Source organism: Oncorhynchus nerka, linkage group LG12 (assembly GCF_034236695.1).
Source record: "Oncorhynchus nerka isolate Pitt River linkage group LG12, Oner_Uvic_2.0, whole genome shotgun sequence".
Classification (NCBI taxonomy): domain Eukaryota; kingdom Metazoa; phylum Chordata; class Actinopteri; order Salmoniformes; family Salmonidae; genus Oncorhynchus; species Oncorhynchus nerka.
In genome coordinates, this window is record NC_088407.1 from 11,276,967 (window position 1) to 11,421,145 (window position 144,179).

General features: G+C 42.6%; 6 protein-coding genes across 6 annotated transcripts in view; 5 read left to right on the plus strand and 1 right to left on the minus strand.

Annotated features, from left to right (window-relative positions):
• The first annotated feature begins 7,342 nt into the window (after positions 1 to 7,342).
• Positions 7,343 to 17,319, plus strand: LOC115124051 (zinc finger protein 629-like). The gene is made up of 3 exons (XM_029653423.2): positions 7,343 to 7,829; positions 11,076 to 11,525; positions 13,627 to 17,319. The coding sequence occupies exons 1-3, from the start codon at positions 7,664 to 7,666 to the stop codon at positions 15,438 to 15,440; spliced, it is 2,430 nt and encodes an 809-aa protein (XP_029509283.2). The 5' UTR covers positions 7,343 to 7,663; the 3' UTR covers positions 15,441 to 17,319.
• A 3,564-nt stretch (positions 17,320 to 20,883) lies between these two features.
• Positions 20,884 to 38,883, plus strand: LOC115124052 (oocyte zinc finger protein XlCOF6-like). The gene is made up of 3 exons (XM_029653424.2): positions 20,884 to 21,349; positions 27,932 to 28,381; positions 35,978 to 38,883. Exons 1-3 carry the CDS (start codon positions 21,184 to 21,186, stop codon positions 37,762 to 37,764), a joined length of 2,403 nt encoding a protein of 800 aa, XP_029509284.1. The 5' UTR covers positions 20,884 to 21,183; the 3' UTR covers positions 37,765 to 38,883.
• Positions 38,884 to 50,978: 12,095 nt separating this feature from the next.
• On the plus strand, positions 50,979 to 89,144 carry LOC135574256 (zinc finger protein 85-like). Its single transcript, XM_065025227.1, has 3 exons — positions 50,979 to 51,668; positions 85,786 to 86,235; positions 86,864 to 89,144. Exons 1-3 carry the CDS (start codon positions 51,503 to 51,505, stop codon positions 88,711 to 88,713), a joined length of 2,466 nt encoding a protein of 821 aa, XP_064881299.1. The 5' UTR covers positions 50,979 to 51,502; the 3' UTR covers positions 88,714 to 89,144.
• Positions 89,145 to 106,702: 17,558 nt separating this feature from the next.
• Positions 106,703 to 113,905, minus strand: LOC115117551 (gastrula zinc finger protein XlCGF57.1-like). The gene is made up of 4 exons (XM_029646019.2): positions 113,633 to 113,905; positions 112,632 to 113,083; positions 110,191 to 111,994; positions 106,703 to 106,831 (listed from the first exon to the last, which is right to left on the minus strand). The coding sequence occupies exons 2-3, from the start codon at positions 112,855 to 112,857 to the stop codon at positions 110,505 to 110,507; spliced, it is 1,716 nt and encodes a 571-aa protein (XP_029501879.2). The 5' UTR covers positions 112,858 to 113,083; positions 113,633 to 113,905; the 3' UTR covers positions 106,703 to 106,831; positions 110,191 to 110,504.
• Positions 113,906 to 126,096: 12,191 nt separating this feature from the next.
• Positions 126,097 to 134,998, plus strand: LOC135574159 (zinc finger protein 724-like). Its single transcript, XM_065025055.1, has 3 exons — positions 126,097 to 126,493; positions 133,145 to 134,364; positions 134,533 to 134,998. Exons 1-3 carry the CDS (start codon positions 126,268 to 126,270, stop codon positions 134,842 to 134,844), a joined length of 1,758 nt encoding a protein of 585 aa, XP_064881127.1. The 5' UTR covers positions 126,097 to 126,267; the 3' UTR covers positions 134,845 to 134,998.
• Positions 134,999 to 141,636: 6,638 nt separating this feature from the next.
• LOC115117552 (zinc finger protein 260-like) overlaps positions 141,637 to 144,179 on the plus strand; it is a 12,135-nt gene continuing 9,592 nt past the window's right edge. Inside the window, exon 1 of the mRNA XM_029646022.2 lies at positions 141,637 to 141,935. Coding sequence (XP_029501882.1) covers positions 141,770 to 141,935 — 166 coding nt within the window. The 5' untranslated portion in view covers positions 141,637 to 141,769. The remainder of the gene's footprint in view (positions 141,936 to 144,179) is intronic.

The window sequence follows — 144,179 nt, forward strand, 5'->3', positions numbered from 1 at the left end:
CAGTGTCCAGCTTCAGTTTGGAGTGATTGTGTTAGCTGTGATGTTGGCTGTGTTGTCGGCTAGCTCCTCTGAACAACAGTGTCCAGCTTCAGTTTGAAGTGATTGTGTTAGCTGTGATGTTGGCTGTGTTGTTGGCTAGCTCCTCTGAACAACAGTGTCCAGCTTCAGTTTGAAGTGATTGTGTTAGCTGTGTTGTTGGCTAGCTCCTCTGAACAACAGTGTCCAGCTTCAGTTTGAAGTGATTGTGTTAGCTGTGTTGTTGGCTGTGTTGTTGGCTAGCTCCTCTGAACAACAGTGTCCAGCTTCAGTTTGAAGTGATTGTGTTAGCTGTGATGTTGGCTGTGTTGTCGGCTAGCTCCTCTGAACAACAGTGTCCAGCTTCAGTTTGAAGTGATTGTGTTAGCTGTGATGTTGGCTAGCTCCTCTGAACAACAGTGTCCAGCTTCAGTTTGAAGTGATTGTGTTAGCTGTGATGTTGGCTGTGTTGTTGGCTAGCTCCTCTGAACAACAGTGTCCAGCTTCAGTTTGAAGTGATTGTGTTAGCTGTGATGTTGGCTAGCTCCTCTGAACAACAGTGTCCAGCTTCAGTTTGAAGTGATTGTGTTAGCTGTGTTGTTGGCTGTGTTGTTGGCTAGCTCCTCTGAACAACAGTGTCCAGCTTCAGTTTGAAGTGATTGTGTTAGCTGATGTTGGCTGTGTTGTTGGCTTGCTCCTCTGAACAACAGTGTCCAGCTTCAGTTTGAAGTGATTGTGTTAGCTGTGATGTTGGCTGTGTTGTTAGCTAGCTCCTCTGAACAACAGTGTCCAGCTTCAGTTTGAAGTGATTGTGTTAGCTGTGATGTTGGCTAGCTCCTCTGAACAACAGTGTCCAGCTTCAGTTTGAAGTGATTGTGTTAGCTGTGATGTTGGCTGTGTTGTTGGCTGCTCCTCTGAACAACAGTGTCCAGCTGTTGTTGATTGTGTTAGCTGTGTTGTTAGCTGTGTTGTTGGCTAGCTCCTCTGAACAACAGTGTCCAGCTTCAGTTTGAAGTGATTGTGTTAGCTGTGATGTTGGCTGTGTTGTTGGCTAGCTCCTCTGAACAACAGTGTCCAGCTTCAGTTTGAAGTGATTGTGTTAGCTGTGTTGTCGGCTGTGTTGTCGGCTAGCTCCTCTGAACAACAGTGTCCAGCTTCAGTTTGAAGTGATTGTGTTAGCTGTGATGTTGGCTGTGTTGTTGGCTAGCTCCTCTGAACAACAGTGTCCAGCTTCAGTTTGAAGTGATTGTGTTAGCTGTGATGTTGGCTGTGTTGTTGGCTAGCTCCTCTGAACAACAGTGTCCAGCTTCAGTTTGAAGTGATTGTGTTAGCTGTGATGTTGGCTGTGTTGTTGGCTAGCTCCTCTGAACAACAGTGTCCAGCTTCAGTTTGAAGTGATTGTGTTAGCTGTGTTGTTGGCTAGCTCCTCTGAACAACAGTGTCCAGCTTCAGTTTGAAGTGATTGTGTTAGCTGTGTTGTTGGCTGTGTTGTTGGCTAGCTCCTCTGAACAACAGTGTCCAGCTTCAGTTTGAAGTGATTGTGTTAGCTGTGATGTTGGCTGTGTTGTTGGCTAGCTCCTCTGAACAACAGTGTCCAGCTTCAGTTTGAAGTGATTGTGTTAGCTGTGATGTTGGCTAGCTCCTCTGAACAACAGTGTCCAGCTTCAGTTTGAAGTGATTGTGTTAGCTGTGATGTTGGCTGTGTTGTTGGCTAGCTCCTCTGAACAACAGTGTCCAGCTTCAGTTTGAAGTGATTGTGTTAGCTGTGATGTTGGCTAGCTCCTCTGAACAACAGTGTCCAGCTTCAGTTTGAAGTGATTGTGTTAGCTGTGTTGTTGGCTGTGTTGTTGGCTAGCTCCTCTGAACAACAGTGTCCAGCTTCAGTTTGAAGTGATTGTGTTAGCTGTGATGTTGGCTGTGTTGTTGGCTTGCTCCTCTGAACAACAGTGTCCAGCTTCAGTTTGAAGTGATTGTGTTAGCTGTGATGTTGGCTGTGTTGTTAGCTAGCTCCTCTGAACAACAGTGTCCAGCTTCAGTTTGAAGTGATTGTGTTAGCTGTGATGTTGGCTAGCTCCTCTGAACAACAGTGTCCAGCTTCAGTTTGAAGTGATTGTGTTAGCTGTGATGTTGGCTGTGTTGTTGGCTAGCTCCTCTGAACAACAGTGTCCAGCTTCAGTTGGAAGTGATTGTGTTAGCTGTGTTGTTAGCTGTGTTGTTGGCTAGCTCCTCTGAACAACAGTGTCCAGCTTCAGTTTGAAGTGATTGTTTTAGCTGTGATGTTAGCTGTGTTGTTGGCAAGCTCCTCTGAACAACAGTGTCCAGCTTCAGTTTGAAGTGATTGTGTTAGCTGTGTTGTTGGCTGTGTTGTCGGCTAGCTCCTCTGAACAACAGTGTCCAGCTTCAGTTTGAAGTGATTGTGTTAGCTGTGATGTTGGCTGTGTTGTTGGCTAGCTCCTCTGAACAACAGTGTCCAGCTTCAGTTTGAAGTGATTGTGCTTAGCTGTGTTGTCGGCTGTGTTGTGCTAGCTCCTCTGAACAACAGTGTCCAGCTTCAGTTTGAAGTGATTGTGTTAGCTGTGATGTTGGCTGTGTTGTTGGCTAGCTCCTCTGAACAACAGTGTCCAGCTTCAGTTTGAAGTGATTGTGTTAGCTGTGATGTTGGCTGTGTTGTTGGCTAGCTCCTCTGAACAACAGTGTCCAGCTTCAGTTTGAAGTGATTGTGTTAGCTGTGATGTTGGCTGTGTTGTTGGCTAGCTCCTCTGAACAACAGTGTCCAGCTTCAGTTGGAAGTGATTGTGTTAGCTGTGTTGTTAGCTGTGTTGTTGGCTAGCTCCTCTGAACAACAGTGTCCAGCTTCAGTTTGAAGTGATTGTGTTAGCTGTGTTGTTGGCTGTGTTGTTGGCTAGCTCCTCTGAACAACAGTGTCCAGCTTCAGTTTGAAGTGATTGTGTTAGCTGTGATGTTGGCTGTGTTGTTGGCTAGCTCCTCTGAACAACAGTGTCCAGCTTCAGTTTGAAGTGATTGTGTTAGCTGTGATGTTGGCTGTGTTGTTGGCTAGCTCCTCTGAACAACAGTGTCCAGCTTCAGTTGGAAGTGATTGTGTTAGCTGTGTTGTTAGCTGTGTTGTTGGCTAGCTCCTCTGAACAACAGTGTCCAGCTTCAGTTTGAAGTGATTGTGTTAGCTGTGATGTTGGCTGTGTTGTCGGCTAGCTCCTCTGAACAACAGTGTCCAGCTTCAGTTTGAAGTGATTGTGTTAGCTGTGATGTTGGCTGTGTTGTTGGCTAGCTCCTCTGAACAACAGTGTCCAGCTTCAGTTTGAAGTGATTGTGTTAGCTGTGTTGTTGGCTAGCTCCTCTGAACAACAGTGTCCAGCTTCAGTTTGAAGTGATTGTGTTAGCTGTGTTGTTGGCTGTGTTGTTGGCTAGCTCCTCTGAACAACAGTGTCCAGCTTCAGTTTGAAGTGATTGTGTTAGCTGTGATGTTGGCTGTGTTGTCGGCTAGCTCCTCTGAACAACAGTGTCCAGCTTCAGTTTGAAGTGATTGTGTTAGCTGTGATGTTGGCTAGCTCCTCTGAACAACAGTGTCCAGCTTCAGTTTGAAGTGATTGTGTTAGCTGTGATGTTGGCTGTGTTGTTGGCTAGCTCCTCTGAACAACAGTGTCCAGCTTCAGTTTGAAGTGATTGTGTTAGCTGTGATGTTGGCTAGCTCCTCTGAACAACAGTGTCCAGCTTCAGTTTGAAGTGATTGTGTTAGCTGTGTTGTTGGCTGTGTTGTTGGCTAGCTCCTCTGAACAACAGTGTCCAGCTTCAGTTTGAAGTGATTGTGTTAGCTGTGATGTTGGCTGTGTTGTTGGCTTGCTCCTCTGAACAACAGTGTCCAGCTTCAGTTTGAAGTGATTGTGTTAGCTGTGATGTTGGCTGTGTTGTTAGCTAGCTCCTCTGAACAACAGTGTCCAGCTTCAGTTTGAAGTGATTGTGTTAGCTGTGATGTTGGCTAGCTCCTCTGAACAACAGTGTCCAGCTTCAGTTTGAAGTGATTGTGTTAGCTGTGATGTTGGCTGTGTTGTTGGCTAGCTCCTCTGAACAACAGTGTCCAGCTTCAGTTTGAAGTGATTGTGTTAGCTCTGTTGTCGGCTAGCTCCTCTGAACAACAGTGTCCAGCTTCAGTTTGAAGTGATTGTGTTAGCTGTGATGTTGGCTGTGTTGTTGGCTAGCTCCTCTGAACAACAGTGTCCAGCTTCAGTTTGAAGTGATTGTGTTAGCTCTGTTGTTCTGTGGTTAGCTCCTCTGAACAACAGTGTCCAGCTTCAGTTTGAAGTGATTGTGTTAGCTGTGATGTTGGCTGTGTTGTTGGCTAGCTCCTCTGAACAACAGTGTCCAGCTTCAGTTTGAAGTGATTGTGTTAGCTGTGTTGTTGGCTAGCTCCTCTGAACAACAGTGTCCAGCTTCAGTTTGAAGTGATTGTGTTAGCTGTGATGTTGGCTGTGTTGTTGGCTAGCTCCTCTGAACAACAGTGTCCAGCTTCAGTTTGAAGTGATTGTGTTAGCTGTGTTGTTGGCTAGCTCCTCTGAACAACAGTGTCCAGCTTCAGTTTGAAGTGATTGTATTAGCTGTGATGTTGGCTAGCTCCTCTGAACAACAGTGTCCAGCTTCAGTTTGAAGTGATTGTGTTAGCTGTGATGTTGGCTGATTTGTTGGCTAGCTCCTCTGAACAACAGTGTCCAGCTTCAGTTTGAAGTGATTGTGTTAGCTCTGTTGTCGGCTAGCTCCTCTGAACAACAGTGTCCAGCTTCAGTTTGAAGTGATTGTGTTAGCTGTGATGTTGGCTGTGTTGTTGGCTAGCTCCTCTGAACAACAGTGTCCAGCTTCAGTTTGAAGTGATTGTGTTAGCTGTGTTGTTGGCTAGCTCCTCTGAACAACAGTGTCCAGCTTCAGTTTGAAGTGATTGTGTTAGCTGTGATGTTGGCTGTGTTGTTGGCTAGCTCCTCTGAACAACAGTGTCCAGCTTCAGTTTGAAGTGATTGTGTTAGCTGTGATGTTGGCTGTGTTGTTGGCTAGCTCCTCTGAACAACAGTGTCCAGCTTCAGTTTGAAGTGATTGTGTTAGCTGTGATGTTGGCTGTGTTGTTGGAGCTCCTCTGAACAACAGTGTCCAGCTTCAGTTTGAAGTGATTGTGTTAGCTGTGATGTTGGCTGTGTTGTTAGCTAGCTCCTCTGAACAACAGTGTCCAGCTTCAGTTTGAAGTGATTGTGTTAGCTGTGATGTTGGCTAGCTCCTCTGAACAACAGTGTCCAGCTTCAGTTTGAAGTGATTGTGTTAGCTCTGTTGTCGGCTAGCTCCTCTGAACAACAGTGTCCAGCTTCAGTTTGAAGTGATTGTGTTAGCTGTGATGTTGGCTGTGTTGTTGGCTAGCTCCTCTGAACAACAGTGTCCAGCTTCAGTTTGAAGTGATTGTGTTAGCTGTGATGTTGGCTGTGTTGTTGGCTAGCTCCTCTGAACAACAGTGTCCAGCTTCAGTTTGAAGTGATTGTGTTAGCTGTGTTGTTGGCTAGCTCCTCTGAACAACAGTGTCCAGCTTCAGTTTGAAGTGATTGTGTTAGCTGTGATGTTGGCTGTGTTGTTGGCTAGCTCCTCTGAACAACAGTGTCCAGCTTCAGTTTGAAGTGATTGTGTTAGCTGTGTTGTTGGCTAGCTCCTCTGAACAACAGTGTCCAGCTTCAGTTTGAAGTGATTGTATTAGCTGTGATGTTGGCTAGCTCCTCTGAACAACAGTGTCCAGCTTCAGTTTGAAGTGATTGTGTTAGCTGTGATGTTGGCTGTGTTGTTGGCTAGCTCCTCTGAACAACAGTGTCCAGCTTCAGTTTGAAGTGATTGTGTTAGCTGTGATGTTGGCTGTGTTGTCGGCTAGCTCCTCTGAACAACAGTGTCCAGCTTCAGTTTGAAGTGATTGTGTTAGCTGTGATGTCGGCTAGCTCCTCTGAACAACAGTGTCCAGCTTCAGTTTGAAGTGATTGTGTTAGCTGTGTTGTTGGCTAGCTCCTCTGAACAACAGTGTCCAGCTTCAGTTTGAAGTGATTGTATTAGCTGTGATGTTGGCTAGCTCCTCTGAACAACATTGTAATGACGAGTGAGCACATTATCTAAGTCAGGAGAAATCGCTCCTCATTAGCTCATTGTTATGGTTGTATCCAAATAAATGTCACTAGAAAACAAATGCGGGAAGGGCCATAACATCATCAAGGACCCCACAGGACCCCACGGAACCACACGGGATTCACCCCACGGGAACGGGACCCCACGGGTCTCACCCCACGGGTACGGGACCCCAGCCACAATATTCTACTGTAAATTTGTTTGAGTGACGCACTTTCTGCTAAATGTTATTCTGTTGTTATTTACGTGATAATGCCATTGCAGTCGGTGTTTGGAGGATATATTGGCACGGTTTGTAGCCCTTTGACTTCATCTCGGGCCTAACAACACACATGCCAATATATTCTGCAAACACCGACTTCTTGGGCATTATCACGTAAATAAGATCTGAATATTTGGTCGTTTATATTGCAATGTCTCTCAGGGTATTGAGAGAATGTTTTGACTGATGTTATTGATTCATAAAAAAATGGTAGTGATACTTTCCAGAAAATGCATCTCTCCAAGAGCATTTCTCATCAATTCTGACCTAATGCTGCTCATTGATGATATTGATTTAGTCTCGTAAATGGAGAAATGATGTACAGTCGACTCCTGATGATGAATTGATTATCCCACATCATCCTATATTGATGATAAACCACTGTTTGTCTACGTGCAGTTATCGTTTCCCTTTACTACTTTACTAGTGGAGGCTGGTGGGAGGAGCTATAGGAGGACGGGCTCATTGTAATGGCTGGAATGGGAGGAGCTATAGGATGGAATGGTGTAAAACATGTCACATGTGGAAACCATTCATTCCATACCAGCCATTACAATGACCCCGTCCTCCTATAGCTCCTCCCACCAGCCACCTCTGACTCGTGGTATACTACCAAATAGATTGAATAACAACCTGAAAATAACAACAGATTTTCTGGTTGATTGAGAAGGTTAAACTTTGATATGTGTTTTTGGTTGGGTCAAACTGACCATGCCGATTTGAAGCTTTAATATATTTTTGTAGGTTAAGAATATTTAGGCTAATTTGCTGAATAACTCAGGGACATGCTTTGTAGTATACACCTCTGGTCAGTAGGCTGGCTGCCTTGCACAATAATAAACCCCCAACCATCTTGCGACGCTGTTGTATGTTTCCGGGTTCCAGAAGAACCAAGGAGTTTTCGAAAATTCCTCGACTAGAACACGGAAGTAGGATTGGAGGTGAACAAAGATCTGTATGTAATGATGAGATGCTCACGTCACTCAAGCCTGACAATAGAAGTCGTTGTCCGAAAAGTGGGAATGCAGGCGACAAGATTAGGTCCGAAAAAATCCATTGAAACGTATCGGGATAATTTTGGGCAGATTTTAGCGAGTGTAACCTCTCGCTTCGCCTCATCCTCTATGAGGTTACTTTGTTTTGATTTTGAAAGTTATTGTTGTGGAGTAAAGAAAGACCTAGTTAGCTACTGACTGAACTAAATAGGCTACCCAACTCCCAGTCGTCTGAAATATGTCTAAACTACAGTTTTCTCGTGTGTTTTTAAATGAGCGCTTAACTACGGCTGCTGTGGAGATTTTCGGTGCAGTTGAGAAAACGGTAGTGGAGTACCAGGAGGAGAATGATCGGCTACGGAGACTGCTGGGGATCACACCGGAGATACAACTATGTAGAATAGGTTCGTATGTAGATCTACCGATAGTTAGATATAGTTCTACTCAATTAGTAAACTGCTTAGGTAAATAGAGATCACAGTTTCAACCAAATGTTTTTAATGAGATGTTCTACCTACCTAACTACTGTATATATTGGTCTACAGGCCTAAAGCAATCAAGCGTTTATCTGCGAATGTGTAATTTACTAGATTAAATAAACCATTAAAGCCATTAACAATTATTACGTAGGCCTATGATTATATAGGTGTCTGCATATTTGATTACTTATCTAAAGCCTTCAAATCTAATTGTATTTGTCACATGCTTCGTAAACAGGCATAAACTAACTAGTAAGCTTACTTATGGCCCTCCAACAATGCAGAGAGAAAAATAATAAAGATAACACAGGGTTCTCCCCAAAGAATGTGAGGGGCGCTGCGCCATCTTGTGGACTGAATGCTCCACTATGTAAAACGTGTTATGATATTAGGACATGTTTTGCTTTAGATTGCAGGACATGGCAGTTGCAGGTGTAAGAAAACACAAACATCTCTGAGCCCAGAGTGGGGCTCTGCCCTCGTACTCAGTAGCACCACCTTGTTAAAAAATCCTGGGGAAACACTGACAATGAGTAACGATACTGTTGTATACACGGGGTACCAGTATAGCTGGACACGGGGTACCAGTATGACTATATATACACAGGGTACCAGTATAGCTGTATACACAGGGTACCAGTATAGCTCTATACACAGGGTACCAGTATAGCTCTATACACAGGGTACCAGTATAGCTCTATACACAGGGTACCAGTATAGCTATATACACAGGGTACCAGTATAGCTATATACACAGGGTACCAGTATAGCTATATACACAGGGTACCAGTATAGCTATATACACAGGGTACCAGTATAGCTATATACACAGGGTACCAGTATAGCTATATATACAGGGTACCAGTATAGCTATATATACAGGGTACCAGTATAGCTATATATACAGGGTACCAGTATAGCTATATATACACGGGGTACCAGTATAGCTATATATACACGGGGTACCAGTATAGCTATATATACACGGGGTACCAGTATAGCTATATACACGGGGTACCAGTATAGCTATATACACGGGGTACCAGTATAGCTATATACACGGGGTAACAGTATAGCTATATATACACGGGGTACCAGTAGGACTATATATACACGGGGTACCAGTAGGACTATATATACACGGGGTACCAGTAGGACTATATATACACACAGGGTACCAGTAGGACTATATATACACACAGGGTACCAGTATAACTATATACACAGGGTACCAGTATGACTATATATATACACAGGGTACCAGTATGATTATATATATATATATATATATATATATACACACATGGTACCAGTATGACTATATATATATATATATATATATACACAGGGTACCAGTATGATTATATATATATACACACATGGTACCAGTATGACTATATATATATATACACAGGGTACCAGTATGACTATATATATATATATATATATACACATGGTACCAGTATGACTATATATATATATATACACAGGGTACCAGTATGACTATATATATATATATATATATATATATACACATATATATACACAGTACCAGTATGACTATATATATATATATACACACAGGGTACCAGTATGACTATATATATACAGGGTACCAGTATATGACATATATATATTTACACAGGGTACCAGTATGACTATATATATATATACAGGGTACCGGTATGACTATATATATATATATATATATTTACACAGGGTACTAGTATGACTATATATATACACAGGGTACCGTTATGACTATATATATACAGGGTACCAGTATGACTATATATATATACAGGGTACCAGTATGACTATATATATATATTCACAGGGTACCAGTATGACTATATATATATACACAGGGTACCTGTATGACTATATACAGTGCCTTGCGAAAGTATTCGGCCCCCTTGAACTTTGCGACCTTTTGCCACATTTCAGGCTTCAAACATAAAGATATAAAACTGTATTTTTTTGTGAAGAATCAACAAGTGGGACACAATCATGAAGTGGAACGACATTTATTGGATATTTCAAACTTTTTTAACAAATCAAAAACTGAAAAATTGGGCGTGCAAAATTATTCAGCCCCCTTAAGATAATACTTTGTAGCGCCACCTTTTGCTGCGATTACAGCTGTAAGTCGCTTGGGGTATGTCTCTATCAGTTTTGCACATCGAGAGACTGAAATTTTTTCCCATTCCTCCTTGCAAAACAGCTCGAGCTCAGTGAGGTTGGATGGAGAGCATTTGTGAACAGCAGTTTTCAGTTCTTTCCACAGATTCTCGATTGGATTCAGGTCTGGACTTTGACTTGGCCATTCTAACACCTGGATATGTTTTTATTGTCTTTTGAACCATTCCAGGTTTTTGTAGATTTTGCTTTATGTTTTGGATCATTGTCTTGTTGGAAGACAAATCTCACATGTTTGGTGTGTCTCCCAGTCTCAGGTCTTTTGCAGACTCCATCAGGTTTTCTTCCAGAATAGTCCTGTATTTGGCTCCATCCATCTTCCCATCAATTTTAACCATCTTCCCTGTCCCAGGTGCATTTATACGGAGACTTGATTACACACAGGTGGATTGTATTTATCATCATTAGTCATTTAGGTCAACATTGGATCATTCAGAGATCCTCACTGAACTTCTGGAGAGAGTTTGCTGCACTGAAAGTAAAGGGGCTGAATAGTTTTGCACGCCCAATTTTTCAGTTTTTGATTTGTTAAAAAAGTTTGAAATATCCAATAAATGTCGTTCCACTTCATGATTGTGTCCCACTTGTTGTTGATTCTTCACAATACTTTCGCAAGGCACTGTATATATATGCACGGTACCGGTATGACTATATATATATATATATATACAGGGTACCAGTAATATGGACCACCTAGATCTATGAGAGGGACATTTTACTTTTTTCCTAATATCTGTGTTATGTTTTGTTTTGTCGTCTACATTTGTGTTTCCATTCAACATTGCAGTGAAAGTCAATGTTTGTATCTGGTTTTTCGTATTGGAACATCATAAACAGATCATTTAAAGAAAATATAAAAATGTTTTTTGTCGGCGTCAACAAAAGCCTTTAGAAATGGCATTGTGCACTCAGCTATAGCTATAGTTCTACTCAGGCATGTATGTATAGGTGACCTCTGACCCTTCCCTCCAGACTCCCTGCAGCTCTCTGTCTCTGAAGAGGAGGTTCCCCCTGAGCAGCAGCACTGTGAGCAGGAGTGGAGCCCCAGTCTGGGGCAGAAGGACCCAGAGACCAAACAGATTAAGGAAGAACAGGAGGAAGTCAGGACCAGTCAGGAGGAAGAGCAGCTTCAAGGGCTCTTTGTTACCAAAGACTCCATATTCACTACTTCCTGTGTGAAAAGTGAATGTGATCAGAAGGACCCATGTCAAGAAGCCGTACTAGCTGAACACCCAACTCTCAGTCCACTGAAAACATCTAAACTACAGTTGTTCTGTGTGTTTTTAAATGAATGTTTAACGGCATCTGCTGCTGAGGAGATTTTTGGTGCGATTGAGGAAACTGTAGCAGAGTACCAGGAGGAGAATGATCTGCTACGGAGACTGCTGCGGAGGACACCAGAGATACAACTATGTAGAATAGGTTAGTATGTAGATCTAATACCTAGCTAGCTACGGTTCTACTTAGTTAATAAACTGTTTCCGGGCACTCTGTTCACAATGTTGACATCAGCAAACCGCTCTCCCAACAACACCATACACGTGGTCTATGGTTGTGAGGCCGGTTGGACGTACTGCCAAATTCTCTAAAATTATGTTGGAAATGAGAGAAATGAGCGTTTAATTCTCTGGCAACAGCTCTGGTGGACATTCCTGCAGTCAGCATGCCATTTGCACGCTCCCTCAACTTGAGACATCTGTGGCATTGGGTTCGTGTGACAAAACTGTACATTTTATAGTGGCCTTTTATTGTCCCCAACACAAGGTGCACCTGTGTAATGATTGTGCTATTTAATCAGCATCTTGATATAGCACACCTGTCGGATGGATGGATTATCTTGGCAAAGGAGAAATGCTCACTAACAGGGATGTAAACAAATTTGTGAAAACATTTTGAGAGAAATAAGCTTTTTGTGCGTATGGACAATTTCGGGGATCTTTTATTTCAGCTCATGAAACATGGGACCAACACTTTACATGTTGTGTTTATATTTTTGTTCAGTGTAGGAACAATTTATCCTTGATTGCTATACAGATTTGGAAACTTTGAACACTAAACTTAACTATCATCCAAAATAACTTTACAAATACCAACAAAAACAAACAGCTTTGTCATTATGGGATATTATGTGTAGATTGTTGTGGAAAATGTAATCAATTTTAGAATAAGCCTGTAACGTAACAATATGTGGAAAAAGTGAAGGGGTCTGAATACTCATCCTTCCTGGTCTCTATGCTGCTACCAGTATATCTCTCTGGAAAAGTGGGGGTTTAGAAAGGAGCCATATAAGGAGAAGTGGGGGTTTAGAAAGGAGCCATATAAGGAGAAGTGGGGGTTTTGAAAGGAGCCATATAAGGAGAAGTGGGGGGTTTGAAAGGGGCCATATAAGGAGAAGTGGGGGTTTAGAAAGGAGCCATATAAGGAGAAGTGGGGGTTTAGAAAGGAGCCATATAAGGAGAAGTGGGGGTTTTGAAAGGAGCCATATAAGGAGAAGTGGGGGTTTTGAAAGGGGCCATATAAGGAGAAGTGGGGGTTTAGAAAGGAGCCATATAAGGAGAAGTGGGGGTTTAGAAAGGAGCCATATAAGGAGAAGTGGGGGTTTTGAAAGGAGCCATATAAGGAGAAGTGGGGGTTTTGAAAGGAGCCATATAAGGAGAAGTGGGGGATTTGACAGGAGCCATATAAGGAGAAGTGGGGGTTTTGAAAGGAGCCATATAAGGAGAAGTGGGGGTTTTGAAAGGAGCCATATAAGGAGGAGTGGGGGTTTTGAAAGGAGCCATATAAGGAGAAGTGGGGGTTTTGAAAGTTACCATATAAGGAGAAGTGGGGGTTTTGAAAGGAGCCATATAAGGAGAAGTGGGGGTTTTACCATATAAGGAGAAGTGGGGGTTTTGAAAGGGGAGTGGGGGGTTATAAGGAGAAGTGGGGGTTTTGAAAGGAGTCATATAAGGAGAAGTGGGGGTTTTGAAAGGAGCCATATAAGGAGAAGTGGGGGTTTTGAAAGGAGCTATATAAGGAGAAGTGGGGGTTTAGAAAGGAGCCATATAAGGAGAAGTGGGGGTTTTGAAAGGAGCCATACAAGGAGAAGTGGGGGTTCAGACATACTGTAGTGGATGCTAAGCTTAACCTTAACCTAAGGTTCTTATGCCAATCATGGTCCTTCGATCCTACTCATTAGCAACAGTGTGTTCAATAGTAGGCATGTTAACCCACCACCTATATGGCTTGTGTGAAGGAAAGCAAATACCTAGCTAGCTATCTGCACTCAGGCTGTATAGATCATAGAGATCCATGCTAAGGAAGCAAATACCTAGCTAGCTGTCTGCACTCAGGCTGTATAGATCATAGAGATCCATGCTAAGGAAGCAAATACCTAGCTAGCTATCTGCACTCAGGCTGTATAGATCATAGAGATCCATGCTAAGGAAGAACATTGAAATTGAATGAAATAGAGATTTATAATTCATGAGTGATTCCAAATTCTGTTATAAATAACCTCTGCTCCTCCTCTCCTTCCCTCCAGACTCCCTGCAGCTCTCTGTCTCTGAAGAGGAGGTTCCCCCTGAGCAGCAGCACTGTGAGGAGGAGTGGAGCCCCAGTCTGGGACAGGAGGACCCAGAGACCAAACAGATTAAAGAGGAACAGGAGGAAGTCAGGACCAGTCAGGAGGAAGAGCAGCTTCAAGGGCTCTTTGTTACCAAAGACTCCATATTCACTCCTTCCTGTGTGAAAAGTGAATGTGATCAGGAGGACCTACTTTGGTCCTTGACTCTTCCCCGAACCCAGACTGTGGAGAACAGAGAGAGTGACTCTAAACCAGTGGATCTCACACCTTTTGGCACTGTGACCCACATTAAGGGTCTCAACATTCCCTGTGACCTTCCAGATAATCAAAACATTGCCTGCAGCCACAGTTCAGCTGTAAGCAGCTACACAGTAGGACTTGACAGTAGCCCACCATTGGATCTGAACCCACCAATGGATCCCAGTCCACCATTGGATCCCAGTCCACCATTGGGTCCCAGTCCACCATTGGGTCCCAGTCCACCATTGGGTCCCAGTCCACCATTGGATCCCAGTCCACCATTGGATCCCAACCCACCAATGGGGGAACACTGTTCCAAACCCAACACCACATCTAGAAAAACTAGCCACTGCCGTGACTGTGGTGAAACGTTTGCTCTGAAAGCTGACCTGCAGAGGCATATGACTCTCACCAAGAAGAGACTCAGTGACTGCAGCTACGGCAATAAACACTACAACTCCACCTGTAAACTGAAGGCCCATGTCCAACTCTGTCACAGTGGTAAACCCTGTATCTGCCCTGTTTGTGGGAAGACCTTCAAATACAAAGGAGATCTGTCCAGGCACATGAGGATTCACAAAGGAGAGAAACCATTTATCTGTGGTGACTGTGGGAAAAGCTTCAATCAGAAGGGGAACCTAACTGAACATGTATTGATTCACACAGGAGAGAAACCATTTAGCTGTGGTGACTGTGGGAAAAGCTTCAGTCAGAGGGGACACCTTACTGTTCATAAACTGACTCACACAGGTGAGAAACCTTTTAGCTGTGGTGACTGTGGGAAAAGTTTTAGTCAGAAGGGGAACCTAAGCATTCATAAACTGACACACACAGGAGAGAAACCTTTTACCTGTGGAGAATGCGGGAAAAGCTTTGGGCTCAAGCGACACCTAACCATGCATAAACTGACTCACACAGGAGAGAAACCATTTAGCTGTGGAGACTGTGGGAAAAGCTTTAATCGCAAGGAGGTCTTAACCATGCATATACGGACTCACACAGGAGAGAAACCATTTATCTGTGGTGACTGTGGGAAAAGCTACAGGCATAAAGGGTCCCTTAAGATACATATATTTTCTCACACTGGAGAGAAACTCTTTACCTGCGGTGACTGTGGGAAAAGCTTCAATAAGAGGGGGAACCTAAACATGCATTTACGGACTCACACAGGAGAGAAACCATTTAGCTGTGGAGACTGTGGGAAAAGCTTCAATCAGAGGGGGAACTTAATCACACATATACAAACTCACACCAGAGATAATTCCTTTCGATGTGGTGACTGTGGGCAAAGCTTCAATGAGAAGGGGCACCTAACTGAACATATACGGACTCACACAGGGGAGAAACCATACAGGTGTGGTGACTGTGGGAAAAGCTTCATTCAGAAGGCGGACCTAAGGAGGCATATACTGACTCACACAGGAGAGAAACCACATGGCTGCTCCGTCTGTGGTAAAGGATTCACTCATAAATCTCATCTGCTGAGGCATGTGGATAAAATCCACAAAGGAAGAAAACAGGACAGAAACTGAAAGAACATTCGGACAAAGAGATTATCTGTCAGGTTAGTGAATAGAAAGGCAGGATGTGGACAAATCTCTTAGGAAGCAACAGTGATATGGCCTCATCAAATATGCAGACGACATGGCTCTGGTTGCTTGCCTGGAGGTCAAGTCCATCTCCAGCTACTCCCAGTTCATTGACTGCCTTTTGACGTGGTTTGATAGTAGCTTTCTTGACCTCAACGTCACCAAGAATAAAAAAAATGTTCCTTGGAGGAAAAAAAGCTGGGAAATGGAAGCCCGTCTCTCGAGCTTGTCACTATGGAAGGATGTGGAGCAAGTCAAACATTTTAAATACTTGGGGACAATTTTCGAACACAAACTTGGCTTCTAGTAAAACACTGACCTCATCTACAAAAAGGCAAGGCCGTTTCTTTCCCTACTTAAGACAGTATGACGTTTTAATGCAAGCAAACTCACACGGATCGTGGTACACAAATACCAGATTGAGTGTTCTCAATTACAATTCTGGTACCTCTCAGTGATGTTTAATTTTTTGTTTCATTTTGACATGTCAATGTTTAATGTGTTTGTGTCTGTTTTATGTCTGTTTTCATACTTTGATTATAACTCAGAGTGCCAGCGACACATTTGCATTCAGTTTCAACTTAATGGAGAAAAAAGTTTGTCTTATCTGCTTATTTTAAAGCTATCTTAACTCTGGATCATTCATGCTTTGGGTTACAGAAATATATATGTGCGATCGATTGACTTTTGCAAAACATTGTATGTAAATCAAATTTGACAGTAAGTAATTCCACACAAAGTCCAAAGGAAATTCGACTTCCACTTTTATGCCAACTCCTCCGAAAAGATATATATATATATATATATATATATATTATATGAGGTTGGACACCACCCTTGGAGCAGTTGTTGTGGGGTGGTTAAGTGCCTTGCTCAAGGGCACAACAGCATCTATGCTTTTTTTTTTTATATATATATATTTCCTCTGTAAGCTGACCTGCAGAGACATGTGACTCTCCCCAAGAAGAGACTCAGTGGATGCAGCTTCTGCAAGAAACGCTACAACTCCACCTGTAAACCGAATGTCTATGTCCGTATCTGTCAGCCCTGTTCGTGGCAAGACCTTCAAAATACAAAGGAGATCCGTCCAATCACATGAGGATTCACACAGGAGAGAAAATATTTAGCTGTGGTGATTGTGGGGAAAGCTTCAGTCGCTAGGAGGTCTTAACCATGCATATACGGACTCACACAGGAGAGAAACCATTTAGCTGTGGTGACTGTGGGAAAAGCTTCAGTCGCTAGGGGAAGCATAAACTGACTCACATAGGAGTTAAACAACATGGTTGCTCAGTCTGGTAAAATATTCAATTGTAAGGCTCATCTGTTAAAGAATGTAAATTACGTCCACAAAGAAAGAAATCAGGACAAATACATATTTTGTCAGAAGATGGGTGTCTCCTGTTTGAATGAGTCCCTGATTAGAAGGAGCGCATGGAAACCAGAAGTGTTTCGTCCCTCCAGGACGGACACAGGCGGTTCTATTAATCTGGCCCGGGTGCCCGTGTAGGTGTTTTACACAGAGTGAAAGGTGACTGTATTGGTTTTGTAACCGGCTGCCTCCCCTGTGTGACCCAGGTGCCCGTGTAGGTGTTTTACACAGAGCCTCCCCTGTGTGACCCAGGTGCCCGTGTAGGTGTTTTACACCGAGCCTCCCCTGTGTGACCCAGGTGCCCCGATCAAAGCCCATGGGCGAAGTCGGCTCAAAGCAAAGTGGTGTAGAAGCACGTGGAATAATGAGTAGGATTCGGTGTTTTCATATTGCAAAAGTCATTTATTTTCTTATCTGCCAATGAAATAAAGTTGATTATTCTAACATTTATTTGATGGAAAAGAGATGTTTCTGTTTCTGAGCAATGCACCATTCTGCCTTGTTCACAACATGACTGAGCAGCACAGATTACTGGTCCATTTGAGAAGGAATCTCCACCCACCCCACTTTCGACCTGATGACGTAACGGCATGTGCCCCGTGGCTCAGCAGAACTAAATCCTGCCCATTGAACAGCCTTGGTGTACAGTACAATGACATGCGTACCTCTTGGTTCACCTCTTGACATCAATAATATAAAATAAAAAAAGTAAGTACCAAAATATAGGCTCAATACAGTAACAATAGAATAACAGTCAATTAACAATAGAATAACAGTAGAATAACAGTCAATTAACAATAGAATAACAGTAGAACAACAGTAGACTAACAATATAATAACAGTAGAACAACAGTAGACTAACAATAGAATAACAATATAATAACAGTAGACTAACAATATAATAAAAGTAGAATAACAGTAGACTAACAATAGAATAACAGTAGACTAACAATATAATAACAATAGACTAACAATAGAATGACAGTAAAACAGTAGAATGACAATAGAACAGTAGAACAACATTAGAATGACAATAGAACAGTAGAATAACAATATAATAACAGTCAATTAACAGTAGAACAACAGTAGAATAACAATAGAACAGTAGAACAACAGTAGCATAACAATAGAACAGTAGAATAACAATAGAATAACAGTAGAACAACATTAGAATGACAATAGAACAGTAGAATAACAATAGAACAGTAGAATAACAATAGAACAGTAGCATAACAATAGAACAGTAGAATAACAATAGAATAACAGTAGAATAACAATAGAATAACAGTAGAATAACAATAGAACAGTAGAATAACAGTAGAATAACAATAGAACAGTAGAATAACAATAGAACAGTAGAATAACAGTAGAATAACAATAGAACAGTAGAATAACAGTAGAATAACAATAGAACGGTAGAATAACAATAGAACAGTAGAATAACAGTAGAATGACAGTAGAATAACAATAGAACTGTATAATAACAATAGAACAGTATAATAACAATAGAACAGTATAATAGCAGTATAATAACAGTAGAACAACAATAGAACAGTAGAATAACAATAGAACAGTAGAATAACAATAGAACAGTAGAACAACAATATTATAACAGTAGAACAACAGTAGAATAACAATAGAACAGTATAATAACAGTAGAACAGTAGAACAACAGTAGAATAACAATAGAACAGTATAATCAGGATGTTATCAATTATGCCGAAGTTGGAGTGGCTGTTGCTCCTTCTTGACCATGTGGTGGTGGTGTGGTTCCATGTCAGGTTCTCAGTGATGTGAACGTCAAGAACCTTGAAACTAAGGCAAGGTGTAGACAACAGTCTTAGCAAAGCAACTCTGGATCATTCATGCTGTTGGGTCGAGATAATTATATGTGTGATGGATTTATTTTTTTGTAAAACGTTCTATGTAAATAAAGTTTGATTTGATTTGAATGACGAGGTAATGGTCAAGAAATAGTTCACTGTTTTATGAGAATCTCACAGATCTGCTGTTCAACGTCTGTTGATTTTTTTCATGCTGTTAGAAACGGGAATATCTGGTCGTTTGATTCAGAATGTCTCTCAGGGTATTGAGATAATGTTTTGACTGATGTTATTGATTCAGAATGTCTCTCAGGGTATTGAGATAATGTTTTGACTGGTGTTATTGATTCAGAATGTCTCTCAGGGTATTGAGATAATGTTTTGACTGGTGTTATTGATTCAGAATGTCTCTCAGGGTATTGAGATAATGTTTTGACTGATGTTATTGATTCAGAATGTCTCTCAGGGTATTGCGATAATGTTTTGACTGATGTTATTGATTCAGAATGTCTCTCAGGGTATTGAGATAATGTTTTGACTGGTGTTATTGATTCAGAATGTCTCTCAGGGTATTGAGATAATGTTTTGACTGATGTTATTGATTCAGAATGTCTCTCAGGGTATTGAGATAATGTTTTGACTGATGTTATTGATTCAGAATGTCTCTCAGGGTATTGAGATAATGTTTTGACTGATGTTATTGATTCAGAATGTCTCTCAGGGTATTGCGATAATGTTTTGACTGATGTTATTGATTCAGAATGTCTCTCAGGGTATTGAGATAATGTTTTGACTGATGTTATTGATTCAGAATGTCTCTCAGGGTATTGAGATAATGTTTTGACTGGTGTTATTGATTCAGAATGTCTCTCAGGGTATTGAGATAATGTTTTGACTGATGTTATTGATTCAGAATGTCTCTCAGGGTATTGAGATAATGTTTTGACTGATGTTATTGATTCAGAATGTCTCTCAGGGTATTGAGATAATGTTTTGACTGGTGTTATTGATTCAGAATGTCTCTCAGGGTATTGAGATAATGTTTTGACTGATGTTATTGATTCAGAATGTCTCTCAGGGTATTGAGATAATGTTTTGACTGGTGTTATTGATTCAGAATGTCTCTCAGGGTATTGAGATAATGTTTTGACTGATGTTATTGATTCAGAATGTCTCTCAGGGTATTGAGATAATGTTTTGACTGGTGTTATTGATTCAGAATGTCTCTCAGGGTATTGAGATAATGTTTGACGGATGTTATTGATTCATTAAAAATGGTAGTGATACTTTCCAGAAAATGCATCTCTCCAAGAGCATTTCTCATCAATTCTGACCTAATGCTGCTCATTGATGATATTGATTTAGTCTCGTAAATGGAGAAATGATGTACAGTCGATTCCTGATGATGAATTGATTATCCCACATCATCCTATATTGATGATAAACCACTGTTTGTCTACGTGCAGTTATCGTTTCCCTTTACTACTTTACTAGTGGAGGCTGGTGGGAGGAGCTATAGGAGTTATCGTTTCCCTTTACTACTTTACTACTGAGGGCAGTAGTTGATTCCATTCCAGCCCGTCCTCCTAAAGCTCCTCCCACCAACCCCCAGTGACTGAGGGGTATCATTAAGCAATAAGGCACAAGGAGGTGTAGTATATGGCCAATATACCACGGCTAAGGGATGTTCTTAGGCACGACTATATTGGCCATATACCACAAACCCCTGGGGTATCTTATTGCTATCAGAAACTGGTTAGCAATATAACTACGGGAGTAAAAATAAATGTTTTGTCATACCGGTGGTATACGGTCTGATATACCACGGCTGTTAGCCAATCATCATTCAGGGCTCGAACCACCCAGTTTGTATTACAAAGTGGGTTCAATAACTTTGATAAACAACCAAAAATAATGACTGATAATCAGGTGGATTGAGACAGCTAAAGTTTGATATGGGTTTTTGGTTTAGTCAAATTGACCAAGCCCATTTCAAGCGTATATATATTTTGTAGGCTAGTTTGCTAGCTAACTCAGGGACATGCTTTGTAGTATACACCTCTGGTCAGTAGGCTGGCTGCCTTGCACAATAATAAACCTCCACCCATCTGGCGACGCTGTTGTATGTTTCCGGGTTCCAGAAGAACCAAGGAGTTTTCGAAAATTCCTCGACTAGAACACGGAAGTAGGATTGGAGGTGAACAAAGATCTGTATGTAATGATGAGATGCTCATGTCACTCAATCCTGACAATAAAAATCATTGTCTTAAAAGTAGGAATGCAGGCGACAAGATTAGGTCCGAAAAAAATCAATTGAAATGTATCGGGATTATTTTGGACAGATTTTTGGCGAGTGTAACCTCTCGTTTCGCCTCTTCCTCTCTGAGGTTACTTGGTTTTGATTTTGAACGTTATTGTTGTGGAGTAAAGAAAGACCTAGTTAGCTACTGACTGAACTAAATAGGCTACCCAACTCCCAGTCGTCTGAAATATGTCTAAACTACAGTTGTTGCGTGTGTTTTTAAATGAGCGTTTAACCGCGGCTGCTGTGGAGATTTTCGGTGCAGTTGAGAAAACGGTAGTGGAGTACCAGGAGGAGAATGATCGGCTACGGAGACTGCTGGGGATCACACCGGAGATACAACTATGTAGAATAGGTTAGTATGTAGCGCTACTGATTGTTAGATATAGTTCTACTCAATTAGTCAAATGCTTAGGTAAATAGAGATCACAGTTTCAACCAAATGTTTTGAATGAAATGTTCTACCTAACTACTGTATGTATTGGTCTACGGGCCTAAAGCAATCAAGCGTTTATCTGTATAATTTACTAGATTAAATAAACCATTAAAGCCATTAACAATTATTACGTAGGCCTATGATTATATAGGTGTCTGCATATTTGATTACTTATCTAAAGCATTCAAATCTAATTGTATTTGTCACATGCTTCGTAAACAGGCATAAACTAACTAGTAAGCTTACTTATGGCCCTCCAACAATGCAGAGAGAAAAATAATAAAGATAACACAGGGTTCTCCCCAAAGAATGTGAGGGGCGCTGCGCCATCTTGTGGACTGAATGCTCCACTATGTAAAACGTGTTATGATATTAGGACGTGTTTTGCTTTAGATTGCAGGACATGGCAGTTGCAGGTGTAAGAAAACACAAACATCTCTGAGCCCAGAGTGGGGCTCTGCCCTCGTACTCAGTAGCACCACCTTGTTAAAAAATCCTGGGGAAACACTGACAATGAGTAACGATACTGTTGTATACAAGGGGTACCAGTATAGCTGGACACGGGGTACCAGTATAGCTGGACACGAGGTACCAGTATGACTATATATACACAGGGTACCAGTATAGCTCTATACACAGGGTACCAGTATTGCTGTATACACGGGGTACCAGTATAGCTATATATACACAGGGTACCAGTATAGCTCTATACACAGGGTACCAGTATAGCTATATACACTGGGTACCAGTATAGCTCTATACACAGGGTACCAGTATTGCTGTATACACGGGGTACCAGTATAGCTATATATACACAGGGTACCAGTATAGCTCTATACACAGGGTACCAGTATAGCTCTATACACAGGGTACCAGTATAGCTATATACACTGGGTACCAGTATAGCTCTATACACAGGGTACCAGTATTGCTGTATACACGGGGTACCAGTATAGCTATATTTATTTATTTATTTTTATTTCACCTTTATTTAACCAGGTAGGCAAGTTGAGAACATGTTCTCATTTACAATTGCGACCTGGCCAAGATAAAGCAAAGCAGTTCGACACATATAACGACACAGCGTTACACATGGAGTAAAACAAACATACAGTCAATAATACAGTATAAACAAGTCTATATACGATGTGAGCAAATGAGGTGAGATAAGGGAGGTAAAGTTAAAAAAAAGGCCATGGTGGCAAAGTAAATACAATATAGCAAGTAAAACAATGGAATGGTAGATTTGCAGTGGAAGAATGTGCAAAGTAGAAATAAAAATAATGGGGTGCAAAGGAGCAAAATAAATAAATAAAATAAATACAGTTGGGAAAGAGGTAGTTGTTTGGGCTAAATTATAGGTGTGCTATGTACAGGTGCAGTAATCTGTGAGCTGCTCTGACAGTTGGTGCTTAAAGCTAGTGAGGGAGATAAGTGTTTCCAGTTTCAGAGATTTTGTAGTTCGTTCCAGTCATTGGCAGCAGAGAACTGAAGGAGAGGTGGCCAAAGAAAGAATTGGTTTTGGGGGTGACTAGAGAGATATACCTGCTGGAGCGTGTGCTACAGGTGGGAGATGCTATTGTGACCAGCGAGCTGAGATAAGGGGGGACTTTACCTAGCAGGGTCTTGTAGATGACATGGAGCCAGTGGGTTTGGCGACGAGTATAAAGCGAGGGCCAGCCAACGAGAGCGTACAGGTTGCAATGGTGGGTAGTATATGGGTCTTTGGTGACAAAACGGATTGCACTGTGATAGACTGCATCAAATTTGTTGAGTAGGGTATTGGAAGCTATTTTGTAAATGACATCGCCGAAGTCGAGGATGATCAGTTTTACAAGGGTATGTTTGGCAGCATGAGTGAAGGATGCTTTGTTGCGAAATAGGAAGCCAATTCTAGATTTAACTTTGGATTGGAGATGTTTGATGTGGGTCTGGAAGGAGAGTTTACAGTCTAACCAGACACCTAGGTATTTGTAGTTGTCCACGTATTCTAAGTCAGAGCCGTCCAGAGTAGTGATGTTGGACAGGCGGGCAGGTGCAGGCAGCGATCGGTTGAAGAGCATGCATTTAGTTTTACTTGTATTTAAGAGCAATTGGAGGCCACGGAAGGAGAGTTGTATGGCATTGAAGCTTGCCTGGAGGGTTGTTAACACAGTGTCCAAAGAATGGCCGGAAGTATACAGAATGGTGTCGTCTGCGTAGAGGTGGATCAGAGACTCACCAGCAGCAAGAGCGACCTCATTGATGTATACAGAGAAGAGAGTCGGTCCAAGAATTGAACCCTGTGGCACCCCCATAGAGACTGCCAGAGGTCCGGACAGCAGACCCTCCGATTTGACACACTGAACTCTATCAGAGAAGTAGTTGGTGAACCAGGCGAGGCAATCATTTGAGAAACCAAGGCTGTCGAGTCTGCCGATGAGGATGTGGTGATTGACAGAGTCGAAAGCCAGATCAATGAATACGGCTGCACAGTAATGTTTCTTATCGATGGCGGTTAAGATGTCGTTTAGGACCTTGAGCGTGGCTGAGGTGCACCCATGACCAGCTCTGAAACCAGATTGCATAGCAGAGAAGCTATGGTGAGATTCGAAATGGTCGGTAATCTGTTTGTTGACTTGGCTTTCGAGGACCTTAGAAAGGCAGGGTAGGATAGATATAGGTCTGTAGCAGTTTGGGTCAAGAGTGTCCCCCCCTTTGAAGAGGGGGATGACCGCAGCTGCTTTCCAATCTTTGGGAATCTCAGACGACACGAAAGAGAGGTTGAACAGGCTAGTAATAGGGGTGGCAACAATTTCCGCAGATAATTTTAGAAAGAAAGAGTCCAGATTGTCTAGCCCGGCTGATTTGTAGGGGTCCAGATTTTGCAGCTCTTTCAGAACATCAGCTGACTGGATTTGGGAGATGGAGAAATGGGGAAGGCTTGGGCGAGTTGCTGTTGGGGGTGCAGTGCTGTTGACCGGGGTAGGAGTAGCCAGGTGGAAAGCATGGCCAGCCGTAGAAAAATGCTTATTGAAATTCTCAATTATGGTGGATTTATCAGTGGTGACAGTGTTTCCTATCTTCAGTGCAGTGGGCAGCTGGGAGGAGGTGTTCTTATTCTCCATGGACTTTACAGTGTCCCAGAACTTCTTTGAGTTAGTGTTGCAGGAAGCAAATTTCTGCTTGAAAAAGCTAGCCTTGGCTTTTCTAACTGCCTGTGTATAATGGTTTCTAGCTTCCCTGAACAGCTGCATATCACAGGGGCTGTTCGATGCTAATGCAGAACGCCATAGAATGTTTTTGTGTTGGTTAAGGGCAGTCAGGTCTGGGGAGAACCAAGGGCTATATCTGTTCCTGGTTCTAAATTTCTTGAATGGGGCATGCTTATTTAAGAAGGTTAGGAAGGCATTTAAAAAAAATACCCAGGCATCCTCTACTGAAGGCGATGAGATCAATATCCTTCCAGGATACCCTGGCCAGGTCGATTAGAAAGGCCTGCTCACTGAAGTGTTTCAGGGAGCGTTTGACCGCTGACCCATTTCGGATGCAGGCAATGAGGCAGTGATCGCTGAGATCCTGGTTGAAGACAGCAGAGGTGTATTTAGAGGGCAAGTTGGTTAGGATGATATCTATGAGGGTGCCCGTGTTTACGGCTTTGGGGGGGTACCTGGTTCATTGATCATTTGTGTGAGATTGAGGGCATCAAGCTTAGATTGTAGGATGGCTGGGGTGTTAAGCATGTTCCAGTTTAGGTCGCCTAGCAGCACGAGCTCTGAAGATAGATGGTCGGCAATCAGTTCACATATGGTGTCCAGAGCACAGCTGGGGGCAGAGGGTGGTCTATAGCAGGCGGCAACGGTGAGAGACTTGTTTTTAGAGAGGTGCATTTTTAAAAGTAGAAGTTCAAATTGTTTGGGTACAGACCTGGATAGTAGGACAGAACTCTGCAGGCTATCTTTGCAGTAGATTGCAACACCGCCCCCTTTGGCAGTTCTATCTTGTCTGAAAATGTTGTAGTTTGGAATTAAAATTTCAGAATTTTTGGTGGTCTTCCTAAGCCAGGATTCAGACACAGCTAGAACATCCGGTTTGGCAGAGTGTGCTAAAACAGTGAATAGAACAGACTTAGGGAGGAGGCTTCTAATGTTAACATGCATGAAACCAAGGCTATTACGGTTACAGAAGTCATCAAAAGAGAGCGCCTGGGGAATAGGAGTGGAGCTAGGCACTGCAGGGCCTGGATTTACCTCTACATCGCCAGAGGAACAGAGGAGGAGTGGGTTAAGGGTACGGCTAAAAGCAATAAGAATTGGTCGTCTGCAACAGAGAGTAAAAGGAGGTTTCTGGGGCGATAAAATAGCTTCAAGGTATAATGTACAGACAAAGGTATGGTAGGATGTGAAGACAGTGGAGGTAAACCTAGGTATTGAGTGATGAAGATAGAGATATTGTCTCTAGAAACATCATTGAAACCAGGAGATGTCATCGCATGTGTGGGAGGTGGAACTAATAGGTTGGATAAGGTATAGTGAGCAGGACTAGAGGCTCTACAGTGAAATAAGCCAATAAACACTAACCAGAACAGCAATGGACAAGGCATATTGACATTAAGGAGAGGCATGCTTAGTCGAGTGATCAAAAGGGTCCAGTGAGTAGAGAGGTTGGTTGAGGTCACGGCGATTTAGACAGCTAGCTGGGCCATCGGTAGCAAGCTAGCATAGGATGGAGGTCTGTTATTAGCCACCTCGTGCGTTTCCGTCGGTAGGATTAGTGGTGTTCCGTGTGGTCGAGGGGATGAATCCAAATCACGCAAAAAAAATTACTAAAAATAGATATAGTTATAGAGGCCCAAGAAAAAATAAAATACAAATAAATAAATTGTCCGATTCAGATAGCAGCCGATAAGACAGTTAACGATTAGCGGACCGCAGATGGGCGTTCAGGTAACGTCGCGACGGAGGAGCCAGCCGGATAACTCCTTCGGGTAGATAACGTCGGCAGTCCAGTTGTGAAGGCCCGGTGGAGCTCCGTAGGCAGTAAAACGGGTCCGGATAGGTGACTGCAGCCCAGGAGTGATTGATGGAACTCTTCAGCTGGCTAGCTCCGGAATAATTTATGTTCCTTCTGGAATCGACGAAAGCCGATAGTCACACGGATAGCAGCTAGCTAGCTGCGAGATCCAGGTATGAATGTCCAGAGTTAGCGGTTGAAATCCAGGAACGTGGAGAGAAAAATAGGTCCGGTATGTTCCGAGCCGCGCCGTACAAAACTGGCGATAGATTTTCGAGTTAAAGGATAGCTGATGACTACAAACCGTGGTTAGCTGAATACTAACGTTTAGCCAGTAAAGAAGCTAACTAGCTTCTGATTAGCTTCTGGATTAGCTTCTGATTAGTTTATGGATTAGCTTCTGGCTAGCTTCTGGTTAGCTTCTATGGAGGATTACAGATTTGAGGTAAATAATACTTTTTTTAAAGTTTTAAAAATATAAGTTGGTGAGACGGGTTGCAGGAGAGTGTTTTGAAGATGAGTTCATGGAAGAAAAAATATATATATAAAAAGATATGCAAAAAAAGTTGTAAATATATATATACGGGACACGACAAGACGAGGACAAAAGACGTATGAACTGCGATGCCATCTTGGAACAATCGATCAATACACATGATGCTGTATCCAGAACTATGGAAAACATGGGGTACCAGTATAGCTATATACACAGGGTACCAGTATAGCTATAGACACAGGGTACCAGTATAGCTCTATACACAGGGTACCAGTATAGCTATATACACGGGGTACCAGTATAGCTCTATACACGGGGTACCTGTATAGCTCTATACACAGGGTACCAGTATAGCTATATACACAGGGTACCAGTATAGCTATATACACAGGGTACCAGTATAGCTATATACACAGGGTACCAGTATAGCTCTATACACAGGGTACCAGTATAGCTATATACACAGGGTACCAGTATAGCTATATACATGGGGTACCAATATAGCTATATACACGGGGTACCAGTATAGCTATATACACAGGGTACCAGTATAGCTATATACACAGGGTACCAGTATAGCTATATACACGGGGTACCAGTATAGCTATATACACGGGGTACCAGTATGACTATATATATATATACAGGGTAGCAGTATGACTATATATATATATATATATACACAGGGTACCAGTATGACTATATATATATGGACAGGGTACCAGTATGAATATATATACAGTGGGGCAAAAAAGTATTTAGTCAGCCACCAATTGTGCAAGTTCTCCAACTTAAAAAGATGAGGCCTGTAAATGTCATCATAGTTACACTTCAACTATGACAGACAAAATGAGGGGAAAAAATCCAGAAAATCACATTGTAGGATTTTTTAATGAATTTATTTGTAAATTATGGTAGAATAGGTTTGTATGTATATCTACTGATAGCTAGCTATAGTTCAACTCAGGCATGTCTGTATAGGTAACCTCTGCTCCTCCTCTCCTTCCCTCCAGACTCCCTGCAGCTCTCTGTCTCTGAAGAGGAGGTTCCCCCTGAGCAGCAGCACTGTGAGGAGGAGTGGAGCCCCAGTCTGGGACAGAAGGACCCAGAGACCAAACAGATTAAAGAGGAACAGGAGGAAGTCAGGACCAGTCAGGAGGAAGAGCAGCTTCAAGGGCTCGTTGATACCAAAGACTCCATATTCACTACTTCCTGTGTGAAAAGTGAATGTGATCTGGAGAACCCATGTCAAGAAGCCGTACTAGCTGAACACCCAACTCTCAGTCCACTGAAAACATCTAAACTACAGTTGTTCTGTGTGTTGTTAAATGAATGTTTAACGGCATCTGCTGCTGAGGAGATTTTTGGTGCGATTGAGGAAACAGTAGCAGAGTACCAGGAGGAGAATGATCTGCTACGGAGACTGCTGGGGAGGACACCAGAGATACAACTATGTAGAATAGGTTAGTACATAGTTAGCAATAGTTCTAGTAAATGAATAAACTGTTTAGGCTTTCAGTGGTCACCATTTCAACATTTTGTAGAAGTGGTTTTAGCCCCAACGTGGCAGTGCTTTCCCTTTGCTTGGACAGCAGCTCCACACATTTATGTTCCATTCTGACTCCAGTGCCACATTGGTGATAAAACGTTCCTTTTGATTAGCTGAGGATGATGATGATTTGGTCACGTGTGATGCGCTCTATACTGAACAAAAATATCAATGCAACATGCAACAGTTTCAAAGGTTTTACTTGAGTTAAAATGTATTTTTCGGGAAATCAGTCAATTGAATCAAATTCATCAGGCCCTAATCTATGGATTTGACATGACTGGGAATAGACATATACATCTGTTGGTCACAGATATCCTTTAATAAAAGGGAGAGGCGTGGACCAGAAAACCAGTCAGTATCTGGTGTGACCATGTACCTCATGCAGCGCGACACGTCTCCTTCATCTGTTGGTCACAGATATCCTTTAATAAAAGGGAGAGGCGTGGATCAGAAAACCAGTCAGTATCTGGTGTGACCACCATGTACCTCATGCAGCGCGACACGTCTCCTTCATCTGTTGGTCACAGATATCCTTTAATAAAAGGGAGAGGCGTGGATCAGAAAACCAGTCAGTATCTGGTGTGACCATGTACCTCATGCAGCGTGACACGTCTCCTTCATCTGTTGGTCACAGATATCCTTTAATAAAAGGGAGAGGTGTGGATCAGAAAACCAGTCAGTATCTGGTGTGACCATGTACCTCATGCAGCGCGACACGTCTCCTTCATCTGTTGGTCACAGATATCCTTTAATAAAAGGGAGAGGCGTGGACCAGAAAACCAGTCAGTATCTGGTGTGACCATGTACCTCATGCAGCGCGACATGTCTCCTTCACATAGAGTTGATCCTTGAGACATGAGGCAGTGTATTATCATGCTGAAACATGAGGTGATGGTGGGGGATGAATGGCACAACAATGGGCGTCAGGATCTCGTCACGGTATTTCTGTGCATTCAAATGGCCATCGATAAAATACAATTGTGTTCATTGTCCGTTGCTTATGCCTACTCATACCATAAACCCACTGCCACCTGCCTGCCTGCCTGCCTGCCTGCCTGCCTGCCCATACCATAACCCCACCATTGGGCACTCTGTTCACAATCATGACATCAGCAAATCGCTCGCACAATGACGCCACACACGTGGTCTATGGTTGTGAGGCCAGTTGGACGTACTGCCAAATTCTCTCAAATTATGTTGGAAATGAGAGAAATGAGCATTTAATTCTCTGGCAACAGCTCTGGTGGACATTCCTGCAGTCAGCATGCCATTTGCACGTTCCCTCAACTTGAGACATCTGTGGCACTGTGTTGTGACAAAACTGCACATTTTAGAGTGGCCTTTTATTGTCCCCAGCACAAGGTGCACCTGTGTAATGATCATGCTGTTTAATCAGCATCTTGATATGCCACACCTGTCAGATGGATGGATTATCTTGGCAAAGGAAAAATACTCCCTAACAGGGATGTAAACAAATTTGTGAAAACATTGAGAGAAATAAGCTTTTTTGTGCGTAATGGACAATTTCTGGGATCTTTTGTTTCAGCTCATGAAACATGGGACCAACACTTTACATGTTGCGTTTATATTTTTGGTCAGTTTAGAAACAATTGGTCCTTGATTGCTATACAGATTTTGGAAACCTTGGTCACTAACCTTAATGACATTACAAATGCAGAATGTACACTTGCTGTTTTACCACAGATTTCCACAGAGATGTTTGTTTAACTTGCTGTTTTACCACAGATTTCCACAGAGATGTTTGTTTAACTTCCAGCCAAAATGTTGTGTCCGAGTTTCCACAAGAAGTGTCTTACAATTCAGAAAGTATTCAGAGCTTTTTACACATTTAGTTACATTAGACATTTATTCTAAAACAGATTAAATAGTTGTTTTTACTCATCAATCTATTCACAATACCCCATAATGACAAAGCAAAAAAAAACATTTTTTTAGTAGTTTTGGTTCATTTATAAAAAATGTAAAAATGATATCACATTTACATATGTATTCAGACCCTTTACTCAGTACTTTGTGGAAGCACCTTTGGCAGCGATTACAGCCTTGAGTCTTCTTGGGTATGACTCTACAAGCTTGGCACACCTGTATTTTGGGAGTTTCCCCCATTCTTCTCTGCAGATCATCTCGAGCTCTGTCTGGTTGAATGTGGAGCGTCGCTGCACAGATATTTTCAGGTCTCTCCAGAGATGTTCGATCAGGTTCAAGTCCGGGCTCTAGCTGGGCCACTCAAGGACATTCGGAGCCATTCCCGAAGCCACTCCTTCGTTGTCTTGGCTGTGTGCTTAGGGTCGTTGTCCTGTTGGAAGGTGAACCTTCGCCCCAGTCTGAGGTCCTGAACACTCTGCAGCAGGTTTTCATCAAGGATCTCTGTACTTTGCTCCGTTCATCTTTCCCTCGATCAAGTCTCCTTGTCCCTGCCGCTGAAAAACATCCCCATAGCATGATGCTGCCACCACCATGCTTCACTGTAGGGATGGTGCCAGGTTTCCTCCAGGCGTGACCCTTGGCATTCAGGCCATAGAGATCAATCTTGGTTTTATCAGACCAGGTAAGCTTGTTTCTCATGGTTTGAGAGTCCTTTAGGTGCCTTTTGGAAAACTCCAAGCAGGCTGTCATGTGCCTTTTACTGAGGAGTGGCTTCCATCTGGCCACTCGTCCATAAAAGCCTGATTGGTGAGTGCTGCAGAGATGGGCACCCGAGTGGCGTAGTGGTCTAAGACACTGCATCATAGTGCAAGAGGCGTCACTGCAGTATCTGGTTCAAATCCAGGCTGAATCACATTCGGCCGTGGTTGGGAGTCCCATAGGGTGGCGCACAATTGGCACAGCGTCGTCTGGGTTTGGCCGGGGTAGGCCGTCATTGTAAATAAGAATTTGTTCTTAACTGACTTGCCTAGTTAAATCAAGATTTTTAAAAAACGGTTGTCCTTCCGGAAGGTTCTCCCATCTCCACAGAGGAGCTCTGGAGCTTGTCAGAGCGTTCATCGGGTTCTTGGTCACCTCCTTGACAAAGGCGCCCAGGTCGGGGCGAGGGGATGGACGTAAAAAGTCTATACTGTTACATTGATGCTGTTGACCCGGATCACTGGTTGCTGCGGAAAGAGGAGGAGCTCAAAAGGGGGGTGAGTGTAGCCGATGTGAAATGGCTAGCTAGTTAGCGGTGGTTAACCCTTCTCCCCAGATTGTTCAGTTTGGCTGGGCGGCCAGACTCTAGGAAGAGTCTTAGTGGTTCCCAACTTCTTCAATTTAAGAATGATTGAGGCCACTGTCTTCTTGGGGACCTTCAATGCTGCAGACATTTTTTCGTATTCTTCCCCAGATCTGTGCCTCGACACAATCCTGTCTCGGCGCTCTACGGAAAATTCCTTCGACCTCATGGCTTGGTTTTTGCTCTGACATGCATTGTCAACTGTGGGACCTTATATAGACAGGTGTGTGTCGTTCCAAATCATGTCCAAGCCATTGACTTTACCACAGGAGGACTCCAATCAAGTTGTAGAAACATCTCAATTATGATATATGGAAACAGGATGCACCTGAGCTCAATTTTGAGTCTCATAGCAAAGGGTCCGAATTATTTTGTAAATTAAGTATTTATTTATTTTGAATACATTTGCTAAAAATATCTAAAAACCTATTTTCTCTTTGTCATTATGGGGTATTGTGTGTAGCTTGATGAGGGAAAAATAATAATTAGAATAAGGCTGTAACGTAACAATGTGGATAAAGGGAAGGGGTCTGAATACTTTCCTAATGCCCTGTAGTTCAGGGAAACGCAAAACACCTCTTATATGTATACAATTATTTTGCGGTGATATGAAAGGAAAGTTTTGAAGGTTTCCAAAACCGTTGTCAAAAATGTCCAGTTCCAGTCAGCTGATTCTATCCTTCTGGTTAGTTCCAGTCAGCTGATTCTATCCTTCTGGTTAGTTCCAGTCAGCTGATTCTATCCTTCTGGTTAGTTCCAGTCAGCTGATTCTATCCTTCTGGTTAGTTCCAGTCAGCTGATTCTATCCTTCTGGTTAGTTCCAGTCAGCTGATTCTATCCTTCTGGTTAGTTCCAGTCAGCTGATTCTATCCTTCTGGTTAGTTCCAGTCAGCTGATTCTATCCTTCTGGTTAGTTCCAGTCAGCTGATTCTATCCTTCTGGTTAGTTCCAGTCAGCTGATTCTATCCTGGTTAGTTCCAGTCAGCTGATTCTATCCTTCTGGTTAGTTCCAGTCAGCTGATTCTATCCTTCTGGTTAGTTCCAGTCAGCTGATTCTATCCTTCTGGTTAGTTCCAGTCAGCTGATTCTATCCTTCTGGTTAGTTCCAGTCAGCTGATTCTATCCTTCTGGTTAGTTCCAGTCAGCTGATTCTATCCTTCTGGTTAGTTCTAGTCAGCTGATTCTATCCTTCTGGTTAGTTCCAGTCAGCTGATTCTATCCATTCCTTCTGGTTAGTTCCAGTCAGCTGATTCTATCCATTCCTTCTGGTTAGTTCCAGTCAGCCGATTCTATCCATTCCTTCTGGTTAGTTCTAGTCAGCTGATTCTATCCATTCCTTCTGGTTAGTTCTAGTCAGCTGATTCTATCCATTCCTTCTGGTTAGTTCCAGTCAGCTGATTCTATCCATTCCTTCTAGTTAGTTCCAGTCAGCTGATTCTATCCATTCCTTCTGGTTAGTTCTAGTCAGCTGATTATATCCTTCTGGTTAGTTCCAGTCAGCTGATTATATCCTTCTGGTTAGTTCCAGTCAGCTGATTCTATCCATTCCTTCTGGTTAGTTCCAGTCAGCTGATTCTATCCATTCCTTCTGGTTAGTTCTAGTCAGCTGATTCTTTCCATTTCTTCTGGTTAGTTCCAGTCAGCTGATTCTATCCATTCCTTCTGGTTAGTTCTAGTCAGCTGATTCTATCCATTCCTTCTGGTTAGTTCCAGTCAGCTGATTCTATCCATTCCTTCTAGTTAGTTCCAGTCAGCTGATTCTATCCATTCCTTCTGGTTAGTTCTAGTCAGCTGATTCTATCCATTCCTTCTGGTTAGTTCCAGTCAGCTGATTCTACCCTTCTGGTTAGTTCCAGTCAGCTGATTCTATCCTTCTGGTTAGTTCCAGTCAGCTGATTCTACCCTTCTGGTTAGTTCCAGTCAGCTGATTCTATCCTTCTGGTTAGTTCCAGTCAGCTGATTCTATCCTTCTGGTTAGTTCCAGTCAGCTGATTCTATCCTTCTGGTTAGTTCCAGTCAGCTGATTCTATCCTTCTGGTTAGTTCCAGTCAGCTGATTCTATCCTTCTGGTTAGTTCCAGTCAGCTGATTCTATCCTTCTGGTTAGTTCCAGTCAGCTGATTCTATCCTTCTGGTTAGTTCTAGTCAGCTGATTCTATCCTTCTGGTTAGTTCCAGTCAGCTGATTCTATCCTTCTGGTTAGTTCTAGTCAGCTGATTCTATCCTTCTGGTTAGTTCCAGTCAGCTGATTCTATCCATTCCTTCTGGTTAGTTCCAGTCAGCTGATTCTATCCATTCCTTCTGGTTAGTTCCAGTCAGCCGATTCTATCCATTCCTTCTGGTTAGTTCTAGTCAGCTGATTCTATCCATTCCTTCTGGTTAGTTCTAGTCAGCTGATTCTATCCATTTCTTCTGGTTAGTTCCAGTCAGCTGATTCTATCCATTCCTTCTAGTTAGTTCCAGTCAGCTGATTCTATCCATTCCTTCTGGTTAGTTCTAGTCAGCTGATTATATCCTTCTGGTTAGTTCCAGTCAGCTGATTCTATCCATTCCTTCTGGTTAGTTCCAGTCAGCTGATTCTATCCATTCCTTCTGGTTAGTTCCAGTCAGCTGATTCTATCCATTCCTTCTGGTTAGTTCTAGTCAGCTGATTCTTTCCATTCCTTCTGGTTAGTTCCAGTCAGCTGATTCTATCCATTCCTTCTGGTTAGTTCTAGTCAGCTGATTCTATCCATTCCTTCTGGTTAGTTCCAGTCAGCTGATTCTATCCATTCCTTCTAGTTAGTTCCAGTCAGCTGATTCTATCCATTCCTTCTGGTTAGTTCTAGTCAGCTGATTCTATCCATTCCTTCTGGTTAGTTCCAGTCAGCTGATTCTACCCTTCTGGTTAGTTCCAGTCAGCTGATTCTATCCATTCCTTCTGGTTAGTTCTAGTCAGCTGATTCTATCCATTCCTTCTGGTTAGTTCCAGTCAGCTGATTCTATCCATTCCTTCTGGTTAGTTCTAGTCAGGCAGCTTAGTTTCCCATTCAGAGGACCCCCCACTTTCCCTTAGTTCTTACAGGTCAAGGTCTTTAGCGTCACAAACATCTGAGGATGTGAGGATGTGAGGATGCCTGTTGGTCCGGAGACGGCACCCCGTCCAGAAGTTGGAGAGTTTTGCACTTTTCAAACACCTGAAACCCATTTTTACCTGCAATCTAGAGCCATAATTATTATGCTTAAATCTATGTAAAAAAAAAAAATAAACAAGTTCATTTTTCTGCATATCTCTTGAACTGTCTTGTATCCTCCTGACTGGTCTTCTTTTTCTTTTTTTTCTTTTTAAGAAACTAAATATACTTCTCTGCTAAAAATCTGTGTAAAAGATTGAAATTAATCTAAGTCTTATTTAGTACATTTGTATTTGCTTGCTTTTCTAAAGTCTACTAACCTTGTCAGCAGGCATGCCAGCTAAGATAGTTAAGACAAGCTAGCTACTCTAACTTGATTGATAGCCTGAAATGGCTTCTGGGTAGCCAGTTATGAGGTTGGGAGACTAGCTCAAACCAACTTCAGAAAATTGCTAGGTGTCTAGAAGTATCGTGTAGAAACACCAACAACAACAAAACCTTCAAAAAAATAAATACAATTTTATCCATAAAGGACCAGTCAAAAGTTTGGACACACCTACTCATTCAAGGCTTTTTCTTTATTTTTTACTATTTTCTACTCTGTAGAATAATAGTGATGACATCAAAACTATGAAATAACACATATGGAATCATGTAATAACCAAAAAGTATATTTGAGATTCTTCAAAGTAGCCACCCTTTGCCTTGATGAGAGCTTTGCACACTCTTGGCATTCTCTCAACCAGCTTCACCTGGAATGCTTTTCCAACAGTCTCTTGGCATGTTAACCCACCACCTATATGGCTTGTGTGAAGGAAAGCAAATACCTAGCTAGCTATCTGCACTCAGGCTGTATAGATCATAGAGATCCATGCTAAGGAAGCAAATACCTAGCTAGCTGTCTGCACTCAGGCTGTATAGATCATAGAGATCCATGCTAAGGAAGCAAATACCTAGCTAGCTGTCTGCACTCAGGCTGTATAGATCATAGAGATCCATGCTAAGGAAGCAAATACCTAGCTAGCTGTCTGCACTCAGGCTGTGTAGATCATAGAGATCCATGCTAAGGAAGAACATTGAAATTGAATGTCATAGAGATCTATAATTCATGAGTGATTCCAAATTATGTTATAAATAACCTCTGCTCCTCCTCTCCTTCCCTCCAGACTCCCTGCAGCTCTCTGTCTCTGAAGAGGAGGTTCCCCCTGAGCAGCAGCACTGTGAGCAGGAGTGGAGCCCCAGTCTGGGGCAGGAGGACCCAGAGACCAAACAGATTAAAGAGGAACAGGAGGAAGTCAGGACCAGTCAGGAGGAAGAGAAGCTTCAAGGGCTCTTTGATACCAAAGACTCCATATTCACTCCTTCCTGTGTGAAAAGTGAATGTGATCAGGAGGACCCACTTCAGTCCTTGACTCTTCCCCAAACCCAGACTGTGGAGAACAGAGAGAGAGACTCTAAACCAGTGGATTTCACACCTTTTGTCACTGTGACCCACATTAAGGGTCTCAACATTCCCTGTGACCCTCCAGATAATCAAAACATTGCCTCCAGACACAGTTCAGCTGTAAGCAGCTACACAGTAGGACTTGACAACAGTCCACCATTGGATACCAGTCCACCATTGGATCCCAGTCCACCATTGGATCCCAGTCCACCATTGGATCCCAGTCCACCATTGGATCCCAGTCCACCATTGGTTCCCAGCCCACCATTGGATCCCAGCCCACTATTGGAGAAACACTGTTCCAAATCCAGCACCACGTCTAGAAAAACTTACCACTGCCGTGACTGTGGAGAAACATTTGCTCTGAAAGCTGACCTGCAGAGACATGTGACTTTCCCCAAGAAGAGACTCAGTGACTGCAGCTTCGGCAATAAACTCTACAACTCCACCTGTAAACTGAAGGCCCATGTCCAACTCTGTCACAGTGGTAAACCCTGTATCTGCCCTGTTTGTGGCAAGACCTTCAAATATAAAGGAGGTCTCCCCAGGCACATGAGGATTCACAAAGGAGAGAAACCATTTAGCTGTGGTGACTGCGGGAAAAGCTTCAATCAGAAGGGGAACCTAACTGAACATGTATTGATTCACACAGGCGAGAAACCTTTTAGCTGTGGTGACTGTGGGAAAAGCTTTGGGCTCAAGCGGTACCTAACCATGCATAGACTGACTCACACAGGAGAGAAACCGTTTAGCTGTGGAGACTGTGGGAGGAGCTTTAATCGCAAGGCTGTCTTAACCATGCATATACGGACTCACACAGGAGAGAAACCATTTATCTGTGGTGACTGTGGGAGGAGCTTCAGGCATAAGGGCTGCCTTAAGATACATGTACTGACTCACACAGCAGAGAAACGATTTAGCTGTGGAGACTGTGGGAAAAGCTTCAATAAGAGGGGGAACCTAAAAGTGCATATACGGACTCACACTGGAGAGAAATCTTTTAGCTGTGGAGACTGTGGGAAAAGCTTCAATACGAGGGGGAACCTAACCAGACATGCACGGACTCACACCAGAGATAATTCCTTTCACTGTGGGGAAAGCTTCAATGAGAAGGGGCACCTAAATGAACATATACAAACTCACACAGGGGAGAAACGATTTATCTGTGGTGACTGTGGGAAAAGCTTTAAGCATAAGGGGTGCCTTAAAATACATATATTGTCTCACACAGGAGAGAAACCATATAGGTGTGGTGACTGTGGCGAAAGCTTCAATGAGAAGGGGCATCTAAATGAACATATACAGACTCACACAGGAGAGAAACCTTATAGCTGTGGTGACTGTGGGGAAAGCTTCAATCAGAAGGTGGACCTAAAGAGGAATATACGGATTCACACAGGAGAGAAACCACATGGCTGCTCCGTCTGTGGTAAAGGATTCACTCATAAGTCTCATCTGCTGAGGCATGTGGATAAAATCCACAAAGGAAGAAAACAGGACAGAAACTGAAAGAACATTCGGACAAAGAGATTATCTGTCAGGTTAGTGAATAGAAAGGCAGGATGTGGACAAATCTCTTAGGAAGCAACAGTGATATGGCCTCATCAAATATGCAGACGACATGGCTCTGGTTGCTTGCCTGGAGGTCAAGTCCATCTCCAGATACTCCCAGTCCATTGACTGCCTCTTGACGTGGTTTGACAATAGCTTCCTTGACCTTAACGTCGCCAAGACTAAAAAACTGTACCTTGGAGGAAAGAACGCTGGGAAATGGAAGCCCTTCTCTTGAGCTTGTCACTATGGAAGGATGTGGAGCAAGTCACACATTTTAAATACTTTGGGACAATTTTAGACCACAAACTTCTAGTAAAACACTGACCTCATCTACAAAAAGGCAAGGCCGTTTCTTTCCCTACTTAAGATAGTATGACGTTTTAATACAAGCAAACTCACACGGATCGTGGTACACAAATACCAGATTGAGTGTTCTGTTTTATTTTATTTACTTTTCTGCTCTTTTGTACACCAGAATCTCTACTTGCACATCATCATCTGCTCATTTATCACTCCAGTGTTAATCTGCTGAATTGTAACTATTCGCTCCTATGGCCTATTTATTGCCTACCTCCTCATGCCTTTTGCACACACTGTATATAGACTTTCTTTTTTCTACTGTGTCATTGATTTGTTTATTGGCTTGTTACTGGCTTGTTTATTGTTTACTCCATGTGTAACTCTGTGTTGTCTGTTCACACTGCTATGCTTTATCTTGGCCAGGTCGCAGTTGCAAATGAGAACTTGATCTCAACTCGCCTACCTGGTTAAATAAAGGTGAAATAAAATTTTAAAAATGGGTTTCATTCTGACATTTCATTCTGACATGTAAATGTTTATTTAATGTGTTTCATTCTGACACGTACATATTTATTGTGTTTCATTCTGACACGTACATATTTAATGTGTTTCATTCTGACGTAAATATTTATTGTGTTTCATTCTGATGTACATATTTATTGTTTCATTCTGACATTTCATTCTGATGTACATATTTATTGTGTTTCATTCTGATGTACATATTTATTGTTTCATTCTGACATTTCATTCTGACATGTACATATTTATTGTTTCATTCTGACATTTCATTCTGACATGTACATATTTATTGTTTCATTCTGATATTTCATTCTGACATGTACATATTTATTGTTTCATTCTGACATTTCATTCTGACATTTCATTCTGACATGTACATATTTATTGTTTCATTCTGATATTTCATTCTGACATGTACATATTTATTGTTTCATTCTGACATGTACATATTTATTGTTTCATTCTGACATTTCATTCTGACATGTACATATTTATTGTTTCATTCTGACATTTCATTCTGATGTACATATTTATTGTGTTTCATTCTGACATGTACATATTTATTGTTTCATTCTGACATTTCATTCTGACATGTACATATTTATTGTTTCATTCTGACATTTCATTCTGACATGTACATATTTATTGTTTCATTCTGACATTTCATTCTGACGTAAATATTTATTATGTTTCATTCTGACATGTACATATTTATTGTGTTTCATTCTGACATGTACATATTTATTGTGTTTCATTCTGACATGTACATATTTATTGTTTCATTCTGACATTTCATTCTGACGTAAATATTTATTGTGTTTCATTCTGACATGTACATATTTATTGTGTTTCATTCTGACATGTACATATTTATTGTTTCATTCTGACATTTCATTCTGACATGTACATATTTATTGTGTTTCATTCTGACATGTACATATTTATTGTGTTTCATTCTGATGTACATATTTATTGTGTTTCATTCTGACATTTCATTCTGACATGTAAATGTTTATTTAATGTGTTTCATTCTGACATGTACATATTTAATGTGTTTCATTCTGACATGTACATATTTATTGTGTTTCATTCTGATGTACATATTTATTGTGTTTCATTCTGACATTTCATTCTGACATGTACATATTTATTGTGTTTCATTCTGATGTACATATTTATTGTGTTTCATTCTGATGTACATATTTATTGTGTTTCATTCTGACATTTCATTCTGACATGTACATATTTATTGTGTTTCATTCATGTACATATTTATTGTGTTTTTCATGTACTGATGACATTTCATTCTGACATGTAAATTTATTGTGTTTCATTCTGACATGTACATATTTATTGTGTTTCATTCTGACATTTCATTCTGACATGTAAATGTTTATTTATTGTGTTTCATTCTGACATGTACATATTTATTGTGTTTCATTCTGACATGTACATATTTATTGTGTTTCATTCTGACATTTCATTCTGACGTAAATATTTAATGTGTTTCATTCTGACATGTAAATGTTTATTTAATGGGTTTCATTCTGACATGTAAATGTTTGATGTGTTTGTTTTATCCTTTTATTGTAACTCTGACCGTCAACGACACATTTTCATTCTGTTTAAACGTACTATACAATAAAGGTTGTCTTATCTGCTTTTCTTAAAGTTATCTTAGTCTCTGGATCATTCATGCTGTGGGTTACAGGAAAATAGACGTGTGATCGATTTACTTGTAAATCAAATTTGACACCAAGTAATTGTACACAAGGTCTCTACATACATAGAGGATGGAGCAGGGGGCTGCCATACTACAGCACCTGTGGAGAAATTGCTGTAAGTGCCTTGCTCAAGGGCCCAATGGCAGGTTTTGCATCTAGGATTTGATACTAGCAACTGCTTACTTCCTGACAGATTCTTCCAATCAGATCCAGGATTGGAACTGGCAAACCTCCGCTTGTGGTCTTGTCTCTCTTAACCACTAGACTACGGTCTTGTCTCTCTTAACCACTAGACTACGGTCTTGTCTCTCTTAACCACTAGACTACGGTCTTGTCTCTCTTAACCACTAGACTACGGTCTTGCCTCTCTTAACCACTAGACTACGGTCTTGTCTCTCTTAACCACTAGACTACGGTCTTGTCTCTCTTAACCACTAGACTACGGTCTTGCCTCTCTTAACCACTAGACTACGGTCTTGCCTCTCTTAACCACTAGACTACGGTCTTGCCTCTCTTAACCACTAGACTACGGTCTTGTCTCTCTTAACCACTAGACTACGGTCTTGCCTCTCTTAACCACTAGACTACGGTCTTGTCTCTCTTAACCACTAGACTACGGTCTTGCCTCTCTTAACCACTAGACTACGGTCTTGCCTCTCTTAACCACTAGACTACGGTCTTGTCTCTCTTAACCACTAGACTACGGTCTTGCCTCTCTTAACCACTAGACTACGGTCTTGCCTCTCTTAACCACTAGACTACGGTCTTGCCTCTCTTAACCACTAGACTACGGTCTTGTCGGTCTTCTCTTAACCACTAGACTACGGTCTTGTCTCTCTTAACCACTAGACTACGGTCTTGCCTCTCTTAACCACTAGACTACGGTCTTGCCTCTCTTAACCACTAGACTACGGTCTTGCCTCTCTTAACCACTAGACTACGGTCTTGTCTCTCTTAACCACTAGACTACGGTCTTGCCTCTCTTAACCACTAGACTACGGTCTTGCCTCTCTTAACCACTAGACTACGGTCTTGCCTCTCTTAACCACTAGACTACGGTCTTGCCTCTCTTAACCACTAGACTACGGTCTTGCCTCTCTTAACCACTAGACTACGGTCTTGCCTCTCTTAACCACTAGACTACGGTCTTGCCTCTCTTAACCACTAGACTACGGTCTTGCCTCTCTTAACCACTAGACTACGGTCTTGCCTCTCTTAACCACTAGACTACGGTCTTGCCTCTCTTAACCACTAGACTACGGTCTTGCCTCTCTTAACCACTAGACTACGGTCTTGCCTCTCTTAACCACTAGACTACGGTCTTGCCTCTCTTAACCACTAGACTACGGTCTTGTCTCTCTTAACCACTAGACTACGGTCTTGCCTCTCTTAACCACTAGACTACGGTCTTGCCTCTCTTAACCACTAGACTACGGTCTTGCCTCTCTTAACCACTAGACTACGGTCTTGTCTCTCTTACTAGACTACGGTCTTGTCTCTCTTAACCCACTAGACTACGGTCTTGCCTCTCTTAACCACTAGACTACGGTCTTGCCTCTCTTAACCACTAGACTACGGTCTTGCCTCTCTTAACCACTAGACTACGGTCTTGCCTCTCTTAACCACTAGACTACGGTCTTGCCTCTCTTAACCACTAGACTACGGTCTTGTCTCTCTTAACCACTAGACTGGTCTTGTCTCTCTTAACCACTAGACTACGGTCTTGTCTCTCTTAACCACTAGACTACGGTCTTGTCTCTCTTAACCACTAGACTACAGTCTTGTCTCTCTTAACCACTAGACTACAGTCTTGTCTCTCTTAACCACTAGACTGGTCTTGTCTCTCTTAACCACTAGACTACGGTCTTGTCTCTCTTAACCACTAGACTGGCCTTGTCTCTCTTAACCACTAGACTACGGTCTTGTCTCTCTTAACCACTAGACTACGGTCTTGTCTCTCTTAACCACTAGACTACGGTCTTGTCTCTCTTAACCACTAGACTACCTACCACCTGTTGGAGGAAAGTATTGTAGGAAACTCATAGGTCTCCCCCCTGTTCAAAGTCTCTTGATGTTTTCACGTCATTAGAAACAGGATAATCTGGTCATCTGTGTTGGTAATGTCTCTCAGGGTGATGAGAGGTGTTATTTCTACATTAGAAACAGGATAATCTGGTCATCTGTTTTGGTAATGTCTCTCAGGGTGATGAGAGGTGTTATTTCTACATTGAACATGTGTACTTTTCAGAAAATAGCTCCGTCCATCTGTCCAAGACTATTTCTCATCCATCTTCATCTAATGCTGCTCATTCATGATAGTGTTTGAATGTTTTTGGGAAGTAATGATTTACAGTCAACTTCTGATAAGTTGCAAACTCTCTTTTAAGGAACTATAGTGTTTTTCTAGTCCCAAGTTCAATAACATTCTTTGTAAAATCTCCTGACAACCGCATTTTCTAGTTTAGTGCACACTGTCACATCAGTCCCAAGACAGTTATCAGGAGTCACCTGTGTTACAATGTATTTTCCTTTATTGGGCTCCTGAGTGGCACAGCGGTCTAAGGCACTGCATCTCTGTGCTTGAGGCGTCACTACAGACACCCTGATTTGAATCCAGGCTGTATCACAACCGGCCGTGATTGGGAGTCACATAGGGTGGTGCACAATTGGCCCAGCGTCATCTAGTTTTGGCCGTCATTGTAAATAAGAAATTTGTTCTTAAAACTGACTTGCCTAGTTAAATAAAGGTTAAATAAATTAAAAATGACAAAAAAAATGAATTCAGTTCATGCCAGAAATTATTCTCCTAGATCCCCCTATTTCCTGCTGTAATTGTTTCCCCTCATGTAGTTATCTATTCCCTTATTACTGGTCTGGACCTTGTAGTAAAACCCCTGATTATATAAATATATAGATACATAATAAAAATAGATATACTTCCCAGAAAACATCTTGAATTTGTCCAATAGTTTTTTTTTAAATTTCATTTTCACCTAATGTTGCTCATTCATGATGTTGATTTAATATTGTATGGAATAATGATAAACAGTTGACTCCTGAGGATGAATTGATTCTCCAAGATCATCCTTCACTGTTTGTCTATGTAGTTTTCGTTTCCCTTTGCTACTGGTCTGTAGGCTGCCTTGCACAGAAAACCTCCATCCAGCTGGCGGCGCTGTTGTGCGGTTCAGGGCACTCAGCCCACGAGAATAAAGGATTTTTCTAAAATTCCTTGACTAGAACACGGAAGTAAGATTGGAGACAATGGTTGTCACTAGTTACCACAGCCACAAAGTACGAATTGGCTATATCGTAAAAACCTAAGAAAACTCCAATGTGCATGTTGGTCCTAATTTAAAGGTTAGGCATACGTTTAACTGTGGGGTTAGGTTTAAAATAAGATTTTAGGAAGAGAAATTGTAGAAATAGACTAGTAACTAGTAACGATCCATTGTTGTAAAGTTAGACCACAGCAAAGATGTTCTACTAAGATAGAATTGAATTGAATAGATCACATCCTGTCGTTTCCAATGGGGAGGCAAGTGAGCCGAGTAGGTGGGATCAAGTGTCGAGATATCCCTCTAGTGGTGTGGGGGCTGTGCTTTGGCAAAGTGGGTGGGGTTATATCCTTCCTGTTTGGCCCTGTCCGGGGGTGTCCTCGGATGGGGCCACAGTGTCTCCTGACCCCTCCTGTCTCAGCCTCCAGTATTTATGCTGCAGTAGTTTATGTGTCGGGGGGCTAGGGTCAGTTTGTTATATCTGGAGTACTTGTCCTATCCGGTGTCCTGTGTGAATTTAAGTATGCTCTCTCTAATTCTCTCTTTCTCTCTCTCGGAGGACCTGAGCCCTAGGACCATGCCTCAGGACTACCTGACATGATGACTCCTTGTTGTCCCCAGTCCACCTGGCCGTGCTGCTGCTCCAGTTTCAACTGTTCTGCCTGTGATTATTATTATTTGACCATGCTGGTCATTTATGAACATTTGAACATCTTGGTCATGTTCTGTTATAATCTCCACCCGGCACAGCCAGAAGAGGACTGGCCACCCAACAAAGCCTTTTTCCTCTCTAGGTTTCTTCCTAGGTTTTGGCCTTTCTAGGGAGTTTTTCCTAGCCACCGTGCTTCTACACCTGCATTGCTTGCTGTTTGGGGTTTTAGGCTGGGTTTCTGTACAGCACTTTGAGATATCAGCTGATGTAAGAAGGGCTTTATAAATACATTTGATTTGATTTTTATTTAGATGGATTTTCAAAGTCGCGTTTATTGGTCTATCAGAGATGTCAGTCAGATGGCTTAGTGACGTCAATCAAATACATCGTCATCATATTCAAATTGAGATGTAGATTTGGAGAACAGACTTTTATTAACTAACCTTAGGTAACTTTTCGTTGTTGACACTTATAATGCCACCAAGATCGAAAAGTAAGTTACAAATATATATTTTAATGTTTATACACGTTATATAAATGAGATATTAAAACGTGTTGTAGTGGGCGTTAACTGTTTAATACATGGGGAAGAGAAATAGTAACGTTGTTTAGGTTGATATATAGACTTATATATTTATCGGCTAGCTAACGTTACACTAGCGCAAATAATCGGATTATGCACTTGTCCGAAAAATAGCAGAGTAACTAGCTTAGTTTAGCTAACTAATCATTCAGAACCGCACATCTGAGAGAACAGGACGTAAGTTATTAGTTTACTCGAAGAGCTAGAAAATGGATGAGCACGGACGAACAGCGTTTGTAGGAATTAATGTACTCTACAGAACTGCATATCGTTACACCTCAAAGGAGCTACTACAACCAGGTGTTGTAACCAAAATTATTTTACAATCGTTTTGTTTTGAACAGAACCATGACCAGACGGACATTGGAATTCGTTTCATAGTGACAGTGAGGACAAGGCACTGTTTCCCACTGTAACAGCTGTTGGTGGAAGGAGGTGAGGACCAAGGTGCAGCGTGTACGTGTTCATATTATTTATTTGAAACTGAACACTAAATACAAAAGGAACAAAACCGAAACAGTTCTAAAAGATGAAACAAACACTAAACAAAAATTAACTACCCACAAAACCGATGTGGGAAAAAGCTACCTAAGTATGGTTCTCAATCACAGACGATAGACAGCTGCCTCTGATTGAGAACCACACCCGGCCAAACAACAAAGAAATACAAAATATAGAGAAATGAACATAGAATGCCCACCCTAGTCACACCCTGGCCTAACCAAAATAGATAATAAAAGCCTCTCTATGGCCAGGGCGTGACTTCCTCATATATATATTTTATGGTTGTACATAAAAGACGAGAAACACCAGGAAATCAGCTTCAAGTTATTTAATTTAAAAAAATGTTATTTAAGAATCTATTCTTGCATTCCGATGAATAATAGAGACACCTGATTGGTTACAAATGTAAGCACGGTTTGAATGATTATTTTATTCAAAAATGATATTTGTTTGGGCCTTTTCCAATCAATTTACAGTCTACAAATGATTTGTAATTATGTTCCCGACCCCCCACAACCATCCGCTCAAGAAAATAATAATAGTAACGCAGTTTTCGCCATTAATTTTTTTCTATTAGGGGGTAGACATGCTGGACATGGCCTTCCAGGATACAATCAAAGGCACTTGATCTAAGTAAGGTGACTCTTAGTCCTTCCACAATGCCAGAGACTGCTAAGGTTTTTTATCAATTATGTCCTCCATTTTTGATATTCCAATCTATAAGATGCCGACGTACTTGGTTTTGGAGGTTTTTAGTCTCGCGACATGCTCACTTTGCATTTGCCTGTTGTTCTTTTGTGTGATTTTGACAGCATCTTTTCCAGGAGCTGTATTCTCTTATTAAAGTACCATCTGTATGAGATTAACTTTGTGATATTTTTTGTTTCAATGTGTCTGCAATCAATCACTGTGTGTGCATTATTATTATTATACTATTGACCTTCAATTGGATGATGGCCTCCTCCTTGCATGACACCTGTGCTTACATGCTGCTTCCTTTGTCACCTGAGTCTCCTCCTGTTTGCTCATGAGGAAGCCTCCTGCCACCTCTGTCACCTGACAGACCAACTCCTGCAGACTCCTTGAACTAAATTCAGCATCTGCTGCTTCCTCTGCTGGAGCTGGGTGTAGAAGGAAGGAGAGGAGCCCTCCTTCACTCTCTTGTTCTGTCTTTCTCACCTAAAACTCCTACATCTGCTTCCCTGGCCTCTCCTTCGAAAAATAGCCAATTCAAGACTTCAAACCTGTTGATATAAAACTACGATGCATCTTTAGTTGCTACCAACTTTGTGGTTGTCTTCTTTTTGTACTACGCCGTTCATCTGTTGCAGATTGAGGGGGTGGATTCATGCAATGTATTCTGGTAGGTGCTGCCTCGGAGGACAGTGTCTTCCGTGAACCCTGTCGAAAGACATTTTTACCAGAAAAGTATCATGACTGAAATGCATTTTTATTGACAAAGATGGTCAATAATCAGAATAAACTGCTCCTCGCACACAGCGTAACCCACTCTCTTCAGGTCCTCAAAGGACTTCTGCAGACTGATGTCCCTATGCCTGATGTTTCTCAGCCACGTCTTCCTCCTGAGTCATTACAAAAGTGTGTAAGTATTAATCTGATTTTTTAAAATTTAATTCAGCTGGATGTTGGGCTATGCTTATAGTCTCCTGATTCATAGTTCATTTAGTAGTGTAGTGGTTGATATAACATCTGTGGTGGTATATTGTAGTTTGTAGATAATAGTTTATGGTTATGTCCTCTATCTCTGTTTTTCACCCTGATTGTTTTTTTAAATAGTACTCTACAGTTCATTTAAATAGACCCAGACTTTATCCTATGAAACATCAGAATAAAGACACAGACTTTATCCTATGAAACATCAGAATACAGACCCAGACTTTATCCTATGAAACATTACAATAAAGACCCAGACTTTATCCTATGAAACATCACAATAAAGACCCATACTTTATCCTATGAAACATCACAATAAAGACCCAGACGTTATCCTGTCCTATGAAACATCAGAATAAAGACCCAGACTTTATCCTATGAAACATTACAATAAAGACCCAGACTTTATCCTATGAAACATCACAATAAAGACCCATACTTTATCATATGAAACATTACAATAAAGACCCAGACTTTATCCTATGAAACATCACAATAAAGACCCAGACTTTATCCTATGAAACATCACAATAAAGACCCAGACTTTATCCTATGAAACATTACAATAAAGACCCAGACTTTATCCTATGAAACATTACAATAAAGACCCAGACGTTATACTGTCCTATGAAACATCACAATAAAGACCCAGACTTTATCCTATGAAACATCACAATAAAGACCCAGACTTTATCCTATGAAACATCAGAATAAAGACACAGACTTTATCCTATGAAACATTACAATAAAGACCCAGACTTTATCCTATGAAACATCACAATAAAGACCCAGACTTTATCCTATGAAACATCACAATAAAGACCCAGACTTTATCCTATGAAACATCACAATAAAGACCCAGACTTTATCCTATGAAACATCACAATAAAGACCCATACTTTATCCTATGAAACATTACAATAAAGACCCAGACGTTATACTGTCCTATGAAACATCACAATAAAGACCCAGACTTTATCCTATGAAACATTACAATAAAGACCCAGACTTTATCCTATGAAACATTACAATAAAGACCCAGACTTTATCCTGTGAAACATCAGAATAAAGACCCAGACATTATCCTGTCCTATGAAACATCAGAATAAAGACCCAGACTTTATCCTGTCCTATGAAACATCAGAATACAGACCTATAGTTTATCCTGTCCTATGAAACATTACAATAAAGACCCAGACTTTATCCTGTCCTATGAAACATTGCAATAAAGACCCAGACTTTATCCTGTGAAACATTTTCAGTTGCTGCCCTCTTAAACCTGATTGGTCTTTTGAAGCTCCTCTCTATTGCTACACATGGTGTGTGTGTGTCTTTCTTTTTTGTTCCCTTTTCCTGTTGAGGGGGATGCATACACCATGTTCTTCCAGGTTGGGATCAAATACCTTTATGGTTTCCATATGTTCTATGTTTTTCACCATGTTAACAGGCATTTAATAAATGTACAACATTTTGAGTTTTGTCTATTTTCTGAAGATGCATATGATTATAGTAGACTATAGTTTGTGTTATTCTTACTTAATCTGATCACAGGGCAACAGAACATAAGTCGTTGCCTATACACTGTTTTACAGACATCTACCATCATTTTAAGAGGTACGGCTTAATAGTGTTCTACGACTCGATAAATTACTTTGCAATGACCCAGTGTCACAAATGATGGCTTCTATCGATTGTGCAGCATACCCTGGGATGGTCTTGGATGTAATACGGCTGGGCACATTGGTAAACTAACCAGATAGATGAGATAGATATATCACTGCATGTATAAATGTGAAACATCCGCTTGGCGTTTCCTCTCACTACCATATTTGGGGTTACACTGTGTTAAACCCGGCTATAGGTTTGTTTCATTACCGGTAGCTAGCATGTTTTTATCTATCAGTGATCATTGCTTTGGCGATTGATCCGATGGGTAGTCATGGATACAGCACACTACTGATTACACAGCCAACGACGTGTGCCTCACCATGCAATAATTACTCCAAATGCATCTTCTCGTTATTTATTACATACCTTTCAACGTCTGTTATAAGCTGGAACAAGGATTTTCCTCTCCTCCATTTTTACAATAAACAAAGTATTTTATTGATGACATATGTTTCTTATCGTGAAAAAAAAAGTTGATTCAAAGAAGGAGTACTAGTAGTGGGAAATCGATTTCTTTGCAAGTTTTCTAGCTATTTATTATTAAGCTAAGTCGTTTTTTTTGTTGTGAATTAGCTAGTCAGCTAGATATCTACTTGGGACAAGCTAGCTACCGCGAAGAAGAGGATGAAGACCATTTGTGCCTTGCTGAATAAGCATAACGTTCATTAGGAAAACGGTCACTATCTAGTGCACTCGTCCTAAACAAAGTAATCTCTACAAACAATTGGGGAAGTCAAAGTCTACCAAACGTAGTGCACTCTGTTTGTTGTAGATTCTAGTTTTGGAAACGGAAAACTGTACGGAGATCAAATGTTCCTTTTATGAGAAAATGTGCAGAATGTCGGCCAAAATCCATCTAGCTGAATCTTCTCCCACTGTCGTCCACTGGGCTTCCTCTCACTACATATTTGGTAGTGAGAGGAAACGCCAACCGGATGTCTCACATTTATACATCCAGTGCAATATCTGTCTCATCTATCTGTGACCACAGACGTTTCCAGTCATTTCCAATATGAGGAAATTAATCATAGTGGGAAGAACAACCACGAGCTAGTGAGATCCTATTGGTGCGTTATAGCATTATTTGCATATTTCCTATTGGGAACGCCTACTCTGAAGTTCGTGTGTGTAATACCTCAATTCGCCCATTCACGCCTTCTAAACAACAGATTTTTTTAACGGGTAAAAATAAAGGTAAAGTCTACCAAACTTAGTCCATTCTCTTCATAACATATTTACATTTTGGTAATGGAAAACTGTATATGTTTCATCGACAAGAAAATTAGCAGGAAGTCAGCTCGTTGTATTAATAAAGTCAGATTCAACCAACAAATATGAAAGTCAGTTTAAAAAGGTATAAGGGTATAAGACGATGTACATATCTGGCTGTGGTGGCAAAATCAATACATATCCCAACAAGTCAAGCTGCCCGTTGTAACAGTTCCAAGACCTGTCAGAAACGTCCAATGACACCTGGATCTCAAAACTGAACTTGGACCCACGCTAAGTGGCAATGATATCCTTTGCCACCGTTGTCTTTTATGACATTGCTATTAGTCATGACTATTCAAAACAATTAATAATTTTCAAGTTTCTTTACAGCGAATGTCTCATTGTAAAACTAGCAAACTATTTATGAAGTTTGGCAATGAGGATGAAAATAAGCATAGTTCAGCTAGCCAGCTAGTTTAGCCAGGGAAAACCAGGAAAAACAACCTTGGGACAGGATATAGCTGGGCGCACATGCGCACTAAGCTAATTCAGGATTTAAAAAAAAAATGGATTAAACAATTCAGAGACTGAATCGAATACATCAGATGACAAATATTTAGGGAGAGCAAATCAACATACAATCCCGAAATCAGCTGTAACTGTCAAAAGTTAAACAGGGACATCAGCTGGGACATCAACATAGCTGCAGGTATAGTATAACTTTAGTCTGTACCCTCGCCCCGATCCGGGCGCGAACCAGGGACCCTCTGCACACATCAACAACTGACACCCACGAAGCATCGTTATACCCATCGCTCCACAAAAACCGCGGCCCTTGCAGAGCAAGGGGAACTACTACTTCAAGGTCTCAGAGCAAGTGACGTCACTGATTGAAACGCTATTTAGCGCGCACCACCAGCTAACTAAGCTAGCGTTTCACATCCGTTACACAGGCACCAACAGGGACATCAGCTGGGTATGTATGTATGTATGTATGTATATATATATATATATATATGTATATGTATATATTTAACCACATAGTTGACAAAGCTACAAAAGAGCAAAATGAGAATCTGTAAATAACTAGGTAAGCTAATCAAGTGAGAGAGTGGTGTGGAGCATTCATCAAATCATTTTGCAGAAACATCTTTGTTTTGGTGACGGTCTTAGTTTGCCACAAAACCACCACTGACACGACCACTGCTTACAGCTGCTGCTGAGAAACCAGGGGAGGCTGAAGTAATTCTGAACAAGCCAATTAACCCACTCTTCCCCAGGATGCCGTCAGTGTAAATAATAATTTGTTCTATACTGAGTTGCCTAGTTAAATAATGTTTTTATTTCTTTTTTAAGTCTGTACCTTGTAGTTAACTCTTCCTCCACATAGAGGCGCTGTGGTTTTTGGCTTGCCACCCGCTGATACAGGCGGAAGTGAGCTCGCGAGTGGACTTTTCTTTCTTGTGAACAACGTTCTTTCTTTGTGGAAGAAGCTACCAGTTGAATAGCTAACTAGCTACCAGTTGAATAGCTAACTAGCTACCAGTTGAATAGCTAACTAGCTACCAGTCAACTTAAAATGTCTAAACAACAGTCGTTTCGTGTGTTTTTAAATGAGCGCTTAACTGCGGCTGCTGTAGAGATTTTCGGAGAAGTTGAGAAAACGGTAGTGAAATACCAGGAGGAGAATGATCGGCTACGGAGACTGCTGCGGATCAAACCGGAGGTTAAACTATGTAGAACAGGTACGTCTGTACAGTGCATTCGGAAAGTATTCAGAACCCTTCCATATTTCCACATTAGGTGAAAAATCTGTCCATGTGTGTTTGAGCACTTTATAACCCTCATGTCTCCTGTAATTGCTGGAGATAAGAGCGTCTGCTAAATGACTAACGTTTCAAGTGTAATGCATTGTACTTTTGGAGTCCATTTCTTATTGTAAATAAGAATATAATATGTTTCTGAACACGACTACATTCATGTGGATGATACTATGATTGTGGATAATCACGAATAATGAAGATAATATCCTGCAAAATCAGGAATACAGATCACAACTCCCCTCCTGACCAATAACAGGGGAGGCATTTTGGAGGGATGTGATGATGATCTTTGTTTCTTTGAACTTTCTCATTGAAGATTCATTCATTATTATCCAGAAACAGATTCTATTGTATCTACAATAAAAGGGACTCCAAACTTATACAACACATTATTCACCATTCACTTCCTATTGGACAAAACCCACAACCAACACAAACACATTATTCACCATTCACTTCCTATTGGACAAAACCCACAACCAACACAAACACATTATTCACCATTCACTTCCTATTGGACAAAACCCACAACCAACACAAACACATTATTCACCATTCACTTCCTATTGGACAAAACCCACAACACAACCAAAACAAACTGCAACTGCATTCAACCAGTTTGTGGTTTCACAAGCTTCATGTGTGTAATGAATATGGGATCAAATACGACACTTCTGACTACTGTAATACACTACGTTAATTTATCCAAATGCTTCTGACTACTGTAATACGCTACGTTAACTTATCCAAATGCTTCTGACTACTGTAATACACTACGTTAACTTATCCAAATGCTTCTGACTACTGTAATACGCTACGCTAACTTATCCAAATGCTTCTGACTACTGTAATACGCTACGTTAACTTATCCAAATGCTTCTGACTACTGTAATACGCTACGTTAACTTATCCAAATGCTTCTGACTACTGTAATACGCTACGTTAACTTATCCAAATGCTTCTGACTACTGTAATACACTACGTTAACTTATCCAAATGCTTCTGACTACTGTAATACACTACGTTAACTTATCCAAATGCTTCTGACTACTGTAATACACTACGTTAACTTATCCAAATGCTTCTGACTACTGTAATACACTACGCTACGTTAACTTATCCAAATACTTCTGACTACTGTAATACACTACGTTAACTTATCCAAATGCTTCTGACTACTGTAATACACTACGTTAACTTATCCAAATGCTTCTGACTACTGTAATACACTACGCTACGTTAACTTATCCAAATGCTTCTGACTACTGTAATACGCTACGTTAACTTATCCAAATGCTTCTGACTACTGTAATACACTACGCTACGTTAACTTATCCAAATGCTTCTGACTACTGTAATACGCTACGTTAACTTATCCAAATGCTTCTAACTACTGTAATACGCTACGTTAACTTATCCAAATGCTTCTGACTACTGTAATACGCTACGTTAACTTATCCAAATGCTTCTGACTACTGTAATACGCTACGTTAACTTATCCAAATGCTTCTGACTACTGTAATACACTACGCTACGTTAACTTATCCAAATGCTTCTGACTACTGTAATACACTACGCTACGTTAACTTATCCAAATGCTTCTGACTACTGTAATACACTACGCTACGTTAACTTATCCAAATGCTTCTGACTACTGTAATACACTACGTTAACTTATCCAAATGCTTCTGACTACTGTAATACGCTACGCTAACTTATCCAAATGCTTCTGACTACTGTAATACACTACGCTACGCTAACTTATCCAAATACTTCTGACTACTGTAATACACTACGTTAACTTATCCAAATGCTTCTGACTACTGTAATACACTACGTTAACTTATCCAAATGCTTCTGACTACTGTAATACACTACGTTAACTTATCCAAATGCTTCTGACTACTGTAATACGCTACGTTAACTTATCCAAATGCTTCTGACTACTGTAATACACTACGCTACGTTAACTTATCCAAATGCTTCTGACTACTGTAATACGCTACGTTAACTTATCCAAATGCTTCTAACTACTGTAATACGCTACGTTAACTTATCCAAATGCTTCTGACTACTGTAATACGCTACGTTAACTTATCCAAATGCTTCTGACTACTGTAATACGCTACGTTAACTTATCCAAATGCTTCTGACTACTGTAATACACTACGCTACGTTAACTTATCCAAATGCTTCTGACTACTGTAATACACGTTAACTTATACGCTACGTTAACTTATCCAAATGCTTCTGACTACTGTAATACACTACGCTACGTTAACTTATCCAAATGCTTCTGACTACTGTAATACACTACGTTAACTTATCCAAATGCTTCTGACTACTGTAATACGCTACGCTAACTTATCCAAATGCTTCTGACTACTGTAATACACTACGCTACGTTAACTTATCCAAATGCTTCTGACTACTGTAATACGCTACGTTAACTTATCCAAATGCTTCTGACTACTGTAATACACTACGTTAACTTATCCAAATGCTTCTGACTACTGTAATACGCTACGTTAACTTATCCAAATGCTTCTGACTACTGTAATACACTACGCTACGTTAACTTATCCAAATGCTTCTGACTACTGTAATACGCTACGTTAACTTATCCAAATGCTTCTGACTACTGTAATACGCTACGTTAACTTATCCAAATGCTTCTGACTACTGTAATACGCTACGTTAACTTATCCAAATGCTTCTGACTACTGTAATACGCTACGTTAACTTATCCAAATGCTTCTGACTACTGTAATACGCTACGTTAACTTATCCAAATGCTTCTGACTACTGTAATACGCTACGTTAACTTATCCAAATGCTTCTGACTACTGTAATACGCTACGTTAACTTATCCAAATGCTTCTGACTACTGTAATACGCTACGCTAACTTATCCAAATGCTTCTGACTACTGTAATACGCTACGTTAACTTATCCAAATGCTTCTGACTACTGTAATACGCTACGTTAACTTATCCAAATGCTTCTGACTACTGTAATACACTACGTTAACTTATCCAAATGCTTCTGACTACTGTAATACGCTACGCTAACTTATCCAAATGCTTCTGACTACTGTAATACACTACGCTACGTTAACTTATCCAAATGCTTCTGACTACTGTAATACGCTACGTTAACTTATCCAAATGCTTCTAACTACTGTAATACGCTACGTTAACTTATCCAAATGCTTCTGACTACTGTAATACGCTACGTTAACTTATCCAAATGCTTCTGACTACTGTAATACGCTACGTTAACTTATCCAAATGCTTCTGACTACTGTAATACGCTACGCTAACTTATCCAAATGCTTCTGACTACTGTAATACGCTACGTTAACTTATCCAAATGCTTCTGACTACTGTAATACGCTACGTTAACTTATCCAAATGCTTCTGACTACTGTAATACGCTACGTTAACTTATCCAAATGCTTCTAACTACTGTAATACGCTACGTTAACTTATCCAAATGCTTCTGACTACTGTAATACGCTACGCTAACTTATCCAAATGCTTCTGACTACTGTAATACGCTACGTTAACTTATCCAAATGCTTCTGACTACTGTAATACGCTACGTTAACTTATCCAAATGCTTCTGACTACTGTAATACACTACGTTAACTTATCCAAATGCTTCTGACTACTGTAATACACTACGCTACGTTAACTTATCCAAATGCTTCTGACTACTGTAATACGCTACGTTAACTTATCCAAATGCTTCTAACTACTGTAATACGCTACGTTAACTTATCCAAATGCTTCTGACTACTGTATTACGCTACGTTAACTTATCCAAATGCTTCTGACTACTGTAATACGCTACGTTAACTTATCCAAATGCTTCTGACTACTGTAATACACTACGTTAACTTATCCAAATGCTTCTGACTACTGTAATACGCTACGTTAACTTATCCAAATGCTTCTGACTACTGTAATACACTACGCTACGTTAACTTATCCAAATGCTTCTGACTACTGTAATACGCTACGTTAACTTATCCAAATGCTTCTAACTACTGTAATACGCTACGTTAACTTATCCAAATGCTTCTGACTACTGTATTACGCTACGTTAACTTATCCAAATGCTTCTGACTACTGTAATATGCTACGTTAACTTATCCAAATGCTTCTGACTACTGTAATACGCTACGCTAACTTATCCAAATGCTTCTGACTACTGTAATACACTACGTTAACTTATCCAAATGCTTCTGACTACTGTAATACACTACGCTACGTTAACTTATCCAAATACTTCTGACTACTGTAATACACTACGTTAACTTATCCAAATGCTTCTGACTACTGTAATACGCTACGTTAACTTATCCAAATGCTTCTAACTACTGTAATACGCTACGTTAACTTATCCAAATGCTTCTGACTACTGTAATATGCTACGTTAACTTATCCAAATGCTTCTGACTACTGTAATACGCTACGTTAACTTATCCAAATGCTTCTGACTACTGTAATACACTACGTTAACTTATCCAAATGCTTCTGACTACTGTAATACACTACGCTACGTTAACTTATCCAAATGCTTCTGACTACTGTAATACACTACGTTAACTTATCCAAATGCTTCTGACTACTGTAATAACTTACGTTAACTTATCCAAATGCTTCTAACTACTGTAATACGCTACGTTAACTTATCCAAATGCTTCTGACTACTGTAATACGCTACGCTAACTTATCCAAATGCTTCTGACTACTGTAATATGCTACGTTAACTTATCCAAATGCTTCTGACTACTGTAATACACTACGTTAACTTATCCAAATGCTTCTGACTACTGTAATACACTACGCTACGTTAACTTATCCAAATGCTTCTGACTACTGTAATACACTACGCTACGTTAACTTATCCAAATGCTTCTGACTACTGTAATACGCTACGTTAACTTATCCAAATGCTTCTAACTACTGTAATACGCTACGTTAACTTATCCAAATGCTTCTGACTACTGTAATACGCTACGTTAACTTATCCAAATGCTTCTGACTACTGTAATACACTACGCTACGTTAACTTATCCAAATGCTTCTGACTACTGTAATACACTACGCTACGTTAACTTATCCAAATGCTTCTGACTACTGTAATACACTACGCTACGTTAACTTATCCAAATGCTTCTGACTACTGTAATACACTACGCTACGTTAACTTATCCAAATGCTTCTGACTACTGTAATACGCTACGTTAACTTATCCAAATGCTTCTGACTACTGTAATACGCTACATTAACTTATCCAAATGCTTCTGACTACTGTAATACGCTACGTTAACTTATCCAAATGCTTCTGACTACTGTAATACGCTACGTTAACTTATCCAAATGCTTCTGACTACTGTAATACGCTACGTTAACTTATCCAAATGCTTCTGACTACTGTAATACGCTACGCTAACTTATCCAAATGCTTCTGACTACTGTAATACGCTACGCTAACTTATCCAAATGCTTCTGACTACTGTAATACACTACGCTACGTTAACTTATCCAAATGCTTCTGACTACTGTAATACGCTACGTTAACTTATCCAAATGCTTCTGACTACTGTAATACGCTACGTTAACTTATCCAAATGCTTCTGACTACTGTATTACGCTACGTTAACTTATCCAAATGCTTCTGACTACTGTAATAGGCTACGTTAACTTATCCAAATGCTTCTGACTACTGTAATACGCTACGTTAACTTATCCAAATGCTGCTGACTACTGTAATACGCTACGTTAACTTATCCAAATGCTTCTGACTACTGTAATACACTACGCTACGTTAACTTATCCAAATGCTTCTGACTACTGTAATACACTACGCTACGTTAACTTATCCAAATGCTTCTGACTACTGTAATACGCTACGTTAACTTATCCAAATGCTTCTGACTACTGTAATACGCTACGCTAACTTATCCAAATGCTTCTGACTACTGTAATATGCTACGTTAACTTATCCAAATGCTTCTGACTACTGTAATACACTACGTTAACTTATCCAAATGCTTCTGACTACTGTAATACACTACGCTACGTTAACTTATCCAAATGCTTCTGACTACTGTAATAGGCTACGCTACGTTAACTTATCCAAATGCTTCTGACTACTGTATTACGCTACGTTAACTTATCCAAATGCTTCTGACTACTGTAATACGCTACGTTAACTTATCCAAATGCTTCTGACTACTGTAATACGCTACGTTAACTTATCCAAATGCTTCTGACTACTGTATTACGCTACGTTAACTTATCCAAATGCTTCTGACTACTGTAATATGCTACGTTAACTTATCCAAATGCTGCTGACTACTGTAATACGCTACGTTAACTTATCCAAATGCTTCTGACTACTGTAATACACTACGCTACGTTAACTTATCCAAATGCTTCTGACTACTGTAATACGCTACGTTAACTTATCCAAATGCTTCTGACTACTGTAATACGCTACGTTAACTTATCCAAATGCTTCTGACTACTGTAATACGCTATGTTAACTTATCCAAATGCTTCTGACTACTGTAATACGCTACGTTAACTTATCCAAATGCTTCTAACTACTGTAATACGCTACGTTAACTTATCCAAATGCTTCTGACTACTGTAATACGCTACGTTAACTTATCCAAATGCTTCTGACTACTGTAATACGCTACGTTAACTTATCCAAATGCTTCTGAGTACTGTAATACACTACGCTACGTTAACTTATCCAAATGCTTCTGACTACTGTAATACGCTACGCTACGTTCACTTATCAAAATGCTTCTGACTACTGTAATACGCTACATTAACTTATCCAAATGCGTCTGCCTACTGTAATACACTACGTTAACTTATCCAAATGCTTCTGACTAAATCAAATCAAATCAAATCAAATTTTATTTGTCACATACACATGGTTAGCAGATGTTAATGCGAGTGTAGCGAAATGCTTGTGCTTCTAGTTCCGACAATGCAGTGATAACCAACAAGTAATCTAACTAACAATTCTAAAACTACTGTCTTATACACAGTGTAAGGGGATAAAGAATATGTACATAAGGATATATGAGTGAGTGATGGTACAGAGCAGCAAACAGTAGATGGTATCGAGTACAGTATATACATATGAGATGAGTATGTACAAAAAGTGGCATAGTTAAAGTGGCTAGTGATACATGTATTACATAAGGATGCAGTCGATGATGTAGAGTACAGTATATACGTATGCATATGAGATGAATAATGTAGGGTAAGTAACATTATATAAGGTAGCATTGTTTAAAGTGGCTAGTGATATATTTACATCATTTCCCATCAATTCCCATTATTAAAGTGGCTGGAGTTGGGTCAGTGTCAATGACAGTGTGTAGGCAGCAGCCACTCAATGGTGGCTGTTTAACAGTCTGATAGTCTTGAGATAGAAGCTGTTTTTCAGTCTCTCAGTCCCAGCTTTGATGCACCTGTACTGATCTCGCCTTCTGATGATAGCGGGGTGAACAGGCAGTGGTTCGGGTGGTTGATGTCCTTGATGATCTTTATGGCCTTCCTGTAACATCGGGTGGTGTAGGTGTCCTGGAGGGCAGGTAGTTTGCCCCGGTGATGCGTTGTGCAGACCTCACTACCCTCTGGAGAGCCTTACGGTTGAGGGCGGAGCAGTTGCCGTACCAGGCGGTGATACAGCCCGCCAGGATGCTCTCGATTGTGCATCTGTAGAAGTTTGTGAGTGCTTTTGGTGACAAGCCGAATTTCTTCAGCCTCCTGAGGTTGAAGAGGCGCTGCTGCGCTTCTTCACGACGCTGTCAGTGTGAGTGGACCAATTCAGTTTGTCTGTGATGTGTATGCCGAGGAACTTAAAGCTTGCTACCCTCTCCACTACTGTTCCATCGATGTGGATAGGGGGTGTTCCCTCTGCTGTTTCCTGAAGTCCACAATCATCTCCTTAGTTTTGTTGACGTTGAGTGTGAGGTTATTTTCCTGACACCACACTCCGAGGGCCCTCACCTCCTCCCTGTAGGCCGTCTCGTCGTTGTTGGTAATCAAGCCTACCACTGTTGTGTCGTCCGCAAACTTGATGATTGAGTTGGAGGCGTGCGTGGCCACGCAGTCGTGGGTGAACAGGGAGTACAGGAGAGGGCTCAGAACGCACCCTTGTGGGGCCCCGTGTTGAGGATCAGCGGGGAGGAGATGTTGTTGCCTACCCTCACCACCTGGGGGCGGCCCGTCAGGAAGTCCAGTACCCAGTTGCACAGGGCGGGGTCGAGACCCAGGGTCTCGAGCTTGATGACGAGCTTGGAGGGTACTATGGTGTTGAATGCCGAGCTGTAGTCGATGAACAGCATTCTCACATAGGTATTCCTCTTGTCCAGGTGGGTTAGGGCAGTGTGCAGTGTGGTTGAGATTGCATCGTCTGTGGACCTATTTGGGCGGTAAGCAAATTGGAGTGGGTCTAGGGTGTCAGGTAGGGTGGAGGTGATATGGTCCTTGACTAGTCTCTCAAAGCACTTCATGATGACGGAAGTGAGTGCTACGGGCGGTAGTCGTTTAGCTCAGTTACCTTAGCTTTCTTGGGAACAGGAACAATGGTGGCCCTCTTGAAGCATGTGGGAACAGCAGACTGGTATAGGGATTGATTGAATATGTCCGTAAACACACCGGCCAGCTGGTCTGCGCATGCTCTGAGGGCGCGGCTGGGGATGCCGCCTGGGCCTGCAGCCTTGCGAGGGTTAACACGTTTAAATGTCTTACTCACCTCGGCTGCAGTGAAGGAGAGACCGCATGTTTTCGTTGCAGGCCGTGTCAGTGGCACTGTATTGTCCTCAAAGCGGGCAAAAAGTTATTTAGTCTGCCTGGGAGCAAGACATCCTGGTCCGTGACTGGGCTGGGTTTCTTCTTGTAGTCCGTGATTGACTGTAGACCCTGCCACATGCCTCTTGTGTCTGAGCCATTGAATTGAGATTCCACTTTGTCTCTGTACTGACGCTTAGCTTGTTTAATAGCCTTGCGGAGGGAATAGCTGCATTGTTTATATTCGGACATGTTACCAGACACCTTGCCCTGATTAAAAGCAGTGGTTCGTGCTTTCAGTTTCACGCGAATGCTGCCATCAATCCACGGTTTAGGTTTGGGAATGTTTTTATCGTTGCTATGGGAACGACATCTTCGACGCACGTTCTAATGAACTCGCACACCGAATCAGCGTATTCGTCAATATTTTCATCTGACGCAATACGAAACATGTCCCAGTCCACGTGATGGAAGCAGTCTTGGAGTGTGGAGTCAGCTTGGTCTGACCAGCGTTGGACAGACCTCAGCGTGGGAGCCTCTTGTTTAAGTTTCTGCCTGTAGGCAGGGATCAACAAAATGGAGTCGTGATCAGCTTTTCCGAAAGGGGGGCGGGGCAGGGCCTTATATGCGTCGCGGAAGTTAGAGTAACAATGATCCAAGGTTTTACCACCCCTGGTTGCGCAATCGATATGCTGATAAAATTTAGGGAGTCTTGTTTTCAGATTAGCTTTGTTAAAATCCCCAGCTACAATGAATGCCGCCTCCGGATAAATGGTTTCCAGTTTGCAAAGAGTTAAATAAAGTTCGTTCAGAGCCATCGATGTGTCTGCTTGGGGGATATATACGGCTGTGATTATAATCGAAGAGAATTCTCTTGGAAGATAATGCGGTCTACATTTGATTGTGAGGAATTCTAAATCAGGTGAACAGAAGGATTTGAGTTCCTGTATGTTTCCTTCATCACACCATGTCTCGTTAGTCATGAGGCATACGCCCCCGCCGCTCTTCTTACCAGAAAGATGTTTGTTTCTGTCGGCGCGATGCGTGGAGAAACCCGTTGGCTGCACCGCATCGGATAGCGTCTTCCCAGTAAGCCATGTTTCCGTGAAGCAGAGAACATTGCAGTCTCTGATGTCCTCTGGAATGCTACCCTTGCTCGGATTTCATCAACCTTGTTGTCAAGAGACTGGACATTGGCAAGAAGAATGCTGGGGAGTGGTGCGCGATGTGCCCTTGTCCGGAGTCTGACCAGAAGACCGCTACGTTTCCCTCTTTTTCGGAGTCGTTTTCTTGGGTCGCTGCATGCGATCCATTCCGTTGTCCTGTTTGTAAGGCAGAACACAGGATCCGCGTCGCGGAAAACATATTCTTGGTCGTACTGATGGTGAGTTGACGCTGATCTTATATTCAGTAGTTCTTCTCGACTGTATGTAATGAAACCTAAGATGACCTGGGGTACTACTGTAATACACTACGTTAACTTATCCAAATGCTTCTGACTACTGTAATACGCTATGTTAACTTATCCAAATGCTTCTGACTACTGTAATACGCTACGTTAACTTATCCAAATGCTTCTAACTACTGTAATACGCTACGTTAACTTATCCAAATGCTTCTGACTACTGTAATACGCTACGTTAACTTATCCAAATGGTTCTAACTACTGTAATACGCTACGTTAACTTATCCAAATGCTTCTGACTACTGTAATACACTACGCTACGTTAACTTATCCAAATGCGTCTGACTACTGTAATACACTACGTTAACTTATCCAAATGCTTCTGCCTACTGTAATACGCTACGTTAACTTATCCAAATGCTTCTGACTACTGTAATACGCTACGCTACGTTAACTTATCAAAATGCTTCTGACTACTGTAATACGCTACATTAACTTATCCAAATGCGCTGCCTACTGTAATACACTACGTTAACTTATCCAAATGCTTCTGACTACTGTAATACACTACGTTAACTTATCCAAATGCTTCTGACTACTGTAATACACTACGTTAACTTATCCAAATGCTTCTGACTACTGTAATACACTACGTTAACTTATCCAAATGCTTCTGACTACTGTAATACACTACGCTACGTTAACTTATCCAAATACTTCTGACTACTGTAATACACTACGTTAACTTATCCAAATGCTTCTGACTACTGTAATACACTACGTTAACTTATCCAAATGCTTCTGACTACTGTAATACACTACGCTACGTTAACTTATCCAAATGCTTCTGACTACTGTAATACACTACGTTAACTTATCCAAATGCTTCTGACTACTGTAATACACTACGCTACGTTAACTTATCCAAATGCTTCTGACTACTGTAATACGCTACGTTAACTTATCCAAATGCTTCTAACTACTGTAATACGCTACGTTAACTTATCCAAATGCTTCTGACTACTGTAATACGCTACGTTAACTTATCCAAATGCTTCTGACTACTGTAATACGCTACGTTAACTTATCCAAATGCTTCTGACTACTGTAATACACTACGCTACGTTAACTTATCCAAATGCTTCTGACTACTGTAATACACTACGCTACGTTAACTTATCCAAATGCTTCTGACTACTGTAATACACTACGCTACGTTAACTTATCCAAATGCTTCTGACTACTGTAATACACTACGTTAACTTATCCAAATGCTTCTGACTACTGTAATACGCTACGCTAACTTATCCAAATGCTTCTGACTACTGTAATACACTACGCTACGCTAACTTATCCAAATACTTCTGACTACTGTAATACACTACGTTAACTTATCCAAATACTTCTGACTACTGTAATACACTACGTTAACTTATCCAAATGCTTCTGACTACTGTAATACACTACGTTAACTTATCCAAATGCTTCTGACTACTGTAATACGCTACGTTAACTTATCCAAATGCTTCTGACTACTGTAATACACTACGCTACGTTAACTTATCCAAATGCTTCTGACTACTGTAATACGCTACGTTAACTTATCCAAATGCTTCTAACTACTGTAATACGCTACGTTAACTTATCCAAATGCTTCTGACTACTGTAATACGCTACGTTAACTTATCCAAATGCTTCTGACTACTGTAATACGCTACGTTAACTTATCCAAATGCTTCTGACTACTGTAATACACTACGCTACGTTAACTTATCCAAATGCTTCTGACTACTGTAATACACTACGCTACGTTAACTTATCCAAATGCTTCTGACTACTGTAATACACTACGCTACGTTAACTTATCCAAATGCTTCTGACTACTGTAATACACTACGTTAACTTATCCAAATGCTTCTGACTACTGTAATACGCTACGCTAACTTATCCAAATGCTTCTGACTACTGTAATACACTACGCTACGTTAACTTATCCAAATGCTTCTGACTACTGTAATACGCTACGTTAACTTATCCAAATGCTTCTGACTACTGTAATACACTACGTTAACTTATCCAAATGCTTCTGACTACTGTAATACGCTACGTTAACTTATCCAAATGCTTCTGACTACTGTAATACACTACGCTACGTTAACTTATCCAAATGCTTCTGACTACTGTAATACGCTACGTTAACTTATCCAAATGCTTCTGACTACTGTAATACGCTACGTTAACTTATCCAAATGCTTCTGACTACTGTAATACGCTACGTTAACTTATCCAAATGCTTCTGACTACTGTAATACGCTACGTTAACTTATCCAAATGCTTCTGACTACTGTAATACGCTACGTTAACTTATCCAAATGCTTCTGACTACTGTAATACGCCACGTTAACTTATCCAAATGCTTCTGACTACTGTAATACGCTACGTTAACTTATCCAAATGCTTCTGACTACTGTAATACGCTACGCTAACTTATCCAAATGCTTCTGACTACTGTAATACGCTACGTTAACTTATCCAAATGCTTCTGACTACTGTAATACGCTACGTTAACTTATCCAAATGCTTCTGACTACTGTAATACACTACGTTAACTTATCCAAATGCTTCTGACTACTGTAATACGCTACGCTAACTTATCCAAATGCTTCTGACTACTGTAATACACTACGCTACGTTAACTTATCCAAATGCTTCTGACTACTGTAATACGCTACGTTAACTTATCCAAATGCTTCTAACTACTGTAATACGCTACGTTAACTTATCCAAATGCTTCTGACTACTGTAATACGCTACGTTAACTTATCCAAATGCTTCTAACTACTGTAATACGCTAACGTTAACTTATCCAAATGCTTCTGACTACTGTAATACGCACGCTAACTTATCCAAATGCTTCTGACTACTGTAATACACTACGCTACGTTAACTTATCCAAATGCTTCTGACTACTGTAATACGCCACGTTAACTTATCCAAATGCTTCTGACTACTGTAATACGCCACGTTAACTTATCCAAATGCTTCTAACTACTGTAATACGCACGTTAACTTATCCAAATGCTTCTGACTACTGTAATACGCTACGCTAACTTATCCAAATGCTTCTGACTACTGTAATACGCTACGTTAACTTATCCAAATGCTTCTGACTACTGTAATACGCTACGTTAACTTATCCAAATGCTTCTGACTACTGTAATACACTACGTTAACTTATCCAAATGCTTCTGACTACTGTAATACACTACGCTACGTTAACTTATCCAAATGCTTCTGACTACTGTAATACGCTACGTTAACTTATCCAAATGCTTCTAACTACTGTAATACGCTACGTTAACTTATCCAAATGCTTCTGACTACTGTATTACGCCACGTTAACTTATCCAAATGCTTCTGACTACTGTAATACGCACGTTAACTTATCCAAATGCTTCTGACTACTGTAATACACTAACGTTAACTTATCCAAATGCTTTGACTACTGTAATACGCTACGCTAACTTATCCAAATGCTTCTGACTACTGTAATACACTACGCCACGTTAACTTATCCAAATGCTTCTGACTACTGTAATACGCCACGTTAACTTATCCAAATGCTTCTAACTACTGTAATACGCTACGTTAACTTATCCAAATGCTTCTGACTACTGTATTACGCTACGTTAACTTATCCAAATGCTTCTGACTACTGTAATATGCTACGTTAACTTATCCAAATGCTTCTGACTACTGTAATACGCTACGCTAACTTATCCAAATGCTTCTGACTACTGTAATACACTACGTTAACTTATCCAAATGCTTCTGACTACTGTAATACACTACGCTACGTTAACTTATCCAAATACTTCTGACTACTGTAATGACGTTAACTTATCCAAATGCTTCTGACTACTGTAATACGCTACGTTAACTTATCCAAATGCTTCTAACTACTGTAATACGCTACGTTAACTTATCCAAATGCTTCTGACTACTGTAATATGCTACGTTAACTTATCCAAATGCTTCTGACTACTGTAATACGCTACGCTAACTTATCCAAATGCTTCTGACTACTGTAATACACTACGTTAACTTATCCAAATGCTTCTGACTACTGTAATACACTACGCTACGTTAACTTATCCAAATACTTCTGACTACTGTAATACACTACGTTAACTTATCCAAATGCTTCTGACTACTGTAATACGCTACGTTAACTTATCCAAATGCTTCTAACTACTGTAATACGCTACGTTAACTTATCCAAATGCTTCTGACTACTGTAATACGCTACGCTAACTTATCCAAATGCTTCTGACTACTGTAATATGCTACGTTAACTTATCCAAATGCTTCTGACTACTGTAATACACTACGTTAACTTATCCAAATGCTTCTGACTACTGTAATACACTACGCTACGTTAACTTATCCAAATGCTTCTGACTACTGTAATACACTACGCTACGTTAACTTATCCAAATGCTTCTGACTACTGTAATACGCTACGTTAACTTATCCAAATGCTTCTAACTACTGTAATACGCTACGTTAACTTATCCAAATGCTTCTGACTACTGTAATACGCTACGTTAACTTATCCAAATGCTTCTGACTACTGTAATACACTACGCTACGTTAACTTATCCAAATGCTTCTGACTACTGTAATACACTACGCCACGTTAACTTATCCAAATGCTTCTGACTACTGTAATACACTACGCCACGTTAACTTATCCAAATGCTTCTGACTACTGTAATACACTACGCTCCAAACGTTAACTTATCCAAATGCTTCTGACTACTGTAATACGCCACGTTAACTTATCCAAATGCTTCTGACTACTGTAATACGCTACATTAACTTATCCAAATGCTTCTGACTACTGTAATACGCTACGTTAACTTATCCAAATGCTTCTGACTACTGTAATACGCTACGTTAACTTATCCAAATGCTTCTGACTACTGTAATACGCCACGTTAACTTATCCAAATGCTTCTGACTACTGTAATACGCTACGCTAACTTATCCAAATGCTTCTGACTACTGTAATACGCTACGCTAACTTATCCAAATGCTTCTGACTACTGTAATACACTACGCTACGTTAACTTATCCAAATGCTTCTGACTACTGTAATACGCTACGTTAACTTATCCAAATGCTTCTGACTACTGTAATACGCTACGTTAACTTATCCAAATGCTTCTGACTACTGTATTACGCTACGTTAACTTATCCAAATGCTTCTGACTACTGTAATAGGCTACGTTAACTTATCCAAATGCTTCTGACTACTGTAATACGCTACGTTAACTTATCCAAATGCTGCTGACTACTGTAATACGCTACGTTAACTTATCCAAATGCTTCTGACTACTGTAATACACTACGCTACGTTAACTTATCCAAATGCTTCTGACTACTGTAATACACTACGCTACGTTAACTTATCCAAATGCTTCTGACTACTGTAATACGCTACGTTAACTTATCCAAATGCTTCTGACTACTGTAATACGCTACGCTAACTTATCCAAATGCTTCTGACTACTGTAATATGCTACGTTAACTTATCCAAATGCTTCTGACTACTGTAATACACTACGTTAACTTATCCAAATGCTTCTGACTACTGTAATACACTACGCTACGTTAACTTATCCAAATGCTTCTGACTACTGTAATAGGCTACGCTACGTTAACTTATCCAAATGCTTCTGACTACTGTATTACGCTACGTTAACTTATCCAAATGCTTCTGACTACTGTAATACGCTACGTTAACTTATCCAAATGCTTCTGACTACTGTAATACGCTACGTTAACTTATCCAAATGCTTCTGACTACTGTATTACGCTACGTTAACTTATCCAAATGCTTCTGACTACTGTAATATGCTACGTTAACTATCCATCCAAATGCTGCTGACTACTGTAATACGCCACGTTAACTTATCCAAATGCTTCTGACTACTGTAATACACTACCACGTTAACTTATCCAAATGCTTCTGACTACTGTAATACGCTACGTTAACTTATCCAAATGCTTCTGACTACTGTAATACGCTACGTTAACTTATCCAAATGCTTCTGACTACTGTAATACGCTATGTTAACTTATCCAAATGCTTCTGACTACTGTAATACGCACGTTAACTTATCCAAATGCTTCTAACTACTGTAATACGCTACGTTAACTTATCCAAATGCTTCTGACTACTGTAATACGCTACGTTAACTTATCCAAATGCTTCTGACTACTGTAATACGCTACGTTAACTTATCCAAATGCTTCTGAGTACTGTAATACACTACGCCACGTTAACTTATCCAAATGCTTCTGACTACTGTAATACGCACGCCACGTTCACTTATCAAAATGCTTCTGACTACTGTAATACGCTACATTAACTTATCCAAATGCGTCTGCCTACTGTAATACACTACGTTAACTTATCCAAATGCTTCTGACTAAATCAAATCAAATCAAATCAAATTTTATTTGTCACATACACATGGTTAGCAGATGTTAATGCGAGTGTAGCGAAATGCTTGTGCTTCTAGTTCCGACAATGCAGTGATAACCAACAAGTAATCTAACTAACAATTCTAAAACTACTGTCTTATACACAGTGTAAGGGGATAAAGAATATGTACATAAGGATATATGAGTGAGTGATGGTACAGAGCAGCAAACAGTAGATGGTATCGAGTACAGTATATACATATGAGATGAGTATGTACAAAAAGTGGCATAGTTAAAGTGGCTAGTGATACATGTATTACATAAGGATGCAGTCGATGATGTAGAGTACAGTATATACGTATGCATATGAGATGAATAATGTAGGGTAAGTAACATTATATAAGGTAGCATTGTTTAAAGTGGCTAGTGATATATTTACATCATTTCCCATCAATTCCCATTATTAAAGTGGCTGGAGTTGGGTCAGTGTCAATGACAGTGTGTAGGCAGCAGCCACTCAATGGTGGCTGTTTAACAGTCTGATAGTCTTGAGATAGAAGCTGTTTTTCAGTCTCTCAGTCCCAGCTTTGATGCACCTGTACTGATCTCGCCTTCTGGATGATAGCGGGGTGAACAGGCAGTGGTTCGGGTGGTTGATGTCCTTGATGATCTTTATGGCCTTCCTGTAACATCGGGTGGTGTAGGTGTCCTGGAGGGCAGGTAGTTTGCCCCCGGTGATGCGTTGTGCAGACCTCACTACCCTCTGAGAGCCTTACGGTTGAGGGCGGATAGTTGCCGTACCAGGCGGTGATACAGCCCGCCAGGATGCTCTACATTGTGCATCTGTAGAAGTTTGTGAGTGCTTTTGGTGACAAGCCGAATTTCTTCAGCCTCCTGAGGTTGAAGAGGCGCTGCTGCGCCTTCTTCACGACGCTGTCAGTGTGAGTGGACCAATTCAGTTTGTCTGTGATGTGTATGCCGAGGAACTTAAAGCTTGCTACCCTCTCCACTACTGTTCCATCGATGTGGATAGGGGTGTTCCCTCTGCTGTTTCCTGAAGTCCACAATCATCTCCTTAGTTTTGTTGACGTTGAGTGTGAGGTTATTTTCCTGACACCACACTCCGAGGGCCCTCACCTCCTCCCTGTAGGCCGTCTCGTCGTTGTTGGTAATCAAGCCTACCACTGTTGTGTCGTCATGCAAACTTGATGATTGAGTTGGGCGTGCGTGGCCACGCAGTCGTGGGTGAACAGGGAGTACAGGAGAGGGCTCAGAACGCACCCTTGCTGGGGCCCCGTGTTGAGGATCAGCGGGAGGAGATGTTGTTGCCTACCCTCACCACCTGGGGCGGCCCGTCAGGAAGTCCAGTACCCAGTTGCACAGGGAGTGGGGGTCGAGACCCAGGGTCTCGAGCTTGATGACGAGCTTGCGAGGGTACTATGGTGTTGAATGCCGAGCTGTAGTCGATGAACAGCATTCTCACATAGGTATTCCTCTTGTCCAGGTGGGTTAGGGCAGTGTGCAGTGTGGTTGAGATTGCATCGTCTGTGGACCTATTTGGGCGGTAAGCAAATTGGAGTGGGTCTAGGGTGTCAGGTAGGGTGGAGGTGATATGGTCCTTGACTAGTCTCTCAAAGCACTTCATGATGACGGAAGTGAGTGCTACGGGCGGTAGTCGTTTAGCTCAGTTACCTTAGCTTTCTTGGGAACAGGAACAATGGTGGCCCTCTTGAAGCATGTGGGAACAGCAGACTGGTATAGGGATTGATTGAATATGTCCGTAAACACACCGGCCAGCTGGTCTGCGCATGCTCTGAGGGCGCGGCTGGGGATGCCGTCTGGGCCTGCAGCCTTGCGAGGGTTAACACGTCCAAATGTCTTACTCACCTCGGCTGCAGTGAAGGAGAGACCGCATGTTTTCGTTGCAGGCCGTGTCAGTGGCACTGTATTGTCCTCAAAGCGGGCAAAAAAGTTATTTAGTCTGCCTGGGAGCAAGACATCCTGGTCCGTGACTGGGCTGGGTTTCTTCTTGTAGTCCGTGATTGACTGTAGACCCTGCCACATGCCTCTTGTGTCTGAGCCATTGAATTGAGATTCCACTTTGTCTCTGTACTGACGCTTAGCTTGTTTAATAGCCTTGCGGAGGGAATAGCTGCATTGTTTATATTCGGACATGTTACCAGACACCTTGCCCTGATTAAAAGCAGTGGTTCGTGCTTTCAGTTTCACGCGAATGCTGCCATCAATCCACGGTTTCTGGTTTGGGAATGTTTTTATCGTTGCTATGGGAACGACATCTTCGACGCTACGTTCTAATGAACTCGCACATCAATCAGCGTATTCGTCAATATTTTCATCTGACGCAATACTGAAACATGTCCCAGTCCACGTGATGGAAGCAGTCTTGGAGTGTGGAGTCAGCTTGGTCTGACCAGCGTTGGACAGACCTCAGCGTGGGAGCCTCTTGTTTAAGTTTCTGCCTGTAGGCAGGGATCAACAAAATGGAGTCGTGATCAGCTTTTCCGAAGGGGGCGGGGCAGGGCCTTATATGCGTCGCGGAAGTTAGAGTAACAATGATCCAAGGTTTTACCAAATGATATGCTGATAAAATTTAGGGAGTCTTGTTTTCAGATTAGCTTTGTTAAAATCCCCAGCTACAATGAATGCCGCCTCCGGATAAATGGTTTCCAGTTTGCAAAGAGTTAAATAAAGTTCGTTTCAGAGCCATCGATGTGTCTGCTTGGGGGATATATACGGCTGTGATTATAATCGAAGAGAATTCTCTTGGAAGATAATGCGGTCTACATTTGATTGTGAGGAATTCTAAATCAGGTGAACAGAAGGATTTGAGTTCCAAATGTTTCCTTCATCACACCATGTCTCGTTAGTCATGAGGCATACGCCCCCGCCGCTCTTCTTACCAGAAAGATGTTTGTTTCTGTCAAATGGCGCGATGCGTGGAGAAACCCGTTGGCTGCACCGCATCGGATAGCGTCTTCCCAGTAAGCCATGTTTCCGTGAAGCAGAGAACATTGCAGTCTCTGATGTCCCTCTGGAATGCTACCCTTGCTCGGATTTCATCAACCTTGTTGTCAAGAGACTGGACATTGGCAAGAAGAATGCTGGGGAGTGGTGCGCGATGTGCCCTTGTCCGGAGTCTGACCAGAAGACCGCTACGTTTCCCTCTTTTTCGGAGTCGTTTTCTTGGGTCGCTGCATGCGATCCATTCCGTTGTCCTGTTTGTAAGGCAGAACACAGGATCCGCGTCGCGGAAAACATATTCTTGGTCGTACTGATGGTGAGTTGACGCTGATCTTATATTCAGTAGTTCTTCTCGACTGTATGTAATGAAACCTAAGATGACCTGGGGTACTACTGTAATACACTACGTTAACTTATCCAAATGCTTCTGACTACTGTAATACGCTATGTTAACTTATCCAAATGCTTCTGACTACTGTAATACGCTACGTTAACTTATCCAAATGCTTCTAACTACTGTAATACGCTAACGTTAACTTATCCAAATGCTTCTGACTACTGTAATACGCCACGTTAACTTATCCAAATGGTTCTAACTACTGTAATACGCCACGTTAACTTATCCAAATGCTTCTGACTACTGTAATACACTACGCTACGTTAACTTATCCAAATGCTTCTGACTACTGTAATACACTACGTTAACTTATCCAAATGCTTCTGACTACTGTAATACGCTACGTTAACTTATCCAAATGCTTCTGACTACTGTAATACGCTACGCTACGTTAACTTATCAAAATGCTTCTGACTACTGTAATACGCTACATTAACTTATCCAAATGCGCTGCCTACTGTAATACACTACGTTAACTTATCCAAATGCTTCTGACTACTGTAATACACTACGTTAACTTATCCAAATGCTTCTGACTACTGTCCTTCTGACTACTGTAATACGCTATGTTAACTTATCCAAATGCTTCTGACTACTGTAATACACTACGTTAACTTATCCAAATGCTTCTGACTACTGTAACTTATCCAAACGACTACTGTAATACGTTAACTTATCCAAATGCTTCTGACTACTGTAAACACGCTACGTTAACTTATCCAAATGCTTCTGACTACTGTAATACGCTACGTTAACTTATCCAAATGCTTCTGACTACTGTAATACACTACGTTAACTTATCCAAATGCTTCTGACTACTGTAATACGCTACGTTAACTTATCCAAATGCTTCTGACTACTGTAATATGCTACGTTAACTTATCCAAATGCTTCTGACTACTGTAATACGCTACGTTAACTTATCCAAATGCTTCTGACTACTGTAATACGCTACGTTAACTTATCCAAATGCTTCTGACTACTGTAATACGCTACGTTAACTTATCCAAATGGTTCTAACTACTGTAATACGCTACGTTAACTTATCCAAATGCTTCTGACTACTGTAATACGCTACGTTAACTTATCCAAATGGTTCTAACTACTGTAATACGCACGTTAACTTATCCAAATGCTTCTGACTACTGTAATACTACGCTACGTTAACTGGTTTATCCAAATGTGTCTGACTACTGTAATGTACACGCTACACTACGTTAACTTATCCAAATGCTTCTGACTACTGTAATACGCTACATTAACTTATCCAAATGCTCTCTGACTACTGTTAACTTATCCAAATGCTTCTGACTGTAATACGTTAACTTATCCAAATGCTTCTGACTACTGTAATATACGTTAACTTATCCAAATGCTTCTGACTACTGTAACTTATCCAAATGCTTCTGACTACTGTAATACGCCACTTTCAAATGCTTCTGACTACTGTTAACTTATCCAAATGCTTCTGACTACTGTAATACACTACTGTTAACTTATCCAAATGCTTCTGACTACTGTAATCCACGTTAACTTATCCAAATGCTTCTGACTACTACTGTAACTTATCCAAATGCTTCTGACTACTGTAATAACTTATCCAAATGCTTCTGACTACTGTAATACGCTACGTTAACTTATCCAAATGCTTCTGACTACTGTAATACACTACGCTACGTTAACTTATCCAAATCTTCTGACTAAATGACTACTGTTACGCTACGTTAACTTATCCAAATGCTTCTGACTACTGTAATACGCTACGTTAACTTATCCAAATGCTTCTGACTACTACTGTAATACGCTACGTTAACTTATCCAAATGCTTCTGACTACTGTAATACGCCACGTTAACTTATCCAAATGCTTCTGACTACTGTAATACGCTACGTTAACTTATCCAAATGCTTCTGACTACTGTAATACGCTACGTTAACTTATCCAAATGCTTCTGACTACTGTAATACGCTACGTTAACTTATCCAAATGCTTCTGACTACTGTAATACGCTACGTTAACTTATCCAAATGCTTCTGACTACTGTAATACGTTAACTTACGCTACGTTAACTTATCCAAATGCTTCTGACTACTGTAATACGCTACGTTAACTTATCCAAATGCTTCTGACTACTGTAATACACTACGTTAACTTATCCAAATGCTTCTGACTACTGTAATACTACGTTAACTTATCCAAATGCTTCTGACTACTGTAATACACTAACGTTAACTTATCCAAATGCTTCTGACTACTGTAATACGCTACGTTAACTTATCCAAATGCTTCTGACTACTGTAATACGCTACGTTAACTTATCCAAATGCTTCTGACTACTGTAATACGCTACGTTAACTTATCCAAATGCTTCTGACTACTGTAACTACGCTACGTTAACTTATCCAAATGCTTCTGACTACTGTAATACGCTACGTTAACTTATCCAAATGCTTCTGACTACTGTAATACGCTACATTAACTTATCCAAATGCTTCTGACTACTGTAATACGACTACGTTAACTTATCCAAATGCTTCTGACTACTGTAATACGCTACGTTAACTTATCCAAATGCTTCTGACTACTGTAATACACGCTACGTTAACTTATCCAAATGCTTCTGACTACTGTAATACTACTACGTTAACTTATCCAAATGCTTCTGACTACTGTAATACGCTACGTTAACTTATCCAAATTCTTACTGACTAACTTATCCAAATGCTTCTGACTACTGCTACGTTAACTTATCCAAATGCTTCTGACTACTGTAATACTGTAATACGCTACGTTAACTTATCCAAATGCTTCTGACTACTGTAATACGCTACGTTAACTTATCCAAATGCTTCTGACTACTGTAATATCCAAATGCTTCTGCCTACTGTAATCTACGTTAACTTATCCAAATGCTTCTGACTACTGTAACGTTAACTTATCCAAATGCTTCTGACTACTGTAATACACGTTAACTTATCCAAATGCTTCTGACTACGCTACGTTAACTTATCCAAATGCTTCTGACTACTGTAATACGCTACGTTAACTTATCCAAATGCTTCTGACTACTACTGTAATATCCAAATGCTTCTGACTACTGTAATACGCTACGTTAACTTATCCAAATGCTTCTGACTACTGTAATACGCTACGTTAACTTATCCAAATGCTTCTGACTACTGTAATACGCTACGTTAACTTATCCAAATGCTTCTGACTACTGTAATACGCTACGTTAACTTATCCAAATGCTTCTGACTACTGTAATACGCTACGTTAACTTATCCAAATGCTTCTGACTACTGTAATACGCTACGTTAACTTATCCAAATGCTTCTGACTACTGTAATCCACGTTAACTTATCCAAATGCTTCTGACTACTGTAATACACTACGCTACGTTAACTTATCCAAATGCTTCTGACTACTGTAATACACTACGTTAACTTATCCAAATGCTTCTGACTAACTATCCAAATGCTTCTGACTACTGTAATATGCTACACGCTACGTTAACTTATCCAAATGCTTCTGACTACTGTAATACGCTACGTTAACTTATCCAAATGCTTCTGACTACTGTAATACGCTACGTTAACTTATCCAAATGCTTCTGACTACTGTAATACGCTACGTTAACTTATCCAAATGCTTCTGACTACTGTAATACGCTACGTTAACTTATCCAAATGCTTCTGACTACTGTAATACGCTACGTTAACTTATCCAAATGCTTCTGACTACTGTAATACACTACGCTACGTTAACTTATCCAAATGCTTCTGACTACTGTAATACACTACGTTAACTTATCCAAATGCTTCTGACTACTGTAATACGCTACGTTAACTTATCCAAATGCTTCTGACTACTGTAATACGCTACGTTAACTTATCCAAATGCTTCTGACTACTGTAATACGCTACGTTAACTTATCCAAATGCTTCTGACTACTGTAATACGCTACGTTAACTTATCCAAATGCTTCTGACTACTGTAATACGCACGTTAACTTATCCAAATGCTTCTGACTACTGTAATACGCTACGTTACTTATCCAAATGCTTCTGACTACTGTAATACGCTACGTTAACTTATCCAAATGCTTCTGACTACTGTAATACACTACGCTACGTTAACTTATCCAAATGCTTCTGACTACTGTAATACACTACGCTACGTTAACTTATCCAAATGCGTCTGACTACTGTAATACACTACGTTAACTTATCCAAATGCTTCTGACTACTGTAATACGTTAACTTATCCAAATGTTAACTGTTATCCAAATGCTTCTGACTACTGTAATACACTACGCTACGTTAACTTATCCAAATGCGTCTGACTACTGTAATACACTACGTTAACTTATCCAAATGCTTCTGACTACTGTAATACACTACGTTAACTTATCCAAATGCTTCTGACTACTGTAATACACTACGCTACGTTAACTTATCTAAATGCTTCTGACTACTGTAATACGCTACGTTAACTTATCCAAATGCTTCTGACTACTGTAATACGCTACGTTAACTTATCCAAATGCTTCTGACTACTGTAATTACGTTCTTATCCAAATGCTTCTGACTACTGTTAATCCAAACTGACTACGTTAACTTATCCAAATGCTTCTGACTACTGTAATACGCTACGTTAACTTATCCAAATGCTTCTGACTACTGTCCAAATGCTTCTGACTACGCTACGTTAACTTATCCAAATGCTTCTGACTACTGTAATACGCTACGTTAACTTATCCAAATGCTTCTGACTACTGTAATACACTACGTTAACTTATCCAAATGCTTCTGACTACTGTAATACACTACCGTACGTTTCCAAGATGGCGTAGCAGTCGGACGTGTGTTTTGTCTTGTCCCGTCCTGTATAATGTAAATATAGTTTTTCCTCATTTTTTTTCTGTATATATTTCGTACATATTTTAATCTCACTTTCCAACTACAGGCTGAATATACTCTCCTGCAACCCGCATCACCCAATGTGGTACGGATCTGCTTTTTCTATACTTTAGAATCGGAACCCTCATCAGAAGCTAGCCGCTAACTAGCTACTAGCTAGCCACTGCTAGCGGTCTTCAACGCTAACTAGGACACCAGCGCGACATCTACCCAAAGCATATCAGACTGCTTTTTCTCTACCACATCTCCGGATTCCTACCGCAAGCTCTGAACCTTTATACCGGATCATCGTAAATAGCTAGCTGCAATCCGAGTGGCCACTCCTGGCTAACGTCTCTGTCCCAGAGCAAGCACCAGTTAGCCTGGAGCTAGCCTCGAGCTAAGCCCATCTCCCGACTAGCCGAAGAGGTCCAAAGATACCTAATTTGCCAATTGGACTGGACCCTCTACTGACCCTCTGCTGCCGACACGGAGCCCCGCCGATCCATCACGACTGGTCCGCCGACATAATCGTCCGAGGGGGTTTCAACAGGCTTTTCCGCTGCGACATCGCCAAAGATCCATCTGCTGGCCAAGGCCCGCGAGCTTTCTGAATCGCTGTATCTCCAGCTTACCGCATGAAGAGGAATAAACAGACTCCCCCCATCGCGACGTCCCCCAAAGGTTAACTCTCTAGCCCTCGCTATCTCCCTGCTTGCTAATTCGGCCTGCTAACGGCTTGTCAAGCTCCGGTCCGCTAACTGCTACCTTGTCTAGCTCGGGCCTACGAACTGTTAGCTTGTTAGCATAGGCCTGCTAACCGTCTGAACCACCGCGTCCCAATCACTCTCTGATCCCATTTACTTTCTATCTCTTTTTGATTTTTAATTTGTTTATACCTTCCGGAAACCTGCCTCACCCAATGTGATACGGAATCGCTATTACTTTTACTTTTATTTTTATGACACACTCAAGAACCTCCAGACGCTAACCAGCTAACTAGCTACAAGCTAGTTAGTCATTGTTAGTTTAAAAAAAAAAAAAAAAAAAATTTTAAAAACCTGGATAACACTCGCCAGCCCAGCCCCCCTGCCCATCCACCGCTGCCCCCTGGACACTGATCTCTTGGCTACATAGCTGACGCACGCTGGACTGTCCATTAATCACGGTACTCCTTTCTGCTTGTTTGTCTTACCTGTCGGCCCCGTTGCCTAGTCAACGCCATTTTACCTGCTGTTTGTTGTGCTAGCGGATTAGCCCCGCCTACTGTTTTTAGCTAGCTTTCCAAATTCAACACCTGTGATTACTGTATGCCTCGCTGTATGTCTCTCTCAGATGTCAATATGCCTTGTATACTGTTGTTCAGGTTAGTTATAATTGTTTTAGTTCACAATGGAGCCCCTAGACCCACTCTGCATACCCCTGTTACCTCCTTTGTCCCACCTCCCACACATGCGGTGACCTCACCCATTACAACCAGCATGTCCAGAGATACAACCTGTCTCATCATCACCCAGTGCCTGGGCTTGCCTCCGCTGTACCCGCACCCCACCATACCCCTGTCTGCGCATTATGCCCTGAATATATTCTACCATGCCCAGAAACCTGCTCCTCTTATCCTCTGCCCCCAACGCTCTAGGCGACCAGTTTTGATAGCCTTTAGCCGCACCCTCATACTACTCCTTCTCTGTTCCGCGGGTGATGTGGAGGTAAACCCAGGCCCTGCATGTCCCCAGGTACCCTCATTTGTTGACTTCTGTGATCGAAAAAGCCTTGGTTTTATGCATGTCAACATCAGAAGCCTCCTCCCTAAGTTTGTTTTACTCACTGCTTTAGCACACTCTGCTAACCCTGATGTCCTTGCCGTGTCTGAATCCTGGCTCAGGAAGGCCACCAAAAATTCAGAGATTTCCATACCCAACTATAACATCTTCCGTCAAGATAGAACTGCCAAAGGGGGCGGAGTTGCAGTCTACTGCAGAGATAGCCTGCAAAGTAATGTCATATTTTCCAGGTCCATACCCAAACAGTTCGAACTACTAATTTTGAAAATTACCCTCTCCAGAAATAAGTCTCTCACTGTTGCCGCCTGCTACCGGCCACCCTCAGCTCCCAGCTGTGCCCTGGACACCATTTGTGAATTGATCGCCCCCATCTAGCTTCAGAGTTTGTTCTGTTAGGTGACCTAAACTGGGATATGCTTAACACCCGGCAGTCCTACAATGTAAGCTAGATGCCCTCAATCTCACTCAAATCATCAAGGAACCCACCAGGTACAACCTAACTCTGTAAACAAGGGCACCCTCATAGACGTCATCCTGACCAACTGGCCCTCCAAATACACCTCCGCTGTCTTCAACCAGGATCTCAGCGATCACTGCCTCATTGCCTGTATCCGCCACGGAGCCGCAGTCAAACGACCACCCCTCATCACTGTCAAACGCTCCCTAAAACACTTCTGTGAGCAGGCCTTTCTAATCGACCTGGCCCGGGTATCCTGGAAGGACATTGACCTCATCCCGTCAGTTGAGGATGCCTGGTCATTCTTTAAAAGTAACTTCCTCACCATTTTAGATAAGCATGCTCCGTTCAAAAATGCAGAACCAAGAACAGATACAGCCCTTGGTTCACTCCAGACCTGACTGCCCTCGACCAGCACAAAAACATCATGTGGCGGACTGCAATAGCATCGAATAGCCCCCGTGATATGCAACTGTTCAGGGAAGTCAGGAACCAATACACACGCAGTCAGTCAGGAAAGCTAAGGCCAGCTTCTTCAGGCAGAAGTTTGCATCCTGTAGCTCCAACTCCAAAAAGTTCTGGGACACTGTGAAGTCCATGGAGAACAAGAGCACCTCCTCCCAGCTGCCCACTGCACTGAGGCTAGGTAACACGGTCTCCACCGATAAATCCACGATTATCATATTTTAAAGCTTCAATAAGCACTTCTCAACGGCTGGCCATGCCTTCCGCCTGGCTACTCAACCTCGGCCAACAGCTCCGCCCCCCGCAGCTCCTCGCCCAAGCCTCTCCAGGTTCTCCTTTACCCAAATCCAGATAGCAGATGTTCGGAAAGAGCTGCAAAACCTAGACCCGTACAAACCAGCTGGGCTTGACAATCTGGACCCTCTATTTCTGAAACTATCCGCCGCCATTGTCGCAACCCCTATTACCAGCCTGTTCAACCTCTCTTTCATATCGTCTGAGATCCCCAAGGATTGAAAGCTGCCGCAGTCATCCCCCTCTTCAAAGGGGGAGACACCCTGGACCCAAACTGCTATAGACCTATATCCATCCTGCCCTGCCTATCTAAGGTCTTCGAAAGCCAAGTCAACAAACAGGTCACTGACCATCTCGAATCCCACCGTACCTTCTCCGCTGTGCAATCTGGTTTCCGAGCCGGTCACGGGTGCACCTCAGCCACGCTCAAGGTACTAAACGATATCATTACCGCCATCGATAAAAGACAGTACTGTGCAGCCGTCTTCATCGACCTCGCCAAGGCTTTCGACTCTGTCAATCACCATATTCTTATCGGCAGACTCAATAGCCTCGGTTTCTCGGATGACTGCCTTGCCTGGTTCACCAATTACTTTGCAGACAGAGTTCAGTGTGTCAAATCGGAGGGCATGCTGTCCGGTCCTCTGGCAGTCTCTATGGGGGTGCCACAGGGTTCAATTCTCGGGCCGACTCTTTTCTCTGTATATATCAATGATGTTGCTCTTGCTGCGGGCGATTCCCTGATCCACCTCTACGCAGACGACACCATTCTATATACTTTCGGCCCGTCATTGGACACTGTGCTATCTAACCTCCAAACGAGCTTCAATGCCATACAGCACTCCTTCCGTGGCCTCCAACTGCTCTTAAACGCGAGTAAAACCAAATGCATGCTTTTCAACCGATCGCTGCCTGCACCCGCATGCCCGACTAGCATCACCACCCTGGATGGTTCCGACCTTGAATATGTGGACATGCTTCTGACTACTGTAATACACTACGCTACGTTAACTTATCCAAATGCGTCTGACTACTGTAATACACTACGTTAACTTATCCAAATGCTTCTGCCTACTGTAATACGCTACGTTAACTTATCCAAATGCTTCTGAGTACTGTAATACGCTACGCTACGTTAACTTATCCAAATGCGTCTGACTACTGTAATACGCTACGCTACGTTAACTTATCCAAATGCTTCTGACTACTGTAATATGCTACGTTAACTTATCCAAATGCTTCTGACTACTGTAATACGCTACGTTAACTTATCCAAATGCTTCTGACTACTGTAATACGCTACGTTAACTTATCCAAATGCTTCTGACTACTGTAATACACTACGTTAACTTATCCAAATGCTTCTGACTACTGTAATACGCTATGTTAACTTATCCAAATGCTTCTAACTACTGTAATACGCTACGTTAACTTATCCAAATGCTTCTGACTACTGTAATACACTACGCTACGTTAACTTATCCAAATGCGTCTGACTACTGTAATACACTACGTTAACTTATCCAAATGCTTCTGCCTACTGTAATACGCTACGTTAACTTATCCAAATGCTTCTGACTACTGTAATACGCTACGTTAACTTATCCAAATGCTTCTGACTACTGTAATACGCTACGTTAACTTATCCAAATGCTTCTGACTACTGTAATACACTACGTTAACTTATCCAAATGCGTCTGACTACTGTAATACACTACGTTAACTTATCCAAATGCTTCTGCCTACTGTAATACGCTACGTTAACTTATCCAAATGCTTCTGAGTACTGTAATACGCTACGCTACGTTAACTTATCCAAATGCGTCTGACTACTGTAATACACTACGTTAACTTATCCAAATGCTTCTGCCTACTGTAATACGCTACGTTAACTTATCCAAATGCTTCTGACTACTGTAATACGCTACGTTAACTTATCCAAATGCTTCTGACTACTGTAATACGCTACGTTAACTTATCCAAATGCTTCTGACTACTGTAATACACTACGCTACGTTAACTTATCCAAATGCTTCTGACTACTGTAATACGCTACGTTAACTTATCCAAATGCTTCTGACTACTGTAATACACTACGCTACGTTAACTTATCCAAATGCTTCTGACTACTGTAATACACTACGTTAACTTATCCAAATGCTTCTGACTACTGTAATACGCTACGTTAACTTATCCAAATGCTTCTGACTACTGTAATACACTACGCTACGCTAACTTATCCAAATGCTGCTGACTACTGTAATACGCTACGCTAACTTATCCAAATGCTGCTGACTACTGTAATACGCTACGTTAACTTATCCAAATGCTTCTGACTACTGTAATATCCAAATGCTTCAGACTACGTTAACTTATCCAAATGCTTCTGACTACTGTAATACACTACGCTACGTTAACTTATCCAAATGCTTCTGACTACTGTAATACGCTACGTTAACTTATCCAAATGCTTCTGACTACTGTAATACGCTAGTGCCATCGTTAACTTATCCAAATGCTTCTGACTACTGTAATACACTACGCTACGTTAACTTATCCAAATGCTTCTGACTACTGTAATACGCTACGTTAACTTATCCAAATGCTTCTGACTACTGTAATACGCTACGTTAACTTATCCAAATAACTACTTCTGTTAACTTATCCAAATGCTTCTAACTACTGTAATACGCTACGTTAACTTATCCAAATGCTTCTGACTACTGTAATACACTGCTAACTTATCCAAATGCTTCTGACTACTGTAATAATACGCCACGTTAACTTATCCAAATGCTTCTGACTACTGTTTTACGCTCGTTAACTTATCCAAATGCTTCTGACTACTGTAATATCCACGCTAATTATCCAAATTGCTGACTACTGTAATACGCTACGTTAACTTATCCAAATGCTGCTGACTACTGTAATACGCTACGTTAACTTATCCAAATGCTTCTGACTACTGTAATACGCTACGTTAACTTATCCAAATGCTTCTGACTACTGTAATACGCTACGCTACGTTAACTTATCCAAATGCGTCTGACTACTGTAATACGCTACGTTAACTTATCCAAATGCTTCTGACTACTGTAATACGCTACGTTAACTTATCCAAATGCTTCTGACTCCTGTAATACGCTACGTTAACTTATCCAAATGCTTCTGACTACTGTAATACGCTACGTTAACTTATCCAAATGTTTCTGCCTACTGTAATACACTACGTTAACTTATCCAAATGTTTCTGCCTACTGTAATACACTACGTTAACTTATCCAAATGCTTCTGACTACTGTAATACACTACGCTACGTTAACTTATCTAAATGCTTCTGACTACTGTAATACACTACGCTACGTTAACTTATCCAAATGCTTCTGACTACTGTAATACGCTACGTTAACTTATCCAAATGCTTCTGACTACTGTAATACGCTACGTTAACTTATCCAAATGCTTCTGACTACTGTAATACGCTACGTTAACTTATCCAAATGCTTCTGACTACTGTAATACGCTACGTTAACTTATCCAAATGCTTCTGACTCCTGTAATACGCTACGTTAACTTATCCAAATGCTTCTGACTACTGTAATACTGTAAATCCAAACTGACTACTGTTAACTTATCCAAATGCTTCTGACTACTGTAATACACTACGTTAACTTATCCAAATGCTTCTGACTACTGTAATACACTACGCTACGTTAACTTATCCAAATGCTTCTGACTACTGTAATACACTACGCTACGTTAACTTATCCAAATGCTTCTGACTACTGTAATACGCTACGTTAACTTATCCAAATGCTTCTGACTACTGTAATACGCTACGTTAACTTATCCAAATGCTTCTGACTACTGTAATACGCTACGTTAACTTATCCAAATGCTTCTGACTACTGTAATACGCTACGTTAACTTATCCAAATGCTTCTGACTACTGTAATATGCTACGCTACGTTAACTTATCCAAATGCGTCTGACTACTGTAATACACTACGTTAACTTATCCAAATGCTTCTGCCTACTGTAATACGCTACGTTAACTTATCCAAATGCTTCTGAGTACTGTAATACGCTACGCTACGTTAACTTATCCAAATGCTTCTGACTACTGTAATACACTACGTTAACTTATCCAAATGCTTCTGCCTACTGTAATACGCTACGTTAACTTATCCAAATGCTTCTGAGTACTGTAATACGCTACGCTACGTTAACTTATCCAAATGCGTCTGACTACTGTAATACGCTACGCTACGTTAACTTATCCAAATGCGTCTGCCTACTGTAATACACTACGTTAACTTATCCAAATGCTTCTGACTACTGTAATACGCTACGTTAACTTATCCAAATGCTTCTGACTACTGTAATACGCTACGTTAACTTATCCAAATGCTTCTGACTACTGTAATACGCTACGTTAACTTATCCAAATGCTTCTGACTACTGTAATACGCTACGTTAACTTATCCAAATGCTTCTGACTACTGTAATACACTACGTTAACTTATCCAAATGCTTCTGACTACTGTAATACGCTACGTTAACTTATCCAAATGCTTCTGACTACTGTAATACACTACGTTAACTTATCCAAATGCTTCTGACTACTGTAATACGCTACGTTAACTTATCCAAATGTTTCTGACTACTGTAATACACTACGCTACGTTAACTTATCCAAATGCTTCTGACTACTGTAATACGCTACGTTAACTTATCCAAATGCTTCTGACTACTGTAATACGCTACGTTAACTTATCCAAATGCTTCTGACTACTGTAATACACTACGCTACGCTAACTTATCCAAATGCTGCTGACTACTGTAATACGCTACGCTAACTTATCCAAATGCTGCTGACTACTGTAATACGCTACGTTAACTTATCCAAATGCTTCTGACTACTGTAATACGCTACATTAACTTATCCAAATGCTTCTGACTACTGTAATACGCTACGTTAACTTATCCAAATGCTTCTGCCTACTGTAATACGCTACGTTAACTTATCCAAATGCTTCTGAGTACTGTAATACGCTACGCTACGTTAACTTATCCAAATGCTTCTGACTACTGTAATACGCTACGTTAACTTATCCAAATGCTTCTGACTACTGTAATACGCTACGTTAACTTATCCAAATGCTTCTGACTGTAATACGCTACGTTAACTTATCCAAATGCTTCTGACTACTGTAATACACTACGTTAACTTATCCAAATGTTTCTGACTACTGTAATACACTACGTTAACTTATCCAAATGTTTCTGCCTACTGTAATACACTACGTTAACTTATCCAAATGCTTCTGACTACTGTAATACACTACGCTACGTTAACTTATCTAAATGCTTCTGACTACTGTAATACACTACGCTACGTTAACTTATCCAAATGCTTCTGACTACTGTAATACGCTACGTTAACTTATCCAAATGCTTCTGACTACTGTAATACGCTACGTTAACTTATCCAAATGCTTCTGACTACTGTAATACGCTACGTTAACTTATCCAAATGCTTCTGACTACTGTAATACGCTACGTTAACTTATCCAAATGCTTCTGACTACTGTAATACGCTACGTTAACTTATCCAAATGCTTCTGACTACTGTAATACGCTACGTTAACTTATCCAAATGCTTCTGACTACTCTAATACCCTACGTTAACTTATCCAAATGCTTCTGACTACTGTAATATGCTACGCTACGTTAACTTATCCAAATGCTTCTGACTACTGTAATACACTACGCTACGTTAACTTATCTAAAGGCTTCTGCCTAATTCACATTGGGGGACTAGATACATAAAGGTTCTTTAATTTTTAAATGGTAAAACAGATATCATCAAAATCCCCTCAAATAAAAGGTGACGTTCTTAACTGTCACCACATATAAAACATTTGATCTCAAATCCCAAATTCTGGAGTACAGAGACACATTTGTAAATGTTAGTTTCACTGTCTAAATAAATACATAGGGGAGTGTAAACCTCTGCTCCTTCCCTCCAGACTCCCTGCAGCCCTCTGTCTCTGAAGAGGAGGTTCCCCCTGAGCAGCAGCACTGTGAGCAGGAGTGGAGCCCCAGTCTGGGACAGAAGGACCCAGAGACCAAACAGATTAAAGAGGAACAGGAGGAAGTCAGGACCAGTCAGGAGGAAGAGCAGCTTCAAGGGCTCTTTGATACCAAAGACTCCATATTCACTACTTCCTGTGTGAAAAGTGAATGTGATCTGGAGGACCCATGTCAAGAAGCCGTACTAGCTGAACACCCAATTCTCAGTCCACTGAAAACATCTAAACTACAGTTGTTGAGTGTGTTGTTAAATGAATGTTTAACGGCGTCTGCTGCTGTGGAGATTTTTGGTGCGATTGAGGAAACAGTAGCAGAGTACCAGGAGGAGAATGATCTGCTACGGAGACTGCTGCGGAGGACACCAGAGATACAACTATGTAGAATAGGTTCGTATGTAGATCTAATACCTAGCTAGCTACGGTTCTACTTAGTTAATAAACTGTTTCCGGTAACAGGGATCTCCATTGCACCCATTTTTAAAGAACAGTTTATAATATAGCTAAGATTCACCAGGCATAACTAAAAAGTTATCTGTCAAGAAAAGATCATTGAAATAGCTTATATAGCACAGCCTTTCTGACTCCAATGCATTTCATTAGAGACGGTGAGTATGTTTACGTTCACACTAGTAATTCCATATTATAGTGATGTCAGTAGGCTGAGTACGGCATCGGTCCTGTAGACCCCTGACTCTGCTCATCTTCAACGCTGGGAGGGCATAATAGAAGTAAGCATTAGAGGTCGACCTCTACTAAGCATACGGTGATCAGAACATCTAGTTTTCTGAGAAATCTTTCAAATGATTAGGACGTGTACAAGCTTTATTAAAATATCAAGTTTGGGAGCAGAAACTATTTATCTGTATTGTACATTATTTTAGCTCCTGATATTATTTAGGATCAATGCCAATAAAGACATTTTCAATTCAAAAATCGTTGAGATCTATAATTCACGTGATTCAAGTGTTCTATTTAATTCTGTGTTATATAAATAACATCTCTTCCTTCCCTCCAGACTCCCTGCAGATCTCTGTCTCTGAAGAGGAGGTTCCCCCTGAGCAGCAGCACTGTGAGCAGGAGTGGAGCCCCAGTCTGGGACAGAAAGACCCAGAGACCAAACAGATTAAAGAGGAACAGGAGGAAGTCAGGACCAGTCAGGAGGAAGAGCAACTTCAAGGTCTATTTGATACCAAAGACTCTATATTCACTCCTTCCTGTGTGAAAAGTGAATGTGATCAGGAGGACCCACTTCAGTCCTTGACTCTTCCCCAAACCCAGACTGTGGAGAACAGAGAGAGAGACTCTAAACCAGTGGATCTCACACCTTTTGTCACTGTGACCCACCTAAAGGGTCTCAACATTCCCTGTGACCCTCCAGATAATCAAAACAATGCCTCCAGCCACAGTTCAGCTGTAAGCATTGACCCAGTAGGACTTGACAGCAGCCCACCATTGGATCCCAGTCCACCATTGGATCCCAGTCCACCATTGGATCCCAGTCCACCATTGGATCCCAGTCCACCATTGGAGAAACACTGTTCCAAATCCAGCACCACATCTAGAAAAACTCACCACTGCCATGACTGTGGTGCAAAATTTGCTCTGAAAGCTGACCTGCAGAGACATGTGACTCTCTTCAGTAAGATACCCAGTGAATGTAGTTCCTGCCAAAAACGCTACAACTCCACCTGTAAACTGAAGGCCCATGTCCGACTCTGTCACAGTGGGAAACACTGCACATGCCCCTTTTGTGGAAAGACCTTCAAACTCAAAGGAGATCTGTCCAAGCACATGAGGATTCACACAGGAGAGAAATCCTTTATCTGTGGTGACTGTGGGAAAAGCTTCAATCGCACGGATTTCCTAACCAGGCATAAACTGACTCACACAGGAGAGAAGCCATTCACCTGTGGTGACTGTGGGAAAAGCTTCAATCGGAAGGAGACCTTAACTACGCACAAACTGACTCACACTAGAGAGAAACCATTTAGCTGTGGTGACTGTGGGAAAAGTTTCAATCGGAAGGTGAGCCTAACTGAACATAAATTGACTCGAACAGGAGCGAAACCATTTAGCTGTGGTGACTGTGGGAAAAGCTTCATTCGGAAGGTGAGCCTAACTGAACATAAACTGACTCACACAGGAGAGAAACCATTTGTCTGTGGTGACTGTGGGAAAAGCTTCAATCGGATAGGGCACCTATCTGAACATAAACTGACTCACACAGGAGAGAAACCATTTAGCTGTGGTGAATGTGGGAAGAGCTTTATTCAGAACAGGGCACTAAGTAGACATTTACTGACTCACACAGGAGAGAAATCATTTAGCTGTGGTGACTGTGGGAAGAGCTTTATTCAGAAGTGGGACCTAAGGAGACATAAGCTGACTCACACAGGAGAGAAACCATTCACCTGTGGTGACTGTGGGAGAAGTTTCAATCGCAAGGAGACTTTAAATACGCACAAACTAACTCACACCAGAGAGACACCATTTAGCTGTGGTGACTGTGGGAAGAGCTTTATTCAGAAGGGGGTCCTAATGAGGCATATACTGACTCACACAGGAGAGAAACCATTTAGCTGTGTTGACTGCGGGAAAAGCTTTATTCTGAAAGGGGACCTAAGAAGACATATGCTGATTCACACAGGAGAGAAACCATTCACCTGTGGTGACTGTGGGAAAAGTTTCAATCGCAAACAGACCTTAACTACGCACAAACTAACTCACACCAGAGAGAAATCATGTAGTTGTGGGGACTGTGGGAAAAGCTTCAATCGGAAACATCATGGCTGCTCAGTCTGTGATAAAATATTAATTCAGAAGACTAATCTGCTAACACGTGAAAAACAACCACAGAGAAAGTAAATGAGGACACAGAGAGGAGACGAAGAGAGTATTGAGATACACCTGTGGCCCAACTCTAACTGGTCCTCCTGATCCTGCTCAGTCCAATGTGACAGTAATTATATAATGGGACTGTTGTCTGAACCTAACAGGTAATGTTGCTGCTCTCTGTGTATGAAATGGACAATCTGCAGTTCAGACAACCACCAGTTTTTAGGTGAACAACAGAGGGATGGTGTTGGAGAGTTGTGAACACTCAATGTCGTAGACAGATCTATAGATACAAGATGTCCAGATCTGATGCAGGGTTTCCAATAGGCGGCCCGTTGGTGGTTTTATTTGGCCCAAGTTTTCATGTGTAAATAGATTTACAGTACCAGTCAGAAGTTTGGATACACTATATATATATATATATATACAGTGCCTTGCGAAAGTATTCGGCCCCCTTGAACTTTGCAACCTTTTGCCACATTTCAGGCTTCAAACATAAAGATATAAAACTGTATTTTTTTGTGAAGAATCAACAACAAGTGGGACACAATCATGAAGTGGAACGACATTTATTGGATATTTCAAACTTTTTTAACAAATCAAAAACTGAAAAATTGTGCGTGCAAAATTATTCAGCCCCCTTAAGTTAATACTTTGTAGCGCCACCTTTTGCTGCGATTACAGCTGTAAGTCGCTTGGGGTATGTCTCTTTGAACCATTCCATTGTAGATTTTGCTTTATGTTTTGGATCATTGTCTTGTTGGAAGACAAATCTCCGTCCCAGTCTCAGGTCTTTTGCAGGCTCCATCAGGTTTTCTTCCAGAATGGTCCTGTATTTGGCTCCATCCATCTTCCCATCAATTTTAACCATCTTCCCTGTCCCTGCTGAAGAAAAGCAGGCCCAAACCATGATGCTGCCACCACCATGTTTGACAGTGGGGATGGTGATTAGTGTAGTGTTAGCGTAGGAGACACTGCCTAGCTAGCCAACAGCTAGCCAACGTCTACCGAATAGAACTTCCGCACTCAACAACCCGGTCGCATTCCGCTTCGCTCCACAGGTAGTATCACATTTTCATTTCATTTCATTACAGTACAACGGTTTGATTTGTTTGATCGTAGCTAGCTACATAGCTAGCTACATAGCCGCCTTTGTATCAAAGATAATTGTGTAGTCTAGCAAGCTATTGTCGTTCTTTTAACGCAACGTAACGTAATCAACACTGCTAGCTAGCCAGCTAGCCCCCGAATAGCAGCACTGTAGAAACCTATTACACTCAACGGAACGACTTGATTAGTGTAGTGTCAACAACGCAGCCACTGCCAGCTAGCCTACTTCAGCAGTACTGTATCATTTTAATCATTTTAGTTAATAAGATTCTTGCTACGTAAGCTTAACTTTCTGAACATTCGAGACGTGTAGTCCACTTGTCATTCCAATCTCCTTTGCATTAGCGTAGCCTCTTCTGTAGCCTGTCAACTATGTGTCTGTCTATCCCTGTTCTCTCCTCTCTGCACAGACCATACAAACGCTCCACACCGCGTGGCCGCGGCCACCCTAATCTGGTGGTCCCAGCGCGCACGACCCACGTGGAGTTCCAGGTCTCCGGTAGCCTCTGGAACTGCCGATCTGCGGCCAACAAGGCAGAGTTCATCTCAGCCTATGCCTCCCTCCAGTCCCTCGACTTCTTGGCACTGACGGAAACATGGATCACCACAAATAACACTGCTACTCCTACTGCTCTCTCTTCGTCCGCCCACGTGTTCTCGCACACCCCGAGAGCTTCTGGTCAGCGGGGTGGTGGCACCGGGATCCTCATCTCTCCCAAGTGGTCATTCTCTCTTTCTCCCCTTACCCATCTGTCTATCGCCTCCTTTGAATTCCATGCTGTCACAGTTACCAGCCCTTTCAAGCTTAACATCCTTATCATTTATTGCCCTCCAGGTTCCCTCGGAGAGTTCATCAATGAGCTTGATGCCTTGATAAGCTCCTTTCCTGAGGACGGCTCACCTCTCACAGTTCTGGGCGACTTTAACCTTCCCACGTCTACCTTTGACTCATTCCTCTCTGCCTCCTTCTTTCCACTCCTCTCCTCTTTTGACCTCACCCCTCACCTTCCCCCCTACTCACAAGGCAGGCAATACGCTCAACCTCATCTTTACTAGATGCTGTTCTTCCACTAACCTCATTGCAACTCCCCTCCAAGTCTCCGACCACTACCTTGTATCCTTTTCCCTCTCGCTCTCATCCAACACTTCCCACACTGCCCCTACTCGGATGGTATCGCGCCGTCCCAACCTTCGCTCTCTCTCCCCCGCTACTCTCTCCTCTTCCATCCTATCATCTCTTCCCTCTGCTCAAACCTTCTCCAACCTATCTCCTGATTCTGCCTCCTCAACCCTCCTCTCCTCCCTTTCTGCATCCTTTGACTCTCTATGTCCCCTATCCTCCAGGCCGGCTCGGTCCTCCCCTCCCGCTCCGTGGCTCGACGACTCATTGCGAGCTCACAGAACAGGGCTCCGGGCAGCCGAGAGGAAATGGAGGAAAACTCGCCTCCCTGCGGACCTGTCATCCTTTCACTCCCTCCTCTCTACATTTTCCTCTTCTGTCTCTGCTGCTAAAGCCACTTTCTACCACTCTAAATTCCAAGCATCTGCCTCTAACCCTAGGAAGCTCTTTGCCACCTTCTCCTCCCTCCTGAATCCTCCTCCCTCCCCCCTCCTCCCTCTCTGCAGATGACTTCGTCAACCATTTTGAAAAGAAGGTCGACGACATCCGATCCTCGTTTGCTAAGTCAAACGACACCGCTGGTTCTGCTCACACTGCCCTACCCTGTGCTCTGACCTCTTTCTCCCCTCTCTCTCCAGATGAAATCTCGCATCTTGTGACGGCCGGCCCCAACAACCTGCCCGCTTGACCCTATCCCCTCCTCTCTTCTCCAGACCATTTCCGGAGACCTTCTCCCTTACCTCACCTCGCTCATCAACTCATCCCTGACCGCTGGCTACGTCCCTTCCGTCTTCAAGAGAGCGAGAGTTGCACCCCTTCTGAAAAAACCTACACTCGATCCCTCCGATGTCAACAACTACAGACCAGTATCCCTTCTTTCTTTTCTCTCCAAAACTCTTGAACGTGCCGTCCTTGGCCAGCTCTCCCGCTATCTCTCTCAGAATGACCTTCTTGATCCAAATCAGTCAGGTTTCAAGACTAGTCATTCAACTGAGACTGCTCTTCTCTGTATCACGGAGGCGCTCCGCACTGCTAAAGCTAACTCTCTCTCCTCTGCTCTCATCCTTCTAGACCTATCGGCTGCCTTCGATACTGTGAACCATCAGATCCTCCTCTCCACCCTCTCCGAGTTGGGCATCTCCGGCGCGGCCCACGCTTGATTGCGTCCTACCTGACAGGTCGCTCCTACCAGGTGGCGTGGCGAGAATCTGTCTCCTCACCACGTGCTCTCACCACTGGTGTCCCCCAGGGCTCTGTTCTAGGCCCTCTCCTATTCTCGCTATACACCAAGTCACTTGGCTCTGTCATAACCTCACATGGTCTCTCCTATCATTGCTATGCAGACGACACACAATTAATCTTCTCCTTTCCCCCTTCTGATGACCAGGTGGCGAATCACATCTCTGCATGTCTGGCAGACATATCAGTGTGGATGACGGATCACCACCTCAAGCTGAACCTCGGCAAGACGGAGCTGCTCTTCCTCCCGGGGAAGGACTGCCCGTTCCATGATCTCGCCATCACGGTTGACAACTCCATTGTGTCCTCCCAGAGCGCTAAGAACCTTGGCGTGATCCTGGACAACACCCTGTCGTTCTCAACTAACATCAAGGCAGTGGCCCGTTCCTGTAGGTTCATGCTCTACAACATCCGCAGAGTACGACCCTGCCTCACACAGGAAGCGGCGCAGGTCCTAATCCAGGCACTTGTCATCTCCCGTCTGGATTACTGCAACTCGCTGTTGGCTGGGCTCCCTGCCTGTGCCATTAAACCCCTACAACTCATCCAGAACGCCGCAGCCCGTCTGGTGTTCAACCTTCCCAAGTTCTCTCACGTCACCCCGCTCCTCCGCTCTCTCCACTGGCTTCCAGTTGAAGCTCGCATCCGCTACAAGACCATGGTGCTTGCCTACGGAGCTGTGAGGGGAACGGCACCTCAGTACCTCCAGGCTCTGATCAGGCCCTACACCCAAACAAGGGCACTGCGTTCATCCACCTCTGGCCTGCTCGCCTCCCTACCACTGAGGAAGTACAGTTCCCGCTCAGCCCAGACAAAACTGTTCGCTGCTCTGGCCCCCCAATGGTGGAACAAACTCCCTCACGACGCCAGGACAGCGGAGTCAATCACCACCTTCCGGAGACACCTGAAACCCCACCTCTTTAAGGAATACCTAGGATAGGATAAAGTAATCCTTCTCACCCCCTTAAAAGACCTAGATGCACTATTGTAAAGTGGCTGTTCCACTGGATGTCATAAGGTGAAAGCACCAATTTGTAAGTCGCTCTGGATAAGAGCGTCTGCTAAATGACTTACATGTAAATGTAATGTAAATGTGTGTTCAGGGTGATGAGCTGTGTTGCTTTTACGCCAAACATAACGTTTTGCATTGTTGCCAAAAAGTTCAATTTTGGTTTCATCTGACCAGAGCACCTTCTTCCTCATGTTTGGTGTGTCTCCCAGGTGGCGTGTGGCAAACTTTAAACAACACTTTTTATGGATATCTTTAAGAAATGGCTTTCTTCTTGCCACTCTTCCATAAAGGCCAGATTTGTGCAATATACGACTGATTGTTGTCCTATGGACAGAGTCTCCCACCTCAGCTGTAGATCTCTGCAGTTCATCCAGAGTGATCATGGGCCTCTTGGCTTCATCTCTGATCAGTCTTCTCCTTGTATGAGCTGAAAGTTTAGAGGGACGGCCAAGGTCTTGGTAGATTGAAACATCTTTGGACAACTGGTTTGCAGTGGTCTGATACTCCTTCCATTTCAATATTATCGCAAAAATCTGTCTTTGCACAGTGCTCCTTGGGATGTTTAAAGCTTGGGAAATCTTTTTGTATCCAAATCCGGCTTTAAACTTCTTCACAACAGTATCTCGGACCTGCCTGGTGTGTTCCTTGTTCTTCATGATGCTCTCTGCGCTTTTAACGGACCTCTGAGACTATCACAGTGCAGGTGCATTTATACGGAGACTTGATTACACACAGGTGGATTGTATTTATCATCATTAGTCATTTAGGTCAACATTGGATCATTCAGAGATCCTCACTGAACTTCTGGAGAGAGTTTGCTGCACTGAAAGTAAAGGTGGGGCTGAATAATTTTGCACAGCCCAATTTTTCAGTTTTGATTTGTTAAAAAGTTTGAAATATCCAATAAATGTCAGTTTTTGATTTGTTCCACTTAATGATTGTGTCCCACTTGTTGTTGATTCTTCACAAAAAAATACAGTTTTATATCTTTATGTTTGAAGCCTGAAATGTGGCAAAAGGTCGCAAAGTTCAAGGGGGGCGAATACTTTCGCAAGGCACTGTACATTCAAAGGTTTTTCTTTATTTTTACTGTTTTCTACATTGTACAATAAGTTGCCACCCAGGTGTATCCGATCTCAAGAAATTGTAGAAAACATCTCCCTTATATAATCAATGTGAGCATTACTTAACCAGGGGAGTAGTGATTGGATAATGGGGGATGTTTTGTAACCATTAGAGTAGTGATTGGATAAGGGGGGATGTTTTGTAACCAGGGGAGTAGTGATTGGATAAGGGGGATGTTTTGTAACTAGGGGAGTAGTGATTGGATAAGGGGGATGTTTTGTAAACAGGGGAGTAGTGATTGGATAAGGGGGATGTTTTGTAACTAGGGGAGTAGTGATTGGATAAGGGGGATGTTTTGTAACTAGGGGAGTAGTGATTGTATAAGGGGGATGTTTTGTAACTAGGGGAGTAGTGATTGGATAACTAGGGAGTATGATTTTGTTTGTAACTAGGGGAGTAGTGATTGGATAAGGGGGATGTTTTGTAACTAGGGGAGTAGTGATTGGATAAGGGGGATGTTTGTAACCAGGGGAGTAGTGATTGGATAAGGGGGATGTTTGTAACCAGGGGAGTAGTGATTGGATAAGGGGGTATTCCTGTATTGTGTGAATCAGATGTAACTGGTTGAGGGAGCAGTTTACCAGCGAGGCTGGACTGTATATAAGTCATTGTTGGCAAGTCATTTTTCTTTGTCTGCAGACGGCCTGTTTTTAGAACCTCTTTCTCTCTGGGGCCTTTTTGTTAAATATTCTACTGCTGTATTTTGTTGTTGTTTACTTGTTATCCACACATGCAGGGTCATATAATTAGTATTTTTCTTTAGGAGGAACAGGATTGTGTTTCCTGGAGGTGGAGAGTTGGGGAGACCATAGGATGTGTAGACTGATTATAAAGTGCTTTGCTTAAATAAATACTGGCTGTGCATTTCCTCTGGAGGGGCCACCGACCCAAATCGACTAGAGGGTATCCTCTTTGTTACTGTGTTGGTTTCATGCTTTGGGGTGTGTATGAAAATGTCTCAGCATGACAAGGTGAGTATACCTCTTTCGTCTCGTGGGATACTAGGTCCCATTACGGTGAGGAACTCCAGGTCCACAGATGAAGGTTTGTGACGCGCATCCCTGGGTGTAAAACAAAGGTATTTATTTATTAATAAACAGTTGCAGAGTGAAGAAATTATAATCGCCCTCAAGTTTTCCTGGTCTTATTGCCCTAGGAGATCCTGATGAACTACGAAACCCTGACAGGTATTCCCAAACTGGGGTACGCGCATTGCCGTCGGGGGCCAAATAAAAATGTGATTCACTTTTTTCTCTCACCTGAGTAGACTCGTTTCACTGCCAAAAATTAAATTCAACTATCTAGTGTTCAGCGAAATAACATCACAATGTCAAATAATTAACATCCAATCACATTAACCGTTACTCATCCAATCACATTAACCGTTACTCATCCAATCACATTAACCGTTACTCATCCAATCACATGAACCGTTACTCATCCAATCACATTAACCGTTACTCATCCAATCACATTAACCGTTACTCATCCAATCACATGAACCGTTACTCATCCAATCACATGAACCGTTACTCATCCAATCACATGAACCGTTACTCATCCAATCACATTTACCGATACTCATCCAATCACATGAACCGTTACTCATCCAATCACATGAACCGTTACTCATCCAATCACATGAACCGTTATTCATCCAATCACATGAACCATTACTCATCCAATCACATTCACCATTACTCATCCAATCACATTAACCGTTCCTCATCCAATCACATTAACCGTTACTCTCTCACAGGAAACCTTCACTCTTGCGCAGACATTTAGAAACGAAACATGACATTTTGAAAAATAAGCCACAGGAGTTTTTTGAGTGAGAATAAAGAGGACTTTAATAATAGTAGTAAGACCTGTATAAAACAACAGATACCATTAATAAGAAGGGGCTAGAAGAGTCTTATATGGTGAGCTACTGAGTGGCTAGGACAGGCAAGACCCATACTATTGTAGAGGAGTGGCTAGGACAGGCAAGACCCATACTATTGTAGAGGAGTGGCTAGGACAGGCAAGACCCATACTATTGTGGAGGAGTGGCTAGGACAGGCAAGACCCATACTATTGTAGAGGAGTGGCTAGGACAGGCAAGCCCCATACTATTGTAGAGGAGTGGCTAGGACAGGCAAGACCCATACTATTGTAGAGGAGTGGCTAGGACAGGCAAGACCCATATTATTGTAGAGGAGTGGCTAGGACAGGCAAGCCCCATACTATTGTGGAGGAGTGGCTAGGACAGGCAAGACCCATATTATTGTAGAGGAGTGGATAGGACAGGCAAGCCCCATACTATTGTGGAGGAGTGGCTAGGACAGGCAAGCCCCATTACTATTGTGGAGGAGTGGCTAGGACAGGCAAGACCCATATTATTGTAGAGGAGTGGCTAGGACAGGCAAGCCCCATTACTATTGTGGAGGAGTGGCTAGGACAGGTAAGCCCCATACTATTGTGGAGGAGTGGCTAGGACAGGCAAGCCCCATTACTATTGTGGAGGAGTGGCTAGGACAGGCAAGCCCCATTACTATTGTGGAGGAGTGGCTAGGACAGGCAAGCCCCATACTATTGTAGAGGAGTGGCTAGGACAGGCAAGACCCATATTATTGTAGAGGAGTGGCTAGGACAGGAAAGACCCATACTGTTGTGGAGGAGTAGCTAGGACAGGCAAGCCCCATTACTATTGTAGAGGAGTGGCTAGGACAGGCAAGACCCATATTATTGTAGAGGAGTGGCTAGGACAGGAAAGACCCATACTGTTGTGGAGGAGTAGCTAGGACAGGCAAGCCCCATTACTATTGTGGAGGAGTGGCTAGGACAGGCAAGACTCATATTATTGTAGAGGAGTGGCTAGGACAGGCAAGCCCCATACTATTGTAGAGGACTTAATTCTTCCTGCTGCCGCGGATATGGCTGGGACAATGCTGGGGGAAAAGGCCCACAAATCTATACAGACAATGCCTTCATCAAACAACACTGTTTCACAACGCATTAGTGACATGGCAGGAGATGTTTTGAAACAATTATTGCTTCGCAAACAAGCCAGTGAATTCTATGCGTTACAGCTGGATGAGTGAACAGACGTGGTGGGCCTGGCACAGCACCTGGGACATGTCCGTTACGTTTATGGGAGTTCAATTAAGGAAGACATTCTATTCTGCAAACCACTGGAAACCAGGACAACAGGATAAAGGATAAAGTACTGGACAGCTTTGTGACATCAAATGGATGTGTTGGTATCTACTGATGGCGCAAAAGCCATGACAGGGAGACATAGTGGAGTGGTAACGAGGTGCAAGCAGTTGATCCCGACGCCATTTGGGTACACTGCAGCATCCACTGAGAGGCTCTTGGGTACACTGCAGCATCCGCCGAGAGGCTCTTGGGTACACTGCAGCATCCACCGAGAGGCTCTTGCTGCCAAAGGAATGCCTGACAGGTTGAAAGACGTTTTGGACACTACAGTGAAAATGGTTAACTTCGTTAAACAAGGCTCCTGAACTCTTGTGTATTTTCTGCACTATGTAATGATATGGATAGCGATCATGTAACACTTTTACAACATACAGAAGTGGGCTGGTTGTCAAGGGGCAAAGTATTGATATGTTTTTTTGAATTGAGAGATGAACTTAAAGTTTTCTTTTACTGACCATAATTTTCACTTTTCTGACCGCTTGCATGATGACCAGTTTCTCACACAACTGGCCTATCTGGGTGATGTTTTTTCTCTAACGTTTTTTCTCTTTCTCTTTTTCTCTACAACTATATTGAATGTGCGGGACAAAATTCAGGCTGTGATTAAGAAGTTGGAGCTCGTCTGTCTGCATTAACAAGGACAACACACAGGTCTTTCCATCATTGTATGATTTTTTTGTGTGCAAATTAACTCAAGTTTACTGACAATGTCAAATGTGATACGGCGAAGCACTTGAGCGAGCTGGGTGGAAATTATACAGGTACTTTCCCGAAACGGACGACGCAAACAGCTGGACTCGTTATCCCTTTTCATTCCCTGCCTCCAGTCCACTTACCAATATCTGAACAAGAAGGCCTCATCGAAATTGCAAGAAGCGGTTCTGTGAAAATTGAATTTAATCAGAAGCCACTGCCAGATTTCTGGATAGAGCTGCGCTCAGAGTTTCTTTCCTTGGCAAATCGCGCTGTTAAAAGACACTGATTCCCTTTGCAATTACGTACCTATGTGAGAGTGGATTCTCGGCCCTCACTAGCATGAAAACTGAATAGAGGCATAGACAAAGTGTGTGGAAATGTATTTACCTCTTAAGGATCTGACCCTTTAAAAAAAATTGGGGGCCTTAAATGACACCCAAATCTAACTGCCTGTAGCTCTGGCATTGAAACAAGGATATGCATATTCTTGATACCATTTGAAAGGAAACACTTTCAAGTTTGTGGAAATGTGAAATGAATGAATATAACACAGATCTGGTAAAAGATAATACAAATAAATAACCAACCGTTTTTTTTGTATTTTTAACGTACCATTTTTTAAATGCAAGTGAAAGGCCACAATGTATTATTCCAGGCCAGGCCGAATTTAGATTTTGGCCACTAGATGGTAACAGTGTATGTGCAAAGTTTTAGACTGATCCAATGAACCATTGCATTTCTGTTCAAACTTCTGTATCAAGACTGCCCAAATGTGCCTAATTGGTTTATGTATACATTTTCAAGTTCATAACTGGGCACTTTCCTCAAACAATAATTATTTCACTGTAGATTGGGTAGTTGTCACACCCTGATCTGTTTCACCTGCCTTTGTGATTGTCTCCAGGTGTCACCTGTCGTGACGTTGTATTAGTTAATGTGACGACTGATGCTCATCGAATTATTAAAGGTTTCTAATTGCGTGATTAACTGGATCAAGCAATTATTAACTCATTAACCTGGGACACCATGGGAAAATTAGTTTTATTGAGTTTCTATTTCCCAAATCAACTCAAAGAAAATCAGAATATCGATTTTACAACAGTCGCTAATTAATCAGGTTCCTCTACAGTCTCATTCTGAACGTCGCATAATCCGGGAATCTGCACAAACCCGGGTCTCACCAATGAGTTCGTACCACACCAATCTTAGTTGAGTATTTATTTACTAGAAAGCTAAAATGATGATAAAATATACACATACACAAAAACACATTCTAGGCTATTGATTAGAACTTAGTATAATGGGCCAACACACTATGGTGCGTGTTACCCAAAATGGGGGATTTAAAAGAGAGAAAAAAAAGAGAAAGTACATGAGAGAAATATCATTTTCAGTGCATTTGTCAGTTATGCTTATTCTAACCCTAGCCTTGCCCCAAACTGCTGCTCTTATGGGTCAGAATATAATGATGTAATTATGTGTGGGAGGTTTAGGCTTCTCAATGACATACTTCTCCGGCGCAACTCTCTGGTTGTCCTCACAATGTCAGTGTCCTTTTGGCTTAGTGGTCTGTTGCCTCACCCTTCTGAGGACGGACAGCTCTGTAGTTCAGAGCTCACAGCGTAGGAATGAAACAGTGTAGATACCACAATTCGATGGAGAGTGGAGGGTAGGTGGTCCGGCTTAAATTCACCATCTTAGACACAGCTACTCATCCGTAGCTTGGGTAGCAAAATATTTATTTGTCTTCAACCTTCGGTTGAGTTTTGGGTTCGTTTACTTTTTAGACCTCAGGGCTGGGCGTCTACGACTCTATCAGATCCTCTCCATCCTCTCAGGGCTGGCCATCTCAGGCGTCTCAGGTTCTCCACACTCTTGGACTACATCCTACCTGGCAGGTCGATCCTACCTGGTGACGTGGAGAGGACCCGGTGACGTGGCGAGGACCTGTGTCTGCACCACGTACTCTCACTACTGATGTCCCCCAAGGGCTTGGTTCTAGGCCCTCTCATCTTGTCTCTATACACCAAGTCACTCGGCTCCATCATATCCTCACATGGTCTCTCCTATCATTGCTATGCGGATGACACTCAACTACCCCCCCCCCTTCTGACACCCAGGTGGTGACACGCATCTCTGCATGCCTGGCAGATATCTCAACTTGGATGTTGGCCCACCACCTCAAGCTCAACCTCGACAAGATGGAACTTCTCTTCGTCCCGGGGAAGGCCTGCCCACTCAAAGACCTATCATCACGGTGACCCTGGACAACACCCTGTCATTCTCTGCGAACATCGAAGCAGTGACCCGCTCCTGCAGGTTCCTGCTCTACAACAGGGGAACTCAACTACTTTTTGAGAAGGACCAGTGACACAAATTTCCTTGGTGGCAAAGGTCCGGATGGATATCATCCTTTATCGTCGCTGTGGTAAAGCGTAGTAACAAATGTAGTAACAAACATGGAAACATGTTATATCAAATGTACAGTAAATGAGAATAAGAATTTGAATTTCAACTTCTTTTGAATGTGCAACATTGCTGAAGAACAAAAGTGTTTATTAAGCTATACAATAAGCACACAACAAGTGTGCTTATTAACCTATACAGTCCAAATAATGATGATCCAAGCTTCTTTGAAAATATATATCAGAATTTATCAACTCTACAAGCAACACTAGACTAGACTTATTATGGTGGGAGATTTTAATACGGTCTTAAAAACCTCTATGGACCGTAAAGGAAATCACAATACAAACTATCCCCCTCAGGCACTTAAGGGAATCCATGAATGGATATATTGGAATTAGTGGATATATGGAGACTTAAATACCCTGACCTAGTGAGATATACATGGCGGAGGCTTAATCAAGCTAGTCGCCTTGACTACTTTCTTATCTCTCTGGCAACAAACATCTTTAAAAAGTGTTGACAGAGGACAGAATGCGGTCGGATCATCATATAATTGGCACGTGGGCGAGGATATTGGAAATTGAATCAAAGCCTACTAGATGATAACTTGTTTAGAACAGGGGACAGAAGAATTTACAACATACTTTTTCAGACATAACATAGGTACAGCAGATCCCCTGATTGTATGGGACACTTTTAAATGTGCCTTTAGAGGCCATGCAATTCAATACTCACTCATCTATAAAACAAAAGCAATTTAGATCCATAGAGTCCATATTAACAAAGGATATTGAAGGACTAACAGTACAGTTAGATAGCAATAAAAACTGTAACATAGAGGCACAGAATAAGTTAGTGGGGGAAAAAAGAAATGGAGGAACTTATTCAAGAAAGATCCAGTGTAATATATTATAAAAATAAAGCCAACTGGATGGAATTTGGGGAAAAATGCACCAAATTCTTTTTCAATTTGAAACTTGTTACAAATGATGGAGTCACGCATGATTCACCAAATGATATTTTGAAAGAGGAAGTAAAGTACTTTAAGAATATGTTTTCATTTCAGTCTCCTCCATCTCCACTAACTGAAACTAATTGTATGGATTTTTTTTCATAATAGTAATGTAAAATGAACATCTGTACAGAAAGACCAAATTACAAAGGAGGAACTTCTTGATGCAATTGGGGCCTTTAAGGCTGGGAAAACTCCAGGGCTGGATGGCATACCAGTGGAAGTATACCAAATTTATAATATATATAACAAACTTTTTTCGAAATACTCAGTGGACCATTATAAGCATGTTTTAACCACTCCTATATAAATGGTAGAAGTTTTGATATCATTATTACTGAAACAGGACCCAAGTAGTATATCTAAAGATCCAGCCCATTTAAAAAATTGGAGACCTCTTACACTTCCGTGTTGTGATGCAAAAATCCTAGCAAAATGCTTGGCGCATAGAATTAAAAAAGTATTGTCAGATTTTATTCATCCTAATCAGACAGTTTTTTTTAACATGGACGATACATTGGAGATAATTTAAGACAAGTACTGGAAACAATAGAATACTATGAAATGGGACACCAGGCCTGGTTTTCATGGCTGATTTTGAAAAGGCTTTTGATAAAGTACGACTGGAGTTTATATATAAATGCCTAGAATATTTCAATTTTGGGGAATATCTTATAAAATAGGCTAAAGTTATATATAGTAACCCGAGGTGTAAAATAGTAAATAATGGCTACATCTCAGAAAGTTTAAAACTATCTAGAGGAGTAAAACAAGGTTGTCCACTATCGGCATATCTATTTATTATTGCCATCAAAATGTTAGCTGTTAATAAAATGAGATCAAACAATGATATTAAGGGATTAGAAATCCGTGGCAAAAACTGAATTGTCATTGTTCGCTGATGATTCATGTTTTCTTTTAAAACCACAATTAGAATCTCTCCACGGCCTCATAGAGGATCTGATACTTTTGCTATCCTCTCTGGATTAAAACCAAAAAATGCTAATTTTACATTACCGTTGTCATGACGTTGGCCTGGGGGTAGGTTTATGATAGTCATAAATACCTCTTCCCCCCTTTTTCCTCTCTCTACCCTACTGATGTGAAATTTGAAAACCCCTTGGTTAACATAGAGATTCTGAGAACATCAGAAAGTGGGGGGAAATTAACTATATTCTGGTAATCCGACCAATTGAACATATGTGGTGGTACTTAATGTCAGTTCGGTTGTCATCTGGGACATTCTCATCAATGATAGGATGACATAAACTCTACAGTGGAAAGTCTACACATCAGAGTTATCGGATTCACATGGAATTGTTGTTCAATTTAAATGTTTGAATATAAAATTATTGGTGAAGAGATTAAATGTAATTTTAGCTTCCAAATGAGAAACTTGCATTTAGGTTAGGGCTCTGCTCAATCAGTGGCCCGCCCCTGTGAAGTGTCATGGGTTATAAAACTTTTCAAACACCCCCTTCTTCTCCACTATATAAAGCCTTGACGAAAATGTAACCTCCTGTTCCAAGTACGTGAGGTCTGCAGCCTCTGCGTTAAAAGCACTAACATGTCAACTACAGAAAGCCAACCTCAGCGTAATTAAACTGCCCCGGTTCTGCTCTCCTTCGTCTGCGTCTGACTTCCCTGCTACCAGTTATGCACCCCTTACAGAATTCCACACCCCATACCACTGGTATAGGGGTCGAGGAGGGCGTCCAGGAACACGTGCCGATGCTCCACCATCTCGACCTCACCATGGACCACGTTGTCCAAACCATGGACCGCTAGGAGAGAGGGAGTTCCTCCAGCGCCTCCACCAGCATCTTAGTGGGATTCGTCTCGCCCTTCCGCGGGAGTACGACGGGACGGCTGCACGCTGCCAGGGTTTCCTGTTGCAGCTTGATGTCTACCTGGCAACCGTCCACCCGGCTCCTTCGGGCCGTGAGACGGTGTCCGCCCTCGTCTCGTGCCTCTCGGGAAAAGCCCTAGAGTGGGCCAACGCCGTGTGGGGAGAAGGAGAAGCAGCGCTGGACCATTTCGAGGATTTCACTCGCCCGAGGGTAGAGCAGCGGGTGAACACCTTTTCCATCTGAGGCAGGGGACGAGGAGCGCCCAGGAGTTCGCTATGGACTTTCACACCCTGGCCGCCGGATGGAACAACAGGGCCCTGATCGACCACTATCACTGCAGTTTGCAACGAGGACATCCGTCGAGAGTTGGCCTGCAGGGACACCACCCTCACCTTCGACCAGCTGGTGGACCTGACCATTCGGCTGGATAACCTGCTGGCTACCCGTGGACGTCCAGAGCGGGGTCTGTTGGTTCCAGCACCACCGCTCCGATGCCCATGGATCAGAGAGACCAGAGGAGGTTCCGTCTGTGGCCGCAGAGGTCACACTGCCGGCTGGTGCCGGGTTGGTCCCTCTGGGGGTCGAGGCAGCAGGCAGGTCACTCTGGCGTCACCCCAGGTGAGAAGGCACCATTCTCACCCAGAGCCCTCTGTTGCACACATCTTTTTGTTGGTTACTTTTCCTGAGTTTTCCCCGCATTCCCAGCATAAGGCGCTCGTCGATTCATGCGCGGCTGGGAATTTTATAGCAGATCATTTGACCATAGTTTAGGGATCCCCATCGTTCCTGTGGCTATGCCATTCCCAGTTCACGCCTTAGAGAGTCGACCATTAGGGTCAGGGTTGATTAGGGAGGCCACCGCTGTTCCCCCCCAGGTCTTTGTGTGGAATTGTTTGTTGTAAGTGCTTGTGTACATTTTGACTGGAGCGCGACGGGTTTTGTACCCACACCTTGTTGTTCTGGATGCCGGTGGTTTTGATAATTAAACTGCTCCGGTTATTACCCAGTTCTGCTCTCCTGCGTCTGACTTCCCTGCCACCAGTTACGCACCCCTTACAAATAATCTCCAAAATATCGTTATTTTTTAAAACAAGCCTTAGAACGTTGGTTCTAATTTCAGTTTAATCCATCTGAAAAGACAGAACAAATAATACAACAAATATTGTGGTTAAACTCAAATATACTAATTGATTTTAAAAAAAATAAAAAATTCAAAGACATTTTTTTTAAAGTTATCATTTTTGTGGATGATATCATAAATAGGACTGGTGGAGTTGTCACACATGCAGCTAACACAGACATGAAAATGTCTGCTCTACCCAAAATTACAACCAATTAATTGCAGCTTAATTAATACTTATGTCATGCAATAAAATGCAAATGAATTACTTAAAAATCATACAATGTGATTGTCTGGATTTTTGTTTTAGATTCAGTCTCTCACAGTTGAAATGTACCTATGATAAAAAATTACAGACCTCTACATGCTTTGTAAGTAGGAAAACCTACAAAATCGGCAGTGTATCAAATACTTGTTCTCCCCACTGTATATATGTGTGTATGTATATGGATATATATATTTACCCCAAAAATATATGGGGGATTGGAAATGCAGACAATTACATTGATGGAAGCAACAATCTTTCCGCAATTTTAAGCTGATCGACCCCTTAAAAATATACATATATAATAATAATAATAATACGTTTTTATGAGTGTTTTCCTGTTTGATTATTATGTTTGCGTATGGCCTTATACAGCTCATTGAGTGCGGTCTTAGTGCCAGCATCGGTTTGTGGTGGTAAATAGACAGCTACGAAGAATATAGACAAACTCTCTTGGTGCATAGTGTGGTCTACAGCTTATCATGAGATACTCTACCTCAGGCGAGCAAAACCTCGAGACTTCCTTAGATATCGTGCACCATCTGTTGTTTAGAAATATACATAGGCCGCCACCCCTGGTCTTACCAGAGGTTGCTGTTCTATCCTGCCGATACAATGTATAACTCGCCAGCTGTATGTTATTCATGTCGTCATTCAGCCACGACTTGGTGAAACATAAGATATTACAGTTTTTCATGTCCCGTTGGTAGGATATACGTGCTTGTAGTTTGTCCACTTTATTATCCAGCGATTGTACGTTGGCCAATAGTACCGATGGCAAAGGCAGATTAGCCACTTGTCACCGGATCCTCAAAAAGCACCCCCGAGCTCCTTCCGCGAAACCTCTGTCTCTTTCTCCAACGAATGACAGGGATGAGGTTCTGTTCGGGTGTCTGGAGTAAATCCCTCTCGTCCGACTCATTAAAGAAAAATTATTTGCCCAGTTCAAGGCGAGTAATCGCTGTTCTGATGCCCAGAAGTTATTTTCGGTCATAAGAGACGGTAGCAGCAACATTATGTACAAAATAAGTTACAAACTATGCGCAATAATTTGTTTTAAAAATAGCACTAGTTGGTTAAGATTAAACGTAAACGGCAGACATCTCCCTGCGTTTGCACCAGAAGAGGAAGTGGACAGATTGTCCCTGGAGATCATTCTTGAAAAACTCACATTTCTTCTGGAAACCCGGAATGCTGTTATCATACCGCACACTGTGTTGTCCCGTACCTGCTGCTTATCATTCATTAGATTAAGGTGTGATGTCATGTCTGTCAAAAATGTAACTGTTGCCATCTTCTTCTCATCTTTTCGAAAACTGAGTTGCCTCGTCACTCTTTTGCTCTGATAAGAAAGCTTTGGTCCAAAAGCGTACCCAAACCCTGCCTTTTCTGAGCCATCTGACATTGTTGTGCAAGTAGTAAGTCATCAAAACTGGCATTGGCCTCTGTCAGAATGCGTTGTGGCAAGCGGTGTTGTAGGGAGGACGTTGCTCTCAAAGTTGTTTCCTCATCGTTGTCATGACCTCAGAATATTATTTTCCCTGACACAGGACAGATTGATGGATGACAACCACTCAGCGGGACGTCAGCTCAGGGGTCGAAGTTCATCACGATCTCCTAGGGCAATAACACCAGAAGTTCATGGTGAGTATAATTTCTGAGCTCTGCAACTTATTAAATAAATACCTTAGTTTTTAATAGCTTAGTGCGCCCCAAACCTTTCATCTGTGGACCTGGAGTTCCTCACCGTAATAACGAGACGAAAGAGGTATACTCACCTTGTCATGCTGAGACATTTTCATACACACCCCAAAGCATGAACCCAACACAGGAACAAAGAGGATACCCTCTGGTCGATTTGGGTCGGTGGCCCCTCCAGAGGAAATGCACAGCCAGTATTTATTCAAGCAAAGCCCTTTATAATCAGTCTACACATCCTATGGTCTCCCCAACTCTCCACCTCCAGGAAACACAATCCTGTTCCTCCTAAAGAAAAATACTAATTATATGACCCTGCATGTGTGGATAACAAGTTAACAACAACAAAATACAGCAGTAGAATATTTAACAAAAAGGCCCCAGAGAGAAAGAGGTTCTAAAAACAGGCCGTCTACAGACAAAGAAAAATGACTTGCCAACAATGACTTATATACAGTCCAGCCTCGCTGGTAAACTGCTCCCTCAACCAGTTACATCTGATTCACACAATACAGGAATACCCCCTTATCCAATCACTACTCCCCTGGTTACAAAACATCCCCCTTATCCAATCACTACTCCCCTAGTTACAAAACATCCCCCTTATCCAATCACTACTCCCCTGGTTACAAACATCCCCCTTATCCAATCACTACTCCACTGGAGGTCATAAGGTGAATGCACCAATTTGTAAGTCGCTCTGGATAAGAGCGTCTGCTAAATGACTTAAATGTTAAATGTAAATGTACTCCCCTGGTTACAAAACATCCCCCTTATCCAATCACTACTCCCCTAGTTACAAAACATCCCCCTTATCCAATCACTACTCCCCTGGTTACAAAACATCCCCCTTATCCAATCACTACTCCCCTAGTTACAAAACATCCCCTTATCCAATCACTACTCCCTAGTTACAAATCCAATCTCTACTCCCCTAGTTACAAAGCATCCCCTTATCCAATCACTACTCCCTGGTTACAACCCCCCTTATCCAATCACTACTCCCTGGTTACAAAACATCCCCCTTATCCAATCACTACTCCCTAGTTACAAAACATCCCCCTTATCCAATCACTACTCCCCTAGTTACAAATCCAATCACTACTCCCCTGGTTACAAAGCATCCCCCTTATCCAATCACTACTCCCCTGGTTACAACCCCCCCTTATCCAATCACTACTCCCCTGGTTACAAAACATCCCCCTTATCCAATCACTACTCCCCTAGTTACAAAACATCCCCCTTATCCAATCACTACTCCCCTAGTTACAAAACATCCCCCTTATCCAATCACTACTCCCCTAGTTACAAAACATCCCCCTTATCCAATCACTACTCCCTAGTTACAAAACATCCCCTTATCCAATCACTACTCCCCTAGTTACAAAACATGCCCCTTATCCAATCACTACTCCCCTGGTTACAACCCCCCTTATCCAATCACCACTCTCCTGGTTACAAAACATCCCCATTATCCAATCACTACTCCCCTAGTTACAAAACATACAAAACATCCCCCTTATCCAATCACTACTCCCCTAGTTACAAAACATCCCCCTTATCCAATCACTACTCCCTAGTTACAAAACATCCCCCTTATCCAATCACTACTCCCCTAGTTACAAAACATCCCCCTTATCCAATCACTACTCCCCTAGTTACAAAACATCCCCCTTATCCAATCACTACTCCCCTAGTTACAAAACATCCCCCTTATCCAATCACTACTCCCCTAGTTACAAAACATCCCCCCCTTATCCAATCTCTACTCCCCTAGTTACAAAACATCCCCCTTATCCAATCTCTACTCCCCTAGTTACAAAACATCCCCCTTATCCAATCTCTACTCCCCTAGTTACAAAGCATCCCCCTTATCCAATCACTACTCCCCTGGTTACAACCCCCCCTTATCCAATCACTACTCCCTGGTTACAAAACATCCCCCTTATCCAATCACTACTCCCTAGTTACAAAACATCCCCTTATCCAATCACTACTCCCTAGTTACAAAACATCCCCCTTATCCAATCACTACTCCCCTAGTTACAAAACATCCCCTTATCCAATCACTACTCCCCTGGTTACAAAGCATCCCCCTTATCCAATCACTACTCCCTGGTTACAACCCCCCTTATCCAATCACTACTCCCTGGTTACAAAACATCCCCCTTATCCAATCACTACTCCCCTAGTTACAAAACATCCCCTTTATCCAATCACTACTCCCTAGTTACAAAACATCCCCCTTATCCAATCACTACTCCCTAGTTACAAAACATCCCCCTTATCCAATCACTACTCCCTAGTTACAAAACATCCCCCTTATCCAATCACTACTCCCCTAGTTACAAAACATCCCCCTTATCCAATCACTACTCCCTGGTTACAACCCCCCTTATCCAATCACCACTCTCCTGGTTACAAAACATCCCCATTATCCAATCACTACTCCCCTAGTTACAAAACATCCCCTTATCCAATCACTACTCCCTAGTTACAACCCCCTTATCCAATCACTACTCTCCTAGTTACAAAACATCCCCCTTATCCAATCACTACTCCCTAGTTACAAAACATCCCCTTATCCAATCACTACTCCCCTAGTTACAAAACATCCCCTTATCCAATCACTACTGCCCTAGTTACAAAACATCCCCTTATCCAATCACTACTGCCCTAGTTACAAAACATCCCCCTTATCCAATCACTACTCCCCTAGTTACAAAACATCCCCTTGTCCAATCACTACTCCCCTAGTTACAAAACATCCCCCTTATCCAATCACTACTGCCCTAGTTACAAAACATCCCCCCTTATCCAATCACTACTCCCCTGGTTACAAAGCATCCCCCTTATCCAATCACTACTCCCCTAGTTACAAAACATCCCCTTATCCAATCACTACTCCCCTAGTTACAAAACATCCCCCTTATCCAATCACTACTCCCCTAGTTACAAAACATTCCCCATTATCCAATCACTACTCCCCTGGTTACCTCTCCCTTATCCAATCACTACTCCCCTAGTTACAAAACATTCCCCATTATCCAATCACTACCCCCCTAGTTACAAAACATCCCCCCTTATCCAATCACTACTCCCCTAGTTACAAAACATTCCCCATTATCCAATCACTACTCCCCTGGTTAAGTAATTCTCACATTGATTATATAAGGGGGGTGTTTTGTACAATTTCCTGAGATCGGATCCTACATGATTCCATATGTTACTTCATAGTTTGTCTTCACTATTATTGTACAATGTAGAAAATAGTAAAAATAAAGAAAAACCCTTGAATGAGTAGGTGTATCCAAACTTTTGACTGGTACTGTAAATCTATTTACACATGGAAATACTTGGGAACATTTTCCCTCAATTTAAAAAAATATAAAAAATGAATCAAAAATAAATACAAAAATTCTATATATTATCTTGTTTTGCTCAGAAAACTTGCGAGCCAAATAAAACCACCAACGGGCCGCCTATTGGAAAACCTGCATCAGATCTGGACATCTTGTATCAATATCTGTCTACGACATTGAGTGTTCACACCTCTCCAACACCATCTCCCAGTTGTTCACCTAAAAAAGTGGTGGTTGTCTGAACTGCAGATTGTCCATTTCATACACAAAGAGTAGCAACATTACCTGTTAGGTTCAGACAACAGTCCCATTATATAATTACTGTCACATTGGACTGAGCAGGATCAGGAGGACCAGTTAGAGTTGGTCCACAGGTGTATCTCAATACTCTCTTAGTCCCCTCTCTGTGTCCTCATTCACTTTCTTTGTGGTTGTTTTTCACGTGTTAGCAGATTAGTCTTCTGAATTCATATTTTATCAGACTGAGCAGCCATGTTGTTTCCGATTTAATTTTTTCCCTCAGTTACCACAGCTAAATGGTTGATCTCTGCTGTGAGGCTGTGTGTAGTTAAGGTCTCCTTGCGATTGAAACTTTTCCCTCAGTCACCACAGCTAAATGGTTTCTCTCCTGTGTGAATCAGTTTATGTCTCATTAGGCCCCTCTTATAAATAAAACTCTTCCCACAGTCACCACAGGTGAATGGTTTCTCTGCTGTGTGAGTCCGTTTGTGAGTGGTTAGGCTCACCTTCCGATTGAAGCCTTTCCCACACTCATCACAGCTAAATTGTTTCTCTCTGGTGTGAGTCAGTTTGTGCGTAGTTAAGGTATCTTTGCGATTGAAGCTGTTCCCACAGTCACCACAGCTAAATGGTTTCTCTCTGGTGTGAGTCAATTTATGCCTGGTTAGGTTCCTTTTGAGATGGAAGCTGTTCCCACAGTCACCACAGCTAAATGGTTTCTCTGCTGTGTGAGTCAGTTCATGAGAGGTTAGGCTCACCATCCGATTGAAGCCTTTCCCACACTCATCACAGTTAAATGGTTTCACTTTGGTGTGAGTCAGTTTGTGCGTAGTTAAGGTCTCCTTCCGATTGAAGCTTTTCCCACAGTCACCACAGGTGAATGGCTTCTCTCCTGTGTGAGTCAGTTTATGCCTGGTTAGGAAATCCGTGCGATTGAAGCTTTTCCCACAGTCACCACAGGTAAATGGTTTCTCTCCTGTGTGAATCCTCATGTGCCTGGACAGAACTCCTTTGAGTTTGAAGGTCTTTCCACAAACAGGGCAGGTGCAGTGTTTCCCACTGTGACAGAGTCGGACATGGGCCTTCAGTTTACAGGTGGAGTTGTAGTGTTTATTGTAGGAACTACATTCACTGGGTATCTTACTGAAGAGAGTCACGTGTCTCTGCAGGTCAGCTTTCAGAGCAAATGTTGCACCACAGTCACGGCAGTGGTGAGTTTTTCTAGCTGTGGTGCTGGGTTTGGAACAATGTTTCTCCAATGGTGGGCTGGGACCCAATGGTGGACTGGGATCCAATGGTGGGCTGGGACCCAATGGTGGACTGGGATCCAATGATGGGCTGGGACCCAATGGTGGACTGGGATCCAATGGTGGGCTGGGATCCAATGGTGGGCTGGGAACCAATGGTGGACTGGGATCCAATGGTGGACTGCTGTCAAGTCCTACTGGGTCGCTGCTTACAGCTGAGTTGTGGCTGGAGGCATTGTTTTGATTATCTGGAGGGTCACAGGGAATGTTGAGACCCTTAATGTGGGTCACAGTGACAAAAGGTGTGAGATTCACTGGTTTAGAGTCACTCTCTCTGTTCTCCACAGTCTGGGTTTGGGGAAGAGTCAAGGACTGAAGTGGGTCCTCCTGATCACATTCACTTTTCACACAGGAAGAAGAGAATATGGAGTCTTTGAGCCCTTGAAGCTGCTCTTCCTCCTGACTGGTCCTGACTTCCTCCTGTTCCTCTTTAATCTGTTTGGTCTCTGGGTCCTCCTGTCCCAGACTGGGGCTCCACTCCTGCTCACAGTGCTGCTGCTCAGGGGGAACCTCCTCTTCAGAGACAGAGAGCTGCAGGGAGTCTGGAGGGAAGGAGAGGAATGGCAGAGGTTATTTATATACCACACAATTAAATAGAACACTTGAATCACGTGAATTATAGATCTCAACGATTTTTGAATTGAAAATGTCTTTATTGGCATTGATCCTAAATAATATCAGGAGCTAAAATAATGTACAATACAGATAAATAGTTTCTGCTCCCAAACTTGATATTTTAATAAAGCTTGTACACGTCCTAATCATTTGAAAGATTTCTCAGAAAACTAGATGTTCTGATCACCGTATGCTTAGTAGAGGTCGACCTCTAATGCTTACTTCTATTATGCCCTCCCAGCGTTGAAGATGAGCAGAGTCAGGGGTCTACAGGACCGATGCCGTACTCAGCCTACTGACATCACTATAATATGGAATTACTAGTGTGAACGTAAACATACTCACCGTCTCTAATGAAATGCATTGGAGTCAGAAAGGCTGTGCTATATAAGCTATTTCAATGATCTTTTCTTGACAGATAACTTTTTAGTTATGCCTGGTGAATCTTAGCTATATTATAAACTGTTCTTTAAAAAATGGATGCAATGGAGATCCCTGTTACCGGAAACAGTTTATTAACTAAGTAGAACCGTAGCTAGCTAGGTATTAGATCTACATACGAACCTATTCTACATAGTTGTATCTCTGGTGTCCTCCGCAGCAGTCTCCGTAGCAGATCATTCTCTTCCTGGTACTCTGCTACAGTTTCCTCAATCGCACCAAAAATCTCCACAGCAGCAGATGCCGTTAAACATTCATTTAACAACACACAGAACAACTGTAGTTTAGATGTTTTCAGTGGACTGAGAGTTGGGTGTTCAGCTACTACGGCTTCTTGACATGGGTCCATCTGATCACATTCACTTTTCACACAGGAAGGAGTGAATATGGAGTCTTTGGTATCAAAGAGCCCTTGAAGCTGCTCTTCCTCCTGACTGGTCCTGACTTCCTCCTGTTCCTCTTTAATCTGTTTGGTCTCTGGGTCCTCGGTCCCAGACTGGGGCTCCACTCCTGCTCACAGTGCTGCTGCTGCTCAGGGGGAACCTCCTCTTCAGAGACAGAGAGCTGCAGGGAGTCTGGAGGGAAGGAGAGGAATGGCAGAGGTTTACACTCCCCTATGTATATATTTAGACAGTGAAACTAACATTTACAAATGTGTCTCTGTACTCCAGAATTTGGGATTTGAGATCAAATGTTCATAATATCTGTTTTACCATTTAGAAATCAAAGCACTTTTATGTATCTAGTCCCACAATGTGAATTAGTCATAAGCATTTGGATAAGTTAACGTAGCATATTAGAGTAGTCAGAAGTATTCCCATATTCATTACACACATTAAGCTCATTATTCATGATTTATTCGTGATTATCCACAATCATAGTATCATCCACATGAATGTAGTCGTGTTCAGAAACATATTATATTCTTATTTACAATAAGAAATGGACTCCAAACGTACAATGCATTACACTTGAAACGTTAGTCATTTAGCAGACGCTCTTATCTCCAGCAATTACAGGAGACATGAGGGTTAAGTGCTCAAACACACATGGACAGATTTTTCACCTAATGTGGAAATAGTGAAAGGGTCTAAATACTTTCCGAATGCACTGTACAGACGTACCTGTTCTACATAGTTTAACCTCCGGTTTGATCCGCAGCAGTCTCCGTAGCCGATCATTCTCCTCCTGGTATTTCACTACCGTTTTCTCAACGGCCCCAAAAATCTCCACAGCAGCCGCAGTTAAGCGCTCATTTAAAAACCCATGAAGCGACTGTTGTTTAGACATTTTAAGGTGACTGATAACGAGTTGGCTATTCAGCTGGTCGTTTCCTCCACGAGGAAAGAATAGTGGTCACAAACAAACTAATCCACTCGTAATTTCACTTCCGCATTTTCCTTCTGTTTGTTTCAGCGGGTGGCAAGCCCATAAACACATCACAGCGCCTCTGTGTGTATTGTATGAACTGAATTGAAAGACAACTCATTGTAACACAGGCGACTCCTGAAAGCTGCAACGGCTTGGGACTTCATTCTCAAATCAAATAACATTTTATTGGTCACATACATATGGTTAGCAGATGTGAAATGCTTGTGCTTCTAGTTCCGACAGCGCAGTAATATATACCACAAAATCGAACAATTCCCCAAAACAACTATCTAATACACACAAATCTAAAGGGGTGAATGAGAATATGTACATAAAAATATATGGATGAGTGATGGCCCAGTTGCAATGGATGGTATAAAATACAGTATATACAGTTGAAGTCGGAAGTTTACATACACCTTAGCCAAATTAATTTAAACTCAGTTTTTCACAATTCCTGACATTTAATCCTAGTAACAATTCCCTATCTTAGGTCAGTTAGGATCACCACTTTATTTTAAGAATGTGAAATGTCAGAATAATAGTAGAGAATTATTTATTTCAGCTTTAATTTCTTTCATCACATTCCCAGTGGGTCAGAAGATTACATACACTCAATTAGTATTTGGTAGGATTGACTTTAAATTGTTTAACTTGGGACAAACGTTTCGGGTAGCCTTCCACAAGCTTCCCACAATAAGTTGGGTGAATTTTGGCTCATTCCTCCTGACAGAGCTGGTGTAACTGAGTCAGGTTTGTAGGCCTCCTTGCTCGCACACATTTTTTCAGTTCTGCCCACAAATTTTCTATAGGATTGAGGTCAGGGCTTTGTGATGGCCACTCCAAATGGTCATTGTCCATTTGGAAGACCCATTTGCGACCAAGCTTTAACTTCCTGACTGATGTCTTGAGGTGTTGCTTCAATATATCCACATAATTTTCCATCCTCATGATGTCATCTATTTTATGAAGTGCACCAGTCCCTCCTGCAATAAAGCACCCCCACAACATGATGCTGCCACCCCCGTGCTTCACAGTTGGGATGGTGTTCTTCAGCTTGCAAGACTCCCCCTTTGTCCTCCAAACATAACGATGGTCATTATGGCCAAACAGTTCTATTTTTGTTTCATCAGACCAGAGGATTTTTCTCCAAAAAGTACTATCTTTGGCCCAATGTGCAGTTGCAAACCGTAGTCTGCTTTACTGTGGATATATATACTTTTGTACCTCTTTCCTCCAGCATCTTCACACGGTCCTTTGCTGTTCTGGGATTGATTTGCACTTGTTGCACCAAATACGTTAATCTCTAGAAGACAGAACGTCTTCCTGAGTGGTATGATGGCTGCGTGGTTCCATGGTGTTTATACTTTCATACTATTGTTTGTACAGATGAACGTGGTACCTTCAGGTGTTTGGAGATTGCTCCCAAGGATGAACCAGACTTGTGGAGGTCTACAATTTATTTTTTGAGGACTTATTTTCCCATGACGTCAAGCAAAGAAGCACTGAGTTTGAAATCCATCCACAGGTACACCTCCAATTGACTCAAATGTCAATTAGCCTATCAGAAGCTTCTAAAGCCATGACATCATTTTCTGGAATTTCCCAAGCTGTTTAAAGGCACAGTCAAATTAGTGTATGTAAACTTCTGACCCACTGGAGCACAACTCCAATACAGTGAATAAGTGAAATAATCTGTCTGTTATTAATTGTTGGAGAAAATGACTTGTGTCATGCACAAAGTAGATGTCCTAACCGACTTGCCAAAACTATAGTTTGTTAACAAGAAATTTGTGGAGTGGTTGAAAAACGAGTTTCAGTCTCTCGGCCCCAGCATTGATGCACCTGTACTGACCTCGCCTTCTGGATTGTAGAAGTGTGAAAAGACAGTGGCTCAGGTGGTTGATGTCCTTGATGATCTTTTTGGCCTTCCTGTGACATCAGGTGTTGTATGTGTCATGGAGGGCAGGTAGTTTGCCCCCGTTGATGCGTTGTGCAGACCGCACCACCCTCTGGAGAGCCTTGTGGTTGCGGGCGGTGCAGTTGCCGTACCAGGCGGTGATACAGCCCGACAGGATGCTCTCAATTGTGCATCTGTAAAATCTTGTGAGGGTTTTAGGTGACTAGACAAATTTCTTCAGCCTCCTGAGGTTGAAGAGGCGCTGTTGTGCCTTCTTCACCACACTGTCTGTGTGGGTGTACCATTTCAGTTTGTTTGTGATGTGTATGCCAAGTAACTTAAAGCTTTCCACCTTCTCCACTGCTGTCCCGTCGATGTGAATAGGAGGGTGCTCCCTCTGCTGTTTCCTGAAGTCCACGATCATCTCCTTTGTTTTGTTGATGTTGAGTGAGAGGTTGTTTTCCTGACACCACACTCCGAGTGCCTCCATATAGGCTGTCTCGTCGTTGTTGGTGATCAAGCCTACTACTGTTGTGTTGTCTGCAAACGTGATGATTGAGTTGGAGGCGTTCTTGGCCACGCAGTCATGGGTGAACAGGGAGTACAGGAGGGGGCTGAGCACGCACCCTTGTGGGGCCTCAGTGTTGAGGATCAGCGAAGTGGAGATGTTGTTTCCTACCTTCACTACCTGGGGGGGACGGCCCTTCAGGAAGTCCAGGACCCAGTTGCACAGGGTGGGGTTGAGACCCAGGGCCTCAAGCTTAATGATGAGCTTGGAAGGTACTATGGTGTTGAATGCTGAGCAGTAGTCAATGAACTGTAAAAACACCTCCAGGCTGTGTAAGGGCTATTTTACCAAGAAGGAGAGTGATGGAATGCTGCATCAGATGACCTGGCCTCAATAATCCTAGTACTCAACCAAATTGAGATGGTTTGGAATGAGTCAAACTGCAGAGTGATGGAAAAGCAGCCAACAAGTGCTCAGCATATGTGGGAACTCCTTCCAGACTGTTGGAAAAGCATTCCAGGTGAAGCTGGTTGAGCGAATGCCAAGAGTGTGCAAAGCTGTCATTAAGCAAAGGGTGGCTATTTGAAGAATCTCAAATATAACACTTTTTTGGTTACTACATGATTCCATATTTGTTATTTCATATTTTTGATGTCTTCACTATTATTCTTCAACGTAGAAAATAGTAAAAATTAAGAAAAACCCTTGAATGAGTAGGTGTTCTAAAACATTTGACCAGCAGTGTACATATCTGTCTCATTATTCTATTTGTGTTAAATGTGCAGCACGTTAATGGCTTCTGCCACCTGCAATCAACATTATTTCAGGGAAAAGTGGTCACTTGAAGCTGATTGGTTTTCAGTGTTAATTATGATAACCATATGATAATATATTGGGAATTCGGGCAAATATTGATATCAACAATTGAATAATCTATATCAAAAACAGTATTCATTGATTATAACTATAGCTAGCTATCAGTAGATTTACATGTGAATCTATTCTACATAGTTGTATCTCCGGTGGCAGTCTCCGTAGCCGATCATTCTCCTTCGGTACTCCACTACCGTTTTCTCAACTTCCCGAAAATCTCCACAGCAGCTGCAGTTAAATGCTCATTTAAAAAGTAAGTAAGAGATGGTGCCAGAGCAGAAGGCAGACGTTTTACCCCCCAACTGATTTTATTTTTTTGTTTGTTTATCTGCGTTGTTTGTAACTTATTTGTTTTACTTATTTTGTACATAATGTTTCTGCTACCATCTCTTATGACTGAAAATAACTTCTAGACATCAGGACTCCGATTACTCACCACGGACTAGCAAAATCCTTTTTCTTTTTTCCCGACTCTGACGAATCCGAGGCGGAGGATATACGGCTCCCTCGGGAACAGGCACCAACCCCTGTGATCTGCATGAAGAGGAGATGGAGAAAGAGGGGCCGGTGAGCGGGCTGCCTTCTGAGAATTCGTAGGCGATTGAATTAACCCCCACTTCCCTCAATTCTACTAGCAAACGTGCAATCTTTGGACAATAAAATCGACAAGTTACATGGAAGATTAAAATACCAACGGGACATTAAAAACTGTAACATCTTATGCTTCATGGGGTCATGGCTGAACGATGACAATATCAACATACAGCTGGCTGGTTATACGATGTACCGGCAGGATAGAACTGCTGCAAGGGGCGGCGGACTATGTATTTTTGTAAATAACAGATGATATCTAAGGAAGTCTCGAGCTATTGCTCACCTGAGGTAGAGTATATCATGATAAGCTGTAGACCACACTACCTACTGAGAGAGTTCTCATCTGTAATCTTCGTAGCTGTTTACATACCAACTCAGTCAGAAGTTGGCACTAAGACAGCATTGAATGAGCTGTATTCCGCCATAAGCAAACAAGAAAATGCTCACCCAGAGGCGGCGCTCCTAGTTGTCACATTCTGACCTTAGTTCCTTTGTTGTGTCTTTGTTTTAGGTTGGTCAGGGCGTTAGTTGGGGTGGGTTGTCTATGTTCTTTTTTCTATGTTATATTTTCTACGTGTTTGGCCTAGTATGGTTCTCAATCAGAGGCAGGTGTCGTTCGTTGTCTCTGATTGAGAATCATACTTAGGTAGCCTTTTCCCACCTGTGTTTGGTGGGTGATTATTTTCTGTTTAGTGTTTTTCGTCACCTTACAGAACTGTTTCGGTTTCGTTTCATTCTATTGTTTAGTGTTCTGAGTTTAAATAAATATGATCATGAACACTTACAAAGCTGCGCTTTGGTCCTCCTCTCCTTCCACCGAAGACAACAGTTACAGAATCACCCACCAACCAAGGACCAAGCAGCATGGTAAGGAGCAGCGCTATCTGGAGGAGGTGACAATATAGGACGAAATAGAGAGGTGGTCGGTCGACCCAGGGAGAGTGACGAGCCCGCCTAGGATTCTCTGGAGCAGTGTGAGAAGAGTTACAGGAGAATGGAATGGAGTTGGCGACATGAACATGGCAGCGCAACAGGGACGAGAGGCAGCCCCAAAAATGTATTGGGGGGTGGCACACGGGGGGTGTGGCTAAGTCAGGTAGGAGACCTGAGCCAACTCCCCGTGCTTACCGTGGAGAGAGGTGGACCGGGCAGGCACCGTGTTATGCCGTGAGGCGCACGGTGTCCCCCAGCCCTACGCACGGTGTCCACGGTTCGCCAGCACAGCCCAGTGCGGTCTGTTCCACCCCGCCGCACTGGCCGGGCTATAGGGAGTATCCAGCCAGGACAGGTTGTGCAGGCTCGGTGCTCGAGACGCACCAGGCTGTCTCTCTGTATCCTCCCTCCAGGGACTCCCTCCTGTCCAGCGCTGCCAGAGACTCCCTCCTGTCCAGCGCTGCCAGAGACTCCCTCCTGTCCAGAGCTGCCAGAGTCTCCCGTCTGTCCAGAGCTGCCAGAGCCGCCCCGTCTGTCCTGAGCTGCCAGAGCCGCCCCGTCTGTCCTGAGCTGCCAGAGCCGCCCGTCTGTCCTGAGCTGCCAGAGCCGCCCCGTCTGTCCTGAGCTGCCAGAGCCGCCCCGTCTGTCCTGAGCTGCCAGAGCCGCCCCGTCTGTCCTGAGCTGCCAGAGTCTCCCGTCTGTCCAGAGCTGCCAGAGTCTCCCGTCTGTCCTGAGCTGCCAGAGCCGCCCGTCTGTCCTGAGCTGCCAGAGCCGCCCGTCTGTCCTGAGGTGCCAGAGCCGCCCGTCTGTCCTGAGCTGCCAGAGCCGCCCCGTCTGTCCTGAGCTGCCAGAGCCGCCCGTCTGTCCTGAGCTGCCAGAGCCGCCCGTCAGTCAGGAGCTGCCAGAGCCGTCCCGCCGGTCCGGTGCTGCCAGAATCTCCCGTCCATTCGGGACCCACGGCAAGGGTCCCCAGTCCGAGGTCGGCGGCGAGGGTCGCCACTCCCAAGACACCACTTAAGTGGGCCGAGACTATGGTGGAGTGGGGTCCAAGTCCCGCGCCAGAGCCGCCACCTCGGACAGACGCCCACCCAGACCCTTTAATGCAGGAAACTTAAATCAGTTTAACCAAATTTCTATCAGCATGTTAAATGTGCAATCAGAGGGAAAATAATTCTGGACCACCTATACTTCACAAAGAGACGCATACAAAGCTATCCCTCGCTCTCCATTTGGTAAATCTGACCATAATTCCATTCTCCTGATTCCTGCTTACAAGCAAAAATTAAACCAGGAAGCAGCTGTCACTAGATGAATAAAACAGTGGTCAGATGAAGCAGATGCTAAGCTATAGGACTATTTTCATAGCACGAGTTACATGGAAGAGACAAAGAGCTCTTATAGGACCAGGGCACAAATAATAATATAATAATAATCATTTTTCTCTTTATTCATCAAACAATTGTGAATAACCCACCACAGGTTAATGAGAAGAGTGTGATTGAATGGATGCTCATAATATACTTCAGTATATTTAAAACCAAATATTTTAGACTTTTACTCAAGTTTTATCCTACTGGGTGACTTTCACCTTTACTTGAGTCATTTTGTATTAAGGTATCTTTACTTTTACTCAGTTGGATACTTATTCCACCACTGGTGCTGGGCATCTTGCTTTTCTGAAATAAGCCCACAGAAATACACTTATGAGGAACAGCATCTATGAAGGAGCTTTGAACGTAATTCAACTTCTGAGGCTTAACGTTGGACCAGAGCTAGCTAGTTATCGACCTTTTTAATTACCGTTCATATATTTATTTATTTTTTCCTCAACTTTTTCACTCCGGACGCTTTATCTGGACACGATTCGTCAGGACCTCCAACAGCCGAAGCTAAGTAGTAACATTAACATGATGCCTTCTAATTGCAGCCGCTGTACTCGCCTTACGGCGAGGATAGCTGTACTGCAAGCCCAGCTTCAGACGCAATCGTTAGGCAAGGGTAATTTCAGTGTAGCAAAGGATGAAACAGAGTCTGTGCCACCAGTAAGTATAGATAGTAGTATAAATCCCCTGGCACAGTCCCCGCAGCCGGACAACTTTCTCACGGTTTCTGGAAGGAAATGCTGTAGGAACGCTCAACCGGTGTCGCTCATTCAGCCGACAGAAACTTTCAACCGGTTTTCCCCATTAAGCAGCAGGTCGGTGTCAGAGGCCGAGTCTTCTCTGGTCTCTACTCCTCCCGTTACGGGGTCTGAGACGCCGAAGCTTCCCACCATTAGCTCTGACAAATTGAAAACTCTAGTCATTGGCGACTCGATTACCCGCAGTATTAGACTTAAAGCGAATCATCCAGCGATCATACACTGTTTACCAGGGGGCAGGGCTACCGACGTTAAGGCTAATCTGAAGATGGTGCTGGCTAAAGCTAAAACTGGCGAGTGTAGAGAGTATAGAGATATTGTTATCCATGTCGGCACCAACGATGTTAGGATGAAACAGTCAGAGATCACCAAGCGCAACATAGCTTCTGCGTGCATATCAGCTAGAAAGATGTGTCGGCATCGAGTAATTGTCTCTGGCCCCTCCCAGTTAGGGGAGTGATGAGCTCTACAGCAGAGTCTCACAACTCAATCGCTGGTTGAAAACTGTTTTCTGCCCCTCCCAAAATATAGAATTTGTAGATAATTGGCCCTCTTTCTGGGACTCACCCATAAACAGGACCAAGCCTGACCTGCTGAGGATTGACGGACTCCATCCTAGCTGGAGGGGTGCTCTCATCTTATCTACCAACATAGACAGGGCTCTAACTCCTCTAGCTCCACAATGAAATAGGGTGCAGGCCAGGCAGCAGGCTGTTAGCCAGCCTGCCAGCATAGTGGAGTCTGCCACTAGCATAGTCAGTGTAGTCAGCTCAGCTATCACCATTGAGACCGTGTCTGTGCCTCGACCTAGGTTGGGCAAAACTAAACATGGCGGTGTTCGCCTTAGCAATCTCACTAGGATAAAGACCACCTCCATTCCTGTCATTACTGAAAGAGATCATGATACCTCACATCTCAAAATAGGGCTACTTAATGTTAGATCCCTTACTTCAAAGGCAATTATAGTCAATGAACTAATCACTGATCATAATCTTGATGTGATTGGCCTGACTGAAACATGGCTTAAGCCTGATGAATTTACTGTGTTAAATGAGGCCTCACCTCCTGGCTACACTAGTGACCATATCCCTGTGCATCCCGCAAAGGCGGAGGTGTTGCTAACATTTACGATAGCAAATTTCAATTTACAAAAAAAAAAAAATGACGTTTTCGTCTTTTGAGCTTCTAGTCATGAAATCTATGCAGCCTACTCAATCACTTTTTATAGCTACTGTTTACAGGCCTCCTGGGCCATATACAGCTTTTCTCACTGAGTTCCCTGAATTCCTATCGGACCTTGTAGTCATAGCAGATAATATTCTAATCTTTGGTGACTTTAATATTCACATGGAAAAGTCCACAGACCCACTCCAAAAGGCTTTCGGAGCCATCATCGACTCAGTGGGTTTTGTCCAACATGTCTCTGGACCCACTCACTGTCACAGTCATACGCTGGACCTAGTTTTGTCCCATGGAATAAATGTTGTGGATCTTAATGTTTTCCTCATAATCCTGGACTATCGGACCACCATTTTATTATGTTTGCAATTGCAACAAATAATCTGCTCAGACCCCAACCAAGGAACATCAAAAGTCGTGCTATAAATTCACAGACAACACAAAGATTCCTTGATGCCCTTCCAGACTCCCTCTGCCTACCCAAGGACGCCAGAGGACAAAAATCCGTTAACCACCTAACTGAGGATCTCAATTTAACCTTGCGCAATACCCTAGATGCAGTTGCACCCCTAAAAACTAAAAAAATGTCTCATAAGAAACTAGCTCCCTGGTACACAGAAAATACCTGAGCTCTGAAGCAAGCTTCCAGAAAATTGGAACGGAAATGGCGCCACACCAAACTGGAAGTCTTCCGACTAGCTTGGAAGGACGGTACCGTGCAGTACCGAAGAGCCCTTACTGCTGCTCGATCATCCTATTTTTCTAACTTAATTGAGGAAAATAAGAACAATCCGAAATTCCTTTTTGATACTGTCGCAAAGCTAACTAAAAGCAGCATTCCCCAAGAGAGGATGACTTTCACTTTAGCAGTGATAAATTCATGAACTTCTTTGAGGAAAAGATTATGATTATTAGAAAGCAAATTACGGACTCCTCTTTAAACCTGCGTATTCCTCCAAACCTCAGTTGTCCTGAGTCTGCACAACTCTGCCAGGACCTAGGATCAAGAGAGACGCTCAAGTCTTTTAGTACTATATCTCTTGACACAATGATGAAAATAATCATGGCCTCTAAACCTTCAAGCTGCATACTGGACCCTATTCCAACTAAACTACTGAAAGAGCTGCTTCCTGTGCTTGGCCCTCCTATGTTGAACATAATAAACGGCTCTCTATCCACTGGATGTGTACCAAACTCACTAAAAGTGGCAGTAATAAAGCCTCTCTTGAAAAAGCCAAACCTTGACCCAGAAAATATAAAAACTATCGGCCTATATCGAATCTTCCATTCCTCTCAAAATTTTAGAGAAGGCTGTTGCGCAGCAACTCACTGCCTTCCTGAAGACAAACAATGTATACGAAATGCTTCAGTCTGGTTTTAGACCCCATCATAGCACTGAGACGGCACTTGTGAAGGTGGTAAATGACATTTTAATGGCATCGGACCGAGGCTCTGCATCTGTCCTCGTGCTCCTAGACCTTAGTGCTGCTTTTGATACCATCGATCAACACATTCTTTTGGAGAGATTGGAAACCCAAATTGGTCTACACGGACATGTTCTGGCCTGGTTTAGATCTTATCTGTCGGAAAGATATCAGTTTGTCTCTGTGAATGGTTTGTCCTCTGACAAATCAACTGTAAATGTCGGTGTTCCTCAAGGTTCTGTTTTAGGACCACTATTGTTTTCACTATATATTTTACCTCTTGGGGATGTTATTCGAAAACATAATGTAAACTTTCACTGCTATGCGGATGACACACAGCTGTACATTTCAATGAAACATGGTGAAGCCCCAAAATTGCCCTCGCTAGAAGCATGTGTTTCAGACACAAGGAAGTGGATGGCTGCAAACTTTCTAGTTTTAAACTCGGACAAAACAGAGATGCTTGTTCTAGGTCCCAAGAAACAAAGAGATCTTCTGTTGAATCTGACAATTAATCTTAATGGTTGTACAGTCGTCTCAAATAAAACTGTGAAGGACCTCGGCGTTACTCTGGACCCTGATCTCTCTTTTGAAGAACATATCAAGACCATTTCGAGGACAGCTTTTTTCCATCTACGTAACATTGCAAAAATCAGAAACTTTCTGTCCAAAAATGATGCAGAAAAATTAATCCATGCTTTTGTAACTTCTAGGTTAGACTACTGCAATGCTCTATTTTCCGGCTACCCGGATAAAGCACTAAATAAACTTCAGTTAGTGCTAAATACGGCTGCTAGAATCCTGACTAGAATCAAAAAATTTGATCATATTACTCCAGTGCTAGCCTCTCTACACTGGCTTCCTGTCAAAGCAAGGGCTGATTTCAAGGTTTTACTGCTAACCTACAAAGCATTACATGGGCTTGCTCCTACCTATCTCTCTGATTTGGTCCTGCCGTACATACCTACACGTACGCTACGGTCACAAGACGCAGGCCTCCTAATTGTCCCTAGAATTTCTAAGCAAACAGCTGGAGGCAGGGCTTTCTCCTATAGAGCTCCATTTTTATGGAACGGTCTGCCTACCCATGTCAGAGACGCAAACTCGGTCTCAACCTTTAAGTCTTTACTGAAGACTCATCTCTTCAGTGGGTCATATGATTGAGTGTAGTCTGGCCCAGGAGTGGGAAGGTGAACGGAAAGGCTCTGGAGCAACGAACCGCCCTTGCTGTCTCTGCCTGGCCGGTTCCCCTCTTTCCACTGGGATTCTCTGCCTCTAACCCTGTTACAGGGGCTGAGTCACTGGCTTACTGGGGCTCTCATGCCGTCCCTGGGGGGTGCGTCACCTGAGTGGGTTGATTCACTGTTGTGGTCAGCCTGTCTGGGTTGGCGCCCCCTTGGGTTGTGCCGTGGCGGAGATCTTTGTGGGCTATACTCGGCCTTGTCTCAGGATGGTAAGTTGGTGGTTGAAGATATCCCTCTAGTGGTGTGGGGGCTGTGCTTTGGCAAAGTGGGTGGGGTTATATCCTTCCTGTTTGGCCCTGTCCGGGGTGTCCTCGGATGGGGCCACAGTGTCTCCTGACCCCTCCTGTCTCAGCCTCCAGTATTTATGCTGCAGTAGTTTATGTGTCGGGGGCTAGGGTCAGTTTGTTATATCTGGAGTACTTCTCCTGTCCTATTCGGTGTCCTGTGTGAATCTAAGTGTGCGTTCTCTAATTCTCTCCTTCTCTCTCTCGGAGGACCTGAGCCCTAGGACCATGCCCCAGGACTACCTGACATGATGACTCCTTGCTGTCCCCAGTCCACCTGGCCATGCTGCTGCTCCCGTTTCAACTGGCCATGCTGGTCCTAGGAACATTTGTCCCAGGACTACCTGACATGATGATGACTCCTTGCTGTCCCCAGTCCACCTGGCCATGCTGCTGCTCCAGTTTCAACTGTTCTGCCTTATTATTATTCGACCATGCTGGTCATTTATGAACATTTGAACATCTTGGCCATGTTCTGTTATAATCTCTACCCGGCACAGCCAGAAGAGGACTGGCCACCCCACATAGCCTGGTTCCTCTCTAGGTTTCTTCCTAGGTTTTGGCCTTTCTAGGGAGTTTTTCCTAGCCACCGTGCTTTTACACCTGCATTGCTTGCTGTTTGGGGTTTTAGGCTGGGTTTCTGTACAGCACTTTGAGATATCAGCTGATGTACGAAGGGCTATATAAATACATTTGATTTGATTTGAAATGACAAACTTTCACTAGATTATATTATTTCTGGGTAACCGAGATTAACGAATGACTAGTTCCAGAAAAGATGCTGGGAAATGTGAGAAGTCCGGCAGCCATCAAGGGGTATAAAAAACATGTTTTTTTAAGACACCGGTACCTTCTAAATCGAGAATAAAATATCGGCAAGTAAAGGTTGGTTGAAAGTTATTGTACCGTATTTTCAATGGACCCTCTGCTCAACCTCAGGCACAGGCTTCAACTATGAGGCTAGAGGTTCTACTCCTCCCTGACTATATAGATCACAGAGATCTAGAATTCATGTGTATCATTCAAGTTTTCTATTTAATTCTATGCTGTATAGGTAACCTCTGCTCCTCCTCTCCTTCCCTCCAGACTCCTTGCAGCTCTCTGTCTCTGAAGAGGAGGTTCCCCTGAGCAGCAGCACTGTGAGCAGGAGTGGAGCCCCAGTCTGGGGCAGAAGGACCCAGAGACCAAACAGATTAAAGAGGAACAGGAGGAAGTCAGGACCAGTCAGGAGGAAGAGCAGCTTCAAGGGCTCTTTGATACCAAAGACTCCATATTCACTCCTTCCTGTGTGAAAAGTGAATGTGATCAGATGGACCCATGTCAAGAAGCCGTACTAGCTGAATACCCAACTCTCAGTCCACTGAAAACGTCTAAACTACAGTTGTTGAGTGTGTTGTTAAATGAACGTTTAACGGCATCTGCTGCTGTGGAGATTTTTGGTGCGATTGAGGAAACTGTAGCAGAGTACCAGGAGGAGAATGATCTGCTACGGAGACTGCTGGGGAGGACACCAGAGATACAACTATGTAGAATAGGTTTGTATGTAGCCATAATACTGATAGTTAGATATAGTTATACTCAATTAACTAAACTGTTTAGGCTTTTTTTAAAGTTGTTTTGAACTTTTACCGTGACGTTAAGTTCCTCCTCCAATTCTGTTTAATATGAACTCAGCAAAAAAAAGAAACGTCCTCTCACTGTCAACTGCGTTTATTTTCAGTAAACTTAACATGTGTAAATAATTATATGAACATAAGATTCAACATATGAGACGTAAACTGAACAACTTCCACAGACATGTGACTAACATAAATGGAATAATGTGTCCCTGAACAAAGGGGGGATCAAAATCTAAAGTAACAGTCAGAATCTGGTGTGGCCACCAGCTGCATTAAGTACTGCAGTGCATCTGCTCCTCATGGATTGCACCAGAATTGCATGTGACTAACAGAAATTGAATAATGTGTCCCTGAACAAAGATGGGAGCAATATCAAAAGTAACAGTCAATGCAGCTGGTGGCCACACCAGATACTAAGTACTGCAGTGCATCTCCTCCTCATGGACTGCACCAGATTTGCCAGTTCTTGCTGTGAGATGTTACCCCACTCTTCCACCAAGGCACCTGCAAGTTCCCGGACATTTCTGAGGGGGGAATGGCCCTAGCCCTCACCCTCCGATCCAACAGGTCCCAGACGTGCTCAATGGGATTGAGATCCCGGCTCTTCGCTGGCCATGGCAGAACACTGACAGCCCTGTCTTGCAGGAAATCACACACAGAATGAGCAGTATAGCTGGTGGCATTGTCATGCTGGAGGGTCATGTCAGGATGAGCCTGCAGGAAGGGTACCACATGAGGGAGGAGGATGTCTTCCCTGTAACGCACAGCGTTGAGATTGCCTGCAATGACAACAAGCTCAGTCCGATGATGCTGTGACACACCGCCCCAGACCATGACGGACCCTCCACCTCCAAATCGATCCCACTCCAGAGTACAGGCCTCTGTGTAACGCTCATTACTTTGACGATAAATGCGAATCCGACCATCACCCCTGGTGAGACAAAACCGCGACTCGTCAGTGAAGAGCACTTTTTGCCAGTCCTGTCTGGTCCAGCGACGGTGGGTTTGTGCCAATTGGCGATGTTGCTGCTGGTGATGTCTGGTGAGGATCTGCCTTACAACAGGCCTACAAGCCCTCAGTCCAGCCTCTCTCAACCTATTGCGGACAGTCTGAGCACTGTTGGAGGGATTGCGTTCCTGGTGTAACTCGGGCAGTTGTTGCCATCCTGTACCTGTCCCGCAGGTGTGATGTTCGGATGTACCGATCCTGTGCAGGTGTTGTTACACGTGGTCTGCCACTGCTAGGACGATCAGCTGTACGTCCTGTCTCCCTGTAGCGCTGTCTTAGGCGTCTCACAGTACGGACATTGCAATTTATTGCCCTGGCCACATCTGCAGTCCTCATGCCTCCTTGCAGCATGCCTAAAGCACGTTCACGCAGATGAGCAGGGACCCTGGGCATCTTTCTTTTTGTGTTTTTCAGAGTCAGTAGGAATGCCTCTTTAGTGTCCTAAGTTTTCATAACTGTGGCCTTAATTGCCTACCGTCTGTAAGCTGTTAGTGTCTTAATAACCGTTCCACAGACGCATGTTCATTAATTGTTTATGGTTCATTGAACAAGCCTGGGAAACAGTGTTTAAACCCTTTACAATGAAGATCTGTGAAGTTATTTGGATTTTTTTGACGAATTATCTTTGCAAGACAGGGTCCTGAAAAAGGGACGTTTATTTTTGTTGCTGAGTTTAGTTTGTATTGTTTTTGTTGAGGACAGAGTAATAGTAGTAATAGTAAAGGTTTGAAATAGTTGTTTTGATCTCTATGCATTAGTGAATACTTGGATCAATTTCTGAGGTGTCACTTTTATTTATTTTAAAAAAAATTGTGCCAAACCTGCAGGTACCTGTAAACGTCTTGTTTATCCAAACCATGTGTCTTTGACTTATGTCCTGGAAGTTCTCTAGATCTCCATTCCTTATCATTGTAAAAAATGATGTGATGCCTCTGCGTCCTCTGTTCAAATCTGCTATCCTGAGTTGCAGGAATGAAGCTGGGGTCGTATGCTGGGCTCAGCAGTTTGACCTCTCTGCCTAAATGAATGCTGAACTACCCTAAACCATGTCTTAAGAGAGAAATTAATCCACTGATTTTGTCTATTGTATATTTATATTACCCAAAACAGACCTTTACAGGTATCTCTGTCAGAGTCTCGATGTCTTCCCATGTGGAGTCACATTCTGAATTGCATCAACACAAGAGGTCTCAATTGATCTGACACATAATAATCTGTTAGGCCTGGTTTGACCTCTCTGCCTAAATGAATTTGCTGAACTACCCTAAACCATGTCTGAGTGATGACATAGTGAGGCCACACCCTGTATTTTGGTCATTGTCATGTTGTATATCTAATTCTGTTCCAGATAAACTTTCATATCTGTTTATCAAATTTGATTTGTCACATGCGCCAAATTTCAACAGGTGTAGTAGATGCTTATACAAGCCCTTAACTGCATTGTTGGTTTTAATAGAAAATGCAATGCAAATAGTCTGGGTAGCCATTTGATTAGCTGTTCAGGAGTTATATGGCTTGTGGGGGGGGAGCCTTTTACATTTACATTTAAGTCATTTAGCAGACGCTCTTATCCAGAGCGACTTGGCGATCTGGTACCACTTTCTGTGCGGTAGCAGAGAGAACCGTCTATGACTAGGGTGGCTGGAGTCTTTGACCATTTTTAGGGCCTTCCTCTGACACCGCCTGGTATAGATGTCCTGGATGGCAGGAAGCTTGACCCCAGTGATATACTGGGCCGTTCGCACTACCCTCTGTAGTGCCTTGCGGTCGGGAAGGCCGAGCAGTTGCCATACCAGGCAGTGATGCAACCACTTAGGATGCTCTTGATGGTGCAGTTGTATAACTTTTTTGAGGATCAGAGGACCCATATAAAATCTCCTGAGTCTCCTGAGGGAGAATAGGTTTTGCCGTGCCCTCTTCAAGACTGTCTTGGTGTGTTTGGGACCATGATAGTTTGTTGGTGATGTGGACACCAAGGAACTTGAAGCTCTCAACCTGCTCCACTACAGCCCTGTCGATGAGAATGGGGGCCTGCGGTGTCATCAGCAAACTTAATGATGGTGTTGGAGTCGTGCCTGGCAGTCATGAGTGAGCAGGAAGTACAGGAGGGGGCTGAGCACGCACCCCTGAGGGGCCCCCGTGTTGAGGATCAGCGTGGCGGATGTGTTGTTACCTACCCTTACCACCTGGGGGCGGCCCGTCAGGAAGTCCAGGATCCAGTTGCAGAGGGAGGTGTTTAGTCCCAGGGTCCTTAGCTTAGTGATGAGCTTTGAGGGCACTATGGTGTTGAACGCTGAGCTGTAGTCAATGAATACCATTCTCACATAGGTGTTTCTTTTGTCCAGGTGGGAAAGGGCAGTGTGGAGTACAATAGAGATTACATCATCTGTGGATCTGTTTGGGCGGTATGCAAATTGGAGTTGGTCTAGGGTTTCTGGGATAATGGTTTCGGATATGACCCATTACCAGCCTCTCAAAGCACTTTATGGCTACAGACGTGAGTGCTACGGGTCGGTAGTCATTTAGGGAGGTTACCTTAGTGTTTTTGGGCACAGGGACTATGGTGGTCTGTTTGAAACATGTTGCTATTACAGACTCAGACAGGGAGAGGTTGAAAATGTCAGTGAGGACACTTGCCAGTTGGCCAGCACATGCCCAGAGTACACGTCCTGGTAATCCATCTGGCCCTGCGGCCTTCTGAATGTTGACCTGTTTAAAGGTCTTACTCACATCAGCTACGGAGAGCGTGATCAAACAATCGTCCGGAACAGCTGATGCTCTCATGCATGTTTCAGTGTTATTTACCTCGAAGTGAGCATAGAAATAATTTAGCTCATTTGGTATGCTTGTGTCACTTCTGGGTTACAGTCCCGCTCCTTGAAAGCGGCACGTCTACCCTTTAGCTCAGTGCGGATGTTGCCTGTAACCCATGGCTTCTGGTTGGGGTATGTACGTACAGTCACTGCGGGGACGACGTCATCGATGCACTTATTGATGAAGCCAGTGACGGATGAGGTGTACTCCTCAATGCCATCGGAAGAGTCCCGGAACATATTCCGGTCTGTGCTAGAAAAAAAAAAACAGTCCTGTAGCTTAGCATCTGCTCCATCTGACCACTTTTCTTGTTGACTGAGTCACTGGTGCTTCCTAGTTTGTTTGTTTTTGCTTGTAAGCAGAAATCAGAAGGATAGAATTATGGTCAGATTTGCCAAATGGGGGGCAAGGGAGAGCTTTGTATGCATCTCTGTGTGTGGAGTAAAAGGTGCTCCAGAGTTATTTTCCCTCTGGTTGCACATTTAACATGCTGATAAACATGCTGAAATAAAACTGATTTTAAGTTTCCCTGCATTAAAGTCCCCGGATACTAGGAGCACCGCCTCTGCGTTTTCTTGTTTGCTTATGATGGAATATGATTAAGTCTCTCTGCCGGATCCTACAATCCTTAAGCCTCTGTGTCTTTCATCACTGTACGTGGAAAAAGTCATCTAACCTGGAGTATTCAGTGAGTGTTCAGTGAGTATTCATTAAGTATTCGTTGAGTATTCAATGAGTATTCGTTGAGTATTCAGTGAGTATTCAGTGAGTATTCAGTGAGTATTCGTTGAGTATTCGATGAATATTCAGTGAGTATTCAGTGAGTATTCGTTGAGTATTCAGTGAGTAAAAAGCATATCTGACATGTGGGAGTCGTGCCATACATCAGTCAGTCCTATATCCTGTGAGTATTCAGTGAATATTCGTTGAGTATTCAGTGAGTATTCAGTGAGTATTCGTTGAGTATTCAGTGAGTAAAAAGCATATCTGACATGTGGGAGTCGTGCCATACATCAGTCCTATATCCTGTGAGTATTCAGTGAGTATTCGTTGAGTATTCAGTGAGCATTCAGTGAGTATTCGTTGAGTATTCAGTGAGTATTCAGTGAGTATTCGTTGAGTATTCAGTGAGTAAAAAGCATATCTGACATGTGGAAGTGGCGCCATACATCAGTCCTATATCCTGTATTCGTAGAGTTTCTTGACTCTCGTTAATAATCACTGAAATGAAAGCAGTCGGGGAACATCGAACATAGAAAAAAAACAATGCATCAAAGACTTATTTTTTTGTCTCATTTTGACAGCGAGGAAATATAACACATTTTCCCCGCGGACCTCGTTGAAGACCGAATGAGGCCCCGGGACTAAAGGAGGTGGACACCCCTGGTGTAGACTAAAGGAGGTGGACACCCCCCCTGGTGTAGACTAAAGGAGGTGGACACCCCCCTGGTGTAGACTAAAGGAGGTGGACACCCCCCCTGGTGTAGACTAAAGGAGGTGGACACCCCTGGTGTAGACTAAAGGAGGTGGACACCCCCCCTGGTGTAGACTAAAGGAGGTGGACACCCCTGGTGTAGACTAAAGGAGGTGGACACCCCCCCTTGTGTAGACTAAAGGAGGTGGACACCCCCCTGGTGTAGACTAAAGGAGGTGGACACCCCCCCTGGTGTAGACTAAAGGAGGTGGACACCCCCCCTGGTGTAGACTAAAGGAGGTGGACACCCCCCCTGGTGTAGACTAAAGGAGGTGGACACCCCCTTGTGTAGACTAAAGGAGGTGGACACCCCCTGGTGTAGACTAAAGGAGTTGGACACCCCCGGTGTAGACTAAAGGAGGTGGACACCCCCTGGTGTAGACTAAAGGAGGTGGACACCCCCTGGTGTAGACTAAAGGAGGTGGACACCCCCTGGTGTAGACTAAAGGAGGTGGACACCCCCTGGTGTAGACTAAAGGAGGTGGACACCCCCTGGTGTAGACTAAAGGAGGTGGACACCCCTGGTGTAGACTAAAGGAGGTGGACACCCCCTGGTGTAGACTAAAGGAGGTGGACACCCCTGGTGTAGACTAAAGGAGGTGGACACCCCCCTTGTGTAGACTAAAGGAGGTGGACACCCACCTGGTGTAGACTAAAGGAGGTGGACACCCCCTGGTGTAGACTAAAGGAGGTGGACACCCCCTGGTGTAGACTAAAGGAGGTGGACACCCCCCTGGTGTAGACTAAAGGAGGTGGACACCCCCCTTGTGTAGACTAAAGGAGGTGGACACCCCCTGGTGTAGACTAAAGGAGTTGGACACCCCCCCGGTGTAGACTAAAGGAGGTGGACACCCCCTGGTGTAGACTAAAGGAGGTGGACACCCCCTGGTGTAGACTAAAGGAGGTGGACACCCCTGGTGTAGACTAAAGGAGGTGGACACCCCCTGGTGTAGACTAAAGGAGGTGACTAAAGGAGGTGGACACCCCCTGGTGTAGACTAAAGGAGGTGGACACCCCTGGTGTAGACTAAAGGAGGTGGACACCCCCCTGGTGTAGACTAAAGGAGGTGGACACCCCCCCTGGTGTAGACTAAAGGAGGTGGACACCCCCCCTGGTGTAGACTAAAGGAGGTGGACACCCCTGGTGTAGATCATGGACAGCCAATAAAGCAATTAAAAGATCAGATTTTTAATTCACCTGTGTGATTTAAGTGTTCTATTTAATTCTGTGGTATATAAATAACATCTACCCCTCCTCTCCTTCCCTCCAGACACCTTGCAGCTCTCTGTCTCTGAAGAGGAGGTTCCCCCTGAGCAGCAGCACTGTGAGCAGGAGTGGAGCCCCAGTCTGGGGCAGAAGGACCCAGAGACCAAACAGATTAAAGAGGAACAGGAGGAAGTCAGGACCAGTCAGGAGGAAGAGCAGCTTCAAGGGCTCTTTGATACCAAAGACTCCATATTCACTCCTTCCTGTGTGAAAAGTGAATGTGATCAGGAGGACCCACTTCAGTCCTTGACTCTTCCCCAAACCCAGACTGTGGAGAACAGAGAGAGAGACTCTAAACTAGTGGATCTCAAACCTTCTGGCACTATGATCCATATTAAGGGTCTCAACATTCCCTGTGACCCTCCAGATAATCAAAACAATGCCTCCAGCCACAGTTCAGCTGTAAGCAGCGACACAGTAGGACTTGACTACAGTCCACCATTGGATCTGAACCCACCAATGGATCCCAGCCCACCATTGGATCCCAGCCCACCATTGGATCCCAGTCCACCATTGGATCCCAGTCCACCATTGGATCCCATTCCACCATTGGTTCCCAGTCCACCATTGGTTCCCAGTCCACCATTGGTTCCCAGCCCACCATTGGTTCCCAGCCCACCATTGGATCCCAGTCCACCATTGAAGAAACACTGTTCCAAATCCAGCACCACGTCTAGAAAAACTCACAGCTGCCGTGACTGTGGTGCAACGTTTCCTCTGAAAGCTGACCTGCAGAAACATGTGACTCTCACCAAGAAGAGACTCAGTGACTGCAGCTTCGGCAATAAACTCTACAACTCCACCTGTAAACTGAAGGCCCATGTCCAACTCTGTCACAGTGGGAAACCCTGTATCTGTCCAGTTTGTGGAAAGACCTTCAAACACAAAGGAATTCTGTCCAGGCACATGAGGATTCACAAAGGAGAGAAACCCTTTAGCTGTGTTGACTGTGGGAGAAGCTTCAGTCAGAAGGTGAGACTAACTGAACATAAACTGACTCACACAGGAGAGAAACCATTTAGCTGTGGAGACTGCAGGAAAAAATTCATTCGGAAGGGGCACCTAACCATACATAAACTGACTCACACAGGAGAGAAACCATTTAGCTGTGGCGACTGCGGGAAAAAATTCAATCTGAAGGGGCACCTAAACATGCACAAACTGATTCACACAGGAGAGAAATCATTTAGCTGTGGTGATTGTGGGAAAGGCTTCAATCGGATGGCAGACCTAAGGAGGCACAAACTGACTCACACAGGAGAGAAAACATTTATCTGTGGTGACTGTGGGAAAAGCTTTTTTCTGAAGGGTAGCCTAACCTTGCATAAACTGACACACACAGGAGAGAGAACATTTATCTGTGGTGACTGTGGTAAAAGCTTTTTTCTGAAGGGTAGCCTAACCTTGCACAAACTGACTCACGCAGGAGAGAAACCATTTAGCTGTGGTGATTGTGAGAAAAGCTTTTATCTGAAGGGTAGCCTAACCAGGCACAAACTGACTCACACAGGTGAGAAACCTTTTAGCTGTGGTGATTGTGGGAAGAGCTTTAATCAAAAGGGGGACCTAACGAGGCACAAACTGACTCACACTGGAGAGAAACAACATGGCTGCTCTGTCTGTGGTAAAAGATTCTCTCAAAAGAATAATCTGCTGAGGCATGTGGATAAAATCCACAAAGGAAGAAAACAGGACAGAAACTGAAAGAGGAAAGAACATTCGGACAAAGAGATTGTCTGTCAGGTTAGTGAATAGAAAGGCAGGATGTGGACAAATCTCTTAGGAAGCAACAGTGATGTGGCCTCATCAAATATGCAGACGACATGGCTCTGGTTGCTTGCCTGGAGGTCAAGTCCATCTCCAGATACTCCCAGTCCATTGACTGCCTCTTGCGTGGTTTGACAATATCTTAGGAGCTCAGTCTGGGTCTCAACTTACTATTAAGACTCAGAATAGTAGAATAAACCAGGTCCAATTTAGACATTTGGTTGTGCATCAGCGGTTTGTTTGTCACTGATAGTCACTGAATTAGCGTTTTTAGATTGGAAGTTAGTCTAGCCAGCTATCTAACCTTAGTAGTAATCATGGCCAAATAGGGACCGGGCAAGGCACGTTGCTTTTGATAGTCATTCTCACTCAGATGTTATTACAAAATGTGTACAATTGTAGGAAATTATCTTTATAACTGTAAAAGAAAATCTCCCCATGGCAAAATGGTGAGGGGGCACCCCAACCAAATCTCTTAGGGCCCCAAAAGACTAGAGCCGACCCTGGATTTACTTTCACCGATACTAATGATCAAACACTACAGACTTCCCCTTTTATCACCACCGAAAGAGACACAGTGCATTCAGAAAGTATTCAGACCCCTTAACTTTTTCCACATTTTGTGTCACAGCTTTATTCTAAAAATATATCTATACATTTACATTCATATACATACTCCATAACGACAAAGCTAAAACAGGTATTTTAGATATATTTGCACATGTATTAAAAAAACATTTTTTAAACATACCTTGTTTACATCAGTATTCAGACCCTTTACTATGAGACTCAAAATTGAGCTCAGGTGCGTCTTGTTTCCATTGATCATCCTTGATGTTTCTACAACTTTGATTGGGAGTCCACCTGTGGTAAAGTCAATTACTTGGATATGATTTGGAAAGGCACACACCTGTCTACAGTGGTTCTTACTTTTAAAAGTTGTGGCGTGCTGCAGAATTGTATGGCACGTTATTTAAGTGTCAGCCATTGTTGGCAGAAGGATGCAATATACCACTATCTACCACAGCATAAGCTCAAAACTTGCAAAGGAAGAAGACTTCTATAAAGACACACACCTGTCTATATAAGGTCCCACAGTTGACAGTGCATGTCAGAGCAAAAACCAAGTCATGCGGTCAAAGGAATTTTCCGTAGAGCGCCGAGACAGGATTGTGTCGAGGCACAGATCTGGGGAAGGGTACCAAAAAACATCTGGAGCATTTAAGGTCCCCAAGAACACAGTGGCCTCCATCATTCTTAAATGGAATAAGTTTGGAACCACCAAGACTCTTCCCAGAGCTGGCCGCCCGGCCAAACTGGGCAATCGGGGGAGAAGGGCCTTGGTCAGGGAGGTGACCAAGAACCCAATGGTCACTGACAGAGCTCCAGAGTTCCTCTGTGGAGATGGGAGAATCTTCCAGAAGGACAACCATCTCTGCAGCACTCCACCAACCAGGCCTTTATGGTAGAGTGGCCAGACGGAAGCCACTCCTCAGTAAAAGGCACATGACAGCCCGCTTGGCGTTTGCCAAAAGGCAGCTAAAGACTCTCAGACCATGAGAAACAATTTTCTCTGGTCTGACGAACCAAGCATGAACTATTGGCCTGAATGCCAAGAGTCACGTCTTGAGGAAACCTGGCACCATCCCTACAATGAAGATTGGTGGTGGCAGCATCATGCTATGGGGATGTTTTTCAGCAGCAGGGACAAGGAGACTTGATCGAGGGGAAGATGAACGGAGCGAAGTACAGAGATCCTTGATGAAAACCTGCTGCAGAGCGTTCAGGACCTCAGACTGGGGCGAAGGTTCACCTTCCAACAGGACAACGACCCTAAGCACACAGCCAAGACAACGAAGGAGTGGCTTCGGGACAAGTCTCTGAATGTCCATGAGTGGCCCAGCCAGAGCCCGGACTTGAACCCGATCGAACATCTCTAGAGAGACCTGAAAATACCTGTGCAGCAACGCTCCCCATCCAAGCAGACAGAGCTTGAGAGGATCTGCAGAGAAGAATGAGAGAAACTCCCCAAATACAGGTGTTCCAAGCTTGTAGTGTCATACCCAAGAAGACTTAAGGCTGTAATCACTGCCAAAGGTGCTTCAACAAAGTACCGAGTAAAGGGTCTGAATACTTATATGAAAGTGATTTATTTCAGTTTATTTGATCAATTTGCTAAAAAATTTAAAAACCTGTTTTTGCTTTTTTTTATTATGGAGTATTGTGATGTCATTATGGGGTATTGTGATGTCATTATGGATTTTTGTGTGTAGATTGATGAGGTGAAAAAACAACAATTTAATACATTTTAGAATAAGGCTGTAAATTAACAATGTGGAAAAAGTCAAGGGGTCTGAATACTTTCCAAATGCACTTCTTGACAGATTTTCCCTGTTGGACACGGGATTGGAACCTTCCACTTGCGGTCTTGTCTCTCTTAACCACTAGACTACGGTCTTGTCTCAACCACTAGATCAGGGTCTTGTCTCTCTTAACCACTAGACTACGGTCTTGTCTCTCTTAACCACTAGACTACGGTCTTGTCTCTCTTAACCACTAGACTACGGTCTTGTCTCAACCACTAGACTACGGTCCTGCCTCTCTTAACCACTAGACTACGGTCTTGCCTCTCTTAACCACTAGACTACGGTCTTGCCTCTCTTAACCACTAGACTACGGTCTTGCCTCTCTTAACCACTAGACTACGGTCTTGTCTCTCTTAACCACTAGACTACGGTCTTGTCTCTCTTAACCACTAGACTGCGGTCTTGCCTCTCTTAACCACTAGACTACGGTCTTGCCTCTCTTAACCACTAGACTACGGTCTTGTCTCTCTTAACCACTAGACTGCGGTCTTGTCTCTCTTAACCACTAGACTACGGTCTTGCCTCTCTTAACCACTAGACTACGGTCTTGTCTCTCTTAGACCGGTCTTGTCTCTCTTAACCACTAGACTACGGTCTTGTCTCTCTTAACCACTAGACTACGGTCTTGTCTCTCTTAACCACTAGATTACGGTCTTGTCTCTCTTAACCACTAGACTACGGTCTTGTCTCTCTTAACCACTAGACTACGGTCTTGTCTCTCTTATCCACTAGACTACGGTCTTGTCTCTCTTAACCATTTCACTAGCTGTGGGTAAAATGCTCTTCGTTTTAGAGATGTTCAGGACTAGTTTATTACAGGCCACCCATTCTAAAACTGACTGCAACTCTCAGTTTAGTGTTGCAGTGATTTCACTAGCTGTATAGGGTTGAATCATCAGCATACATGGACACACAGGCTTTGTATAATGCCAGTGGCAGGTGATTGGTAAAACATTTATTTTCTTGGATTGTAACTGTCATGGTCAAAACATTTTGATTCAATGTTTGCGAAGATGGGGAGAGGTCTGTCCGTGATAAAGAGATGCTCTGCTTTTTTGACACCACACTCAACAAATAAAGTCCTGCTAATCTTCTTTCATCTTGATTATTGCTCAGTCATTTTGGTCAGGTGCTGCAAAGAAGGACCTAAAAAATAGCAGCTGGCCCAGAACAGAGCGGCACATCTAGCTCTTCACTGTAATCAGGGGGCTAATATCAATAAGATGTATGCCAGTCTCTCTTGGCTAAAAGTACAGGAGAGACTGATTGCTTCACTTCTTGTTTTTATAAGAAACATGAATGTGTTGAAAATTCCAAATTGTTTGAATGGTCAACTTACACACAGCACTGACGCACACACTTACCCCACCAGACATGCCACCAGGGGTCTTTTCATAGTCAACTTACACACAGCACTGACGCACACACTTACCCCACCAGACATGCCACCAGGGGTCTTTTCATAGTCAACTTACACACAGCACTGACGCACACCAGACATACCCCAGGGGTCCAGACATGTCAACTTACCACAGACAGGGGTCTTTTCATAGTCAATACACACAGTCAACTTACCCCACAGACAGCAGGGGTCTTTTCTGTCAACGCACACACTTACCCCACCAGACATGCCACCAGGGGTCTTTTCATAGTCAACTTACACACAGCACTGACGCACACACTTACCCCACCAGACATGCCACCAGGGGTCTTTTCACAGTCCCCAAATCCAGAACTAATTTCAAGAAAGCGATATTACAATATTATATAAAGTCATAATTGTATGAAACTCCCATCTCAGATGAAAAGCAAACATGGTTTCAAAAAACATAAAGCGACACCTCAAGACACAAAGCCTCTCCCCTATTTCACCTAGATATTATGTGTGTGTATTTCATAACAGATAATGGAGATCCTAATAAAATGCCCAAAATGTGTTATTATGTCTCCAGAGATATAGGTGGCTGTTTTTGATTTGGAGGGGTGGTAGCATTAAATGATTCAAATGTTTCATTACTTTGTCAATCAGCTTGTTATTAAATGTATCTTAATCATTGTTTACTGTTTATGTATCAATATGGACTTTGTAAAAAATCTACAAACTTGGAATCTGGTCTTAGCTGATTGCACTCAGGCACATCTAAAGGCTGCATAGATCATAGAGATCTTGAATTAATCTGAATGATTCAGATGTTCTATTTACTTCTGTGGTATATACTACAGATGACCTCTGACCCTCGTCTCCGTCCCTCCAGACTCCCTGCAGCCCTCTGTCTCTGAAGAGGAGGTTCCCTCTGAGCAGCAGCACTGTGAGCAGGAGTGGAGCCCCAGTCTGGGACAGAAGGACCCAGAGACCAAACAGATTAAAGAGGAACAGGAGGAACTCAGGACCAGTCAAGAGGAAGAGCAGCTTCAAGAGCTGGGGCCTGATATCACTGATTTCAAATTCACTCCTCCCTGTGTGAAAAGAGAATGTGATCAGGAAGACCCACTTCAGTGCTTGACTCTTCCCCAACCCCAGACTGTGGAGAACAGAGAGAGTGACTCTAAACCAGTGGATCTCAAACATTTTGCCACTGTGACCCACCTAAAGGGTTTCAAAATTCCAGATAATCAGAACAAAAGCCACAGCTCAGCCATAAGCAGCGACCCAGTAGGACTTGACAGCAACCCACCAGTGGATCCCAGTCCACCATTGGATCCCAGCCCACCATTGGATCCCAGTCCACCATTGGATCCCAGTCCACCATTGGATCCCAGCCCACCATTGGATCCCAGCCCACCATTGGATCCCAGCCCACCATTGGATCCCAGTCCACCATTAGATCAGAACCCCCCAATGTGGGAACCCTACACCTGCCCCTTTTATGGCAAGACCTTCAATCATCTGTCCATGTACATGAGAATTCACAGAAGAGAGAAACCATGTAGCTGTGCTGAAAGGGGGAAAAGCTTCAACCCAAGCAACACCTAACCAGACATTATACACATTCACTGAAGAGAGAAACCATTTAGCTGTGCTGACAGTGGGAATAGCTTCAACCCAAGCAACACCTAACCATACATTATACACATTCACTGAAGAGAGAAACCATTTAGCTGTGCTGACAGTGGGAATAGCTTCAACCCAATCAACACCTAACCATACATTATACACATTCACTGAAGAGAGAAACCATTTAGCTGTGCTGACAGTGGGAATAGCTTCAATCCCAAGAAGCACCTAAATGAACATGACAGACTCATACAGGAGTGAAATAACATGGCTGCTCCGTCTGTGATAAAATAATGACTCAGAATACTTATCTGCTCCTCCTCTCCTTCCCTCCAGACTCCCTGCAGCCCTCTGTCTCTGAAGAGGAGGTTCCCCCTGAGCAGCAGCACTCTGAGCAGGAGTGGAGCCCCAGTTTCGGGCAGGAGGACCCAGAGACCAAACAGATTAAAGAGGAACAGGAGGAAGTCAGGACCAGTCAGGAGGAGGAGCAGATTCAAGAGCTGGGGTGGAGCCTGATATCACTGAGTTTAATTTCACTCCTTCCTGTGTGAAAAGTGAATGTGATCAGGACCCACTTTGGTCCTTGACTCTTCCCCAAACCCAGACTGTGGAGAACAGAGAGAGTGAGAGAGACTCTAAACCAGTGGATCTCAAACCTTTTGAGCAGTGACCATGTAGCACTTGACAGCAATGGATTTCAGCCCACCATTGGATCAGAACCCCCCATTGGGGTAACCCTACACCTGGCCCTTTTATGGCAAGACCTTCAAACATCCACAAAGAGAGAAAAACTGAAAATAGAAATAACATCTTCGTTCAGAAGATGGGAATAAAAACGCAGGATGTGAACAACACTCTTAGGAAATGAAAGCAACTCCAGACCAGAGTCTCAGATAAATACATATACTGTACCATGGACTTAATGTTGTAAAACAATATATGTAAATAAAGTTTGATTTGATTTGAATGACGAGGTAATGATCAAACAGTACAGAGTATTTTAGGAAATTCACAGTTCTGCTGTTCAAAGTCTGTTTAATTTTTCCCTTCATTAGAAACAGCTGGTCATTTGATTTAGGTCAGGCTGATGTAATTAATACATGAAATGAAAAACAATCCCAGAAAATGTATCCTGATGTAATGCTGCTCATTCATCATGTTGATTAAATCTTGTATGGAGTAATGATAAACTGTTGACTCCTGAGGAAGAATAGATTCTCCCAGATCCTCCAATACTTATGATAACCACTATTTGTCTACATGTAGTCGTCGTTTTCCTTTACTACTGGTCTGTAGGCTGCCTTGCACAGTAAACTCCCATCCAGCTGGCGGCGCTGTTGTGTTTCTGGGTTCGTCACCAACTAGAACAAAGAACGTCCCAAGATTCCTTGACTAGAACACGGAAGTAGGATTGGTAACGAGTTATTTTTTCTGTTCCTTGTGTTGAGTAAAGAAAATACATACTGACTCAACAGGCTACCCATCTCTAATTTGACAGAAAATGTCTAAACTACAGATGTTGTGTGTGTTTTTAAATGATCGTTTATCGGCGGCTGCTGGGGATATTTTTGGGGCCGTTGAGAAAACGGTAGGAGAGTACCAGGAGGAGAATGATCGGTTACGGAGACTGCTGCGGAGGACACCAGAGATACAACTATGTCGAATAGGTTCGTATGTTGATACTGATAGCTAGCTATAGTTATACTTTATTGATAAACTGTTAACTGATCACCACTTCATACACGTTTAAGAAGTTGTTTTTAAACCTACCGTGCATGGATAAAAACATTGTCATAAAAACAGAAGGTGAATTTAATTTATAATTCTAAATGTATACACTTTAGAAATACATAGCTTATCTTCAATTACTGAGAAGTAATTGAAAATGGATTCTAGTTTTTAATTTTTGAATTGGCATTATAGTTAACCTAGTCTTGACTTTACTGGTTTAAAAATTCTAATTGACCCCAACCCTGATGTCTGAAGTCTGATAGAGCCCCACAGTGAGTGTGTAATAATACCCATAAAACCTAGCGGTCAAACAGGGAAATGGTTTCAATCGTTTTTCCACCATTCATTTTTTAAATTTTAGAAACACTTCAAATAAGGATTTTGTTTAATTTTGTTTTGTTTTGTTTAATGTTTACCCCGGTGTGACGTTTTGATAACTATGTAAATCTCTCTCAGACAAGGGGACTTTTATCAATGTTTTCGCCACTGGCGGTCAGTGCTGTTAAAGATGGAGGACCATCTTTAAAAAAAAAAAAAATGATGAGCACTGCCTTATACAGCATATTGGATGACTCATTCATATTCCATTCACCCAGCTCAATGTAACAATGATAGGTTTAGGCTACTCCATGATACTCACATTTTCCCTATACCCATCATGAGGTTGCAACAGCCTAGCCTATGAACAAAAGTTTACAACACAGGTTGAAAAGAATTTGAGTAATCAAGGTGACAGACAGCGACACATTTAATACCGCCTTGCGCACTCTTGCCTGCATCTAGCTGATCTAGGGTGTAATCATTTGTCCAACAGTTGCAAACAAGAGTTTCTATTGGACAAATTCAGGTATGTTTATCCCTATTCTGTTTGCTTCTGTTTAGTAAAGTTTTTTTCAACAGAATCTGCAGAATGAATAAACCCCTGATTACACGCAAATGCAGTTCACTTCCGTAGCAGCAACATACAAACAGTATGATCACTTTGAACACTGTAGCTATAATTCCTACTCGCTTTTACGTGCTCTCACGTTTTCCTTTCAGTGCACAACACATCAGCTGTCTGTGACCACAAATATTTCCAAACCAAACCTTCATATCATAACCGCTACACACAGCCTACATTGTCAACATTATTAGCTAACGTCATAGTCAACATAGCTACTAGAGCTAACACGTTAGTAAACCCTCTACAATCATGCAGTAACATCAAAGTGTAGTCAGCAAGCAGTTTAGCAGTTAAACCTGTCCAACACCTCAAAGTGTTGTACAGAAACCCAGCCTAAAACCCCAAACAGCAAGCAATGCAGGTGTAGAAGAAGCACGGTGGAAAAACTCCCTAGAAAGGCCAAAACCTAGGAAGAAACCTAGAGAGGAACCAGGCTATGTGGGGTGGCCAGTCTTCTTCTGGCTGTGCCGGGTGGAGATTATAACAGAACATGGCCAAGATGTTCAAATGTTCATAAATGACCAGCATGGTCAAATAATAATAATCACAGGTAGAACAGTTGAAACTGGAGCAGCAGCACGGCCAGGTGGACTGGGGACAGCAAGGAGTCATCATGTCAGGTAGTCCTGAGGCATGGTCCTAGGGCTCAGGTCCTCCGAGAGAGAGAAAGAGAGAATTAGAGAGAGCATACTTAAATTCACACAGGACAACCTAGCCCCCCGACACAAACTATTACAGCATAAATGCTGGAGGCTGAGACAGGAGGGGTCAGGAGACACTGTGGCCCCATCCGATGACACCCCCGGACAGGGCCAAACAGGAAGGATATAACCCCACCCACTTGCCAAAGCACAGCCCCCACACCACTAGAGGGATATCTTCAACCACCAACTTACCATCCTGAGACAAGGCAGAGTAGGGTGGCAGGGTAGCCTAGTGGTTAGAGCGTTGGACTAGTAACCGAAAGGTTGCAAGTTCAAATCCCCGAGCTGACAAGGTACAAATCTGTCGTTCTGCCCCTGAACAGGCAGTTAACCCACTGTTCCTAGGACGTCATTGAAAATAAGAATTTGTTCTTAACTGACTTGCCTAGTAAAATAAAGGTTTAAAAAAAAAAAAAAAAAGTATAGCCCACAAAGATCTCCATTCACACAGGACAACCTAGCTTCACTGGGCGGCAACCCAGTGAAGGACCTCGGCGTTACTCTGCCTCCCACTTTACTCTGGACCCTGA

Bases quoted from the DNA above. Each gene is read 5' to 3' on its own strand.
- LOC115124051 (XM_029653423.2), top strand. From the start codon at position 7,664: ATGTCTAAACTACAGTTTTCTCGTGTGTTTTTAAATGAGCGCTTAACT. The intron at 7,830-11,075 runs GTTCGTATGTAG...CCTTCCCTCCAG, and splicing joins GATACAACTATGTAGAATAG to ACTCCCTGCAGCTCTCTGTC. The intron at 11,526-13,626 runs GTTAGTATGTAG...CCTTCCCTCCAG, and splicing joins GATACAACTATGTAGAATAG to ACTCCCTGCAGCTCTCTGTC.
- LOC115124052 (XM_029653424.2), top strand. From the start codon at position 21,184: ATGTCTAAACTACAGTTGTTGCGTGTGTTTTTAAATGAGCGTTTAACC. The intron at 21,350-27,931 runs GTTAGTATGTAG...CCTTCCCTCCAG, and splicing joins GATACAACTATGTAGAATAG to ACTCCCTGCAGCTCTCTGTC. The intron at 28,382-35,977 runs GTTAGTACATAG...CCTTCCCTCCAG, and splicing joins GATACAACTATGTAGAATAG to ACTCCCTGCAGCTCTCTGTC.
- LOC135574256 (XM_065025227.1), top strand. From the start codon at position 51,503: ATGTCTAAACAACAGTCGTTTCGTGTGTTTTTAAATGAGCGCTTAACT. The intron at 51,669-85,785 runs GTACGTCTGTAC...CCTTCCCTCCAG, and splicing joins GGTTAAACTATGTAGAACAG to ACTCCCTGCAGCCCTCTGTC. The intron at 86,236-86,863 runs GTTCGTATGTAG...CCTTCCCTCCAG, and splicing joins GATACAACTATGTAGAATAG to ACTCCCTGCAGATCTCTGTC.
- LOC115117551 (XM_029646019.2), bottom strand. From the start codon at position 112,857: ATGGACCCATGTCAAGAAGCCGTAGTAGCTGAACACCCAACTCTCAGT. The intron at 111,995-112,631 runs GTTCGTATGTAG...CCTTCCCTCCAG, and splicing joins GATACAACTATGTAGAATAG to ACTCCCTGCAGCTCTCTGTC.
- LOC135574159 (XM_065025055.1), top strand. From the start codon at position 126,268: ATGGACCCATGTCAAGAAGCCGTACTAGCTGAATACCCAACTCTCAGT. The intron at 126,494-133,144 runs GTTTGTATGTAG...CCTTCCCTCCAG, and splicing joins GATACAACTATGTAGAATAG to ACACCTTGCAGCTCTCTGTC. The intron at 134,365-134,532 runs GCAGACCTAAGG...TTTTTTCTGAAG, and splicing joins GGAAAGGCTTCAATCGGATG to GGTAGCCTAACCTTGCACAA.